The sequence below is a fragment of the Melopsittacus undulatus genome, chromosome 5 (assembly GCF_012275295.1).
Source record: "Melopsittacus undulatus isolate bMelUnd1 chromosome 5, bMelUnd1.mat.Z, whole genome shotgun sequence".
Lineage (NCBI taxonomy): Eukaryota > Metazoa > Chordata > Aves > Psittaciformes > Psittaculidae > Melopsittacus > Melopsittacus undulatus.
In genome coordinates, this window is record NC_047531.1 from 11,190,875 (window position 1) to 11,335,053 (window position 144,179).

Below are 144,179 nucleotides of genomic sequence, written 5' to 3' on the forward strand. Positions count from 1 at the left end.
GTTTTGATCTCTGAAATTAGGGTAATGATAACTATTCATCAGGAAAGTTGTGATGATTAATATTTTGCTGAAGCATTTTTAAATCGCTGGATGGAACATGATATCTAAGTATGCAGTATTATCACTGTGGTAACTGGGTAATTTATTTACTCTCAGGGGATGCTACGGTTATAGTTTAGATACCACTTTATGTCTTAAGTTTACAGTGTTTTTTCTTGATTTTCTTGCTCTACAAACTTACATATCTCCCTCAATGCAGAATTTTGAAGGGAAGCCATTCAGCTGTTATCAGAATATTTAAAAAAAACTATTTCTTTCAGCTGTTAGAGAAATTGAGCAGGAGTATTTGGCACTTGGCTTCTAGCATGCATGTGCTGTAATACCCACCATGAACTGCTGCTTTGTTAAAAATAGTTTAAGATCCAAATTCAGTTATCTATTTCATAAAGGAGAAGTATATTCTCCTTACCAAAGGGGATGGAAAATATAACACACACATACATACATTTGGATAACTAAAAATACATAGGCACCTGCTATGGGAATATATTAAAAACTTAAGGGTAACAGTGAAATAATAAGGTGTGAGTAAGACATGTTAAATCTTTATAAAGTGGATTCCAAACTACAGCTGTTGTGAGAGCCAGCAGTCCTAAATCTTGATCCTTTGGCTGCTTTGCTCCAGCCCATCCACAAGATGTTCTTAGGATTTTCTTCAGAGGGTGAGCATCTCTCAGTTTATGAATGCCTTGGAACTATACTATATTTGCTCCAACATTCCAGAAGTGGAAAGGAAGCATGGTTAGAGCAGGGCTGTGTTATGGCATTCTTAAATGATGTCTTTGCAGGCACCAACAGCTTTGCCCACCACACTACAGTTCTGAGTGTCTTCCAGGTTGTATCCAGGACCAATCATTCCCCCACAGCCTTAGCCTTGTGAAGCTCCAAGAGGAGTGTGTAATTGCTTTGGCACTCATACAGTTGTCTGTAGAATAGCTTAGCTGCACCAGAAAGTCTGGTTTCCACAAACTTGTCTAGAACTGAGGATAATATTGTCTGTGCTTCCAGTCCTAAAACATCTGTATGTCACTGACACAGGTGACCACTGGTTTTCCTCAGTTAAATCAGTAAGATTATAATGGTTTATGCAGCTGGAACCTAAGCAAATGAGTTGAAAAATATTCTTCAACCCTGTTGCTGACCTTACAAATTCAATTTATTTTTAGCAATCAAAGACATCTAGTCTAACTTTTGTCAACACAAAATCAGTGTGAGTATAGTTCATAATGTTTCTGTTAAAATGTTACTGGAGAGAAATCCAGTGTGTTTACTGCCCAAGTATTGCTGAATGTGACTGCTGCAAACCAGACAAGATTTACATACTGGCAGGTGAAATCTGGGCTGCAAATTCTAACACTGAATTTGGCCAGGAGTCTAATTCCCAGTTGCATAGACAAGGATAAATGTGCTTCTGTAACTTGCTGGTTTTAAGGGCTGGATATTTTCAAATAAGGGTGCTTTTACCATGGGAAAGAAAAAAAAAGAAGAATGAATTCTTGGCTTGTGATCACAAGTTGATGCCACATCACAAGTTATAATAACCTAAGTTTGCTCACTAGCATGGTCTTTTGTTCATACATCCTACATTTACTCTATTGCTTTGGAAAGGCCTTAGCAGAGGAAGGTCAATCTCCGCAGTCAGACTGAGTACTGACACTTGATGCATGTGGCTTTTCAGTGTCTAGATCTTGACAGATCATCTCAGTCTCCTGGTCCATAGAGATAAAAAAGAGACAGGTCTGGCTTTTATGTCCTCTCATAAGAAGTGGGAAAGAACCAGCTGGCACATGTTTAAGAATATACAGACAGTCTTGTCTTTTTTTTTCCGTTGATGTTTTCCTAAAGCATCTGTTAGTATAAAGTTCCAAATATCAAATACTTCTTTAGTTATTTTCCAGTAATGTTAAGTAGCTATGCTACATAGGACTTCTGTGATTGCTTGGAATTAAGCTTGTGCAAAGCAACATTTGCAGGCTTTACCAGACTTTGGGTTGATTATATTTGCAAATATTATTGCATTATATTGTAGCCATATCTGATAATGGTTTATAAAAATACTGAGTTGTTTTGTACCTGCAGCAAAAATACTTCATATAAAAAGAAAATGCTTCTTGGAACAAAGACATAGTGCATACCATAGTGAACTGGCCTTGGCATTCTCCTAGATTTTGGCAAATTATAAACCTCTGAAAATTCAGACTAAATTAGAACCTTCCACGATTTACAAGCTAGATCCTCTATAGGTTTTCTCTAAACTGAATTTGCTTTATTCCCTTGCAGCTTCCGTGCTGATCAGATTGCATATACGACTTCTTCTGGCACTTGGTTTATTATAGTGCAAAATAATAACTTGGAAAATCTTTTTTTTTTTTTTTTTTGGAAAAAAGACCAAAGCTCTGTTAGGAGCTGAAATGGGAATAATGGGAATGCCTCTAAGGAGTTCTCTCCTCTCTAGTCCTGTTCGCTACTCCACTTGGCTGTGCAAACCCCAGGCAGGCTGGTGTGTGGTGACACCATTCGGGTCTGTTTGCAGCAAGCAGTGGTTGGCTCGGTATTTATCCAATAAACTGAATTCAATCAAGTTAAATGGTTATAGCCTCCATCACTTGCATTCAACTTTGCTTCACAGTGCTAAGAGGCTTCAAGCTGTCTTTGAATTTGACTCAGGAGAACAGGGAAAAAAGGAAGAAAATGGGATCACAATAAAGCATATTTCACTAATTAAACGCTTAGTCACAGTTAAAAAAGCAAAATACTTGTAATGAATGCTTTTGTACATTTATCTTAACATATTTTAACACTAGTAGATGTTAATTAAAACTAGCTCTAGTATACTTGGTGGTTATAAACTAAAAAATGAGGTTGTATAATTTGTATTAATTAATCTTTCCTACAGCACTGCAAGTAATTTGGTCTTACATTTGTCTGACATTTATTGTCAATCAAAATGACACCAAACAGCTCTTTTTCAATAAGAGATATACTTCAATAATCAACTTTTAGCAGCTTTGGAAACATGTCTTAAGGAAGTGTAAAGATGTTCTGGCATTTCTTCAGGGTACTTTATTTCTTCTTGACAGGGTTTTATTTTACAGAAGTGTAAAAGAAGTGTCAGGTTATTGTGTATGTAATCATGGCTAATTTTTAACTTCAAAAACTCCTCTGTGATCTTAAAAGCGTTTCATTTGTTCATAGGCACAGGTTTGTACAAGCCCTGTGCAACATCTGTGTGCTAACGAATAGCTGCAGTGGTAGCTCTCCCACCCAAATGTTTCATTACTTTGTAAAGTGGCTCAAGTTCTTATACGACTTTGATATGTATGAGCACCACCATCACACCCATTCACAGTTTGAACCTGGCACTGCAAGGTGCTGGGCTTTCATGGCCTGAATCCCACTGAGATTGCTGGGTTTCGAGGTGAGCAGCCTCTCAGAAGAAGCGGACAGCGCTTTGTTGAATTGGGAATATCTGGCAACTCATAAGTCTGCAGCAAATCTCTCCTATGCTTTGGTGTGCTAGGAATTTTGAGTCACAGTGCTCAAATACTTAGCTGACACTTCAATGATATTAGAGATCAATCGAATAGAAAAACATAAGTGTGTGGGCCCTTGTTCCCAAACACACATTCTCCATTATCCCAACGTTTTTTCATTAAAAAGACTCTGTAACTGAGAACATCATGCACATCTTCACAGCCGAAACATATTGCAATGTTTATGTATTTTCATGTGTACCAAGCAATTTACATTTCATCCAACACAGATACCCAATTAAGACTAAAATAAATCACATTCAACAGTGATCTTTTTAACTTTTTAGACAGTTTAATGGCATTTGAGGAAGTCATAGATCTATTGCAAAGTAGTTTAAAATTTGTTAAAATGTATTGTTTTTTAAAATATATTAAAATACCAGTTTTTAGAAATAGGTATATATTTATGGTCCTTCAAAAATATCTTGAAGTAATAAACCTTTTCCTCCATATTTAATATTTTAGTCAGAAGAATATCTTTAAATACTTCTTGATGTGTTATTTTAGGAACTATGTACAGTATGCAATTCTTAAAAAAATAAAATATATTAAAAATTAAAATATATTAAAAAATTAAATATAATTCTAATAACTGATTTAATATCTTTGTAAGAGTCTGAAACACTTCTATTTTTTAAGATTTATAGTAGACAAAGAATAGAATTAAATTTTAAACAATGATCAAAATTTCCTGCTTTGGTGAAACTACACCTGCTTTTGTTAACTGGTAAATTTGATACTATTTGTGTTCATGCAAAAATACATTATTAACTCTGAATAACACATGAGTGCTTTTAATATTCTTTCACACTTCATCAGTCCTGTGGCCCCTGGTGTTAGCTGCAGAGCTGCTGCTGATGCCACCAGGAGCAGCATTGGCCCCATCAAGTTCCTACTTGTGCTGCTGGATCTGTCCCACCACTGAAAGTCCAGAGCAAGGGTGAGGCTTACAGTAACACCTATTTATAGCTGCTGCTTGCTCTGGGAAGCACAATCAGAGAGTGAAACAGGATATGTCTGTCCAGTTAAGTGAACAGGAACCCTTAGAGGAGACTAACAGTGAGCACTGCCTGGGCTGTTGAGAGAGAAATACAGTGCCTAAGTCTCTAGCAGGCCACCCAAAATGAGGCAGGGGCTCCTTGCAGTCTTCTCCCACTGCTCTCTCATAGGAGCCACCTGCAGCTTCACATTTCATCAGGTTTGCTTTTGGATTGTTTAATGTACAGCAGTTTTTACTAGAGAAGTTTGATTTCTGACATTCATTGTTCATCTCTGCTTATTAAAGTGCTTTTTGGCATATCCTAACAGAAGCAGACTTGACCTGTAGGTCAGATTTTGATACAGCCAAGCCACTCTCAAAGTTATAGCAATCAAGATAATCTCCCTCCCTGCACTAAAAAATGCTAGATAAAAGTAGATATTAATAAAGCAGCTGTTTAATGTCAACATTTGGAAATAATAAGCTGTTTCCTCCGCATTTTTATTATATACAGTGTAGCTTTCTTTAGCGATTGAAAGTCTACAGTTATAAACAACCTTGCATTGATGTAGGAAAAGTTATTTATTCACACTATGCAAATATCATCTCATCAATATTTCTGCTGTAAGATGATAGAAGACTCTGTTGTCATTGCTGTATGAGTCCTGCAGAGTTCCTGAGGAAAACATAAGGCATGCTCTTTAATTGTGCTGTGAGTCATGACTGTATACACCACCTAAATCAAGCTCGATTAAATATCATATGCCCTTCTGGCTGGATCCCAAAGCTGTTGCTCACTGTCACTGCTTTTAGTTGGCCCTACAGCTTAGTGTCTGCAGTGGTAAGAGGAGTGTGCCATACTGCATTTGTTCTGACTCCTGCTCTCCTTAGTGATTCCAGCCTGGAGGTCCCCCAGCCTAAGTGTTTGCCCCTTCCATTTCTGGGCTTATATGAGAGGAGAACAGAGAGTCCTTGGGTTTGGCATGGCTTGGCATCAGCTGCTCCCAGAACAAACAGTTGCGTGTCACTCCTCTGTCTTGGTATCTAAGGAGAGAGCTGTCAAAATGCCAGCAGGATTTTTTCAGGGCAAAAAAACCTCTGAGTATGTTCTTAGATGAGTTCTCATAGCTGGTTCCCTTTGCACAAAGGATTTCACCATGAGAAGCTTACCTTTCTGCATATTTGCCAGCAGCAAATCAAGTAAGTTCCAAATAAGAAGAAAGTCCATGAATCAGTTTCCAGTACCTGAAAATCTGGAAAGAAATTATTTGTTTCATTGAGCCTTCCCTGCTTTCTAATAAGGGTGACAGAAGTATCCTGTGGTCCTGCCTGGCCTCCTGCCCTCTTGTCTCTGACATGGATGGCCAGTGGTTCTGTGCCTGCTCTTCACCTCCTCCCTGGTGTCAATACACTCACCAGGATTCTGGCAGGTCACTGGGCTAACCGCTGTGAGAAGGTGATCTTCACTCTAATCCCCTACCAGGCTATATTCTTGGCAAGAATCCATGTTGGATCCACGACATTTGGTCTACTTTTACTTTAAAATCTCTTGTAAAAGGACACCATTTTCTAATTTTCTAACTTTAGGACAGTTTCATTTGAGTTTGAAGCTGTCTGCTGCTACCTCCATCTTTATGACTTATACAGCAAGTATAAGTATATCCACTTCTATGGCAAGTGTAAAAACTGAGATGCAGAGTACTTAACATGATAATGCTACCTAGAAGACACTCTAAGTTTAAAAAGAAATCTAATGTAATTACATTTTTTTCATATGTTTTGCATTTTATTTTATATTTTGATGTATTACACAAATCTGACACAAAAATGGATATGCTGTTTGTGGTGAATATAACTTGTAAGTGTATAGCCAGAACCATTTTCATAAACTGGAAGATTTTATAACAGAAGATGGAAAACTAGAGGGAATAAGTTAAGCAAAGTTGAAACAACAAGCTCCATAATATTATACTGATAGGACCATCTTCTATATGTGTGATGAACAGTTCTTATTGTGGATTACTAAACCATGAGAGGTCTTCTTAATATATTCACATTTAGTATGTCAAGCAGGGAATGTATCTGTTGCCTTAAGGCTTTTTCCTGTGGTTATAGAGATTGAGTTCTAGCTATTTTATCATTTATTTGAAGGAATGACCCAAGTAAGCCAGTATTTGTCTAACAGTCAGTCACAGCCAGTCTTTCCTGCTAATAGTTTTAATCTCTAAGACATTGTAGTAAAGTTACAGATATCTATACACAGATATTCTATTTAAGTGTCTCTCTGGAAGGTTTTACAAGTCTGCCCATAAATGAGAATAAAGAGATATCAGACAAAGCTGGCTGAGTTCACTAGGCACATACAGTACAATTCACACAAATGTCTGGTCCTGGGTGTTCTCTAAATGCGGAACAAGATAATTATTTTCCCAACAGGAGTAAGATACAGTAATAATAGTAGCATTATGCAAGCAACATGGTTTAATTTCTAGTCCCAGATAGATAATGTGCTTGCCATATTTCTGAGTGAGTCTTTTACTATGCCTGAAGTGTTATATAATGCATTACTGAGTGCAGACAAGAGCATATTGTTAGGGTATTCACTAACGCAAGCTATGTGTGTCCAAGTAGACTGCTAAAATCCGTAGGAATAGCTTCCATCTATTAGCAAAAATTATCTTTCAGCAACTAGGGAACATAATTCTCCCTAGCATGTTTCTGAGATAACTGAAAGCAAAATGTTGCAAAATCAGAAAGGCTGTGTCTAATGGCCACATTTATGAGTTAAAATCCCATCTAATACTAAGCACAGTGTATACAGCCTTGACTCAGTGATAAGAACAATGTGTATATGGACATTTGTTAAAAAACAAAGGGTACGTTTAGCAGCAAGATCCTTTAGAAATGGAAGTTCAAAGGAGCTTCATTATTGAAAACAAAGTTGGTTTTTTGTTCGTTTGTTTGGGTGTTTTAAAAAATGCATTACACATAAGGAACTCTTACAGCTTTATCATTTACTGCATTTTGTAAATCTGTTTCTCTGTGGGAATATGTACTGAATATATCTCAGCAAATGAGCTGCTAGAAAGGAGAAAAAGTCATAAACCCTATAAATGAAAATATTGTTCAGAAATGGAGAAGAGCAGAGCACATGGCATTACTTCATCAAAGAAATATGATTGCATACTTTAAAGTAACATTTTCTTACTGCAATGCATGGAGAGCAACACGTGTAGGAAGAGCGTAACCAGCATGGTCATCCGTGACCATGTGAGAGCAGAGAAATCCGCAGACACAGATGGCACACACAGATCCACCAAGTCTGATGAGAGAATGATTAGAGGGTAATGGATGTTTGACAGTATCTTTACACTCATTTTAAAGACAGATTATAGAGTGAGTATTAAAAAACAATCCTAAGGAAAGTAAGCAAACAACACTGATGTGTATAGTGACATAATATTCTGAATTAAGATGGGCCCTTACTTATTTTTGAGTCACCATAACTAGTTAAATTATTTGTGAAATGACTCACTAAAATGCATGTTAAGGAGGAATTGTGGTTTTCTGTATTTAATGTTAATCTTTCTGATGAGACTGATTATTTTTTTATGAAAAGCCTGACTGATGCCACCACCTGCTAACTCGGGATCATTGTATCAGATTATTTCCTACTACCACCTGCTCTAGGGAATAGAGCTGGAATTCAACTGATGTTTTCACATACTGGTGACAAGCTTGTAACCATTTCTGTAACCTGTATTTTAATCTAGGGGTTTCCTTGGGAATATTCTGCTAATTTTAGCCAGCTCAAAGTGCTGCAATTATGAATTAAAGAATTCAAAAACTGATGATTCAGGATTTAAGAATGATGCTTTCCTTACTCGTAATTTAGTTTGGTTCCCTACCAAATCCAAATACTAAATTTCCTCCAGATTTTTATTTTTTTATACTCTATTTGCACTTGTTTTATATAGGGTTAACTGTCAAGAAGATGCCACGCCATGAAGGATGGCATAATATAGTAATAATAAAATCTCATTATGAATAAATTAGGATGTAGACTGTTTCTTCTGGAAACATAAACAGGCAGGCATTCAGAAATCACTGTAACTACTATTTCTGCCTGAACAGTTTCACAGAAAAGCAAACATCACAGAGCCACGTGTAATTTGTCCCTGTGAGCACTGATTTAATGTGGACAGTCTTAAAGAATGGCTAGTTTCCAGGTAACTCGCTATATACAATTCTCTGTAGTTCCATGCTTTGTAGCAGCAGTTTTCAGGAGGAAGTCTACATTTTCCCATAAGAAGACCACATGCTATAGAAGTCCCTCTCAGGCCTCTAGGTAATTCTGTGATTAAGAAGCAGTCTTATAATTTTAGTAAGTATTGAATAAAAGTGCTCATTATTGTTTGAAATGTAATGAAAAAAAGCTTATCATTATGCATGTGTGGGAGACTAATGTTAAAATTACAGTGGAACTAGGGGTTTCTTGTTCTTTGGTAAGAAATGCATTGAGTACAGAAGCTTTATATTTATCTGGTTTTAGAAATGAAAATGTTTAGAAGAGGGAATGAAAGCACACATACCCTCTAAATACTGGGTTTAGCCAAATGCCTCCCTTGCTGGAAGTGGTTTTGTAAGTCTTACATGAAGTGTAATAGTGGCATCTCAGGAAAATATTGTAAGCTTTTACCAAATCTGCTTCTGAAGTGTTGATGGAAATATCCTTGTACTTCTATATGAAACTCCCAGAACTGACAAATTTAGTACACTTGGTGACCTGTCCATTCAGCAGTCTTCTCTTCAAGTGTATTCAGGATCATAAATATTCAAGGCTCATATTTTGGGACCTGCATGGTACTACATAAAGTTGTTACCTTTTTGTTCAGTCCTTAACCAATTTCTCATTTTAGTTCCTGTGTTCAGACCAAACCTAAGTTTTTTCTCCCCCAAATTTCTTGACCATTGAATGTAAAAGAGAGAACTGGGAAAGCTTCCACCTTCAAGCTATTTCTTTCAAACTGCCAAAAATAAAACGTATGAAATTACTTCAGTGATAAGGAAAGAAATTCTGACCAGTAAGCCCAATTTAGAGACCTCAACAAGAACGATGTAGGATCTTGTGGCTTATTTTCTGCTGCCGCCTTACTGAGATGAAACCATGCAACAGAAAGCTGATCTAACTGCTATACTGTAACAGATTTTCCACCAGAGATATGGAAAGTATGTAATATACAATGGAACACAATCAAGAAAGCATCCCCAGCTTACTCTACTGAACAGTTCATGGAAATAGAAGATTAAATCTTTGGAAGAAATAGGATTAAACATGGGGTTTTCCCCCAGATGAGTTTGGTAACTGGTGGCTGGGATAAAACAACTCTCCTCCTTCACTAGTTTTGCAAATCTAAAACTAAGTTCAGCCCAAATAAACCATTAAATTTGGATTTATTTATAAAAATAACAATTTATCTGTATTCCCTGAAGATGTAATCAATTAGTCCAGTTAGGGCATCACTGCTTTCTGCAAGGTCACCATTTACAATCTGGCTATCAGGAGATAATCTTTCAGATTTAGGAAGGATGGACATACAACATCTCAAGACCTTACAGAATAACAGATTCCAAACCAGATTGAAAATACAACTGAAATGGGTTTTCCACTCATAACTTTGAACGTTGACCTTATTTGTACCTGGTGCAATAAACACAGCTCCTTACATACACCTTTTGCTTTGCCATGGAAGCCCTCATCTCTCCTTTGTCTTGGTGATCAGTTTGGTATTTTTCTGGTGAACCTCCCAGCTGGGAAAAGCAATGTATGAAGGAAGATTAAAAAAACTGTGTATTTGGGAAAAAAAACCCCAGAATTAAGGTGGTAGCTTCTGGCATGTGAATTCAGTCATTATCAGCTGGCAGAGAGCTGGCAACTCTTTCCCTAGAAGTTTTCTTGCAAGACATGAGGCATACACTCTCTCCAGGAATAGGCTGTTAATGCTATACACAATTTCACTCTCCTTTTGCCTTCAGCAATTGCATAGTCAGAGTTAGGAATTCTAATATATGAATGGTGTTCTAATAAGGAATGAGATTATCTTGTGCAGTGAGAAACTATAAAGATCCATGAATGTGTGATGTTCCCACGTTTGTGTAATATGACTATAATGTGAGAACAGTGAAAATAGTGCAAAACCAGCTCACATTTCCCCTGAAACTCTACACTGTGATATGAGGATGCCCCATGACGCCCTGAGTTGTGCTCTAAGTCATCTTTTTTATCATGCTATAGAGCCACACTTAGCACAGTGATTGAAGTTCAGATGCTTCTGTATCCTTGCAGTCTTTGTGCAGCTCACGTGTATAGACATAAATTTCAATACAAATTTCTGGTTTTGAGGAGTTTAGTTCCTGCTAGAGCAAGCATTCCTAAATGGCACAGGGTACCGCAAGCACAGATTTGACTTATCACAATTAGGAACAATTCACTTGCCGTTAACAATTTGATGCTCACATTTATGACTTTGATTTTTGTCTTGGAATGCTAAATTTATATTCTCTTGTGGGCTAATTTTAGGGAACTACCCGAGTGGGACTCTAGAAAAGGCTGGTAGCTAGGAGAGTGCTATGTGAGCCAAATTATCCCTGGCATAACTGACAGGGTTGATACGAGAGATGAATTGGGCCCTATGTCTCTTTACTGTAGGGAATACTTTCTCTTGAGCCAAAGTAACAGCTGCAGTGTACTTGTGACTTAGAAAAAAAAAGCTTGCTTTTCTGGCAGGGTGCACATGCCTTTGTCTACACAGTACAGTAATTCTTATTTTTCTGAATGATTTGTATGGGTTCACTTGTACATCTCAGGTCAGAGTGCTTTTTCCTTATGCTCTCTAAGAGTATGTGGGGACCTACGCTTGCCTTCCCTTGAAGGCTGAAATTCGCCTGGCTGATACAACAGATGCCCAAAGATGGGCTTATGGAGCCCAAAGACAGGGTGAAGTTCAGAGCAGGATTCCTGTCCCAGAGTTAGTAGAAAGCACAGAGCATTCTGCCAGCTTCTGTTCTAGGACACTGAGCCCTGTTATGTATGTCCATGGTGCTTGCACAATGCTGGGTGTAATACCTTGTAGCTGGCACATGCCCCCCTCACTTTTCTTCCCAAGGGATTTTTAATGATATTAAAGTGCCTGTCTTCTCTTATAACACATAGAAATCATTATAATCAACCCTAAGCTTCTTAAATTAGTAGCTATGACTGCCTGACATATATTTACTTGTTTGCAAGTAATACTTTTTTGCCCGTAAGTTAGTTTTTATAGACAATACTGCAAAATTATTCATATCCCAGGACAATTAGATACCACAACACTAAGATAATGCACGATCTCAATAAGAACTAAAGGAAGCAAGTTCCAATTATGTGGCATGGTATGCAGTGCCTTCCAGCCTCTATGTAAGCCTGCATTTCATCAGATAAACTTGGCACGTGACCTCATGTTAAATAATATAAAAGTAATGAACTTCCAGTTACCTTTGATTAATGAAGAGTAAATGCTCAGACATTAAGCCTAGAATAAGCCAGCATTGTCCAAAAACTATTACAGTGTGAATACAAACAGTAGCATAAATGTATGCATACTGTAGGAAAAAAAAGCAAAAACAAACAGCACTTGTCTTTTTTCAGAAGAGCTTTTGAATCAGCCTAAGAATTTAAAAGATTATTGCATCAAACTGTTGAATCAGTTTATTATAGGATTCAAAACACCTACAGATTTCTACTGCTTTCTATACAATTTCATTGATTTCACTCCCTTTAATTTCTATGGGTGTGTGGGTTGACCTACAGGATCCCTGTGAATTGCTCCTCTGTGCCCTGGTCCCCTCAGCATCCACACACTGCACACACTGATGAGCTGCTGGGCTCCCCCTGGAGTGATCAGACTGGTTGAAGGGACAGTCCACTCCAGCTCCACTCAGTGGGGCTGGATAGGACCATGCCAGGTTTAAATTCCTGGCCCACCTGAGAGCATCTCCCGCAGCATCCCAGCTGTCCTCACACCTTCACCTTTATACACTACTCCAATGCCTATAGACCTTCACATCCAGCTGTCAACACTAGAGAAGACTTTGGAACTGCGCTGTGTGCAGTTTCTTTTTATTTCATACTTGACCAATGATAATTTTATTTTAAATGCCTTTTATTTGCATCCTATGATCGTTCAGCTTCTATTTTACTCATGTCAGCGACAATACACTTATAATTCAGTGTAATATACATGCTGTCCTTGTATACTGTGGGGGTTTCATGGGTAGATCTCCTCCCCAGTAGCTCCTGGAGCTGCAGCTGGGCTGCTGGGTGCACAGGCATCTGGGAGGGGAACAGAGGACCAGGAAGGATGGTGCTGGGTAAGGTGAAGGAGGAGAGAGCTAGGTGGGAGGATGGGGCAAAGAGCATTGATTCTGTGTCGGCTTTAACTTATTTGGACTATGCCCGGAGTCCTTGCTGAAAGGCAGTCTCTGTGATAGCGTTTTGATGGATGATGCTGCTGACCCCAAGTTTCATGAGAAAAGCAAAGCTGCCTGCAGTGGCAGTGGCTGGGCAGGCAGGGACAGCCCAGCTGCCACTGCACAGGGAGTACTGATTCACCCGCATGCAGCGGTCCAGCCAGCCATCTCCCTCCAACAGCCCAGTTTCAGCAGCTGACTGCAGCTGGAATTGTGCAAGAGGCATGGCAGGGCACAGATGGGAAGGGCCATGGGATAGGCTCTGAGACAGGCCCATTGCAAGGCTCAATGTCTGGGCAAGGCCAGCCTGCTCCACACAACAGCAGAATTGATCAGTGGGGACCCGAGCTGCTCTTGATCTCGTGCCAGGGATCAGGTGGCTCCATGGTGTGTGTATATATGGTATAAATATAACCTCTGGGACTTCTCAGGGTAAGCATCAGACAAGGTGATGAATAAGTGGCTGCGAACCAGGCAGATTTGTGAGGTGGGTTGTGTCTTGGCAAGAACAGTAAATAAAGAGCCTGAAGGTTTGATTGAAATTGTATTCCACAAGACAGTAAAAAGGTAAGATAAAATAAAAGGCAGTAAAATATATACTTCCTATAGTCTTCTTTTCCCAAAAAAAATTGTTAATATCCTAGTTTTTATAACAATTTCACTTAAATGTTGCCTTTGCCTTTTCTGAGCAACTGACTCTTATACTGTTATTGTTTCCAACTTCGTGATTTTCAGTCAAAACCACTTCATAAAAGACCACTTAAAAAAAAATGGAGGCAAAACCAAGTTAAAGGATTTAATAGCTAATCTGTGGTAGGTCATACTGAACCTGAGGAAGAAATTCATTAACTACTCAATGTGCATTTTTACACACCCTACTCTTTTATCTGGTAAGCCCTATCTACTGCAGCATGTTAAGTGTACAATGCAAATATTTGAATAATCATGACATAATTGCAATTCCGTTTGTCCATGCAATCCTAGTGAAACCCCGAGGAAAGCTTCAGTGAGCACTGGTTTCAGGGAGCACAGAATACCCTTGTATTTCATTCACTTGCAAAGTAATTGGCACAACATTCTTCATTCCAAACATATCCGCTGAAAGAGATAAGTGAAAAGAATAAACAGTGTAAATAGATGGATTTACTTCACTAATGTGGGAGGCATTTTGAAGGCAAACTGTTCAATAGCAAGCTTTAATGTCAATGCAGATTTAATGAAGTCAGAATGCATTACATCACTGAGGACTGCATTTGCAGATGTAAACCAGCACAGTTCCCCTGCCTTAGCTGGCGCTTTAACATTCTACAACTTCTAGCCTTGAAAAATCTTATCAAATATTCCCAGTTGGTTTTCCTTTCTTTCTCTTCTGTTTCTTCTGATTTTGCCCACTCTCTGTTCTTTCAGTAGGTCTAGTTATTTTCTTCTTCCTCATCACCTCGATCTCTTTAACTTTCTCCAGGAACCTTTTTTTCTTTGTTTCATAGAGTCATAGAATAATTTGGGCTGGAAGAAACCTAGGCCAACCTCCTGCTCAAAGACAGTTCAGGTTGTTCAGGGCTTTCTTGTCCAGTTGGGTTTTGAGTATCTACAAGGATGGAGATGGCACAGTCTCTCTGTGACCCTGTTCCAGTGCTAAGCCCCTCATTAGAAATTTTATTTTTAGCATTTCATTATGTATTTTTGCAGTTCTGCTCTTTTAAACAGCTTCCATAACTCTCCAGCTTAGTTTCAATCTTGTGCCCAGCTCCACCCTTCTACCCCCTAAAGTTGTAGCAAACATACCGCTTCCATCCTTTCTGAATTTTGTGCTGTACTTACATTTCTTCATAACAGAAATACACCCCTTCCTTTGATATACAGGGTTATATTTACTCCTCACAAGATTCAAACTGATGCCATATGGGCAGAGGTCAGGTTGAATGACCGTAGGTTATTGCCCAAAGCCATTCAGGTAATGTGAACACTACTACAACTGCCTAAACCCCCTTGTTATTCTCCTTTGCTCCTGCACAGCTAACCCCTTTTGCATTTGAAAATCAGACTTGTCCCTAATGCCTGTAGAGCTTCAGTGGTTTCTGAAGCATAGTGGCTGCTAAGTATGAAAAGGTGTTTGATTTGAATGCCTGACATTGCTTGAATGATGAGCTTCACATTTGTATGAATGTGATGAAACTTTGAAAAAAACAATTGAAGACATTGTCTCAGTTGGCACTGGATTTTGAGCAGTAGCCCCATGACACTGCCAAGAACAACACTGGCAATCTGCATAAACGTTGTCAATTTTAGATTGCTCTAAACAGGTAATATTTAGACCGTCAGTGTTTATTACAGAAGAGCTGGTGTTCCATTCTAATGGAGAATACAGGGAAAGTTAAGCCCATTAAAATCTGATTTAAGAAAAGTAATCTTATTGTTTTGAAAATATTCAAATTTTGAAGTAAATGTTGCCTTTTCTAAAATATTGGAAATACATACAGAAATGTATACACAAATTGTTAAAAAGTTGAGTTATCTGCTGCTACTTGCTTTGAAATGGGCTACCATGAAGCTTTGTGCTTGAAGTGAGAACACTGAACTCTGACTTTCCTGATGCTTAATGCTTCTGCTGACTTATTTGAAAAAGAATTTTGCAAATCATAAGTGAAACATCACATCTTAATCAGTTGGTATTTGCTTATGCTTAATGAACTAGTGCCCATTTACATAATCACTGACAAGCTGTTTCAGTTGACTAAGGAAAGAGGTAGCTTGCTGCACTCTGATTACAGTTTCAACAAGTGAGATTCGAAAAGGGGCTAATTCTCATTTGCTGGAGAAATCTCAGGCATGTGCAACAATTGCTCCTTTAATGTCTTCCCATTATTTATGCATTTTACTACAGTCAGTAAAATAAAAGCATTCATCATTAAACTTTGTTCTACCACTATGTGAGTATCCCGTGGGCTACTTTTCTGCAACTGGGATACCGACATCTTGGGATACTGTATCTTCATGCTTCTGTGATGGTGAGGATAAAGCTCTCCCCACCCACCTTCTGTCTTTCTCACCACACAATGCTGAGAACTGGGGTTTTGTTTACATGTCATGGTCAGTATTCTCCAGTGTAGGCAGTTTAAAAGAAATAGTTTGGAATTCCTGCTTCTTGTTGGATTACTTTGATATTCATGGTATTTGGAAACATAGGCTTTTCGTTTGTTCTCACTTTGCAGAAGCCTTCAGATCTCAAATATTTGTTTCATGTCATGTAACAGTGCTTATCTATGACCCACATAGAGAAAACAGTTTAATATGCATCTGAGAGCTGCCATCTTCAAAGTATTCGAGAAGACAACTCGGTATTCCCTAGAAGACTTAATAGTCTCAAGATTATGATGCATACCACTAGACTTTGGAACAATCCAGACATCTCTTCGACAATCCTGAACACTGACAGAGAATATCGGACTTTGATCTAGCAGTGAAAGTTCTTCCAGAACTAGTCACCTTCATTCAAAGCCTGATCAGCTCATTCCCTCATTTCAGGAGAAGAAAACATGTTTTCTCCCACTCATTTCTGTCTCATGAGATTCCTAAAATAACAGGTAAGTCAGTGATGAAACAGCCTTAAGACAAAGGCACTTGAAGCTCAGTGGCCATCCTTGGGGTCATTTTGCCTTTGACAGAGTGGCCACTAACTCCTCTAGTACTGCAACAAGAGCACAGGAAGTGGAGGGATGAGCTCACATCCACTTGTGCACTCTGCTCCCTCCAGCCATGCAGTAAAGAGGTTATCACTTCTTAAGTTCACAGAACCATAGAATGGTTTGGGTTGGAAGGGACCCTAAAGCTCATTTAGTTCCAAGCCCCTTGTCATGGTACAGGGACACCTTCCACTAGACCAGGCTGCTCAAAGCCCTCTCCAACCTGGCCTTGATCACTTAAAACATCTTAAGGTCCCTTCCAACCCAAACCATCCTATGATTCTGTGGTGATTCAGTGTAGGTTTATTTAAGCTATAAGAATTAGATTTGAGGACCAAACAACTGAAAATTACATTTCATTACAACAAGTTCCAAGACTCCTTACTTTTCCTAAGAAGCAATCACTGTACTTGTTCAGCACCTGTCAGAGCACAGCTTCCTAAAAACCTGTGTTAGGTAAGGCTGATAATCTACAGGCTTTATGTAAGGGATGCAGGGCTCCCCAAGTGCTGGTACAAGCAGTTCTATGGAGACTTTGCCCGGACAGAACAACCCAGCGGGGGACCCCGTGCTCAAACAAAACAAGTCCAGCCTGTCGACCCCATGGTGTCAGACCCGGCCTCGAGATCTCCTTCCTGCGAAGCTGTGTGTGGAAGCGCCTTCACCCTGGAGCCGCCCTGCAGGGGACAGTGACCGGCGGGTGCCTGTGGGCGAGGGGACACCCCCGGACCTCGCAGCTCTGCCTCTGTGCTCCTCAGGCATTGCCAGGCCTCTCCAAAGTCCATTTGTTCTCTTAAATGACACCTCCCTCGAGCTCTACCGCCGGACAAGGGGGTGACAACCGGCACGATGAGGCGCCAGATCCCTCCAGCCTCCTCCTGCCGGCTCCGCCGCTGCTGTGGGCCCTGCCCGGGCGGACGGGGAGAGGCGGTGCACGGGGGCTGCCCTCCGCCATTGGCCAGGTCCTGCCCCGGGGTGGGCCGGGCCGGGCGCCGGGGCCCGCTCTGAAGTGTTGGTGCGGGGATGGTTCCCTCCTGAGGGCAGTTGGGCACCTTCTCACCTCCCGCCCGCGGCGGGGCAGGGGCAAGGGAGGCGGAGGGAGGAGCGGGAAGGGCCGCCCACCTCGGCGGCGAAGAGCGAGCTGGGGGCGCGGGGCTGGGAGCTGGGGGAGAGAGGGACGGCTTCCCGTGTGAGGGGAGCGCGGAGGCAGCGGGACAGTGAGGAGGGGAGCATGGAGGAGCAGCGCGATGCGGAGCCTGCCCCGGCGGCCGGCGGCTGCTGAGGCAGCGGCCCGGGGGCGCTGCGGGCACGCCCGGCGCGGAGCGAGCCATGCGTGTGGCGAGGTGGCTGGCGGGTCTGGTGTGCCTCCTCTCCCCGCTCGTCGCCGAGGCGCGGGGAGCCCGCTTCCACCCGGGACAAGGTAAACAAGCGGCAACAAAGGCGGCGGCTGCCCCGGGGGTCTTGGCCCTGCGGCAGGCGCTGTGCCCTGTGGGGCAGCCCCCGCCGGCGGGCAGGAGGGAGCGTTTCCTCGCGGGGCGGCCGATGGGGGTGGCAGGGCCGGGGGGGCTGAAGGGAGATGTCACTGGGTGTGCTGGAGGCAGCCCTCACTGCCCCCTCCTGTCACTGCACCCCTGGCTAGTGCAGCGCCGGGAGCCCTGCGGAGGTTCCCAGCGTGCTGATGCACAAGGCTGAGTCTCTTGCTCTCTGTTGCAGAGACCTTAATGAAGCAGCTCTCCTCCTATGAAATCATCACACCTGTCCGAGTGAATGAGTTTGGAGAAGTCTTCCCTCACACGCATCACTTCAGCAGGAGAAAAAGGAGCTTGGAGGCACCACTGGAGCCCGTTGCTTTCCGAACTCATTACCAGCTCAGTGCATACGGGCAGGTCTTCCAGCTCAACCTGAGTGCTGATGCAGGCTTTGTTGCTGCTCAGTACACTGTGGTGCACGTAGGGGCCCCGCAGAAGCAGTCCTCCCCTGATTTGCGCCACTGTTTCTACCGTGGGCATGTCAATGCACAGGAGTCGCACATGGCTGTCTTCAGCATCTGTGGTGGCTTGGTAAGCATGTTGGTTACTGCCTCGTGTCTCCATTCATATTCTCCTCCCTGAAAGAAATGTAGTGGGATGCCTTTGCCACAGAGCTGAGCTGGAAATTCTCGGGCATCACTCCAAGTAGTTGGTCATAAAATATCTTGGCATCAGCAGTTTGCTGTCATGATGATACTTTTTGGTGGGATATACAAATGCTGCTTTCAAAGGATCTATTGCTGGCCTGTAATAGAATTGGTTGATGTAACTCCTGACACCAAGAGCATTAGAGCAGAGGAAAAGAACATGCTTCAGAAACACAGTAAGCTATTGTTTAGACAAAATGATGCCGTTAGTCAGCATCAGTTATGTGTTTGTGGCTTTATAGATACCCTGTGGTTATGACTGAGGAATAATGGGGCTTGAGATGGTGAGAGAAGAGCTAGTGTTGATATTTTTCTTCCTCTGCTTTCAGCAGTGCTGTAGAGGTGTGTTGTGCAGTATTGGGTATCAGTGTGTAGTGGTGCTCTCTAATCACGTTTCTGTTAAAAGTGGATGGGAAACTTCCTGCCAACTTAAGTGGGAGTGTATCTATAAAATGCTTCTGAAGAACTGAATTTAGCAAACAAATCAAAACTGCATCAATATACATTCTTTACTTATCCCTTGACAGCATTCTTATGTAGCATTCTTCCTAAGTTATAATGGAGAAATAGTAGCACACAACTGTTAGTAGCACAGAACAGTTGTACTATGTTGCTAAATCTTTTAGTTTTGTGTGTAGGGCCAAGAAGATTAATATCTACTGCTTTACCACAGCACTGTTGAATGCTGAGAATGAGCATGTGTGACATGCATACTGTAAAAATATGGTGGTATAAATATTACTGTGAATTTGCATTTGGTTTTTTCCAAGTTTCTTGCAGTCGCACAGGAAAGTAAAGGTGTAAGATGTTATTTTTGGGAAGTGGAAAGAATGCAACTTTGCATTCTAGTCTTTCTAGTGGCATAGAAAAAATAGAAATAGAATAGAAAATAGAATGAAGTTGGCTGGATGTGTGCAGGAGGGTGTAATGTGTATTAAAAGAAAGTGATGCACATGGTAGAAAAGAGTATCAGAAATAATTGGTACTTGTGAGAGACACTACTGTTGTCTCGTGCTTATTCTTGGGTATTTGGGTATATGCCACCCTGTATTTGGGCTGAGGTGTGTATGCTTGGGCTAGTTCTTGGAAATTATTGGAGGAGCAAGCATTGGAAAGCATTAATTCTGTGTTCATCACAGTTTTGTGTAGGCACCTTGCTGAACAAACAGAGCTGTCATTTGGGTCTTGTCTGCGTTATCCAAAACTTAATTCAAACCTATACCGAACATCCCGATATGTTGCACTCACAGAGGGAGTAGGAAAGAGGAGGAATCACAAATATGTGGTGGTTGGGTGATTGTTTTGGTTTTTTTCTAGTAGAAGCTCATATACCATGGCATGCTGTCAATGTCTTGTGCTGAAGAGTCTGAGAACTGCTAAATCACAGGTAGTTGAGACAACTTTTAAGTGCAGTAGGTACACGTTTTTTTTTCAGAGAAATTATTTTCAGCAAATGTGCAGAGGCAGAATTAAAACAGGCAACAAAAGTTACGAAAAGAGAAGATCTTAAAACTTCTCACGTTTATTCTGTAAAGAGCATTGATCTCTGCAAGCAATCACTTTTCATTACTTGAACCATATATGCTCAAACTCTTCAGCACAAAACCCCCTTCTTCTTTATAACAGTTGGAATGTCTCACTTCTCTTGTGTCTCTCTCTCCTGTGCTGGTACATTGCAGTCCACATCATGTATATGTCCATTTGGAAATCGCTGAGTGCCTTCAAATTGACCTTTTGCCTCCTCTAGATAAGCCTTGAGGACTTTCACTGCCACTTCCAGCTGGACTTGATGTCCTTGGTCATTGCATGGCTGACAGAGCGCATAGTCTGAGCCACCAACCAAAACCTTGCTGTCCCAGTGCGCTCAGGACCTTCCCTGCTCTTTTGACTTTCTGCCCAGGCAGACGCAGCCTTGTGGAGGGCATGTAGCATACCCAGTGCTGTGGCTGCTTTCCCCTCATTAATGAGGATTTGGAAGAGGGATTATCAATGAGGTTTTTGGAAAAGGAAGCAGAGCCCTGCATGGGTACTGGTGAATTTTTTTTTGTGGGACATGCCTATGGTTCCCCAGGGAGGGACTGTGGGGTATGATGTGGCAGTCATAGCCAGGTGGTTGCCTGTGTCTGCACAGAGTATCCTCCAGCCTGGCTCAGAGCCTTCAGCATAATTTCATCCTATGGATTCAACGTAAATGCTATACTCCTCATGTGACTGTCAGGGAGACAGCATTTTTTTTAGTTGAGGGAAGAATGGATGTGAAAGGAAGGAAATGGAGGACTAGTGGGATTTTCCTGAGAGATCTTGTCCTCCCTGAATGCATTCCCCTCTTCACGTGGGACTACCCTCAAAACTTGGAAAAAGATACTTTTTCTCAAGGCTTTAAGGATGCTGTAGTTTTGTGCATACAACAAATATATCTGCAAAAGTAAACTATTTTACTGAATTATTTACTGAAATTATTTAAACTGTTTTACTGAACAGCACCATGAATGCATACAAAGAATTAAGTGTGACTATTGCTGAGGTAGGGTACTATTTACTGTGAGACAGCAGAAACCATACTAGTGACTTGGTAGCCCTTTATTTATTTATTTGTTTATTTTTTTTAAGTAAAATCTCTTCTCTTTGTAGGATCCATTTTCCTCAGTACTGGACTTGAGCTTGACATACAGAAATTAAAATATAAGAGATTGCTTTTGACTATTATGTATAATTTTACCTTCCAGCTTTGCATATATAGAGCAGTTGCGATGGACCAATGCTGTAAAAGCTAGGGAGTTAAAGAAAGGACTTGAACTTAGATAAAAAGGTACAGGGAGTTTGACAGTGGAATTTAAAAAGTTACTTCAAAGATGTGCCTGGGTGATCTGAAGTTAAGCCAGGTACTTGTGTTCATTTCATCCTGTAGGCATCTATCCCCAGGCTCTGCACAACCTTCCTTTAAAGCCTACTTCCCAAGTTCCTTCTTTTGCGTTCTCAAGTTGAGTGTGTTCTCCCCCTCAAGCTCTGCTTTCCCTTTTTGCTCTCAGTTAAGCCTTTTTCTGTGTGCCAACAGCATGTATAACCCAGAGTACCCACAAAGCATTGCTTAATGGCTCCTGACACCCTGTATGCAGTTTTGTTGTGTTACATTTCAGAGCATGCCCTAGGTTCAGGGGTGCAAATGGCAAAGGGAGGTTAGAAGGTCAGCAGGGAGTCTGTAGTAATTGCAAGGAGGGAGTGTGTAATTAGGGAAGTTTGGGGTGCTGTCAAAGACAGAAGGTCATTTGGTGTGATGGCCTGGGTGCCTAGTTGAGCATCTGATCACATAGAAGCATCTTTAGAGTAACTTTTGAAAATTCATACTTTTATTTCACTTTTTATTTTCCTAAGTTCTGTTTTTTTTTCACTGTTACTGCATTAGTCAATTGTAGCTTCTTACAAACATGGGAAATGAAATCTGCTGAAGATGTCCTTAGGTGCATGTAAACTAAAGAGACCTCTCAAATATTATCCAGTCAGCAAAATTAAAGAGGTAAAAACTAAATTAAAAAATCATTTAACTTTTGAGAACATATGGCTTACAAATTAATTGACAAATACAAGCAAATACCAGTGAATAAAGTATCTTGAAGTAGGGAGCTATCACCATTTATAACTAGAATGAGCTTTTAGTTCTTACCAGGCCCCTGCCTGAAGAAAGAACCTTTATTTAAATTAATTTATGGGGTTTTTTTTTTTAGTCCTGTGTGAACGCTATAAAAACAATTTATTTAGCCCTTTTAGAAGCCTGATATTCTTTCTTGGAGGTCAGGAATGTGACTGATGCTGAGGATAGTTAAAGTCAGTTTTTGTGAGCTGGGAGACAGCCTAACTGCCAAAGATGTTCTATGTGACTCTACTGTGAGAGAGGGGAAGCTAAGAAAAGAGGAAATGCACATCTTTTGGGTGCACAGTCTTTGGTGTATAGAGAAATTTCACATGTTCACTGACTGGCAAAAGTTAGGAGTGGGAAGATACACAAATCTCTTCTTGCATGGTTTTGATAGCTATCAGCTTTCTGAAGTCCAGGAGGGCAAAACTGCTTTGTTCTCAGGTAGCTTCTGGAGCGTAACAAGGTCTCCGTGACAAATTCCTTCCTTGAGAGCTCAAGAAAACCCATTGGTAACGCTCCTTTACTGCACTTCAAGCTTACTTTTGTCAGGAGAATGGGAGAAATATGAACCTGGCTGTGGATCTTCAGAATTTCCTCAGTACAAGAAGCTGTGTTTATTTTCTAATTAATATGGGTCAGTGGATCACCTTTGTGAGAGATTTTGAAAACAATTCTGCCTGCTACTATGTGTGAGTGCAGTGGTTCCTTTTAAGGAAAAGTAAGTAGTCCTAGTATTTTAATGAAATGTAGTTTTTAATTGTTTGGTTAAAGTAGCCCCAAACAACTTGCTAGAAGCTGGTGCTAGCATAGTGAACGTCTGGCTCCTTGTGGAGATCTAGTACAGGTAAAGACTCCAGATATTTACTGCTCGGTTCTGTGCTGCTTGGCACTAATCACGTCAATGAACTCTTTAGAAAACCGCTGTAGTTTAAAGTTTTAACACTTGTAACTGGAGGATATACTTACTTTGACATAATGCTTTAACTCATGAGTTGTCATTTCAAGTAAGTTACCTTCTAAATCTGAAAGGCTAATTACTTTTCAGTGTTTGTGTTACATTTGTAAACTTTTGAATAGCCATAGGTCACACATGGTTTTATACATTTTAATCTTAATCCAGAGTCCATCATAAGCTAGGAAAAGATCATTTTAAAATGTCAACTGTCTTGTTTGGGCAAAGTAAGTTCTATTGCTGCTGACTGGCTGATGTGATGACTTCCACTTAATAGTTCTGGTTTCATTTTTTATATAGGTGAGACTCCAGCCCTGAATCTCTGCAATAGAACAGTCAAAAAATTCAGTGTAATGGTTTCTTTTTTTTTACTTTGCAATGAAAAGATAAAATGTTTTTTCTTTTTTGCTGTTGTTTTTGCAGCTTAACAGAACAAAAAAGGATCAGGAAGTAGGCTGAACTCTACCTTCTCTGCATGAAAAAGGTCTAGATAAAGATACTTGTGCTTGATTCTTTTTCCTTTATTTTTTTTCTGCTTTCTTTCCTGTTTTTTTTTTTTCTCGTGACTTAACATCATTTACAATTTTTATCCCATTTACTTTGGGTTGTTTTGCTATTGGCTTTTTCGTAACATGTATTCGCACAGGCAGGACCAATTTTTAAATATTTTCACTTCTTTAACACTTGATCTAGCATTTTCTCAGTAAGAGGTATTTGAAGTCTTCCCAGCCTAGCTCTGCTGGTCCCAGAATGAATGTCACATATCTTTAATATTGCTAACTGGCCTCACTTTACCTTTGTTTTCTCACATAGAGGCACTAGATGTCTTTTTCATATACATCTGAGAGTAGATCATAACACTTGAATTTATTGGGAGATGACCCTGTATCTTTGAGTCAGTTTCTACGTGTCTTGGTAAAATCAGTGTTCATCATGCTATTTGTTATAAAACAGTAAAACAGCTTAGGCCCCCTCTGCAGCTGTTACAAAAAAACCTGAAACATCCACAGTACATTTTCCCCAAGCTATTTACACCACAGTTTTTCCGGAAAGTATTTCCATAGAGGCTGTGCTTTTACACATGGACCAGCACAGATCAAGAAATACAGATGGTAACTGCAAATTGATAAAATACATGGGGTTGTGAATTGTGCAGCCGAAGCGTCTGTCACAGAAAATGTCTGTGAGAAGCATTAGGATCTGCCTATGTGTCTGACTTTTGACTGGTAATTCTGTGTGAATTGTTTGTTAAGCAGACTAGGACATGCTTATGTCACCTTTTATGTGAAGGGTGTTTAGTTGTCACTGGGCTGGGTTTTGCACACATCCCGTGTCTGGTGGCTGCCTTCCTTGGCAGATGATGGAGTACCTTCTGTTTACCACATAAATTTATCTGGTAAAATTTTGATGGCCTGTTTGTAACTGCTGCCTTTATAGAGCCACATTCAGTTTCTGCCATTTTGGCTTTGTGACACAGGTGAATTTACTGGAAAGCTGTGGGCAGCCACAGGAAGTTGGATCTGGATTTACTTATATATATATATATATATATATATATATGTATATATAAGCATTAAACTTACAGAAGGGACATGAACAGGAGTGATAGGAGCCCTTTGCTGTCAGTAGATGAGCTAAATTACTGAAGTTGTGTGCAAAATAGTGTGTTTGGTTTTGTTTTTTTTTTGGTCTTAATGCTTCTAGCCCCAGGTAGTAGTCAACAGTTAGCCATCGTGGATCTTGGGGAAACTTTGTACTCTTGGGGAATAAATAGGCTTCCCACATAAGATAATGTGTCAGCGATAATCTTGGTTGTCATTCCATTTCAGACATACACTCATGTAGAAAATAGGTTATGGTAGCAAAGTTAGACACTGAGAACAGTTCATACCTTCTGGGTATACGCATACTGACAAAAGTGCTCAAGGTACCTTACTGTGTGGTTGACTAAACCAGGTGAAAATCTCACCACAGTTTGCATATACTTAAGTGATAACTGCCTGATGGCACATGTGAGGTTAAAAGGACTTTATGAAGCTATTCATCTTCCAGTGAAAGAGAAAGGCGGTTCTGCATGTACTTAAAAACATCAAAGCTAGGAAGTTCTCTTTAAAGAGAGATAGATAAGTTGCAAATGTAAATTTGCTTGACATTTACTGAGGCAGACAAGATTATATGATGGCGTTTCCTCTAGGATTAAGCGTATGGATCCCCTAGGTCTGTGTTCTGTGAGAATAGTTTGCTCGATGATGTTAAAAAATGCCCAAACCTAAAAGCCAGAAATCAAAGCCCCCCTAACCAAACAGAAAGCTCCTTTATCATAGAATCAACTAGGTTGGAAAAGACCTTTAAGATCATCAACTCCAACCATTACCCTGGGACTGCCAAAACCATCACTAAACCATGTCACTGAGGGCCTCATCTACACGTTTTTTGAACACTTCTGCCACTTCCCTGGGCAGCCTGTTCCAATACCTGATCACCCTCTCTGTGAAGAAGTTTTTCCTAATATCTAATCTAAAGCTCCCCTGGTGCAGTTTAAGGCTGTTACCTCTTGTCCTGTCACTTGTTATTTGGGGGAAGAGACCAACCCCCACTTCACTACAACCTCCTTTCAGGTAGTTGTAGAGAGCGATAAGGTCACCCCTGAGCTGTCCCTTCAGACTAAACAGCCCAAGGTCCCTCAACCAGTCCTCATAAGACTTACTCTCCAGACACTATACCAGCTTTGTTGCCCTTCTCTAGAGCCTGCTGTAGCACCTCAATGTGTTTCCTGTAGTGAGGGGCCCAGAACGGAACATAGGATTCAAGGTGCAGCCTCAGCAGTCCAAGTACAGGAAGGATGATCACTGCCCTCACCCTGCTGGCCACACTGTTTCTCATACAGGCCAGGATGCTGCTGACCTTCTTGGCTGCCTGGGCACAAGCTGGTTCATGTTCAGTTGCTGTCAATCAGCACTCCCAGGTCTTTTACCACTAAGCAGCTTTCCAGCCACTCTTCCCCAAATCTGTAGTGTTACATGGGATTATGTGGCTCACATGCAGGACGCAGCACTTTGCCCTGTTGAACCTCATACCATTGGCCACAGCCCATTGATCTAGCCTGTCCAGATCCCTCTGCAGAGCCTTCCTGTCCTTCAGCAGATCAACAGTCGCAGCCAATTTAGTGTCATCTGCAAATTCACTGAGGGTGCACTCAATCCCCTCATCCAGATCATCAGTGAGGGTAGTAAACAACACTGGCCCTCGTGCTCAGCCTTGAGAGACACCACTAGTGACTGGTCACTGACTATGTGTCATGCCATTTGCCACCACTATGTATACCACCATTTATCTATATATGCATTTTGTTAACCAGTTTCAGCAGGCATTGCAGAATAGCTGTCTTTTACATAATGAAATCTCCATGTATATATCTATGAAGAAAGCTGTTATGCATAATTTTGAATTGACTTGTCTAGTTCATTCATTGTGAATTGTATATAAAGGTAAAAATAATTAAATTGCCTATCTCTCTCCCTTCCACTCCTGTGACTCTTGGTAATTGCCATGAACTCCTTCCAGCTGTCTTTGCGATTGTTACTGCAACATTCTCCCAAATACTCTGCTATGTAGCCGGTCTGTTGTTACATCTGTATTTAGAAACTCCAGGAATACCGCTTTTGCTAGGTTTCAGTCTTTCTTGCCTAGAATAGCATTACAAAGTGATGTTCAGAATGCCTAATGCCAGGTTTTACACTTCCTGCAAGAATATTCTTTCCCCTATGTATTATGCAAAAGGAAAATATGGAAATATGTTTGTTTGGGTTTGTGTATGTGTGTGTCTGTTCCTGAATGAAAGTAACTTGGCAGTAAGGATGCTGGATCCACTGCTACAGTTATCAGTATGTATCGGATCGGATGTGAGCCAAGGGTAAAATTGCTTTAGGAGTTTATGTGGGATTTACATTCCAGTCTGGAATTCTGTAATTTTACTTAACCAGTGATTAGGTGCTTTTCCAGACTGGGACATTTCTGAGCATAAGTGGATTCCTCATCAGGTCTGGTCAAGGTGTGATTATGTGTGCTAAAGGTGTGATTACAGTCTGCTCATGAAATCTTAACATGACTGAATTTGCAAGGAGAGGTATTTAGATCATAGTTATACTTAAAATGAAAGTGTTTCCCCCCCCCCCCCCCCGTAATAGCTGTTTAGCATTTTATTCCGTTTCTTGAAGAACTTAAAATTTATTGCTTTCAGTCACTTCTGCAGAGGTGTTCCACCAGGAAATACTTACTCATTGCTAGATATTTCTTCCCTGCTGCTTAGCTAGTATATTTGTTATTTTATTACTATTTTCCTATTTCTATTATATTAGTTTTAGTTTTAATTAATACATTAGCTCACAACCACTGCCTGTTGTTTCTAACTGAGTTATCCTCTATCAGAAATACATATTCTGAAATATATATGATACGATATTTCAGAAATATATATATCTGGAATATATATTCCAGATGTTGGCAGTGTACCATGATCAGATAACCTTTAATACTTTTTTCTTCAGTAACTATGCTATGCTTCTTAAGGCTTTCACTAGAAAACATTGCAACAGTGGAGCAGGAAGAAAAAGGGGAAGGCTTCACATGATTCTGAAGAGGTTTGAACTGACACAATGGGGAGGGAGGAGAGGGAAAAAGGGAATATTATAAAAGGAAGGGATTTAGTGATTTACTTTGACCATGAAAGTATTCTTTCTGTAAACTACTTGCAGGTTTTTGAGTTTGAGTTAAGAAGCCATACCATAAGGGCATGAAAAATACTTGAGCACAGGAGTGGAGCTTACCTGGGAAGAGTCTTCCAGTTGAGTTGTGTTTTCCAGAACTTTCAGTTGTTCTTTAGCATTTTTCTGAAACCTTTCCAATTTTGCTGTTGGACATGTTAAGATTAATTCCATGTTTCTGAAGCTTCCTATATATCCCTTATTTTTTCCATGTGTTCTATGAAGTTGCCATTATGCACAAAGATATAATTTGTATGTGGGTATGCTACATACTTTAGCCATAACTTCTGCAATATTTATTTCTACTACTCTTGGAACAGAGCAAATGCATTGATTAAGACTATTCAGTTTTAAGCCACTTTAAAGGACTAAGGCATGCCATATATAGTGAGTAGCTGTGTTGATCCATTGAACCTTGATTTAATATAAAGTGTCTAACTTATCCAGAGTATTTTAAATCCAAGAAATAAATAATCTTTCTCATGTGGGATTTCTCATAAATTTCCTCAAATCTAGGCATATGCAGAGTCCTGAGTAGCACTCCCTCTTTGGACCACTTATTTATGATGTGTAAGAGACTGTTTTCAATTTTGTACTCCACTTCTACTGAAGAGATCTTTTAAATGTACTTTTACCTCTTTATCTGAGAACAGAAATAGAATGCTTCAGGCAGATTTCTTGTTGTATGATTTGAGAGGCATCTGTAGATGATAAGTTAATCCAGTTTATTTCTGATTTCATTTCCTGCAAATGCTCAGGCTCCTGTTTCAACAACCTGCCTCTGTACATCTAAGTGACTTTGCTTTATTTGGTTTTACCAAAAGTATTTTTAATTTGGATCTCACAGCCCTTTTCCTTGTGCACTTAGCTCACAGTAATAGCTCCACTTGCATTAGCAGAATTTGTGGCCAGATTAAGTATTACTTATTAATGTATGAATTATAAAACAGTATAGCTGGTGACTGAATTTTTGAAGACCTATGTGTTAGGAAAATGAAAAGGTAACAATCATTTGTAACTGATCAAAAGCCATCTTTAGTCTTCATAGATAACTTAAGGGATTTGAACTGGTGGTTTCAATCTCAATATCTGCTTGGGTTTGAAATAATAAATATCATATACCTTTTCAAGATGGAACACTTTGCATTGCTTTGGTTACAGAGAGTAACCAAGTGAGAGGAACCCTGGCTCCATTGTCCTAATATAATTACCCAAGTATTTGAGAAGGTGGAATCTTCGGTCTTAAAGACACTATTGTTCCTTCTTGTATTAATCTTCTGATTTAAAGCAAAAAGCTAGGGATAATTCTGAGGCCATAAAACATAATATAGTATTCCTCCCTTCTAGCTGTCTGCCTTAACTTTTTGGGCTATAAGTTTATGGTGTGTTTTGGTTTTTTTTTGTATTTTCTTGGTTATAACAAAGGAGATTTTTTTGGTTTTGTTCTCTTCCTAGATGACTTTGGTGTTTGTCTTTTTAAGCAGAGGGTTTTGGATTTCAGTTAAGAACAGTTCTGATTTAGTTCTGATACTTAGACTATAGAATAATGAAAGTTGAGCTGCAGATGTTTACAGGCATTTTATACTGTGTATTCATTGCTAGGCTCAGCTTGATGCATAGGCTTTGTAGCACTATTCTGAGTTGCTTGATGGATTGGTTGTCCAGTAAGCTCTTGATGATACAAAGTTGTTTTTTTTTTTTCCAGGAAAAATGGTTCTGTGTGCCAAGTGACCCTTACTATTTCAGTTGAAAAATATATTTCTTTGATAGGAGGCATAGTTAACTGTACAGAGGAGCTGGTATGCAGTGTACATGATTTCAATTGCTAGTGCTTAGAGAAGTGTGGGATTGCACATCTACAGAAGAGGCAATGCAGAAATACTTCTTTTGGAGTATCAGCAATCTGAGATTGACTTAGATCGATGCCTTATGATGATTCTTCCTAATCCACTGGGTAGGATAATGTGTGTATAAATATGTTTTTAATTTCTAGATAGGTTTTTTTTCCTCTGGTAATGCTTGGTTGACTACATATGGGATAAGGAGTGTGAGTGGAATTTTCAATGATCAGACTCACTCAAAACCATAGGTCTTAATGATGGTTTGGGGTTGGGTTTTTCTTGACTGTGAAATGGTAGAAAAATAGTCTTGTTCTTGCAATTCATCTTTTCTAGTGGAAGTCTGATACTGTGGAAGGTGTGTTTAGTTTAAAATTGAGCACAAACTGCATATTATATTGTGCTATTATTCTCATAATTGGTATGTTTGTTGTAGCTGAAACTGTTTCTTTGTAAAATTTGAAAGCTTTCTTAATTCGAAAGCCATTGAAGAGACACATACAGCATATCTGCTTTAGGTATTGGAAAGAGCAGGAGGGAAGTAAAATATATGTTGGAATAAAACTATGGCAATAGAGTTTTTGCTTAAATCTAAAGGATTATGTTTTAAATGTCTCTTACATAATAGTAGGGTTTATGGTATATCAAAAGACTTAATTAGTGTGTTAGTGTTCACAAATGGTATGGGGTCAAATATATCATGTGTTGTAATTGGGAATTTAATCATTTATATAATAAACATCAACATGAATATGAATCTTAGCATCAGTTCTTGCTTCTTGGACCCTGAATGACAGGCTCTTTTTCTCTGTCCCTGTCAGTTTGCCCAGAAGGTTGCACCTACTTAGGGCTAACTGACAGGTTGTGACATATCTCTTCCTGAGGCCCTTTCCAGGGAGGCACATAGTGTTCTCAGTAAGCTCAATCTGCCGTCCTCTACAAATCACATGCCCTGGGAACACTGGATGTGAGAAGGTTGAACTGAACATATAAAAGATCTAGCAGTAAGACCACTTACAAAGAATTTCAATGGAACTGGTGGGGGGAAAGTATTTCTCTGAGTTGGATGTGAGCAATCTTGAAAGGAAAAATACTGCTTAGCAGGGTCTTTTTTCATTCTGCAACAAAGCTGATGCGGAGGATCCAGCCACAGTGAGTTTACAGTAAATTTGGATTATATGGATGCTATGTATCAGGCAAGATTACAGGTAATCTGTCGTATGCCTGAAGCCTAACAGACTTTTAAACACAGGAAATTTATAACTTTTTAGAAGGATCCCAAATTCAAGAGGATAATATAATTCCAGTACAGTATCCCGGACACTAAGGTAGTGCGCAGCAGATTTTAAAAGACTATTTGTAGGTTGCGTGGGAAAAAAAACATTCTCACTTCTCATCTATCTTGCTCTGGCACTTTCTTTATAACCCTGACTTTCAAGGTTGTAATGAACACTTTATCTATTAAACTAGATTATGTAGATTATCACTGTTCTCTTATTGGTCAACATGCCACTCTGATATGGTAAACCAGCTAACAGGATGCAGTGCACCTGCTCACTCTTAAGTGCTTAATTGCCTGACGTTTGGAAGTTGCCAAAAAGTCAGAAAAATAATTTGATGAAGTTCTTACATGTTTTTTTTTCTCCTCCTACGGTCCTGAAATAAGGTTCTTAATCCATAGAAAACTGTGAATTTGGTTAGAAATACAGTAAGAAATAAGAAATTCAGTTTTATGATTTCATAATTAAAATTATGAAATTGGATTGTGGGTTAGAGGGGTGGGGGAAACGATCTTAATTTTTGTTCTTTTTTGTTGTGTATCTGCCAGTGCTCTTGTTAGTAACCAGCTTCCTTTGGTTCCCATTACGTAGCTAGCTACACATGTGTGTCTGCTGTAGGGGCTGGGGCTGAAATAGGGGAAAAAAGTGCTTTAATGAAACCGTCAACTTTGAATTCCTGGAACTTGTTTTGAAGCCTTTAAGAAAGAATATTGGGTTAACACTGTTTCTAATCTATGGTCAGAATGCAATACAAGTTATGTAAAGGGATAGAAGGTGACAAACCAGTCTAGGATTTGCACAGCACTCACATCTTTAATTTCTTGATGGCCTGTGCTTGCTTTTGCACATTTCCTAGCTGTTCCTGCTTGCTTGTACCTAGATTCTCTAAGTTTGTGATCCCTTTTGTTTTAGTAACTGCATAGTGGTTACCTGTGATACACTGTTAATACACAGAGTAGTCTGTTAGGAGTTACTCCCGTGAGACAAGTCTCTGAAAGTAAATTTCTCCTTGCCTCACCTTCAAGCTTCCATCTCCCCATTGTACTGAAGCTTCCTCTGTTTCAAGTGCAAATTTATGTAATTATTTCAATGAAAATGATGTTTATATCAATATTTTTAGTGGAAAATAAATCAATTACTTCTCTTTCAGATGGGCACCTTTAAGACACATGATGGTGAATATTTTTTAGAACCTCTGATGAAAGCAGATGGAGGTGAACATGAAGATGAGCATAACAAACCACATCTTATATACAGGCATGAAGAGCTTAAATATCAGAAATCTCATAAACCTTGTGAAGTTTCAGGTATGGTCATACTTTAGATTTTAATGTGACCTTTTTCAACTGTCAGGTGTTTACAAAATTTAAGGAGTTAATTTTTGTAAAAAATACTCATCTCCAGATTGTTCCATTAGAAGCTACACGGAGGCTTGGCAGTCATTTCTTCTTTTCTTATTTGTTTTGCTAGTGGCTAATCCAAATGTAGGACAAAAAGTGCATGTTTAAAAAAACAAATAAGAATCATATTGCAAGAACTTCTCTATGGGTTTACTTTACACCTACATCCCATACATAAACTTTTAGGGAGTAAATCTGCAGAAGTTGTTGTCACTTATATTCATGAAAGTTAATGAACTTAGTGCAAGTCTAATGGATAATACAGGACATCTGTCTTCCTTATTAGTGGGAGTACTTAATGTTACCTATTAATGTAGATTTTTGTCCTTATGAGTGTTTTAATAACTTATATTGCACATTCATAATTAGTTTTACTTAAAATAAAGTGGAGTAATTTGCAATGCACTTGTCACATACTATTAGGATATATAACAAGTGTATGATTGTACTTTCATAGATTCGCAGAATATAGGTTAATCATTAAGCAGAGTAACTTAAAGAGTGAGAATGTATGCACTGAAAGGGAATAGAAAGACAAAAAAGCTTTGTTAATATCATGAAGCAGTAAGTAGAAAGCACCGTGCTTTGAACTAACATGGGTTTTAGTTTTTTAACAGAAAATGTACAGTAGTTGTTTTTCACAGTTCTGCATGCATCTTTATAGTTGGAGGACAGTGTGATGTGAGAAAGGCGTCTGCAGTTACCATCAAAGTACAGTAACTAGACAAAATGGGATTAGAAAAGATTTATTTCAAATTGTAGGTATCCATAGAGTCATTCTAAACACTGAGATACCATCTGCTTTGGGATATAACGATGTAGAAGCCTTTGAAGATCCTGTCTGAGCAATGCACTTCTTAACCTTTACCATTGTATTAGTGCTATTTAAAAGTGTTTTTCATTATGTTGGAATCAAAATTTTTTAAAGCCTAGTGATAGAAATGCTTTTTTTTATTTGATAGAAGCATACAGGCTTTGTTTTTTTTGTTTCAAAGAAAACACAACTGGGTGGAGATTCACAGTAGGAGAAAGCAGCTTATATTTGGTTGTTCTTGGCATTTAGAAACATCACGTCTAATTAAAATTCTACACCTTTTGTGAGATTGAAATCTGTGTTTATGCGTTTTGAATGTACTCTCACTTCTGGAATGTTTAAGCAAGGCTGAGGGCATTAGTATGGCTAGCTGAAGAAAAGGAAAATAATAAAATTTCAACTTTATTTTCTTAAAGAATATCTGTCCAGATGTTTGAAAATATAAATTGCAAAACTAATGGGGTGGCTTGGGTGGCTGGTGGTTTTGAATTCTGGAAAATTCATAGGATTCTTAAAGCATATTTTATACTCAGAAGCAGTATGTTCAGGATTCTACTTTTCCATAGATACTGAGGCCAGAAAGCAATAGTTATGATCCTCTTGCATTCAAAAGATTGTAGTGAAAGGTATTTAGCTCAATTTTAGGAAGGTGGTGCTATCAATTGATTATCATTTCAGAACAAGAAGTTAGTGTTTTGAAAATCAAGAAAGTGCTGTTATTCCTGATTCTTTTTTTAATGGTGAATAATATGTACTGAACCAAAGTAGAGGTCTTTCAGTTTGTTGTGTTGCTTGTTGTTTTGGTTTTCTTTTTCCTATGTGTGTATGAAAATTCTATTGATGTGAGCAACCTAGTGAGAAAAAAGCTCCAAATAGTAAGAATATGGTTGTTTTTCCTCTTTTGCATTTATTGGAGCAACTACAAAAGATTGTAAGGCACAGATTACTGTCATTTTTGAGTGAGTGAAGTTGCAGAAATGTTAATGGAGAAAAACCTTGTGTTGTTATATTTTTGACCTTCTGGAGAAGAGATTTGTCTCCTTTAATGCTAGTCTTGCCTAGTTATTCATATCCTCCCTTCAAGGAGTGAGAAACAGAATGTGTCTAGCAATACTTGTGATTATGAGAATTTCTCCATTTAAGTAAACCTTGACAGAGGCTATGTAGAGGCGAGCATTCAGTACATCTCTTTAGTTTGACATTGGACCATGATAGTTACTTTTTACATTGTCAAACTAATTTTTTCCTCACTTTGTGCTAGTTTCTTCTAAAGTAACTTGCTGATGAAAAATTAATTGGAAACGCTGGTACAAGCGTTACTCACATTAGGATAGGACATCTGCTTCATTTTCCCTATCCATAATCCTCTCTCTTTAATACAGAGAAGGTCATCTAAATTTGCCATAAGAAATTTTTCATAAATATGACAGCTATTACTCATCCACTTGTTGGTTTCTTTAATTAACAAAATTAACTTTACTTGTTCTGGTATTGAATTTATCTTGGCTAGTCCAGAAATTCAGGTTGTCTATAAATTCCCATTTTAAATACAGATGTGTTTCTCATTTTGCCAGTACTCTGAAATCTCTGATATCTTTTGTGACCTGATAAAGTTAATGTGTTTATGAGATTGCTTCAGCCAGTTCTCTTCAGTGAGTTGCAACACATCTAATATGCTTAGAATTTTTAAAAGAATTAGGAGACAGATATCCTTTGGCAGCCACTTTTAAAAGGAAACCTCCAGAAAGACAGTGGAGGTTTGTTCTGAGGGGACTGAGGTGTCTAGTTAGGTACTTAAGTTCTGGAGAATAGTGAGAATTTAGATATGCTTCTCTGTTAATGTGGGCTATTGCTAAGATGACGCCCTGTTCAATGCATAGGGTTTGTGTGGCAAGCATCAGAAGCCTTTGATGGCTGGACTGTACAGCATAATTGGAAGTATTATAGTACTTAGTTTGGAGGCATCTGAGGGGGTTCTTTATTGCTTTTAGAACCTGATCCTACGTAATGAATATTAACAAAGCTGTCAAGGAAGTCACTATAGGCTTTTGATGCATATTACCTTATGAAGTAAACTCCAGATTTATATGAATAGGGGCTTGAATTCAGTTCTCAAGCCTAGTGTTTGTGATGGTTTGTTTTCGTTGGTTCTGTTGGTGTCAAAGGTTTGTCTGTAAAAGTATGTGCTTTGTTTAATTAACTTGCTTCCTTCATTGCACACTGAACAGCCTACCTGTTTGGATTATATTATATAATACTGCTATTTCTTAACCAATTTTTAACAAGAATCCATATATGATAGTGCTATGTGCACAAGATGTCTAATGTGGTGTTTCTATCACAGCCTTCCATGTTACATTTTTTTTCATAAATTCTTGCACTGGTTCTCTTGGAAATAAGATCCTAAATAGCAGTTTATATTGTCTATTTTGAGCAGCCTTTGCCCATTTCTCTTTAAATTTAGAAACTGCATTCAACAATAAATCTTTTCTTACTTTACAGAAAAAGAATTGAAGAGCAGCACTTTACTACATCCAGCCTTCAGCAGTTTAAATGAAGAGAGCAAAGTTTTACAGAAGTCTCTCAGTTTAGAGTACGCTTTAAATAACCTATCTATAGAGGATGGTAGCAATCCACATTCCAGGAAAAAACGTTTTCTTTCCTATCCAAGATATGTAGAAGTGATGGTTACAGCTGACACCAAAATGGTTCATCACCATGGACAGAATTTACAGCACTACGTACTAACATTGATGTCAATAGTAAGTAGACTTAAGCTCATAAGTATTATCGTTTTCAGTTATTTCTCTTTTGTTGTTTTCTCTTCCGCAACCTCCTTGTCTTGTGGTTTGGCTCAAATCTGTATTAGAAGAAAGAGATCCCATAAAAGATAGGAAAAAAAAAAAGTAGGGCCCAAATTTCAAATTAGGGGTCTTTCAAATTTAATGCAGTAAGTAAGTGTAGGTGAAATGGTGTGACCTATTTCCTGAGTCGTTGTGGCATTAGAAGAATTCTTATGCTTCAGTGAGTTAAATGTATGAATATATTGCAATAGGCAGAAGTTAAAAGGCATTGTGAACAAATGCTTGTTTCTAATAATCATAGCTTTTCAAGTAACTTCAAATTAGTATGGGTCAGCCTTTGAGTTGGTGTCTTTTAGTTGAGCTCTTTCTGTGGTGAATTCCTTCTTGAACTGAAGGGCATTTCTTGTATTGATTCAGGATCTAGTAAAATAAGCTCTGTAAAATCAAAGGGTTATTGTGATGTCTGTTGAACCATTTTTTTTTAGGAAAAGGCCTGCTAAAATAGGCTGCATAATAATTATTGCTAGATTTCTGTCCTACCTATTCAAGAAGCCTAATATTTATGAAACTGCATCTAACATTGGGCAAATTAAAACACCTACATATAGGTATCTATAGAGTTCTGGTTTAAATAAGAGAGCTAGTTACTTAACCAGTTACAGACATCTACTTTAGGATGAACAGAATAGCTCTCTAGTTTCCACTGGGATCAGTTAATTTGCTTTACATAAGTGTCTATGGCCATTTAAGGTGCCATAGAATATTTGACTTGGCCTCAGCTGCTGTGTCACAAAGGTGTGCAAGTCTCGTGTGTATCGTGTCATATCTGTCAGTTCTGTATAGATAACCTATAGCATCTGACATGACGCTAGACAACATGTAGTTAGACAACTGAACTGAGTTCTGCTCACCAGTCTAGATCTCCAGCTAATGACAGTATAGGTGCTGTCACCTATTACACAGATGTAGGCACCTGAATTTGGAAGATGTAATTTTCTTTAATTGCTTTATAAGAAAAATAATTAAATTTGAAGGGAGATTAGCATACTTTAAGTCTTCTGATTTATTTTTTTTTTTTTACTGGTAGCGGTGTGAAGATCTGAAAGTTCATGTATTACAGAAAAAAATCTGTGTTGAAAGGTGGATTTTTCTTTAACTTAAAGTACAGACTCAATTTGGAATTATTCTAGAAACAGCTGATGCCAAAGATGACATTTTTCATAAAGTTACTTTTATAATCCAGAGCTGTACCAAGAACCAAATGTAATGGTTAAATTATCATTTGAAAATGGAAGTTGGTTTTGACAAAACTTTACAATAAGATAGAAGGGAACGTTTATTGTGTAATTTTCATGAGGCACTGTTGTGATTATAGCTGATGTTATTCCTGACATTCTCAAGAACAAACATTGGTCCTGCATCTACAGATGTTGTATATTCAACCGCTATTCCTTACAGGGCAATGTTTCTTCTCTCTTTTTACTTACATAATTGGACTTCTACTAGATTAATAGGGTATGCATTGTATAATTGCTGCTGAAGAGAGTCTATGTATGAACTGTGTTTAAGATATAGCATTTAAAATACATGTGTGAACAAAAGAATACCAACTCTTTGCTAAAAAGCTGTGACTTCATTCTTCTGCTTACTTATCTATGCTGTGAAATAGGGCTTAGTGCAATTATTGCTGGCTCTGAGGTATTGGCATGAAATAAGATGCTACATCTATAATGTGAATGTAGTATCTTTGAATACCACAGAAAATAGTATGGTGTAGCTGGCATCTTCTGGCAGCTCTTATTCCACATGTACATCTGCTACTTCTGAAGGTAATCTTGAAACAAAAGTTTAGACATTAGTTCTAGAAACATTTCATTATTATAAATGAAGGTTTTTAATATAAAATCAGATCATAATTCTGAAAGATTTTCTTCACAGTTCCCACCCCTGAATATGTATCCCTGCTCATATCACTTCTTGAAGTTGTAAAGGGACCTTTGGAAGTCACCTTGTCCAACTCTCTACTCACCTATGTATTGCTTTGTGAAATCAAATAATGCATATGAAGATACAGTCTTCAGTCTCTTCTTTACTTGTCTTTCTCCTTTCCTTTAATAGGTTTGGGTTTTGGTTTGCTTGTTGTTTGTTGGGTTTTTTTTCAGTAAGCTATTAATAATATGAAGAGTAGGAAAACAGTCTTTGCTATGTGATCTGTATTAGAAGTCATGAATATGCAGGTGGGTCATTTCTTGACCCACAGCCTGTTAGTGTTTGAAACAGAACCATTATTAGTCTTATTTGATTACCATCAAGGGAAGAAGTGCAACTTAAAATTTATCCTTTCTGTCAGTGTACAAATAACTTTGATTATTAAATTTAACTGGTACTTGTGTCTGGTCAAGCAGCCATTAACATCCTGTTAACCCCCATAACATCCTGTTAGGGGGTATTGTGTCAGATTGCTGGCTTTTTAAATGAATCAAGCATTATACTCTACTTTTATAAGCATTCTGAAACTTTTAAGGATATTCAATTTTGGCTTTGATTTTAAAGAAACCTAAAAAGTTTTAGCATGTAAATCCCATTAAAATTTAATGAAACTTAGACATCCAGCTCCCAGAAGAACCTTTGAAATCCTGGGCCATTTTTCTTTCTTCTTTTTTAATTCCTTCTTCTATATTGGCATCCCCAGAGCAAGCAAAGTAAGTTTGCTGCTATAGGATATTGTTTTATGAGTGGAAAATAAGAAATTAAATATACTGCTAAATATTTTTAGGGTTTTAAGTGTCTTGTCACTTATCCAATTCAACCTGAAAAGGCTTAACTCTCAGCGTGTAAGTAATCCCACTGAACTGGAATGTATTTTCTCGTTTCTTCAAAATCGCATAAACCTTGGCAAGTTGAGTATTCACAGTATTCACACACTGTCTTGGAAATACTTACTAGTTCTGATGGAAATGTGTATTTAAGAGAACAAAGAATACCTTTGTCATAGGACTTTATCAAAACTTTTCTATTGAAATACAATAGAGTTGCATTATTAAATGTGAAATGATAAGGTATAATAAAGAAAGCTGTGATTGCTTAACCTACAGTGTTCTTTCTTGTTCCTCCAAGCACTGCATCAGCAGAACAGGCAGTAAGTACCCCCTTAGATTTAGTAGCTGGAGGACTCTCTTTTAGGCACATTATGTTCTAACAGTTCAGTCACTAACACAAAGGCTTGATCTTAACAACTGAAATAATTCATTAAGACACTGGAATTTACTGTAAAAGCACCAAAACCTCATCAAGTCTGGTTCCGTGAGACATTTTAAGCTACTGTCCTCATTTTCTGAACCAGGTACTTGATTATTGACATCTTTTCAAGAAATGTGCTGCTTATACAGTTAGCTTGCTGGTAAAAAAGCTTCTTGGTCTGCTGTGAGTCTGCTTGCAGCAAGAAAATGTAATCTTGCCTTTCTGAAAAGAAAACTTGACATGCAAAACCACCTGTGGTAGGGCTGTGCTGGCCAGCTCAGATCGGGAACTTGGCTGACTGCCTAGTCATGTGAGTGCTAGAGTTGGAGCACGGGAGGGGGCAGCCATGCATTCAAGGAGAGGATTGAGGCAGCATCAAGTTAGATCATTTAACTTGCAGTGAGACTGGAATCAGAAAATGGCATTATATAGTGCCATTTATAACATGGTATTAAAAGCTGGTATTTTCAATTTTCAACAAGGCAGGGTCCTAACTTGTACTGCGCATTATGTTGTTTATTAGCCACTTTTCTGAATAAGACGTTTTGCCACAACTTGCAGTCCCTTTTTAATGGACAGTTACAACAGGGATATCACGAGAAACTGAACTTTGTTGTGACCAAGTTGCTTCTACTCACCTGGCAGCTACAGCTGTGGTGATGACAAGGTCTGACTTAATCTTTGAGAATTCCATGGAAATGAAAGCTGGGATCCTTCCAGTGAAGGGTACCCAGCTTGATTAATCTTATTTTCTTCTTTTGTTGCTGGGCAGTCTGAACTGTTCTGTGATATGGATTCTGGGTTTAGGGGTCTGAAAAATATCTTGAAACTAATTTCCTTTTGTTTTAGCTGTTACCTCCTACTTTTCTGAAGACTGGATTTAGATCATTGTAAAGCAAGTAGATCTGGAAATTGTAAAGAAATGGTGTATTCTATCAAATTCCTATCTCATTTCATCATTCTTTTCTTTTTTTCACTGCTTCCAATAAGAGGGCATTGAAAGAGGTCTCTGTAGAATGCAGGAGCAGGGAGTACTTACACCTTTTTTCTTCCACTAAAGTTAAATTCATATTCCAGATCTTTTATCATTCCTTGCATTGGTCTGTCATTTGAGGTCTCAGTTGATGATTTTTAGCCTGTACAGTTCCCGAGGTAAAACTTCAAGTTTGGTTTGTGGCTTTCAACTCCAGAATATTTCTCTGCACACATGTGTTCAGCTAACATGCAGAATACACCTTCTTTCACTAGTAAGGTGTGATTTAACCCCAGCCTAACCTAAGCACCAACCTAAGCACCACTCTGCTGCTTCCTTGCTTCTGCTCAGCAAGATGGGGGAGAGAACTGGAAAAGTGAGAACATTCATTCACTGGGATAAAGACAGTTTAACAGGTAAATCAGAAGGTGCTCGCACAAGCAAAGCAAGATCAGGAATTCACTTACTGCTTCACATGGTCAGGCAGGTGTTCAGCCATCTCAAGGAGAGCAGGGCTTCATCACATGTAACATTTACTTGGGAAGACAAACGCTGTCACTACGAACATCTCCTCCTTCTTCCTTCTTCCCTCAGCTTTATATGCTGAGCATGATGCCATATGGGATTAAATGTCCCCTGGGTCAGTTGGAATCAGCTGTCCTGGCTGTTATCCCTCCCAGCTCCTTGTGTACCCCAAGTGTCCTTGCTGGTAAGGTGGGATGGGGAGCAAAAAAGGCCTTGTCTCTGTGTAAGCTCTACTTAGCAATCATCCCAGTATTATCTGCAATGTTTTCAGCACAAATCCATAGCATAGCCGTATACTAGCTACTATGAATAAAATTATGCCAGCCAAAACCATTACATAAGGGTATCTCATTATAAGCACAGCCTCTTGATTTCTGATCTTTAGAAAGCAGTGGTGATAACTAAACCTTTGGAGATGATGACAAGTTCCCATGAGACAAGGGATCCATACTTGGACTCAAATGTGGGGTTAATAGGAGGAGTAGTGTTACTTGTATGTTTAGCACAAGCTTACCTATGAGAACAATACATTCGAGAATTGTTGACTGTTTATCAGTCAAAATGAGTGTTTGTGATGCTTCGTGGGGAGGATGAAGATCCAGAAATACCCTTTCTAGGTTTATCAAAGTGGACCTGAAGCTATAAGAACACATTATGAGCTCAGTAGTTTGTGGTAGTTTAAAAGTGGTTTCAATAATAGCAAAATGGCAGTTTATTCCATTCAAATTCAGGTAACACTTTTTGTCTAAATAGTGCTTGAGCATTTACAGGCACCTTTTCTTAGGTAAAGGTGTTTGAATGTGTCTATGACTAATTGAACTCTTCATTTGAGAGATGCTCTTTATTTCTACCTGAGAATAATTGGACAATTGCTGGTCAATAACCAAGAATGGAGACCATATAGAGGAAAGCAGACAATAACTGTGCTGCTCTGAAATGTGCTCTCCACATGGATTCTGAAACTGCATCTCCTTCCCTGTCCTTATCAAATCCTCTATTTCCTGCTTGTGTATCAATAAAAGAATGAAGGACAATGCTGCACATTATGTTCTTTCCATTTTAGAGAATAGGAGGGTTTGCTTTGGGAGCCAGTACTCTGTCAGTTCCAGCTTCTAACAGAATTACTTGGTCTCAGGTACATAGGTTTCATACACAGCAAGGCTGTTATTTCATAAGAAGTTTGAGCCACTTCAAGTGTAGGCTGCTTTCGAAAGAAGTCAGTTCTTATGCACCTTTCCCTCTGTCAGCACCTGTGTCAGAGGAGCTGACGGCAGGAATGAGATCATGTTGAGCATTATAACATGATACGAAAAAAAGAAGAAAGAATTTATTTTCAGCTGGATCAGTTCTTGATTTTCTTACTTGTGTAGCCTTGCCACTTTGGCACAAGCCAGAAGGGAGGAAAGCCGGTACTTCCATGTTTGGTGGCAACTCCTGTGTAGATAGGTCTGCTTTAAGCAAAATTGTAGAAGGCATATGGATGGGATGTCTAAAGTTATTGAGAATGAATAAACTTTTTACTGCTTTTAAGAAGAATAACATTGAAAAAGGTTTACTTTAGTGTATAGAATTGAATCATGACCTTTACTATCTGGCTGAAAAATTATGTAAAAAAATGCCTGTTGGGTATGTAAATACAAATTTTATAAATGAGGAAAGGATCATTTGTGTGTGTTGTGTATATTTTCAATATAGGTTTGCAACTCAGTCCAGTTTCCATTAAAAGCAAGGGAAAAACATACTGGTTCAAAGCTGCTTTCTAAAATCCTTGAATATTTTATGTAGTGATTCTACAAATCGTTTGCATAGGTCTAAGTTGGTTTATGACAGCCACAGTAACATTACTTTTGTTCTTTGATATTTTATCAATGAACTACAGGTTTTACTGTGTACTAGACATGGTGTTGAAATGTTTTGGAATGAACATAATTTATAGCCATGTGAATATTAAAAATGGGACAGCTACTTTGGGTTTGTCATCATATGCTTGGGTGGAAAGGTACAGATGGATGCGTGAGGCATCTGTTGTGTAGCAACTTGTTTTTCTTTGATAACCTGTTTGCATGACAGAAAGATATATGGTTTACCAGATGAGTTTAATATTCTAATCTGACTTTTTTCTCTTTAGGTTGCAGCAATCTATAAAGATGCAAGTATTGGAAATCTTATAAATATAGTTATTGTAAAATTAATTGTAATTCACAATGAACAGGTAGGAAAAATAAATAAAAGATTATTTTGAATAGAAAAAAAACAAAACATATGAATTTGCATTGTAATTCCAAAGTTTGAAACTTTTCAATTTTAAATACAAAATATTTTCTTTAACTATAAATGTTTTTGGTTTTTGTTTTTTTTTGTTTGTTTTTTTATCTTAAATAGACAATAAATGTCAAATGTGAACTAAGGGCAGAGACTTTATGAATGCATGTATTTCCCTATGTCTCTACTAGCACCTCCTGTTGACTGAATGAACATAAATTAGATACCATATGAAAGCTGATGTCATAAATTGTGGTTATACACATGGAAACATAACAAGGAAATGATAGCTTTTATAAAGGGTTTTGATAGAGGGTTTTCAGCCCTAACAAATAATATTTTAAGATTGTAAGAAGTGTTCACTTTTCAAATACATATTTTTAAATTTATTTATCATAAATACCACTGTTGGTTTTTCTCGTTTTTTAATTTTTTTAGTATTTAACACGTGGTAGATGCTCATAAACATTGATTAAAATAGTGAATTCTCATGACCTATTACTCGTAGCTAAGTTAAGATCTGATCCTACAAATCTGTGTGAGTGAACTCTTGCATTGAGTCCTTTCAACTTCCTTTCCATGCGCAGTTACTGTTTTGGAGATTAGGGACACAAATTATAAAGTAATAAGTGCAAATGCATTAATATTATTTAATTTTATTTTTTTGCCATCTCTTTTTAGGAAGGACCAGCTATCACTTTTAATGCAGCTACCACTCTTCATAATTTTTGCTTATGGCAGCAAGCACAAAACACTTTGGATGATGCTCACCCTTCTCATCATGACACTGCTGTTCTTATCACTAGGTACAATATCTAGTTCTGGTGTTCATTCACTGGAATCTATTCTCTCTTTTGCTTTATCCTTCCCATACCACCCTATTGTTCAAGCTGGACAAAGTCCAGCACTTCAAACTGTTTGATATTTGTCCTGAATTTTACATTGTTATTTTGGCAGATCATTCACTACATAAGGTCATTTCAAGTATACTGCAATCTGCACATGTTTCAGCAGCATTTCATGCTTGATCTGCCTTCTGCATTTTAGAGAAATAACACAGTATTTGGATTTTACTATTTGCAAGCTAAATAGAAATCAATACAGTGAGCTTAATCTGGTGAATTTAAATTACTTTCAAAAGAACACAAATTGTTTAAATGGACTGTAAGAGAGATTTACTATTGCTGTAAGGTATATAGCAGCAGTGAAGTACTTTAAAAATGTTCTTTTATTTGCTATGACAGTTTAAGTATTTTTCTTTTTCTTTAAGGGAGGATATCTGCAGAGCAAGAGAGAAGTGTGATACTCTTGGTGAGTTGTTCTTTTTTAATCGGTATGATTTTATAACAGAAAATATATGAGAATTTCACTGTAGGGAGAAAAATCAATTAGGAATAAATCAGAAAATAGATGCAAAATTTAAGTGACACAGACAAAAAAAAAATGACTTCCCAATGCTCTTCTGCCCTGGCACATACTTTGGTGCCAGGTGTTTTGTTTTGTGTAAATTTGCTGCATAGTTGATGTGTGACTTTCAACTTGGGTACCATACATAAGGTCATTTCTAAGTGAAAATTCATTCTGTTAAGCTTTTATATAAGGATGCAATTTTGCAGGTTTGGCAGAGCTAGGTACGATGTGTGACCCACTGCGCAGCTGTTCCATCAGCGAAGAAAATGGATTGAGTGCTGCTTTTACTATAGCACATGAACTTGGACATGTGTAAGTACCTGTTTTCCAGTAAGTAGTTTAATTTTATTCCCTTTTGAATATGACCAATTTCTAGTGATGAGCTCTATGTTTTTAAGAGGGTGCAGTCTGGTAAGTCCTTTTAGAAGAGTTGCTATTTTTGCCTCTTGAAGTGAGCCAACTCTCCCCCACCTAGCTTTAGAGAAATAGTGGATTTTATAACCTGGTTCATATCTTGAATTATGGGAAGTACCGGCCAGCTGTCTTCTCTCCTTTTGTCATATAAACCGAGACAGATATACTAGCTAAGCAACATAATCCCGCTAACACCAGCTGCATTCTAGCCCTTCCAGGACTTTACCATTAAGAAAAAATAATTGTTAATACAATACAGAAATATTTTTCCTTGTGGTCGATCCTTTCAGAATACAAGTAAGGGAACACAAAGAGAAATACTTTACACAGAAAAATAAGAGGAGATGACAGCATTTTATTTTACGAAACATACCTCATCAGTGATGGCAGAAGGGTGCTATATTCTAGCTCAATGAGGCATGGCACTGTAGGTAATGATGATGTTACAGAGCTCAGCAGCTAGCTGATTTTCATGTACCTGAAATTCTTTTAGATACTTTCCATTTGTCATAGTACTTAAACTGAGATATGCAACTAACACATTTTCTTATTTTATAAATATGATTTTGATGTGCTCTGTACTTTGCTTTTGTTACTGAATAGAAAGAGTTCTGATGTGAGTATTGGGCTGGTATGTTATGGACAGCCTAGTGATGGCCTGTATAATCAGTTGAGGAGACAGGTTGTTCATTCAAAGCAGCATACTCTGGGAGCACTGGAATTTTTCTTGTGAGCTAAAGTAATATGTAATTGTAAAATTCTATTGTGACTGGAATTAGGAGCATTTTGGATAAGGAGAGAATATTGTAAGGCATTTTGAAGATGCCTGTTGCCATGGTGTCAGATAATCATACATAGTACTGTTAAATTTTAAGGCATTCTCAAACTCAAACCTCAAGCATTTGCTGCTACAACAAAGAGAGTTTTAATTAATTATTGCTGCATTTGGGTTTTTGTCTGGTTTGATTTTTAGATTTAATGTGCCTCATGATGACAGTTTTAAGTGTAAAGAAGCTGGGATTAAACATCAATACCATGTGATGGCTCCAACTTTAAATTATCATACAAGTCCATGGACCTGGTCAAAATGCAGTCAGAAATACATCACTGAATTTCTTGAGTAAGTATCAGTATAATGCTATGGGTTTGGGTTTGTTTTATTTTTGTTGTCTATTTGTTTTGTCTTCCAGTTCCATGTATTACTGAGGAGTATTTTAAAGTTATTGTTTAAATACTGGTTCTGTGCTGTTCTTAGGCTTTATCATTGACTTGTAGGGCCTCAGTTTTCCAGGAAAATACATGTATTTAACACTTTGGATGATTTGTGACTTTGTTGAAGTGGTACTCAACATGTAAAGCTACAAAGATTTTTTTTTATCTAGTGATGTTAATTATTAAAAATATCTTTTTAATATGATTTTAGTAAGTCAGAATAGGCACAGTTTATTTTTTGGATTTTTTCTTTTTTTTAAATAAGTGCTAGGTAAAATGTAGGCAGTACCATCTCTTTTTTTTTCATGTAAGAATGTGAAAATGAGAAATGACAGCCAGCAGGCAAAAAACCTGAAGCTTTGTTTGGTGCATTTAATGCAGAATCCAATAAAGGAGAATCAGGTGACCTAGTATATTTCATAAATTTTAATTAAAGTAATTATATAAGCAGGTAGCAATGCAAACTCATAACTTCAATGAGATATGCATGTGTGTTGATTGAGTAGGTTCCCAATGAATTAAGATCACCTTATTCACATTTTATTCCTATTCTTACAACAGTACTGGTTACGGTGAATGCCTCCTAGATAAACCTAGTGGAAGAATATACGATCTTTCCTCTCAGCTGCCTGGGTCAGTGTATGATGTCAACAAGCAGTGTGAACTCATGTTTGGTCTTGGGTCACAAGTGTGCCCGTATCTGGTGAGTGAACAACACATCGTGTTAATCTAAAAAATTACTGAATGGTGAGTTTAGAAATGAAATCTCATTCTTCATGGTTTTGGAAGAATTTTCTACTGAAGTATGTCAAGGTTCAGGAGCTATTTTAGTGAAGGGTGGAGAGTGCAGTGGAGAGCATCACAGCTCCATATGCTAGAAATATAGAGAATTAAAAAGTAGGATGCATTAATTTTGATTTGCACACCTGTGAATGTGATTATAATGCCTTTAATGGATCTAAAACTGCATAAATTAAGGCTTCCTGCAACTACTGAAGGGCAGTGATTTCAATGTTTCTACAGATGTTTTCAAATTATAGCTATATCTGCTTCATCTAGTGCTTTTTAAAAAAATATAACTTGAAAGTTAATATATTAATTCAGATATTTGTTCTAAATATTTGGTCGAAAGCGTAGATTCCTTCTACTTTGTTGAAAAGTCAAAAATATTTCCATGCCTGTTAGAGTGTACATTTTGTGTATTGAACAAAAAATTTATTTAAAGTTTTATTTATGTTTTATTTAAATTGGGATCTGGAAAAGAAAATGTGAGTAGATGAATACTGAAAATTAAGTTGTATTTTGAAAACCTAATGTGGCCACTACAATATGAATTAAACACAAATATAACATTAGGGCTTCATTCATTACTGTCAAGATGTCATGTAGAGTTAGATTTTGGACCAAGTTTCCAATACCTTTACTAGTATTGCATGGCTTGTTAGAGCTATTTAAAGGAGGGAATTCAAGATCAGATTCAGATTGAATGAAATTTTTGTGAGGTAAAACATTTAGGAGGCATCTGCCCTCACGGGAATGTTACAGAAAAGTAAAGGGAGATTGAAAGACTGGAAGAAGGTGTAACTGAAGACTGCTTTGTAAATTTTTGTAACCCATAAGTGTCTTGGGTTTGAAAAGAAGGCTTTCTTAATTTTCTGGTCACTGTATTTTTAAGAGGAATTCCAGTTAGGGTTTTTTCCTAAGTATTGCATAGTATGAACTGTAACCTCTTGCATAGTTTTATGTTGAATTTTCTACTGGATTAGAAAATGATGTTATCTATTACTTCTAATGGGATCAGTTTCAAATTTTCCACATTCCTACTTGGCCTTAAGCAAAATCCATTTTATTTTGGTGGGGTTTTATTTATGAAAAACTGTACTACTAATTGCAAACACAAAGTCTACATAGTATAAGAAAACAATAAAAATATTCAATTAATGTCTAAAAAGATATTCCGGATACAAAAAGGGTAATCTTGTTTTCTTTTTAGAAACAGTGCAAACGCTTATGGTGCACAAGCACAGAAGGTGTTCACAAGGGTTGTCGTACTCAACACATGCCTTTGGCTGATGGAACTGTTTGTGGTGTGGGAATGGTAAGCCTTGATTTGCTTCTTGATGCTTGCATATGGTAAAATTGTTGATGTAGATAAGAAAGATCAGTGCTCACTGTGTGCCAGTACTGCATCTGTAGTGTACTGATTGTGTGAACAGTATCTACCTGACTTTACCTGCAGTTTCTTACGGTCCTGTAATGTGATATAAGTGACACAGGTTGTCTGTTCAGAATAATAATAAAAGTTTACAGATGCCACGTTGGTTAAGAATAGGTGGAAGACCTCAGGGGAAAGTTGCCAACTTCTGATTGAAAAGTTCAGATCACTCATAACAAGTTGTGTTTTTTACTTACCAGTTGTGGTCCACAGTTGAATTTCCTGGAAACAAGAAATCCCAAAAGTGTTTCCCCCAGTTTGTCATGTTGATACTGTTTCACTGAACCAGAATAAATTAAGTATGAGAACTTAGATACAACTTAGATACAGGAGTACACTTTTCTGGAAAGAGGGAGTTTTGGGATTAGAATCTTGGTTTCAGTAGATGTTTGTGCATTGTACCTGTTTCAGACAAAATATGAAAGCATGTATCAGTGCCTCTTCACCTATTTCAGTAAGAGCTGTAACCACACATAACTTGCATTCATATACTGTCTTGACTATTACAACATAATTCAGGGTACTTGGATCTGTTCAGTGCTAAAAAACTCTTTTCTAATGCTTAGGACTGCCTGGCTTTATGAGGTATGGACTGAATGCTTTTTCACATTTGCTCATTGGTTTATTTGGCAAAGACTGGGTGATGAGGGTGCAGCTCACTGCTTCCTTATCTGACAGGTTCTTTTTGAATGCAGATCTTGTTCTATATCCTTAAATGATACAGCTTTTCTTGGACTGTCCATAGGGTCATTAATATCTAATTAGTAGATATAGTCAAGACACTTAGAGAACATTAATAGAAATAGAAGTAGTGGTGGAGGCTACTTGAAGCCAGAGATAGTGAAGATTTGAGGGTTATTGTTTTGGATTTGTATGTAGTTTGGGATATGAACAGAAGCTAGGTGCTCAAGTTCTTCGCTGATCTAGTTTTGGCTTTTCCATGTCTCACTTCACCAAAAGCAAACAGAAGTATTTTCTTACCTGTCAGGGGATTATGAGAATAAATACTTCAGAGTTTGTTTTTTTTTTACATACTCAGATATGACAGCAATTATCTTAAGCATTTTTATTTTTATTCTTTTTATTATGCTGAGCTGTTTTTAATAGCAGTGTATTTTGGCAGTGTCACAGCCTGTGGAAGCAATGTTCACTCCTTTTGAGAGTTTTATAGGTTCAAGGATGATTAAAAAAATATCTAGTCTAATTTCTATGTATAAAAAGCTGCTACATTTCACTCAGTCATTACTACATTTCCCCCAATAACTTTTAATCTCCACAGATTTTTTTCTTTTATTTAATAAGACAGTAGAAGTGAGAAATTCAAAAATACTGTCTTAATGGATTACAATTTAGTGGGTAAACTCTCTCAAACGTTTTCTTTCTCTCAGGCAAGATTAGGAAAAGTTATTTGAAGGTTTCAGTGGAAGATTTGTTTGATTAATCCTGTGCATGCAGCTGGTGTTTTAATGTTTAACCCATTTTTCAGTCAGTCACTGATCAGAAAGGAAGTTTGTCTTTATATAAACTTCATGTGTAATCTTTGGTTCGGTTGACTCTAATTTGCCAACATCAGAGGACTTCTTTTATATAAGAATACAAAAACCTATTTTATGCAATTACTGCAGTGAGACCAGTTTTCTCTGGGAAGGGAAGAGCTAATTACAGTCATTACCTCTGAAAGATGTAAGAAAGAACAGCAATTAATCTGACAAATTGTCATCTGTTCTTGTCTACGAGACGGCTCCTTTCAAGCTCAGTCAGCAAGTTTCTGTTGATGTTAGTGGGAATGAGACATGGAGACTAGTAATTGTAATTAATATTTACCAGCAAGCTAAGTAAATTTGTATTTGGCATTTGCAGCAGTTTTGCTGTGATGTACACAGAAAAGATCCATTTAATGCATTTGTAATTTTAGTATCAACTTTTTAAGTTTAGATTTGACATGTGAATTTATTTTCACTGTAATCTTCAGTTGTTCTTCAGGTTGTGTCTAATTAGTGGATCTTGCTCTATGGACTGCTCTAATAGGCCTTGTATATTTCCTTCCCTAAAAATACAAGAAGATGAAATCTAATAATAATAGATAATAATAATATCAATGCATATATTTTGAAATAGAATTGTATATTGTATATGTTATGGTGCCTGTAATGCTCAGTGACTTCTTTATGTATATAATCTTAGCACTAGGTAGGGGTAGCATTTTCTTAAAATGTTAAAAGGAAAATGCAGCCTAACATTTTGTTGTCTTATAGACAATAAAGAAAATACTTTCTTGGGAATTCAAACATTTCACTTTTACTTCAATTTGCTGTCTAATCAAATTTCTTTGAGCTGATCAAATTGTACTTTCTTCGTCCTGGAGCTAAGTGAATTCACTGAAGTGAATTCCATTTGCTTGCTTGGCTTCTGCTGAAGAACCTGAAAATTTCTCTTCATCTCCTCTTTTTACGAATTCTGAATGCTTAGGACTGACAGTAGCCCATAAGGAGCAGTTCTGCTGCTTCTGAGAACAGTTTGTCACTCCATTTATATTCGCTTTGTGTCCCATTGCTTCAGGTGGTTTTTTGTTTGCCTGTTTGGTTTCACAAATATCTGTAGGAAGTCTAAGTGCCTGCCAGCTCTTCTAACACCATGCAGACCTTCCCTGAAGCAGAGGATGCAGCTTTTGAATTCTTTGGCCTAATTGGTACTTCACGGACAAAATGAATATATCTACATGTATCTAGGCATGTTATATGTAAACATTTACTGGTTTTGCAGTGGTGAATTTCTACACAGCATAGAGCTACATTAGTCATTGCTTGGAAGTGTTTCTGATATTCTTTGTGAAAGATATTATTAAATACATAGGTTTGCATTCCTGAATTGTCTTCCTAAATACAAGTATATGACATAATTACAATATACGTTTTTATTAAAATGTTATTTTTATTTTTTTATGAGGAGCAATGGTGTGAAAATAGTAAATTATTAGTGCTTTTTTTGTGCCTTATCTCTGTAATCAAAGCTGCCATGGGAGTATATTCAGAATCAAGAACTGTATGATTAGTCAAAAGTAGCTTGCTCATTGGGTGCCACAATGAATTTTGTATATGTGGTTGCAATTTTGGTTGTGATGGTATACACTATATATACAAATTTAAAACACAATAAAACATGGGAATAACAGTATTTATATGCTGTGTTGAGGACCAAGATACCAGAGGAGGCCCCTATGTATTACAAGATGTATGAGAGAATTATTTTCCATTAGGACAGCAGCTGGACTGCTTTAATTAACCTGGCTTCCTGGTCTTAACTACTGTAATTCAAGTTACCATCACATTCCAGGTAGGAGTTAATTTAATGGATGTTTAGGAAATGTGAACAACTGGAAGCGGATCTTCACTTCCTCTTAGATTTTCCTGTTGCATCCTAGTCAGAAATTTCTTTGCACTTGGAAATTTCTGTGGACCAGCAGGCTCTTGGTATCATCTGCTTGGATTATGCTTTCAGTGATTCTTCTTTTACTACCTCTTTTTTTTTTTATTTTGGGGGAAACTATTCTATTCAAGGGTTTCTGTAGTGAGGAATTTACTTGCACTTATACGCTGGGATAGTATGACAGATTTCTCCTTACCTTGAGCATAGGAATCTTAGGAAGTTTTGGTGGTGGCTTTTTCCTTTCTTTTTGAAATTCCAAAATAGTGAGTTTGGAGAGTGATTCAGGTTTTGGCATGTTGGCATCTCTGTTTAGATTTTACCTAAACATATCCCCACCTCCCACTTTCCTCCCCCCAAAAACCCAAACAAAATAAACAGGAACAAAATACTATTAGTAGGTAGAATTAAAAGGAGTAGTAAGTTAGTGGTATTATGGAAAAAAAGATCTACACTATTATGTGTAAGCAAATTGGTTACAAGCCAACTGATAGACAAACTCTCCTTACACATATCCATCTTCAGCTTACACCTGGCTCAGAATCATGGCTTCTGTAAAATGAAGTAATGCAGTTTTTAGCATTGTAGTTTATGTGATATTCCAGTAATGGTTAACTCATCTGTTGCAGTTGGTGATGCACAACTGAGCCAAACAAACCCAAAACCTCCAAAGAAGAATAGTTGGTGAAGACATCTATCTTCTAGGAGTGGCATTCTTGGAACAAGTCTTTTTTTGTCAATTAAAATAACAATGAAAATACCCGATAAAATGTCTTTTTTTAAATAATTATTTTTGATACACTTAAAAGAATTGCACTGGGATCCTGCCTGGATTCCTGAGCACTACACAAATAGGCTCATATTCAGTTAATTCCTTGGACATTGGAAAGAACAGGTAGGAAGTACCTATGTGATTCTGACCCAAACCTTTCCATGACCTGGAACTGTTCTTCACAGTGTCATTTTCCTACTTAAACACTGGACATACAAATGGCAGAAAAAGCTGCTTAACAGCAAGAAGAAATCCACATGATACAAATAAGTCTGATTGGAAAGCATGTGCCTTTGGGAGAAATGTTTGTTACTTCTATTCACTGTATAGATATCGTGTATATTGAGCTGCTGTATCTAAAAATATCTAGAATAGCTACTGAGTGAATTAAGATTTCATCCTAATCCCTTTATAATCACATAAAGAGAGGGATACAGGGACAATTGAGAATGAGGATATAGACCAATAAAAAATTGCTTTGATCAGTAAAAGTACCAGTCTGATTATAAAGTAAATGCTGTTCCTCTGTTGGTAGGTTATTACCCATGTATTGATTTCTTTTAAAATCAGTGCATTGCTTATAAATGAACTACATGAAGGTAGTTAATCTAAAAACATAGTTAATTATATGTATATATATGTAAAGCAAGTATGAAAAATTTGGATGGATTTTAGCAGAGTTGGATGATAGGGGGCTATGCTCACCGTCTGGGAAGCAGCAGCGGATCTTTTCAACTGCAAAAGCAGAGTAGAGTATATTTAAGGGCTCAAACCAAGAATTTTGCTATAAACAAGGTTTTTTTTGTGAAATACTTTCCTGATGAGATGTGATTTCAGAAAGATTTAAGGGTTTTTTTGTGGGAATATTTCAAGGGAGAAATAAAATGTATAGATTTTTTTTTTCACAAAAAAATTAAAACGTTAAAAAGTTTACTACAGTATTGTGGGTTTTGTAGGTAATATCTGAGTACTAACTGTAGACTTGTCTGAGAATCTGTGCTACAGCACCTGAGCTACCATAGTTGCAACTTAGACATTTCTGTAAGCTGCATTTCTTATGTCTTGTATAGTCATTTTACTAGCCAGTCTATTTTTGCTGTTATACGCTCAATGCCCCACTTCTTGTTTAGGTTCTTCGAGCAATGTGCTTTCTTGACTATGTGTATTAAATGAAAAAGGTGGAGAGCGTAGGTCAAATATGCAGCTAAATGTTTCCTTACATCCACTTGCAGCAGACAAGGCAAACTGAGGTCTGTAGCAGTACATTCATTCAAGTGAATGAATGGCAACATCAACAGGCATAAATATAGCCAGAAAAAACAGCTTTGAGATTTATGACTTTGGCATTCATCTGAGTGGGTGTTATCATCTTTACTCGCTACTCATATGGTTATGTGCTGAATCTGTGTAACTTCAGATTGATGCTTCTTTCCCAGCTCTACATGAGTGGAATCTACTTTGAGACAGTTCATGCTCAGACCTCAGCTACAGGCCAGATGCTTTATAATGAACTGATCTTGTGCTGCAGCATTGTGTTTAGTTTTCACCTGTTTTGTGGGACCAGCTATGCTCATTTTCCTTTCCCATGTTCAATCCACGTGTTCAATCCACTACAGCTTTCTCTTCCTGTGCTGTTTGCTGGCTCATAATCATTCTCAGAGCCCTGTCAGGATGTCAGGGGTGAAGAAATTGTATTTTGTAGGGCAAAAAGAAATCAGAACAATAGAATAGGATATTTGGAAGGGAAAATGCAGACCATTGTGTCCAATTCTGCAATGCTTTGTCATTTTCACTTTCTCCTCATGCTTGTCTTTAGGGCTCAATCATCTTTCCTTTTAGAAGCATCAGCAGCTACCAGTAGCACCCGTGGAAATGTGCTGATGTCTGGAAAGAGATTAATAGTTTTTCTAAGCCACCTTTCCAGCAATGCTACATGGGGCTCCCATTCATGAAATTGTGTTCTCATACACTGAGCATCAGTGTTGCAGTCTTTGCCCCATCTTCAAAAGACATGTATCTCTGGGAATAGTCTGGAAAATACAGACAGTAAGAGTGAACTTGGAGTCCTTTTCCCTCACATCCATCTATCATTCTCCTTGATTCATAGAACTGTAGAATCATAGCCTGGCAATTAACACATTAATAATTTCTTTCAAAATTACTTTTTTTCTGGGAATTTAGCAAGTTTAATTACCTATAAGGTAAGTTGGAAATACTTGAAATGAGTTTATCACATTATAGTTCAATCCATAGGTAAGAGTCAAACTGCTTATTATAAGCAGGTGACTCATCAGTATAAATCTAGGTACCTGTAGATTCATTGATCCCAAATTTGAATCATTAACCCTCCTTCTCATCTCTGAAGATATAATAATTACATGTGGATTTGGGTCAGAAGTTTTGCGGTTTTGATAGAAAACCAACTGTTGACCGTTGACTAGAACAGAGTTGCCACTTGCTGCAATCGTTATATTTGGATTTACAAGTAAGACCTGTTTTGCATAATGCATACATTATATATGCTATAACAAATGTAGGAAAAATTTGTTAGGAATAATATTTAATTTTATAAAAGTTCTGTAAATCAGAGTATTCTCAGTGAAGCAATGATTCAAGCAAGCATAGAGGAACATCTGGAATACGTCTGGTGCTGGAGTTTTCTACTGTGACTTCATCATGTTGCTTCTGTAGGAATGCAGCAGAATAATAGCTGAGACAAGTTTGTTTAATAAGCTATAAAATCCCAGATGTGAACATGTGCTTTGCATTTTTATGGATCAAAATAATGCTGTTGTGGGTATAAAATTTCATTTTACAACTCTGTCTTTTCCTGAAATCTCCCTTCAAGTTACTGTAAATGTTTTTGTGGATGGAAGAAGAACCTAAACACTAGGTCACTGTCCCATATTTGGATGCGGTATTTATTTTGTGAAGGGGAACTTAGACTCTTTAGCCTACAGTAATAAAAAAATACTTCCCAAGATAATAATCACAGCTCTTGGAAGGGCACATCCTTAATGTTTCTTCATACTTATGGCTGCACTATGTAAAAGTCTGTGTCTTATTGCTAGGTACTAGATGGTAGGTAATAGAACGCTTGGGTACAAAGGTACTCTAAAGGCATCTTGAAGAAAGTAATAAATACTAACAGTAAGCACGGCCGTGAGAAATCATATGCAGATATGCAGTGAAATAATGGTGTCTCTGTTGTTAAGTTAAAGCATTAGTCTTAGAATCAAGTGATGATCTGGCCAATTTGCTGGATCCTTTAAATAGTGTATGACAGGATGATCTAGCTTTCACTCGGTGTTTACTTTGAGCTTGAAAATCACCTTGAGTGGTCATATTCTTAGAGGAAGACATTCAAGGCTTAAAAGGTATGGCCCATGTGTGAAAGTCGGTGTGATGAAGAATTATTCATGCAGTCAATTTTATCACCAAGTTGGATTAGGAACTCAGGCAGAACTCAGAAAAGAAAATCTGATTCTGTGACAAAGTCTTATTTTGACAGCAAAATGATTGTTAACACATGAGTTTAAGTATCAATATAATAAAAGCATATGCAAATTAGTAAAGTGTTGCATCTAGGAATTATTTTCTGTAGTGATAAAAATCACTGAACAACATTTGAGTTTCGTGCCATTCAGGTATATTCAGAAAGACCGTGTTTTCAGCAAAATCTATCTTAATCCATAGTTCTTACAATAAATTTATAACATTATAATAACTATTGAGAAAGTCCATGTAACATTTAAATTAGTTTTAAAAAAGGGTGGAATCTTTGAGTTATTTTTTTTCTGTGTGTCAGAGCTTCTTAAATAGATTTATGTGCCAGAGACTTTAGTTACCAAAATCCTTCTAGACTTTAAGCTAATTCAAAGCTGTTTTGTGTCACAGAGGCAAAGCCTAAGCTTCAGAAATAACAAGCAGTTGAATTGAAGTAATCTCTTCTGATGATTCTAGTGAGTGATCCATCTATGTACTGCCGGGAAAGATGGAATAACCACTCCCTGTCAATACAATTAGGAGAATCTGTCCTGACAACAAACCTAATGATCAGTCTAATCTGGAGTCTGCAAACAGTCATCTAAAATAAAGAATTCTCTCTATTGTGTATGAGCACTGACCCCACATAGTCAATTCTGCCCAGTGTCTTGTCTCCAGATGTGGGCAGTCTTTGATGCTTCGGAAGGTATGTGGAGTGAAGGACAAAGTTGAGGACACATTATCCACACAGAATTCAGCAGGAGATACAGTGCTGACATTTTAGTATCTTGTAAATATCCTGGTTTAGTATGTAAACTATTCCGCTATGCTGTGATCAAATATACCACTTGGGATTTTCTAAAGCATACAAGCGAATTAGAATTCCAGATGCCATAAGTCATCAATAGGATTAGTGGTGGTAATTCCTGCAGGTTCTTTGGAAAAAGTCACACATGCACCAATCATAAGATTCTCATTTAGACTTTTTAGTCACGTACTTTTTTGAGTAATCACTAAAGTGGATAAATATTTGCAGAGTCGGGGACTTTGATAGCAAGTACTGAGAAGCAAGGGACTGATCACTTGATTCGTCTGGGAACAAATAAAAACCTAATTACACTTTCAATAAATAATAACAGTTTACAGATATGGGGTGGTGAAGAACAGATGTGACCACAACAGAACAGTATTACGATGTTTGTTGTCTAAATAGTATACATCCCAGCAGATGAAATAAAATTCCACCTTTAGGTGAATTTTTAGGTAGTTTTTCATCAGGACTAAAATCTGAAGTAACAGAATAGACATTGCAGTTTAGTATCTTGCTCTAAGAATTACAAAACCATCAGGAATTCAAGGATTTAGAGATTCTTATATAGGCATTTGAATAAAGTGACAAGCCCTAAAATATATTCAGCACCCAGTAGCTTTCATAAAGAGCAAAGAACTCTAGACAGCATTCTGGAAAATGTGATTACTGGTTAAGGTGTCTTAAAGGAATTTGCAGATGTCCAAACCGAGATTAAGAGCAGTAAGCTCTTAAATTTTATTCTTTCTGTGTCTAAAATATACAGTAACCTTTTGCTTGATTCACAAATTGTATTCTCTTTGTCAACTGTGCAGCACTGCCGCCATGGAATTTGTGTGAGCAAAGAAATGGAGATGCGTCCTGTAGATGGAGAGTGGGGACCATGGGGACCTTATAGCTCATGTTCAAGAACTTGTGGAGGTGGAATCAAGAGCAGCATCAGACTGTGTAATAGGCCAGAGTATGTTTTTTTTCTTGTTATACATTACTGCATAATGAAGATATTCCAACCTAATGGATTGGTTCAAAACAAACTGAAGGTATTGTGGGTTGTGCAAATTAGGTCAAAGCACCAATAAAAGATGCTTGTTTCAGCCATGTTTGAAGAGAGAGATAAGTCAACAGACTCTAATATACAGAGAACTTTTAGATTACTCTTGTCTCTCAGCTATATCATTCATATTTATAGGTACTTCTACAGTGTTACCGTGTCAGGGTCTTTTTTTCTAGCCTTACTCTATATGCGGAGAGTTTCTTTAAACATTGAGATGCTTTCATTGGAGTTAAAGCTTCAAGAAGAAATAGATACATTGTTTAGTAAATTTTTTAGTGAAACACTTGATTTGCTTTGATTTAAGGATTTTTCACCTTTATAATGAGAAGCTTCCATTGACTGAATAATTCAGTGTGGGTTTCATTCTTTGTAATAAAAGTCAATGAGAACTTCTCCAGAAAAAGCACCATAGCTACAGCCTGGGTAGTTTCAGGGGTTATCTAGGAAGTTATGTCATCTTGGTATTATCAGTGGGGTAAATAAACCTCACTTAAACTACCCCAGGTTATTTTATTTTCTCTGATGAATAAGAGGTGCTAGGCTAGATTCCCATTAGATATGCCTCTGTCAGTCTGTAGCAACTGATAGTATCAATATGCCTTTTGTTTGGTTGGTTTTTGTTTGTTTTTTTTTTCCTCCCCAGGAACCTAAGTAATACTGAATTAATGTGTAGCAGGATTTATAAGAGTTAGGAAATGGGTTTTAGACATTACAGTATATAGGAAGCTGTTTTCCACAATTTTCCTGTTTTAGCTCTTTTGATCCTCAAACTGAAACTGATACTAGGACTACAGAAAAGAGTGTGTCAGCTCCTAACTCTCTTCTTTCTCTGTCACTCTGTGAAATAATATTTTCATATTACTGAAGGAGGTGCTGCTTCTGTAGAAATAGGGCTGTACTCTCACCTAAACTGATAAAAGTGTTAATAATGCTTTTTTTTCCCAGACAAAATAATTATGACTGTAGGAGAAATACAAATGTAATAGACATTAATAAACATCTTATTTACCACCTACCTCAGCAGTAGTATTTTGCATGGACTTTTTATTTCCTTCTCTTGGGTATAAATGTACACACAGGGCAATAGAAGATGAGAGTGTCTGTGGGCAAAGTCAGTAACAGATGGCAGAATGCTGTGTGAGATTTTCCCCTTCAGATCAGTGGCTCAAGCTGCTTTCCATGGAAAGCTGCAGTTTTAGAAACTGAATGTGTTTTACATTTACCTATTTTTGTTAGACCAAGAAGTGGAGGAAAGTACTGTGTTGGCCGCAGGATGAAGTTTCGATCGTGTAATACTGATTCATGTCCAAAAGGCAAAAAAGACTTCCGGGAGCAACAGTGCTCTGAATTTGATGGCAAACACTTTAATATCAACGGTCTTACATCTGCTGTTCGCTGGCTTCCAAAGTACAGTGGTAGTAAGTGATTGTAAATTTTTTCAATAAATGAAATATAAATGTTACTTTAATTAAAATTTTTAAATAGACAAGAAACCTGTTGGATTTTCTTTCCAGTTTCTATGAAAGATCGCTGTAAACTTTTTTGCCGAGTTTCTGGAACAACTTCCTACTATCAGCTGAAGGACAGAGTTGCTGATGGTACTCCCTGTGGAGCAGAAACCAATGACCTTTGTGTTCAAGGCTTATGCAGGGTATTTAAATCTAAACTTACTAATTTTTAAAATCAATTTTAGCAGATGGTAAATTAGATATTAAATATTCATCCAAATAACCATTACTGAAAACATGTAAAGCAAGATGTTTTGAATTTACTTAGGCTGATTTTAATCCCTACCAAATTAAAGATCTGGAAATGGAGACAATTAAGTGAAGAACAAACAGTTGAGTCTGAAAATCCACAGTCTTTCCTCATTAAGCCTCATATGTGAGAAGAGTTAATATTGTGCAAGTGAGCAAAGAGAAATTGATCTAATATTGGCTTAAAGGAAGGAAAGAAACATGCTGCATGTTTGTTGCCATCATATTTCTGCCATCAAAGAAAAAAGTATAAAATCCAAGGGCAGATACATTATGTATTTATTATTTCATTACAAAGTCAGAAGGAACTGACCCTTGAAAGGGATCCTTTAAGCATTCTTTGCTTAACAGCAGTTATGGAAGTGCCATATGATTTTCCTGGGAGAAGCAAGGTGCTGTGTTATAGCAACTCAAGACTTTTGTCAAGCTGAGGTTTTGCGGGTTGCAGTTAAACTGAGTAAATTTATGATGAGTTGAAAATGTAGCTTTCTTATAGCATTGAAGCAAGAGGAAAGAGGAGATAACAGAGAATTTTCAGTTTATCGTAAGTTTTAAAAAAGGGTCATTTAAGTAAAGATACATAAACAAAAATGGTACTTGTGCTAGTTTAACCAGTATAGTCTCAGTTTATTCCTTTGCTTCTGTTGCAGTAATGACAGACTTTGAAAGAAATGATGACATGTGCACATATATACTGCTTTTGGGATTCCAAGACTTTTTAATCTAAATTTAACTTAAAGTGTATACACTATGTTGGTTTTTCTTAAATACCAAATCTTTACATACTGTTACGTATTCTTTTACAGTTCTTGACATACTAAGTGTATTTGGACTTTGACAACGTTCTTAGTACAACAGCACTATTGTGTTTCGCCCTTACATCACAGCACCCAAAATAATAGAAGGCTTTTCATGAATTACCAAAGGAAGACCAGATATATAGAGTGAATAAGAATGTTTTTGGGGAGTGGGAAGCTTATGTTGTTTGTTTTCATTGTATTATTGAGCTGAGTGGCACAGGGCTATTGTAATTTTTCATTTATTCATTTATTTCGTAGCAAGCAGGCTGTGATCACGTTTTGAATTCCAAGGCAAGGAGAGACAAATGTGGAATCTGTGGTGGTGATAATTCTTCATGTAAGACTCTTGCAGGTACTTTCAACAGTGCTCGTTATGGTATGTTTGTTTGTTTTGTTTTGTTTTAATCTTAATGAACATTTCAGTATGGCACAGAAATGTATGTTTTACATTTGAGGAAGTATGCTCTTTAGGGCTGCTGTCAACAAAAATTTCTCCGATTTTCAGTCACATACCCTCTCAAGGGCGCAGAGGCAAACACTGTGGCATACTAACCTATTAAAGGTGAAAAAGCCGTACTGCTTTAAGGTCAAAATGAAAGACATGAATGAAATATACCATGAGCGTAAAAGTATTTTAAAAGGAGGAATGCTTCCTACTTCACATTCTCTCATCTGAAACGATGCAGCTGAAGGAGTTATTCCAATGTCTCCTTTTGGTTGTGTAAAGACATGGCAAGAAGGCTGTGCTGTGAGCAGCTGATGAGGTTCCTTTTTTCCTGCAGTGAAAAAGATAGCCTGTGAAATGTGAGCTTTCTCTTTCCAGAGAATATGGGCAGCAATGTTTATGTTCTTTCCTCTTCATTGGCATGCAGCGAATGAGAAACTTCTGAGTAATCCTGGTGATTCCTAGCTCTTTGATTTAGTTTCTTTAATAGAGCTACTGGTAGTTCTTCTATCTGTAGTCCTTTCTGAGAGGTATGGAGAGACTATTGCATGTGATTAGCAGTGCAGTTAAGTACTTAGAGTATAAAACATAAGGACAGAAGTCTCCAGGTTAATAACAGATTCCTAAATGCTCCTTCATGCCACTTCACTGGTTGAAAGAGACCTCAGGCCAAGTGAAAATGATAGCTGGGGAGTTGCCAAGTAGGATCTTTACAGAACAAAGGAATTGTTGGTCAAACAAATTTGTTTTTGTTATTTTCTTTTGCTGGCAGAGGGCTTGAGCCAAGCAAAAGTACCAAAACTGGTAAAGGTTAGATATAGCTACCCTTCCCATAGAAATGTACATCACTTCTGTCCCAAGAAGCTGGAAGAACACACTATTAGCTATTAGAGGCTGGATTTCTGAACATGCGGTCAAAACACTAAGGGAAAAGAATGTATGATTTTAATAATTCTGAGTAAAGGGCTGTCAGTGGTTTTGTTTCCCACCACTATGAAAGACCTTTATGCTTACAGGTAGCACATGAATTTTGTCACAAATACATTTGATGATGGTGGCTGTTACATAAAACTTCCATTTATACAAAAATGGTTGAGAATGTCACTCTCTGCATTGTCACAGACTTACTTCTTTTTACTGAAGATGGAGGGGAAAAAAACTGACACGTTTTGGGATGAGGAAAACCTAGCTTTATTATTTTGGTTTTAAGCATAGTTAAATGTTTTGAATTAAGTTCAATTGAAATTATAGCATATGAAAAATGACAGTAAATTTATACTGCTGGACAGTATGTGTAACCTTTGGGCTTATCACATGGATGTGCAGCAATGCAAACAAGAGGCTGCAGTCAGCTGATCACTAAAACTTCAGTGTCCATGGGAGTTCTGTGATATCCCTAGCCTAATGACTGAAAATATTGTCTGAGGGAATGTTGTTTTCCAAAAGAGTTCTGAGTTAGGATCACAAAATAAGTATGCCAAAATCCATGCTCTTAATCTTATTCTTTTAACTTCATCTAGTCCCTTTCTATACTGACATGAATCATTTTACTGAGGCAAAATTTGGAATTAGACAATAGCAGCCTGTGGTACATGCTTGTAGTCATAAAGTTATAATGTTGTAATTCAGTGTTTAAACATTAGTTAAACAATTATTAAAAATCCATTGCAGTGAAATACTACCTTACTTAGCTCCCAGATTAGGAAATGGTAACCTAATTATATATGCATAATTATTATTAGGCTATTATTATTGCATAAAATTAGAATATCTAAGATTTTTCTGGAAGTGATAATTTGCAGTGCCTTTACTATCCTCCTGTCTGTCACTGACAATGTGTTATGCAGTTTTGTGTATAGCTTCCTCCCATATTTTGTCTTCTGTCAATCTGTTACTGCAAGGTCTTCAGTGTACAAGATGAGGGGCTTTTTTGAGTGTCTTTTGGTTTTCTTTGCAATAAATCAGAAGATTGACCACTGCATTTATCTGGAGCATGCGTGTGTCAATTTGCAATTGCAGTGCTGCCCCCAACTGGTAAATGCGATGGACCTGTGATTAGGTTAAATGTTCATTTAAATACATGGCATTGGTTTTATAGATTAAAAGTCACTGGGAAGTTAATGAATTGTGAAATTTGGCATAATTTAACCCCAGATGGCAACTAAGCACCACACAGCTGCTCACTTACACCCACCATCAGTACGACTGAGGAGGGAATTGAAAGAGTAGAAGTGAAAAAACTCATGCGTTCAGATAAAGACAGTTCAATAGATAAGGCAAAAGCCCCACATGCAAGCAAACCAAACCAAACCAAACCAAGGAATTCATTCACCACTTCCCATGGTGTTCAACCATCTCCAGGACAGCAAGGTTCTATCATGTGTAGTGGTTACGTGGAAAGACAAATACCATCACTACAAATATCCCTTCCTTCCATCCTCTCCCAGCTTTATGTGCTGAGCATGATACTATATGTTATGGAACATCCCTTTGGTAAGTTGGGGTCAGCTGCCCCGGCTGTTTCCCTTCCCAACTCCTTGGGTACCCCCAGCCTGCTCACTGGTGGGGTGGGATGAGGAGCAGAAAAGGTCTTGAGGATGTGTAAGCACTGCTAAGCAGTAGTTGAAACATCCCTGTGTTATCAACACTGTTTCCAGCACAAATACAAAATGTAGCCCTATACTAGCTACTATGAAGAAAATTAACTCTATCCCAGCCAAACCCAGCACAATTTGAAAAGGATATTGCCACTTAAAACTTTACTTGTAGAGGTTTGCCAAATAACTGAAGTTAAATCATGGCAAGACTGTTAAATCCAGAAAAATAGGTGGAAAATTTAGCTAAGTTTATATTAACACATTAGATTGCACGGTTTTTTCTTCATTTTGCCACACTCAGTTTTTTCTTAGACATAAGAATCCATTTGAATTTGTGAGTAGCATCTGTGAGAAACAGCTTTTTTTTTATTTTTTTTTTCTTAAACCTGTGCTTATGTGTAGAGCAACGGTTTTAAAAAGTAGATTTTGCCGATCCTTATTTTGTTACATTATGACAAGGCTACGATTAGTCAGAGGTAATGATGATGTGTTTGTGAATCATTTGTATTTTGAAGGGAGAGCACTAGGGTAACATTTTAAGTACCAGAATATAGATCAAGAATGGCTAGTTTATCTGATACATCTCCCTATGTGTATGGTCTGCAATACTGCAGTATTTGAGTGTTTAGGACTCCTTCTTCTGAGTGCTGTGAGAAAAGCTAACCGAACTGTATCATCAGGGAGTAGGCATATGTCATATTAAGCAATTTATTCATTTTAGTGTAGAAAAGTTCTGTGGCTAAATGGTGAGGAGGTTTCTTGAGTTCCACTTGTTATACTTGACTGCTTTCTGGAGTAGTGCTGCTCTCTAGAGATTTTTCTGAGTAGGTTGGACTCGTGTTATTGGTGAAGAATTGAACTCACATTCCTGAGCACAGGAATGAATTTTGAAGAGTTATGAAAGTCAAAGATCAGTTAACTGATTAAAAAAAACAAAACAAAAACCACCAACAAAGAAATTTCGCATTAATAATGATACTCACATTTCCTTTCCTAAAAGATGGGGCATTCAGCAGCAGTTGTCACTGATTTACTGCAGGGCTTTGTGAGTAAAACTAGTTATAAGTTCATATTTACTAGTATTTGACTGTTTTCATATAGAATTAATTTGTGAATAATTATATTGCAGGTTACAATGTTGTAGTAAATATTCCCAAAGGAGCAACAAACATTGATATTCAGCAGCACAGCTACTCAGGGAAACCAGAAGATGACAACTACCTAGGTAAAAGCCTCCTGTGGTATAACATTGATGAATAGATTTTATGCTCTTGCCAGAGCTCATCTCTAGGCATGTATTATGAGAAGTCTGATAAAAGTCTTTAGAGCAAATATCTGATTACATTGTATCATCATTTGCATGAGTCTCTCTGTAGATACTAGTTTTCACAAAAATGAGTGAGATGTTGTTAGATTTCTAAGTCTTGAATGCGTGTGTTCATTTGTCAGAGAACAGGAATTATATAGCACATGGCATGACTGTCATTTTTTTTTACTTTGTTGTGTCAATATTAATTAAAACTCTACAAGTGAAATCAGGAGTAATGCAGGAATTTATGGTTTTAAACCTTGGAAGCACACACTATAAATGAAGCAGTCTGACCTTCAGCAAACTTACTAGTTTGTCTCCCATTTCTCTTTTTCTATCATGTCTGAGTATAAAGATCACGTTTGCAGGTTTGCAACTATGCGAGAGGAATAAAGAATTCATAAGCTCTTTGTACCAAGAATCTTGGTCGTTCCCTTTCATAGTACTTACATTATATCTATAAAAGAATATGAGTGCATTTTTTCTTCTGTCTCTTGTTTCATTACTATCCTATTCAACAAACCTCAGAGTTTTCCAAATGTTTTCCTTGCCCATTTGCCCTGTTGTTGCATATGCATCTTGCAGGACACAGAAACAACCCTCACTCCCTGATACTAGCTACCATTTAAAAATGTAGTAAAGCCTGATAGCATTCCTTTACTAAAAATTTTACTTAATTTTTAAATTTCATCTTTAACTTGTTATTCATCTTTAGCAATGTAAATTGGTAATTAAATTATTATTCTAAATTAATAATTTGTTTTTACTTTAAAATTTACTTTAAAAAGCCACTACACTAAAAGTAGATCTAGCAAATACAAGAACTTGGGCTATAGAATAGGCCAGAAGTACGGATAATGATTGTTTCCTGCTACAGTAGGAGAACCTAACCAAATTTAAAAGTTGACTGCTTGTGCAGTCAGCAGAACAAATATTGTTGAAGTTGTGTTGTTATTACAGAGAAATCCATGACAACTGCTCAGGTGAAAGTTAACGATGGTTAGGATTGAATTCATGCATTAGAAACTGTTTGATGTAACTTTAAAGTATTGCACATGGACTAAAATAAAGCTAAGTGTTGATGAGAAGATTATAGTATTAAGAGTTTTCATTGTTAGAACCTTTGAATTAAATGGATGCTTTATTTCCAATATTTTGTTTCACTTTTAGCTTTATCTGATATTCATGGAAATTTTCTCTTGAATGGAAATTTTGTTGTGAGCATGTCAAAAAGAGAAATCAATATACAAGGAGCCATTTTTGAGTACAGTGGTTCAAACCATACAATAGAACGAATTAACAGCACTGACAGAGTTGAAGAAGAGCTAACCTTACAGGTGTGCATTTGCTTTTTTTCATGTTTAAAACTTTGCTACATGAACATTCTCTTCATAATTTTATGTTCAAATTCACTGAAAAACAGCTATCATTTTATCTCAATTAAGGTTTTGTGTGTAGGGAATTTATACAACCCTGATGTGCGTTATTCCTTCAATATCCCAATAGAAGACAGAAGCGATCTGTATACGTGGGATCCTTACGGACCCTGGCAAGACTGCAGCAGGATGTGCCAAGGTACTCTGAATTATTTTGTCGCCAGAACCAAAGACCTTGGCATTTACGAAAGGACTAGTCTTAAGTACTTGGATTTTTCGTCTGTACTTGTAAGGAAGGAAGTTGGCGCTGCCAGTAATCTTTAGGTGTGCAGAGCCTTTAAGGGCAGGAGTGGCTTCTGCTTTTGTTTTACTATTTTCAGCATTTATGCAATGGAATTCCGTATTGAAAACTGCATTAGTCTTCCTTTCTTTTGCCTATTAAGGAGTGGTTTATAAAAAACCACCAATGAAATCAGGTCTAATGCATCATTAGAAAATGGTATTGTATTCCTACTAATATGTATTAGACTTGTGTTATCCTATTTCCAGATGGCCACTGATTTGTCTAGTATCTTTCATATGTATTTATTTTTCTTCTTCGGTTCTGTTGCATAGGGTAAAGCTATTTAAAGATACATTTTAAAATATATCTGTTATTCTACAGGCCATTCCAGTGTCAAAATAAAACCACAATATGTATGAAATATATATATGAAGTGTATTTACACAAATTTTTGATAGATACTCCTATTAACCTGTAGATTTGTGATGTTTCTTCTGGTTTTGAGTCAGGCTGTAGACATACTTATGTGCTCGAGAAGCTCAGCATGTGTCAGCTGTGGTACTTCTCCCAGCACTCTAGATCTTTTAGGTACACTGTGTTCCAGTTTTCTGATTCCTTAAAGAAAAGGATCATAACCTCTAATTTAACATGGTGGTTTGCAAATTTGACAATTAGAAAAGGACAGATGTGACGCAGTTTGGAATAGCCTGTTGAGTAAACGGCCTGTTGCTCATTGCAGTTTTCTGGAAGTTGATATCCTTGTAAAACCATTGTAGTACACCTGGGAAATGGCAGGGGTGACCAGGACAAGGTTGTTCCCACCTGGAATGTAGTCAGCAGCATGTTTGTGCAGAATCTCCTCTATACAATTATTAGGTTGTATAAAGAGGTAGTTTTTAAAGGATGAATGGAATCTACTAGTGTAAAAAGGTGCTCTTATGTTAGCCCATTATTTGCTTTCTTTGATTCCTTTTCAAGGTATTCGAAGAAGAAGAATGACATGCATACGTAAAAGTGATCATGTAGTAGTGTCTGATCAAAGATGTGAACTTACACCCACTGTACCAGGTGTTTTTGAGGAGTGCAATACAGAGTGTGAATTAAGGTAAAAAGAGGTTCCTAACTGATGGAGTTGTTGTGGTCTTAACATGTTTTTGTTACGAGACTGAAACAAACTAATACAGACTGCTTTATGCCCTGGCCCTCCTCTCTACCTCATTCATCTCTCTTGTCTCTTTCCTTTTCTCAAATCTGTTCACATGATGGGTTTATGGATTATGATTCCACTTCTGAATCTATGTAGAATTAGTGTGCTTTTCTAGTTTTTGTTGGTAAAGTAAGAAGCCTTTTGTTAGGATTATGAATCTCTCATATATCCTGACTCAAAAACATGTATTTCTGGGGCAGTATACATTTTTCACCAGAACTGTAGCCACAACTGGATCTAATTTGAAACAGGTTTGTGTTTTTGCACCCCAAGAAAGTCCACACTGAAGTGTTCAAAGAATGGACAGTTAGAATTATAGCTAATGTTTTTCAAAGTCACCTAGGAGATTAAGACAAAAGCTCTTTCGAATTTAAAAAGGTGTTTTTTAAATCTATGAGTCAAATTATTTTATATTGATTTGAACATTCCAGTCATGAGATAGATTTTTAGAGTTTTGTCTGTTCCCTAAAATGCAAATCTGTATTGACATGACAATTCCTGGTATATGCCCCAAATGCTTTATTCACTGTGGTCTTATTTTTTAAAACACAGTTAGCTTTCTATAACAGTTTGTTCTTATAGGTGGCACAGTGTTGGCAAAAGTGACTGCACGTCAAAGTGTGGCCCAGGGTATCGGTCTATAGAGATCCACTGCATGAAGTACTCTATTTCAAAAGGACTCAGTGCTCCAGTTGATGAAAAGTACTGCGCTGATCAGCAGAAACCACCAGCTAGAGAGCCCTGCCACGGTGACTGCATGTTAACAAGTTGGCACTACACAGAATGGTCAGAGGTACAAATTCAGAACCTTATAATTGTACCATTATAGTTCTGGTTAGTTCAAATAAAATTTTTATTTCTATAACATTTTAATTTAAGTAACTAAAATAGTTTTTGACAAGTGCAGCATTGTAGGAGTTGCTAAGCTAATACCAATCTTCGTATTTAAGCACCTTCATCATGTTTTTGTAAGAAACTAGCTAAATTGTTTGCAGCTTGGTTTTGGAAGTCAACAGAGAAGATCTGGTGGTTAAAGGTGTTATATTTTATTTACGATCTTAATAATTAAGTTCTGAGGGTATTTTAGAGAAAAGGAGTAAGTACTTTAAGCTTCACTAAAGAGTTTTATCTTGGAACTACTAAACAGAGTGCCAAATTTCTGATGTGGATGAGCAGTCTGTGGATTAAATGTAAGACACAATTGTCAAACATAATCAATAATGTCTTCACCTTTAAGACTGGTTATGTATTGTGACCTGGTTTTATTGTGTTGTGTTTCCTGTTTCATAATATTATCTATACATCACAGTGTTCTAGGAGCTGTGAGAGAGGTGTCAGAACCAGAGAAGCTTTTTGTATGAACAATTTGGGTCGTCATCTTCCTGACAGAGAATGCCAGGGACTTTCAAGACTTGTAACACAGAGCTGCAATGAATTCTTATGTCCAGGCTGGTCTGTTAGTGGGTGGAGTGAGGTAATAAAGTAAAACTGAAGACATTTTTCATCCTTCTTGTCAATATTAAAAGAATCCGCTTTAATTGTTGGGGTTTTTTGTTTTGGCTATTTTGGGGGACATGATAATAAAAATTCTGAAGTCCTGGGATTTGGCTGACATACCTCCCAGATGTACAAATGAATGAGAACTTCTGAAAACCCCTCAGAGTTTATTTTACTCTGAAATTTTGTTACATTAAGATCACAAAGTGAAGCTACTTAGAGTAAATATCTCTACAGTAATATGCCTACCTTCATTTTTTATAAAGCAATGAGAACCATCCAACCAACTGGAGAACAGAATTCTGTATAATTATAGATTATATGGGTACAAAAAAATTTAAAGTTTTAAATTTAAAAAGTTTAAAATTTTTTCCCTATGAAAACTGTAATGTGTGCACTTATATTTTTAAACTTTAGAAACTTAATAGTTATTCCTTTGTATTAGTATTTGGGTTGATGTTTACATGAAATTGAGAGTTCATAAAATAGCTAGTTTTGTTTGACTACTTACATGCATGGAACATTTTTGTTATTTATGTGATGTTTAAGATCCAACAGATTACTAAAAGAAAGTGAAGCCAATGCTGATGCATGTCTTTACAAACTGATAGGTGTAATAATTTTACAGTGTCCTGTGACATGTGGCAAAGGAATGAAGCGTCGTCAAGTATGGTGCCAACTTAACGATGAACAACTGAGAGATGATTTCTGTAATCCAAATGATAGACCAGAATCAATAACACCATGTGAACTTCATGAATGTGCATCTTGGCAAGTAGGGCCTTGGGGATCAGTGAGTACAGAAGGATTCATGGTGTCTTGTTTTCTAGTTCAGGCTGACTGATCACAAAACAATATCTTTTAAGTACTTTAATTGTATCTTAAGCCATTACTTCAGTTGTATTCATGTATTTCTTTGCTCGTATTGGCTGTCTAAGCCATAATTTAGGAATACCCATGTAAGTTAAATGCCTAAGTCATTGACACTGAGCCTTAACATCAGAGATACTTTTACACGTGAATATATTGCATCTCTAGAATAATGAAAATGTAGATAGCAAACCGCTCAGATTTTCTCATATGTCATTTTGTCACATTAGAGATAATCACTCTAATGCCTAATATAATGTCCCATTGCTTTTAAGTAATCTTTTGATTCAGCAATAGCCAAAATATTGTTGTGTTATGGACATGGTTTAAGCAACGTATAGTCTATAATGAAGAAACTTAACACCATCCCAGTAGTCATCCCTGTTCATTCTAGAAAGAGTTTTAAAATAAAAAAAATTAATTAAAACTATTTTTTATTATAAATACTTCATATATTTCAAGTGTGTGAAATTACTGACTTCAACAGTGTGCCGTGACATGTGGCCGTGGATACCAGATGCGTGCAGTCAAATGTGTTACTGGGACTTATGGAGTTATTTTGGATGATGACAGGGAATGTAATGCTGCTACTCGTCCTAGAGATAACCAAGTAAGTTGAAAAATGCTTTTCTGTTAACTGTACTTTTTGGTTACAATCATCTAAATAAAAGTATTGTCTAGTGACTGAGGGAACTTGTAGGAAATGAGTTCTAAAATGAGGACAAAAATACTGAAGCTGTCTGTTATTTTGTCCTGAATTTCAAATTTGGCCTAGTAAATTAAGGAAAAGAGTAATTTGGAGATTGGAGATTTGAAAATTTGGTATATAATTGAAAGGGTCCAAAAGCTTTTGCTTATTTGGTAGGGGACAAGCTCCAACATGTAGAATATTATAAGGAGTCTACCTGCCACGGTGCTTAATAAGAGCACCTGACTGGCTTGGTATTCTCTAAAATTCTGCTTGTATGTAGTTTTCAGAAGAATGACATTGTTACTTGAAAAGAGCTTCAGATGTTGGAATACTAATTCCAAAATGTGTAGTCATGAATTATGATTCAGTATGGTGTTAACATGGTCCTCATTCATATCCGGCTAAGCTGGTAACCATGTACCTCCCTGAGGGCATACTCTTCCTCATGTCTCAAGCGGAAGTGGTAAAAAAAAAAGATTTTAAAATATAAAAGCCAAGTAATTGCTATAAATTTATTTTCACTTGCATGCGAAAACACTGGGTTTGAGTATGCTTTGTATTTTGAATTGCAGTACCTGTCTGGTTGTTAACTGAAACTGGGCAATTTTGTGTTCTCAGTAGCTGTAGGTATAAAGAATGGGACAGAACAGCCACTGTCTTCAGTCAGCTCTGTACAGCATATGGCTGTGAAACAGGAGACAGTAATGTCTATTCCTATTGTCTTCAGCAAGCTGCCCAACACAGTTCTTTCTCAAAGTGAAAATATTATTAGTTATTAATAATATGGTTTTAATATCAAATACATTTTCTTTGCATCTTGATTTGAAACAAAACAATTCAATAAAAAGCCTTTGAATAACACCAGGGATAAATTAGAAGATGGTATTTACTTGTTAATTAATGCTGGCTCATTGTAATGGTAGGATCTCTCTCTATGGAAGCCATTTGCTTTGCATTTGGGTCTTCCAAAATGTTTACCTTAAAAGGTTTTTTTTTCTCACCCTCACAGGAGTGTGAATTGCCCTCTTGCCCAGAAAATACAGAATTATGGACTACATCATCTCCTCTAGTTCATGTGGGGAAGGCGACCCAATGGAGATACGGATCGTGGACCCCAGTATGTAATGTAGTAGCATTGACATCTTACAGAGTGGTCCTCCTTTCATTTTTCCATTTTTCATAAAGTTCTCATTCATGTATTTTTCAGACTGAAATCTGTTAGTGATAAATTTTAAAGGAATTCTGATATTCTTTGAAGAACCTGTTTTTTAAGGAGGAGCAAGATTCTCCCAGCAAATTCTGTATGTTTCAAACGTAGCCAGGAAAAATAAGGAGGGTTAAAAAACAGGGTTCTAGGTTTTGAGCAAAATAGCTTTCATATGATTGAGAGTATGCAAGGAAGTGTTTTTTTAAATAATTGATCAGTATCTGAGTATTCTAAAATAAGATCTACATCTTTTCTGTGAATAGCAATATTAAACACTTTGGGTCTTTATAGGTCTAGTTTTGCATAATTTTTAAAATAAAGATTAAGAAAAATGGTTTCTACACAAACCATTTAATAGAAGAGTTTTTGATTTTGATAGTGATGAAAGCTAGTTTTACTTGACAAAGATGTAAAAGCTTAAACCATCCACCAATATTTGAATGCATGGCTTTATCAGTGTGAGATGGAAATCTGGTTCTCGGTGTTTAGTTCTAAAGTTAAGCTGATGCTAAGTTATGTTAGTATTTTATATGCTTGCGTGATCTTGTTTTGGTCTCCTAAAGTGCTATGAGCTTGAGTTATTCTCTTAACAGTGCTCTGCATCGTGTGGGACGGGAAATCGTGCTCGCTATGTGAGTTGTAGAGATGCTCATGGAGGAATAGCAGATGAATCTCTCTGTGCTCATTTACCACGACCAGCTGAAATTTCAAGCTGCTTTAGCCCATGTGGAGAGTGGCAAGTTGGAAATTGGTCCCCTGTAAGTATTAATAGTAATTATTTTTTTTAATATGTCTGTTTAGGTTGTTGACCAAAGGTTCTGGTTAGAACCTGGGACATCATATTCTGTGCAGGTGTGACTGAAACTGCATCCCTTGAAAAAAACAAAATACATGTTTCTTATTGTCAGAAGTAAATATAAATGTCTTTGGTTATTAGTTATCCATGTTCTGTCATAAACTTTGAGTTTATTTTTGGGCAGTGCACAGTTACGTGTGATAGTGGGACAGTAACAAGACAAGTTATCTGTGTCAACTATCATCAACAAATCGACGAGAATTACTGCGATCCTGAAAGCCGACCTTCCAAAGAACAAGAATGTAATATGCCATCATGTCCACCAGTTTACCATCATATTCCAAAAGCACATGACCATCCAAGCCGTTTTCCAGAAATAGGTTACCTACCGGTGCACCACCCACAAGGTGACATAAACCAGTGGAACCGTCCCTCAATGGGAGGATATCAATGGAGAACTGGACCCTGGGGAGCAGTAAGAATTTATTTTTAATATATTTATTTTTCTCTCACCTATGTGTTAACACTTCTAGAAGTGCTATTATAGTACAGATTTGGTCAAAAGAGAAGCATGTGTATTTAAAAAAATATATTTTTATTATTATGAAAATAAAAGTGTGATCTTTCTGTGATTTCAAAGTAATACTTCTATATAGTAGAAATTTTTATTTGCAGATTTCAGTTTTACTAGTTAACATTAAAAATAATAATTTAAAATTGTTGTAATCAACGTATTTGATATTTTTCTGATTAAGCAATGGTGATACATATGTTTGCATGTTTTGGTAGTGCTCTAGTACTTGTGCAGGTGGGTTTCACCGTCGAGTGGTGGTATGTCAAGATGAGGAAGGAAGAAGTGCTAGTTATTGCGATGAGGCAACAAAACCTCCAGAGTCAAGACACTGTGATTCTGGACCCTGCCCACGATGGAACTATGGGAACTGGGGAGAAGTAAGATCATTTTACTTTCAAAGGGAAATATTATTTACTACATAAACTTAGAAATAGTAACATAATTATTTGATTGTAAATGGAACTGAACTGCATTTTGTTACTCATTTCAAAAGAATTATTTTCAACCTCGTTATGTGAACTTTGTTCTTTGATCAAATTCAGCTGTAGTGTAAATACACATACAAAAGTTGTAAGTATTATGTGAGGCTCAGGATGAACAACGTATGATTGAGTGTTGTAGTAGTGTCTTGAATTTTTAGAGATAGAATTATTTTGTGTTACAAATAGATGAATTGTATGCAGAAAACCTGCAGTGAAATTACTGGTCATGTTAAAAAAGAGTGAAAGATGCTATAAAAAAATGCTATTACATCAAATTTTATGGATACTGCCTAGAGTAACTGCAAATACTAGTTTTATATACAAATACAAATATTAATTTTATATACAAAACCAAATCAGAAGCATGGAGATATGATCATGCATCTAAAAGATGACTGAAATACAGTGAAAAGCTGTAACTATTAGAACATGCTCACTTTTGATCAAATTGCTTTTAATACCTCATTAGAAATTAGAATTTAAGTATTACATACTTAGTCTGTAGAAGTTAGACTATGAGAAGGTGTGCCCAGTGTCTGAGTTTTCTGTTTTCTGTCAAGAAAAATCTGGTTTAGGACCAATTTCCATCTTTTCATCCTACCAAAGACAAATAGTATATATGCACATTTATTCTCACAAATGGGTACTTCCCGTTGAGATAAGAGGTTGTAACTGAAGCATTTTGTAGAAAGTCACTTGATAAACTATTAAAATGTAGTTTGGTAAACATTTTGGTGAGGTTTTTTTTTTTCATTGTATGAGATAAGACTGTAAGTCTTTATTCTTGAATTGAAGGTCCAGGGAATGTGAAATAGACTTAGTAAATACTGACATGTACTTATATTGCTATATCTTTTGGGTTTAATAGTATGTGATGACTCTTAACAAAGGCCTTGCATGTAAAATTCTCTATTTCAGTGTACTCAAACTTGTGGAGATGGAATAAAGACAAGACTGGTGATTTGTCAGCTTCCTACTGGCCAAATGTTGGGTGATCAAAACTGTGAAATTCTAGACAAGCCACCTAATATGGCACAGTGTAATGTGCATTCTTGCCCTGGTGATGTTTCATGGCATCGGGGACCATGGAAATCGGTACGATAGCATTCGCTAATATTTTTTGCTTTCTTGTTCTTTCTGTCACTCTATTTCCCCAGGCCTTTAAAAACTTATTATTTTATTTGGTAACAGTGAAATAATAATGCATGTGGAATATAGTCTCTGTAGTTTTATTGTTCCTGCAGTCATTGAATTAAATGGGAAACAGCCATTTACTTCAGTGGGAACAGTTTCATGCTCTGTAAAACATCATAGGGAATATTTTGAAAATTACCAGAAATCATCATAGTCAAAAGCAATACCTAATAGTTTGTTCTATTTTGAAGGGTTATGATTTGATCTATGTTTAAATTTTAAAGTATATGCTGTTATTTATAATGTAGTATTATCTACATATTTATATTTGTAAAAAAAAATCTTTTTGTGTATAACTTTTTCTAATAGTATATTTAAGTATAAAATAACTCTCACATGTATATCCCACTCTGTCATCAAGCATCTTGCTCCGTGTTACTTGTACATTTGTGTATAAAAGTTTATATTTGTGATTTTAAAACAGTGACTAAAGCTGTCTGTGTATAATTATGTAACTATAATATGTTATTGTCTACATGTCACTGTCTATTAATGTGCAAAAATGCCTGCAGTAATCACTATTAATCATTCAAATTGCCACTAGCAGATTATTAACATATTAAGCAATCATAGCAAGCTCTACAGTATAGAGTACATTATATTTCCCCAAGCTCTGAATTTGACAATATTTATTATTGTGCTTAATTCTAAGGAGAATAATGGCAATCAAAGGAGGTTGGATCCAGTCCTGATTCCATCAAAATCAGTTAAAAGCCTGTCATTAACAGCTCTGGGAGATGGGCTGTGGCAACAGTTCTATTTGATTTTTATTTTTTTTTTATTAATGGTAAAATTACATATTTTGGTTCTTTGAATTAACATAGAAGCATTTTTTAAAATATTGTCCAATTTCAACTTAGAATACTTCTTTGTGCTTTTAAAAATAATATAAAATTTGTTGCAAATAGTCTAAAATGAAAGTTTAAATTAATTTTTTACCACAGTTATCTATTACTTCCACTGTGCAAAACAGAGTTTTGTGTTTGTGTTTAATAGACACCAGAGAATCTTATTTAGCTATTAGGCAAATAATTAGTAGTGACTTGCTAATCTTAATGGATGTACTTCAGGTACTAAGATAAGTAGGGCATTCAGCACACAGTTGCCTTTGAACTCAAAGTTTTCCTTTTAGATTGAAAATTCTTCACAGCCTGTTCATCCCCATAGTTTGTCCTGCATTAATAGTTACCTGTAAGCTATTGTAATGTGTTGTAAACCTGACTTAATTTTGCAAAGATTTTCATGTTGGTTTGTATCTCAGTTGACACAAAAAGCCATTTTAATCCTTCAAAGCTTAAGTTTAGAATGGAAGCTCATAATCAGAGCTTGGGGCCTCTCTGTTATTTCTTATTGCAAGCTCTGGTTTTCCAGTAATAGTTTTACTTTCATCACACTGTCACATGGTGTGCAGAAACAAATGTAGCAGATTCAGGAATAAAAGCAGGCTCGCATACTAAATATGCTATCACTTTTTTGTAATTTAGCTGGTTTGAACACTGTCATCACACAAACTTCAGTTAATTTTTGTTGCTGTTTGAGCAATGCAAAATTTCTTCATCGATGACAACTAGTATGAAAGAGTAGTAGAAGCTTTAGTCACAGAAACTGTTGTAACCTAGCACGGACAGCTTTGTTTAGCCTTCATCTGTGGCGTGTTCACTAGTGATGTGATAGTTCATCAATAGATCATGGCTTTGTGTATCTTATGCCTTTCTAACATATAATAGGTTCCAGTATAGGGAACTGTCTGGAGGCTGGAGACATCAATCATGTCCTGTCTGCACTGACTTCCTTCTCTCTAAAGACGTCAAGAACCAGAAAAAAACACTATTTTTATTTTTGATAAATATTGAGTAATATTTATATGTCTGGACAGCAGTGCATTATGCTTTTATACCTACTCGTGTGATTCCACTGTGTAAGTAGAAACTGAAATGGGCAGCTTCCAATACGGTGTGTAATTTGCCATAATAGATTCTGCCACCTTTTACTTCTGTCATGTGTGGTACAAATGTAATAGATGGAGAGGGAGAATAGAAGGAAGGGAATTTCTGAGCAATCACTTTACCTAGAACAACTCCTTGGCTTCCTAAATACTGGCCTTGCCTGGCCCATTCAGTTCAGAAATGGCTATCGAAATTGCTTATAAAAAGGTCTTCCTTATTCTTACGTAGCTTTGTATAAACCATGTCTGAACTAAAAGATTCACTCACGGACTGTTCTGGCTTTTGCGTAGCCAGAGAGTTTCCTCTTGGATTTTAGATTCCAGTGGAAATAGATTCGGGGAAAAGTCAATTTAGCTAAGACTTATTCAGAATCCTGAGTCAAGGAGATGATGAACTATAGAGAAGGACCTAGTTTATCAGTTGTTAGTGTCTTTTATGCTCTCTTCTGTATTGGGGCATTCTAATTTCTTCTGCTAGCTATCACTATGTATTTGAGGACAGAAGACTTCTAGCAATATGCCTTGTAACTACATTTCTTTCAGGTTTTGATTAATTTTACAGAACATAATTAAAATAAAACATATCTTGTAAATGCATGATAGGGCAGTTGCAAGAAAGGCTCTGTTTATGATTTGAAACCAGAAGTCTGGTTGATGCTTTCTGCAGTTTAGCAGTTCTGGGCTGTTACACATTATAGTGTCTGATTTCAAGATTTCATTGCCTTATGTATCTAAGTACACTATCTCTTCTTTAATATATCAAAACTACAATACGGACATATATATTTTTATATATACATCCTAATGATATATTTCTAAGTTAAATAATAGTTGAGGTAAATATAGCTGCTTACTTTAATGGAATTGCACCACCAGTAAATTTGGCCCATATATCTTGGATATTTTTCTTTTAGACTGCTCTAGTTTCATTAGTGAAGGGATTGAGGCAATGGTCCAAAACTTCATGAAAGAATGAATAAATTACAAGCTAAGAAAGTATGGAAACCATATGCCACATTGTATAATGTCAAGAAAAATTCCATAGCTTTTTGACAGCTGGCTAAGAATATTCTGTTCTAGTATAGACTTTTACTGTATCTCTTATTTCAACAGTGCATTATTACTGGGGGTTTGTGTTTAGTCCATGCAATAAGACCTCTGGTTTATTGTATTGGTTTTCATCAGAGAGGTTCTGGTTTTCTGACCCTAATGGTAAGAAGTTGTTTTTTTACTTAAAGCATTAAAAGAGAGAGTATTGCAGATTCACAAAGATACCATAAGGTTTTAAAACTGAACTGTAATGACTAGGTACAACAATTTTGTGCTAGAAGGGTTGTAGAATAATCTATCTAAATTGAGTTCAAGAATGCTGCTTTGTTACTTTCCATATCAGTCTTTTTTTTTTTACTTTGAGCAGTATTTTCTATATTCATGTGCTTTAATATTCTTAGCCAAACAATCATCCGTTACTTGACAATAAGTATGTGGGAATGTAATCAAATCAGCTGTTAGTTGGATCAGTGGTTGTGTTTAGATACAACAAATCTTCAGATGCAGGGTGTAGATACAATGTGAAAGACACATATAATCTTGCAAAGTTTTCCTGTGTAGCACCAATGTGAAGTAGCTTTTCTAGTATACTATTCTAGAGAACAAAATACTGCTTTTAGCAGTATTTGGCTTGGAAATAATTAGACACACAGTAGCAAGTCAGAAAATATCCAGTGCCAAAGCTGTGGCCTAGTAACTGGGCAAAACTTTTAATGTGAACATACATTTTTTTACTCTTCTTTCTGCTGGTCAGCGGGAGGTAGCTCTTCTACTCATCTTGTATGCTTTTCTTAATGGAGGCTTTCTGTGAGGCCTTTGCTTCAAGGATTGTATTTGACTACTAACTAAAACATCCCTTTTTAGCTCAGTTTCTTCTAAGAATTTTGTATTTATCTCTTTGTTAAATGGTCCTTTCTACTCTCTTTTTCTATGCCTCCTAGGTTGTTGCTGCGCAATAGAAAAGAAGTGTAAGTTTCTCAAAATTCCTGATACATATATGCTTTTATTACCTTTCAGTTTATATATTTTCTTAAAGTTTTTATAGAGTGTGAGGAGGAATTACACTGGAGAAATAAAATAGGCTATTCATATATGGCATGACAATACCTTCCAGCTTCACATAGTGAGGAAAGTTTCTTTGCATTTTTGGATTACAAGAATTTTGATAGGAGTTTGATTTTATTTTTGCCCCCTCCTAATTTTTTCGGTGCTTACCAAAACACTTGGAAAGGCAGGGAGTCAAACAGCAGGTTTCCTGCTTCAGCAGTTAGTGGGATCTGTTGATGTTACCTTGGAAGCTTTGTGTTTCATTAGGACTTTAATTCTTGTATGAGTGTGGACAGCAACCCAAATTTTATCAGAAACATTTTAACCAGGTATGTCATAACTTAGAATACACGTTTGCTTCTTATCCTTTCTCACTCCTTTAGGAAGAATTCATACCTGGATTACTGAATCCAGGTTGTAAATGGGTGTTACATAAAGCTTGTTGCAGGAGTCTATTATCTTCACATTGGAAACCAGTTAGGTTACTATGTGCATATCTTATCTGAGAAGCTGCAGCACAATAAGTTCCTGTAACTTGAACGTAACAAGTATTGCCACAAAAGTGAGCAGATATGCCTTTGCTCTGTAGCACACTCAGCTTCACCTCAGTCTTTTTGAGGTATTGTACTTTCCTCCTCTGAACAGTTTCACATATGGTCATTGTACAGCTTTGTTGATAAGCAGTACCAGATACGGTTCAGAGTGTAGTTAAGTTATGGTCCATCTTGAGGTTTTTATTTTCTGTTAGATTTTCTTGAAAACATCTACATTTGGAATTTTATTTGAATAGTAATGGCAGAAGATTTATACTTTCCAATGTAATTTAATTGTAGCACAGTCATTAGTGCTTTGTTTTCTTAGCATGTTGGGCTTTATGCTCTTTTACTTCACATCTCTATTGTGAGTTGAGCTGTGATACATCCAGTTCTTTTTAAAGTTAGGACTTACGAAGTTTGTCCTAGAATTTTACCATATACCAGTTGTGAAGTCAGATAATAACTGTGAATTCTTAATTAAAGGCTTTTAAAGATACTTTCTGTAATTAAAGGGATCTTGGATTAAAAGTGGACAGACACAACTTTCCCAAGAATAGTGCTTGTGCAGAGTACTTTTGCATTGTTCAAACACTATTAAAAGAACAAAATACTGACAACAAGTTAGTTGTCTCAGTGGTAATTTCTTGTTAGTCAAAAAATTAAGTATCACAGACAAGTGTTTCACCAGATGTTCAAATAATATTAAGAAAGAAGTCCCACAAAACTAGAGGTTAAGAATGGTTCGCTTTTCTGAGCTCTATAGAAACAGAATTGTGCAGATTGTGCTGAGGTGTATTAATGGATAGTGACAGAGGCAAGACTTGACCCTTATAGAGGAGAATTATATTTTGATTGTCTGAAATGTTAGTAAAATTGATTTTTTTTTTTAAATTTCACTCTTAGGGTTTTTATGTAATTTCAGAAGTATTACTTGTGATTCCAGAGAAAATAGACATAGAAAGAGTGGATCTGCTCATCTTCTAATTTACCTTCAAGTGTCAGAAATATCTTACTGCTGTTACATATTACCCTGCAGGCACATAATGTAATGTTCATTTAAAGTGGCTGTTTTTCTATTTCTTCAGTTTCCGCTATAGTTGCTCCAGTATAATTTCAATGTAATTCTGTCTTTGCACTAGTGGAAGAAATCTACTACTACTTTTGATAAATAGAAACTTACTTTTTAAGAACTGACCTCCCAGTCCCCTTCCAGTGTTGTTACTGCCAGGCATGCCATTGACTACTGCAGGAGCAGAAGCAGCCCAAAGTTGCCTAAGTAAAATATTTACTTGGTTTCATTTTAATGCAAAAAAAACTTGCTATGTATGATAAGTGCCTTCATTCAGTTTTTCTATGTGTAAAAAGTATTTATATCTTTAAAGATAATCTTTTATATTAAAAGGGAATTCAGAATCAGTGAACTTGGTTTTCAAAACCAGCTTCAGTCTTTTACCTCTTCTTCTGCTGCTGGCTAATGTTGAACTTCAGAATACCTCATTACCAATACAACACATTCATTTAACATCCCACTGGCTGAAATCTTCGTGTTAGCATATGCTATTCATTTTAAAAAACTTTGGAAATGGGAGGGACCTTTTCAGAGAGAACTGATAACATATGTCACTACCCAAATAATGTCATAAACCAGACTTGGGATAGTGGATTTCATTTGGGGCAATTCTGGTAAAAATGAAAGAAGCTACTTGTTTCCGAAATTTCAAAAAACAAATATTTGTGTACTGTTCATCAAACTTAGAGGAAATTTATCCTTATTGGTGCTATGTTGCCTGTATAGCTTGAAATAATAAATAAGTTCTAATGTATGTGTGATAATTTAATTTAATGACTGTGCCTTGTGTCTGTGAAATACAGTTGCATTTTAACCCTTCTTTTTTATGCATGTTGTGTGGCTTTGTCTTTATATTTAATGTGTCCTTTATTACAGAATGCTAATGTTTTAAGTCCTTAAAGAATAAAAAGAAAAAGGGGGTGGGGAGAAGGGGTGGAAACTAAACGCTTCTGCTGAAAGTGAGAGGGTTTTACCACTGAGTAATTTTCATGTTGCAGTGAACTTGGTGATATTTTAGTGACATTGTTTTCATGGGGGAGCCCTTACACTTGAACAGGGAAAAAATATATAAATATTGTTAACAATAAAAGCAGCATCTGATGTCAGTGGACTGGAACAGGTACTTGGCACATAATCTTTGATGATAAACCTTAAAGGTACTGGCTGTTGAACATTTTGCTGAAGCTATAAATTTATGGCTCAATCTTGCTCCAACTGGCAAAGGATACAGAAAATTGAGTATCATAACATAATTCTCAGCTCTTAATCTTTAAAGACAACATGTTTTTTTACATTCCTGAAACACTTTTACGTGACGAGGTTTGAAGAGGTTTGAAGAACTTTCAGATGCTCCATTTAAAAAGAGGACAAGTAAAAGTAAGTCAAAGTAAAAACCAAACCAACCAAACAAAATCGCCACAAACAAACAAAAACCTCCCAGAATATCGGAAGGTGAAAAAGACAGGTGGTCCTAACCACCATTCCTAAATACATGGAGCCATTTAATGAAAGTGAAAGGAATGTGAACCTACTGATGTATTTATTTCTTTTTCTGCACTTAGAACCTTCAGAAAAGCTGAAGGGTTCTGCATGGTCAGATCCATGTGAAAATCATTCTGAGCTGCCTTAATATATGTGGCAGTTTTGAAAACTCCAGTCACAACTCATAAATACTGGTTCAAAGTGGTTTTGAGACCCATATTTAAAAGTTGTTAAACATATCTCAGAGTACTGGCATTTCCTAACATTTGTGAATACACCAATATTTTGGTTACCTGGTATAGGTTAGGAAATGAACAAAATGTTCTGTAGTTCTCCATTATGGGCCTCATAGACCTTTCTTTGAAAGAAAGTAAATGGCAAATATGCAGGAGAATGTCTTAGGTTGAAAACAAATTGGAATTCAACATGTGAAGGTAGGTAAAATGTTGTATTCTTGATCTAAAATCTACTCACGTTTTTGCCGTCAATCCCTATTTAAAATAATTTGTGTTATTTTTATTATTTAGTTGCTATTTTGTTAGTGCCATAAAGTTATGTTTTTGCATGATTCTATGTTTTGAAAAATCTCTGACAATACCATATCATTACAGTATATATTGTTTTAATTTCCAGTTTTCTTAAAAGTTCAAATACAAGACCTTAGTTTTTAATCAAATTAAGTAAGTGATACTTCGCTTTAGTTCAGAGACACTGACAGAGCTCATCTATTAGTTATTCATTCCTTTAATTTCCAAGCTACTGTTTCGCTGCTGCTAGCATGATTAAAAATGATAAATCAGAGATTGCAGTTGCTGGAATCCAGTGTTTCTTCTTCTTATGTTTAAGTTTTTGCAAATTTGGCTAAAACTAGTTGGTCTGTCGTTGTAAGATGGCACTCTCTCTAGTTACTTTTGTGATTGGTTAACTGAAAGACTATCTCTTCGGATAAAAAAGAAGAATCCATATATTTAAATTATGGAAAGAAAATATACAAGTGCTTTATTTTTCTGTGCAATGCCTTTGGTTATGCAGATGTAGCTTCCATACCAGCGATCCTTTATCATGTTAAAAATATGGTCCAACTTTTATTGTTAAGATCTGTGAATAAAATGTCACTCTCAAAGGGCGAACATTACTTTTAGTGAAAATGCAGATTAAGTCATTCCCATGCATTTGTTCAGTTTTCCAAAACTTCAAAAGAGGCAGGAGGCTATCCTCCCTCTGATGCACTCTCTTAAACTGTGTCCGGTTGTTTGAAGCAACAATGGATTCACTTTAGGTTGCGGTTTGGTTTTCTTGGAGATTCGTGAACGTAACTGCTGGATGGACACAGATGCATGTGTTTTTCTCCACCTGGGAAATGAGTTCAGAAATCTATCCATTTATTAGAAACAGAGGGTGAAAAAACCCTGCCTTTCATTTGCTTATACTGGATTTCCCTGAGGTCTCCTATCTTCATTTCTACCTCCCTTCTTTCTTGATGCTTGCACTTTGTTCAGTTTGTCTTCAGTGTTCCTGCCTTCATGTAATTGCTGGAAGGTGTTACTAGTGTTACATAACTGTAGAATAAAGAACGATGAGACTTGTTGAAGCCTGGCCAAGCCAACAGTTGTCATCTGCAGTGTTGTAATGGTTAAAGTGCCTGTACCAAACACTTTCTAGGATGTATCAAAGGCAAAGATTACTATTCCGTTTGTAAATTAGACACAAATTTATAGTTGTAGATTAAGATTTTCAGAAAGACCTAGTGAGGGTCTACCTCTGTTCCTGTTTGCCACTGATTTCAGAAGGAAAGGTAAGGCAGAATTGTCTGGTGTGCTGTTTTAGGGGTCTTGTTTGTTGTGGGGTTTGTTGTTGTTGTTTATTTGTTTTTAATTTACCACTGTTCTGTATTTCTAATCATGGTTTGCCTCAGCTGTCTGTTGTATATATATCATTCAGCTGAAATGTGATAAAAGTTAGGTACATGTACCAGGTACGTTGTAGCAGGAATGCTGGCTGAGTAATGTAGTTTATCCGTTCCCTCCCTCCCAGCAATTAATAAGCTATTCATACTTCACAGTGCTTATATGCATATATATATATGTGTGTATATATATATATAAATATATATATATATACTGTTGTTAACTACAGTGATACAGTTGCTTGAATGAGGGCTGATGCTGAAGTTCTTAGCAGAGGTACATGCAAACCTTTTAGTGACACTTGACGCCTGTACCTGAGGTAGCAGAGTGTCCTGGGTTCAGCAGTAGCAGTCATTTTTCTCCTCCTTAGTAGCTGGTGCAGTGCTGTGGTTTTGACTTTCAGCCTGGGAACAGAGCTGATAACACCAATGTTTTTAGTTGCTGCTCAGTAATGTTTACTCTGACCAAGGACTTTCTGAGCCTCATGCTCTGCCAGGGAGGAGGAGAAGCCGGGAGGAAGCAGAGACAGGACACCTGACCCAAACTAGCCGAAGAGGTATTCCATACCACAGCACGTCATGCCCAGGATGTAGAACTGGAGGCAGTTACCCAGACGGGTTAGATCACTGCCAGGGTTGCTCTGAGTATTATTCAGTGGGTGGTGAGCAGTTGTATTCTCTTCCCGTATTATTTCCCTTATCATTATTATTATTGGTGGTAGCAGCAGTGATTTGTGTTATGCCTTAGTTACTGGACTGCTCTTTATCTCAGCCTGTGGGAGTTACATTCTTTCCATTCTCCTCCCCATCCCTCTGGGAGCGGGGGGAGGAAGATGGACGAGTGAGCAAGCAGCTGCGTGGTTCTGGGTTGCCGGCTGGGCTTAAACCACAACACAGAGCCTACCAAATGGCTGCTGAAAGGAGGCAGAAATACCTGTTATTTTTCTGATTATCAGGTGGTTACCAGATGCAATGGATTCAAATCAAGAGCACATAAGGCAGGAAGAATAACTATACAATTTTTGCTGTAATTGAGAGATGAAATAGAACCCATAAAAGAAAGTGTTAAATGAGATGCCAAGTGTGATATGTCATTATTGTTGAAGGAGAACACACTAATCATCAACTCTTGAAATTGTGATTATTGTTTGATAAAGTAGCAAGTAGACATTAACAGAAACACAGAATATCTTTCATTTACACAAGGCGTTTTCGTGTCACTGATGCTGTTATGTAGCAGAGTTAGCATGCTTGCCACCAGTAGATGGTTCTGTGTTAGGTTATTGATGTGTCTGACCATGAGCTCTTCTTCCAGGAAAGCTGAAACCCCAAAGAAAATAATTTCTGGGGACAACTCATCAGGACAACTGAGTCTGATTTTGGGCTTTGACTCAACTATTCATGTTTGAGCCCAATAAAGTATGATACTAATTTTCTGTGATGAATTTCCCTCTCTTTCTAGCCTTTCATGTATTTTTGCCACTGTTTAGTTCATCTTATTTTCCTCCTCTTCCCCTGGGCCACACAGCCTTTCATCAGCACTCACACCAATATGTCAATGATCCATGAGAAATGGCTTTGGCACAACATGGAATACAACATAATTGTTTTCTAATGCCTTGGATTAAACTCTTACAGAAAATGGGAAGATGGTAGTCTTCTCCCTGTATGCCATATTGACTATACTCTTGTCCAGGATTTGAGTCAGATTTGTTTCCTTGTTATGAAACATAGGCTTGAATATTGCTGAGGCCCAGATTTTGCTTTCTGAATTATATGATTAGTATTTTTCAGGCTTTACAGTGAACTTTTATGAAAGGCTTTAGTTTTATTTATCAGTTCTCAGTCCCCCTAAAGCTTGAAGCTTTTATCTGGCATCAGGAGTTTTCATTCTTTGTGGCAGGATATAACTGAATATCCACCAGAATCTAAAGATACAGGTAGTGTAGAAGCCAAATCCTACAATTGCTGACATAATGTTGTGGTTGTTTTGGCTGCTGCATTTTTCTTATGTTACTGTAATAGCTAAAAGCTTGTTTGAATGTCAAATCGTGCTAAGTGTGTTATGTAGGTAAGACAAAGAGAAGGTTGCTGACTGGAAAAGCTTACAGGCTCATTATGAGATGCATACGGACTGGTTGGCAATACACAGCAAAGTAAAGCCTGGCTGAGTATCATGGTAGGTGGGGAGCTGAGCATGTTTTTCAGATGCTCTGTAATTGGCATCAAAAAGGATGCCAGGCTTAAGGCAGCAATGGGCTGAAGATGCTACAGAGGAATTTAGCTGATATTTAAAGTTGCCACCACATGGTCTGAATTTTTTTGCCCTGTGCAGCTGGCAGTAACCTTAATGAGGGAGGCTGCTCAGCAAAACAGCAATGTGCCTGGATAGCAGATGAACAGCAATACTCTTTGCAGCTGTTGGAAAAATCGAAACCAGAACCCTTCAAATTCCACTTAGTGATCATCCACAGAATTTCATTTATGCATTCTACTTAGATTTGCAAATAAGTCTTTTAATGTGGCCTCTCTGACACTGCAAAGCACTATCCATTACCTCAAGCTTAGCACAAATGAAACAGATGACCAGGTCCTTCCTTGAAAGCCCTGTCATGGCTTTCCCCTTCACCATTTACGTTTTGATGCACAAGAGGTCAAACAGATTCAACAGGTGCTTTTATTTCTTCATGCAAAGGCAACAGAGAGAGGAATCTGCAGTAACTGGAGGCTATTTAGGAGCTTTCTGCAAGCGGGCATCAGTCAGCAAGTCATTCATCTGCTTGAGAGAAAGGGACCTATTGGAACTCACTGGGCTCAGCTGGCAGTGCATTTGATCATTAGAATACAGTCTTGCTTGATTTAAATAATTGAACCCTCACTGAGCTTAGAGATCCAGTCAAATTGTGTGGTCGGAATGTCATCTAGGTGATGTTTGGATCAGGGGGTAGTATCGCAGCCCGAGCGGAAATGCAGTTCACTCTTGTAGGAGGAAATTGCATTGATTATTAGTTTACCTCAAAGATCCCATGACGTTTGGGGTATGATTGCAAATATCACTGCAGAAAGTAGTTTTTAATTCTAGAGCTTATCTTACAAATGTTGTTTAGAACTCTGCAAACCAGGAAGGCCACAAAGAACTTGAACAAAGAAGAGTAATACTGGGTATATGCTGCTGGGTATATGCTTTTATGGCATCTTGTGTCTATTGCGTCAGCTGATACACAGCATACAGTCTTGGTTGGATGCATCCACGTAAAAAAGCCATGCAGACAGTTGGAGGGTTCAGAGGACAGCAGCATGTATGGTAAGATACTTGGAGGAAAGGTTGGGATAGCTGTGTTTTTCAAGAGCAAGTCTATAGAAGAATGGACTGAATGAGATACTCTTTCCAAACGTAATCGGTGGTTATATCGGGTGAGTGTTTCTGAGTCTGCTAAGGGTAGAATGGGAAGTAATCATCTTATTTAACAGCATGAGATATTGTCATTAAATCCTAAGATACTTTTTCTAAGTATAAGGGTGGTTTTGCAGTAGAGAAACTCATGCAACAGAGGCTGTAGCATCCCTGTCATCGAAGACAAACTGCTATCAGGAATGGTTGAGGTATAGCCCATCCAGACTCTGAGCACTGTGATGGATTGGATGAAGTCTCTTGAGTCTTCCTTAGCCTGGCCTTCCTCGCTTCCATTGCTGTAGCTGCAAAAACACAGTTAGAAAAGTGTCAAAATGGACTTACAGACTGCAGCTGCAAGGACTCAATCAAACCAAGACGTTTTCTGAACACTAGAAGAATGTGATATAACACTGAACTTTTGAAATTAAGCTCAATGAAGTGACTTAAAAATATCTTTACTGTAACTTCTGTAGCTAACATAGGTGACACTTAGATGTAACAGTAAATTACATACCTCTTGGAGCTCAATCCACTCTTTCTCAAGAGTGATAGACTATTTGGTAATTCTGAATGCTTGAGCTAATTGCACAAGTGTTTGTACTTGTTTTAGTGAAGAATTACTGACTGAATCGAAGAGTTCAGTAGGACCTTCATTATAAAGTCTGTGTTGCTTCTTGATAGTCTGCATACTTTCCTTTAGGAAAGAATAGTTTTTCGAATACTTTTAGCTGAAAAATGCCTATTTGATGCTCAAGCACTGCAAGGGCCCCTGGGGAGATGTAGCTAACAGGGAGAGGGCAGGCCCATTAAGAGCTAGTTCTAATATGACAAATTGAAATTTGAAGTAACTCTCATCTAACCAATGCTCAAAGTAATGTTTTATTAGTGTCTTGTGCAGTAGCAGGTCCTAGTCTACTTCTAGCATGGTTTTAAAAGAGCTTACGCAAGCAAAGCAAGACAAGGAATTAATTTGCTACTTCCCATGGGCAGGCAGGTGTTCAGCCATCTCCAGGAGAGCAGGGCTCCATCATCTGTAATGGTTACTTGAGAAGACAAATACCATCACTCTAAACCTTCCCTTCTTTCTTTTTCCCCACAGATTTTATTGCTGAACATAGCATATGGTCTGGGATATCCCTTTGGTTAGCTGTCCCAGCCATGTCCCATCCAAACTTTTTGTGCACCCCCAACCTGTTCACTATACAAGCTACCATGAAGAAAATTAACTCTGTCCAAACCAAAACCAGCAGTTACCATATTGCTTTTGGTCAAAGTCATTTGTATTTTAAGTCTCTGTATATCTAATATGAATGCAGGAGAAACTATTATATGTTTTCCATTTACCAGTCTTTTGAGTATCCAGAAGTCCACTGAGATAGCAGCAAACCTATACAAGACACCCCCTTGAAAGAAAAGAAATTTGGGGGAAAATCCACCAAATAATCCAAGACCTTCAGCTTTTCAATGAGTTAAAATGAGTTAAAAAGCTTTGAATGGAACTCTGCATATCAGCTGCAGAGAGAGGCTTAATTTGGCAGGAACTGATGATAGGCATGCCTGTCTGAGAGTCCGTCTGTACCACAGAAAACACCAGGAGTTCTGTCACGCTGATCCTCACAGGATTTATTACTATGAAAGAAACCCAAACAGATGAATCCTAGTTACCAGCATTATGGAATGACTTTGAACAATAATAATCAAATCCAGCTTTTTACTGTAGATTTATGTTTTTAAAAGAATCTGACATATGGGAAATATTACTTTAGCCAATGTTGAGACAAGTGCTAGATTTTCTGTGTAAAACAGTTACAGGATGGTTTTTTCAACTTGCATTGTTTTAATGAAATGGTCATATTTCTTTTAAGATTTAAAGTTTTTATGGATTTTTTTCCTACACATGCAGTCTCCAGAAACTATATGGAAAACATGCATTTCATAAGGCTCCAACTGTGTGGGATGTCATACAAGTGAAGCCAAGCTGTAGATGCATTGAGTCACAGTGACTACATTGTTCTTGACCATGTGCAAGTTTGAATGGAAGGAGGTGAAGCAGCCAGAGAGTTAAGTGCAGTTGTACTTTCCCTAGTCAGGAGAGTTAAGTCTTGGGAAGATTACTACCAGAGCATCTCACAGAACAGGGAGAGCACCGAGCAATGAGAGGACCATATTCCACAGATAGTGTGCAATAAGGCATTAGAAGCTACAAGAAGAAGCATGGGCTTGTGAAGGACATAATTCAGTCTTATAACAAATGCACAGCCAGCTAGATGCACTAAAAGGACACAAAGTACACAGAGTACAGAATGAGGCCTCGCTTCTGTACAAGTGAGGCTTTGACTCACTTGTGCACACATCACTTTGATGATCCAAAGCTGAAAGGAAGTTAGGCAGGTGTCTTAGGTCAGTGTGTGCAAAATGCAGATCTCTATGGAAAACACTGATGACAGGGATAGAGGTCAGTGCAAGATACATCCTTGCAATCTGTGCTTAGATGCCTTTAGCCACTTGGGAGTATCAGTCCAGGATCTTCTAAGGGACTTACATTGCTCATTCAAATAACTGAGCAGGAGCTGTCCTCTGCCCTTATAGAAAAGTTGAGAGGCATCCCTCACTTTATATTGATTAAAGTTTTTAATTCAGCATTTGAGAGACTTCGTTTCCTTTCTTTGGTGTTTGTTCTTTGTGCTGGAGGAGAGGCAATGCTTATCTACCTGCCAGGAGCCTCCAATGAGAAGCTCTTGGACAGAAGCAGTCTTCATTTCTCTGGCTGAAGGTGGGTCACTACCCAGTAAAGAACACAGCTACCTGCCTGCATCTGATGCCAAGGCATTCTGGAAAGAAATGGTCCCTTGAAGAACTATTTTTATGTAATATTATAGACTCATAGGAGTGACAGTTTGGAAAGAGCCTCAAGGATCATCTGGTCCAACCTCTCTAAGCAAACATGACCTAGACTAGATGTTCCAGCATGCTGTGCTAAGGGCTGAAGCCAGAATCTGACCAATTGCAGGAGAATACTGTACCTGCAGTACTCTCCTGAGCATATACTCTCTTGAATTGCCCACTGATGATCCTGGGTTGTCTGCATCCAGAGTGAATGCATTAGCTTTTTCATGTGTTAAAGAAATATCTTCTTAATTTGGTGGTTTGAAGTTTGGGTAAATCATATTTAAGCAGAGGTTTATGGCTGTTTAATGTCTAGGGGGTTTTGGCTTTTAAAAGTATCAGGATCTTTCAGTCCCAATACTTTGAAACAATGAACACACTTTACCTAACAAAGTAAACTTCAGTGTAGTTTCATGACTTACAAAGAACAAGCCTCAATACAACAACAAAACCCAGCAACTTTGAAAGCTCATAAATTGAAACCCATGGTATTAGGTTACTAGTGAATTACCTCTTTCACAGTGAAGTTTCTTTTTTCAGAGTAAGATCTACTCAGCAGGGGTCTGGATACATGGAAACACAAGATCAGATTTGTAACTTGATGACTATGTGAAAGAGTAAGATAGCAAATTTATATACAGAAATGCTCAACACGCAGTGTTGAACATAATGAGTAGAGATATTATTGGAACATTTTTAGAAGACTGAGATGCAGGATAAGAGATTTTGGTGCATATTCTATTGCTATTAGTAGCCATTAGCCCTGTATAATAATCTCATTTTTGTGGAATAAAAGGTAACTTTATAAACAAATATGTATTCACTGAAAAGTGCTATCTTAATGTTGAGGGCAATGAGCAATGAAAGAGTGAGATCATTCTGTGCTGTGATACAATTCTGTGGCATGGTAGCCTCATTTTCTGAAGTGGAGACTTCCTAGGACACCACATTAGGTTGCAGTTCTTAGCCTGGAATGCTGTCCCCAGGAAGACTAGAAGGCTTCTCTCTGCCTGATAGCCCTCTGGAGCCTAGGTGGTACTTCCACCACAGAGGAAAGCCATTGAGGAAGGAGGGGTACACTGTGCTTTCCATCACCTCATAGGGGGATGTTAAGTAACTCTGTGTTGCACTTCATTTACATACAATTGAAGAATAAAAAGGAAGACTCTCCAGAATTTACAGATCTTTTATGTTTACATTTTAAGATTGAAATTCCTCAGGAAAAATGTCCCAAAAATATAAGGGAGAATAGAATCAATTATCAAGATAGTATCAGCATTTTAATTTTCATGCATACGTGTTGTCTTTCCTGCTTTGATAATAAAACCCTTTGAATTCAGAGCTGAGTTTTATGAAAGGCTTTTATAATTAGAGGGGTAGCAGAATTTTAAGTTTTCTGACCTGTGTTATTCATACATAAAAGTTTTGGGTAATTTTTGTTATCTTCCTATCTTACAGTGGGTTCTAGATTAATGAAACAAACTGTAAAACTGCATGAATCATATTTTTAAATGATAAATTGAAAGGTTTTGCTGATAACAAAAAGATTTAATTTAGAAGCAAGCATTCTATTTACTGGAATTGTAGTGCAGATGTGTAAAAGGCAAGTTGTGGCCAAATATGTACTCTTACTTTTTTCTAATATAATTATAGTTTATACTATCTTATATAGTATATTATTTATAAGAGAAGCATGCTATCCATTGTATTGTGTGATAAATTTATTGCTTTTTTCTACAAAGATGTGTTTTTAAACACATTGGTAGTTTCAATGAATCCTTTAAAATTACACATATAAGTTGGGGCTGTTCAGCCTGGAGAAGAGAAGGCTGCCTGGAGACCTCATAGCAGCCTTCCAGTATCTGAAGGGGGCCTACAGGGATACTGGTGAGGGACTATTCATTAGGGACTGTAGGGATAGGACAAGGGGTAACGGGTTGGAATTTAAACAGCAGAGGTTTAGGTTGGACATAAGGAAGAAATTCTTTACTGTGAGGGTGGTGAGGCACTGGAATGGGTTGCCCAGGGAGGTCGTGAATGCTCCATCCCTGGCAGTGTTCAAGGCCAGGCTGGATGAAGCCTTGGGTGACATGGTTTAGTCTGAGGTGTCCCTGCCCATGGCAGGGGGGTCGGAACTAGATGATCTTAAGGTCCTTTCCAACCATAACTATTCTGTGATTCTTTAATGTTCAAGAACACGTAAGAATCCCTGTGGGTACTGAGGACAAGTGAGTCAGCTGAGATTCTCTTTAGCAAAGTGTAGTGAAAAATTTCACAACCTCACAGGTTAATTTATTGTAGCTGCTTGTTCTATATTGCTGTTTTCACAGACAAATATTTACCAGGTTTTGTTCTGAAAGCTGTATGCACTGAGCTTCATTTTATGAAAATGGAAGATATGTGTGTTTAAAAGTGTTTGGTTAAGTTAGTGTCTATTGCTAGAGACCAAGATGAAAATGTTACATTAAAAGGAAGAGAACTCTCTTCATTGTTTTTGAAGAAAGTCTATGTTTATATCCCTTTATACATCCACTTAGAAATTATGTTTTTATTTTAATATTCATTCTCTCCCTGATTGTGTAGGAATAAAGTGTAAAATAAAGTACAGAGGAAACCTAGAGCAAATGAGGCATATTTTCTTTCCAGACAGAAAAGGAATTGTGTCTATTGATCAAAGCTGTTTGACAGGACGATGTTCCTTGGTTGACTGAACTTTCCCTAGAACCTGCAGCTCTGCTCGGCAGGTGAATAAGAGAGCCCTGATTTGAAGAATTGAAATCAATCCTCACAGAAGCCTCGCAGCAGTCCAGCAATTTAGCAGAGGAATGGCCCTTTCACCAGAAGAGACTGATCTGTCAGACATGCTCTCATCATGGCTAGCATGTACTCATGGGGTACAATTTGCAGCCCACTGCTTTTAGGATGAAGGGAAGGAAATCCTAGAGCCTTTATGTATGCGTCCTGTTTCTGGAGGAAACAGGATGCTGGAGTGGCAGGGCAAGACCATGCCCCAGTATCTATTTTATGCAAGACCAAGGCCTGCATCTGAACCTGCAGTGTCTATACCTCTTCTCTTGCTTCTTTATGTTATATAAGATACCCAAATCTCACAGAAGGGAGGTGCCAGCTAGAAACACGCACACCCGTGATTAGGTATTTTCCTTTATTTAATGCTTATGGTAAATGTCATGTTTACATGAAAATAGTGATGGGTGTACTGGAAAGGCTACTAGAGCATGTTCTTGTTAGATCTTCATATCAGTCTGTCTTATGCATGAATATGGACAGCTGAGCTCAGGTATTTGTCAATAATAACATCAAAGAATTAAAAAGACACAAGAGATCTTTTGCATCTGATCAGTAACACTCCGTAAACAAGAGCTAACATGAATTTCAGATACCTACTGTAGCTATTGTGTCATAATACAGTCATAATACAGAAAGATATTCCTATATAGTCCATTTTGTGCAAGGCTGGAGCTGCTCCTGCTTTTCTCATTAGAGATGTTTCATGAAGTACTGAAATGCACTTCTCGTTTCAGTGTTCTGTTTCCTGTGGAAAAGGTTTGAAGTTTCGTGATGTGCATTGTTTTAATAGCTTCCAAGCTAAAATAGAAGAAGGAAACTGCAGGCATCTGAAAAAACCACGGACATACAAAATATGTAGAGCTGGAAGATGTCCTGCTTGGAAGGCCAGCAGATGGAAAGAGGTATGTAAACTCTGCTGTAATTATATTCTCTATGAAAGAACAAGATGAGCATATTCTGGAGTTCTGGTGTCCTCAGCATAAAAAGAACATGGAACTGTTGGAGCAAGTCCAGAGGAGGGCTACGAGGATGATCAGGGGACTGGAGCACCTCCCATAGAGAAGGCTGCGTGGAGATCTCATAGCAGCCTTCCAGTATCTGAAGGAGGCCTATAGGGGTGCTGGACTGGGACTCTTCACTAGGGACTGTAGTAGTAGGACAAGGGGTAATGGGTTAAAACTTAAACAGGGGAAGTTTAGGGAAGTGTAGATTGGATATAAGGAGGAAGTTCTTTACTGTTAGGGTGGTGAGGCACTGGAATGGGTTGCCCAGCAAAGTTATGAATGTTTCATCCCTGGCAGTGTTCAAGGCCAGGTTGGACAGAGCCTTGGATGATATTGTTCAGTGTGAGGTGTCCCTGCTCATGGCAGGGGGATTGGGACTAGATGATCTTAAGGTCTTTTCCATCCCTAACTATTCTATGATTCTGATTCACACCACAGTGCATCAATGGAAATAATTGTTAGGATGGGTTAGTGGTTTTATGCACATCACAGTTAAATATACAGATTAGCAAATGGTCCATTATATTTTCTTTTTCTTCCTTTTAAAAGTAACTGAAATTAAATATATATGAAAACTGAAAGTATTTGGTTATCTGAACCTTGGATTGTACAGGTACTTGAGACTTTCCTCAATTTACCTTGTAAATTCAAACTAACTGATTTTTTAAATTACGTCTAGGTAGCTCACGTGTGTTTATTTTCCGTATTTCTTACAAATTTTTATTTTTATTATAATTTTATAATTTCAACACAATTTTTTTTCACGAGTGTGGTAGAGACTGGGAGGTATAGTTTAAATAATTACCTAAGAACTTGTAATACTGGCAGCCATACTGTCTACTGGGCACTGTCTTGTTTCACTCTGGATAACTGATTTTGATCAATTTTAGTGCTCAGTATCCTGTGGAGTAGGGATTCAGCAAAGGGACATCTACTGTCTGCTGAAGGACCTGGGTCAAGTGAATGAAGCAATGTGTAATCATGACACCCGGCCTGCTAGCAGGAGGCACTGCTGGCTGCCTGCATGTGTGCAATACCAGTGGCTGGCAGATGAATGGCAAGAGGTAAGTAAGGCTTTCAGCTTGTGTGAAGTTACTGAGTGATGTGTTTTCTTTCTTCTTCCCCCTCCCTATTTGGATCCATATTGAAGAGCTGCTTTGTTGCAGAATAACAAGTGTCAAAGGCTTTGTTTACTCTCTTATACAGGATTTGCTTGTCTTTACTTGTACACAAAAGCTCTGCAGAGCTCTGAGCAAGTCAGTATTGATAAAACCACCTATTTTGAATACAGATTTCTTTACATAGTGCATAAAATGTTTAATAGAACCTAATTATGAAATGGTATTAAAAAAACAAACACTTTTTAAGAACAGAAATACAAATGAAATGTCAGCTGGAAGTAAAAACCTGGGAGGTAGAACCTTTGGTCAGCTGTGTTTTCTTGAAGGTTAATATAGGAGATTACCAGAAAATATAAGAAGCAAAATAAAACTCAGCATTCTCCTACCAAGAATGTCATAAGATGTGATGACTATTTTCTACATGCTAAAAGTTTAGTGACTTCTGTACCCATGTATCCAAACACACACACATGCACATGATTTTTGGTCTTTGTATAATATGTGAAAGGATGAACAGAAGAGCCTGACTCTTACTGTAACATGGGACAAAACCCAGCTTGTACGTTTGTGGCATCCTAATAATCTGCACTGTTAAATTGCTCAGGGAAACCCCCCTGAAACTTTGACTATGAAGACTCAAAAGTCTGAGGGCCGTAACGCTGTAGAAGTGACCACTGATAACACACAGATAATTTGTTGGTGCTCTGCAAAATCTGGATTGTATTCATGGAGTTTAGATTTACATGTTCCTTTGTTAAGCTATAATGAAGGGAAGTTAACAATATATATTTCTTCCAAGTGTTCTTATATGAAGCTATTAAAATCAGGAATTAGTGGAAGTGGATCTGAATATCCTTTTAACACAAATGTACCCTTGCATGGAATGAGAGTGAATTTTCCTTTCCTGTACAACATTTGAATATTCCAAGTGGGTATTTGGAGTTTTCCACTCCAAATACATTGCGTTTCACTACATCTTCATAACTTCTTCTACATGGATATTGCTGTTGGCTTGGAATTCCTGCATTCAGTTCCCTTCTCTCACTAGATTCATATGTAGATCTTTAAGTCTAGCATTAATAGTAGTTCAAGTGTTTACCCATCTGTACTGCTCTCCTGGTGCAGTGCTTTCCCCATCAGACGTGTGATACTCTGCCCAGCTGTCTCAGCTCTGGGTGCTCGTGTGTCATTTCCATGCCTCACCAGTCACAGAATAGCAGAAAACATTCCAGATCTGGCATTTCTCCAGCTTGCAGCTGGGAGACTGGCTGGTAACGGCAGACAGCATTCTCCTACCAAATAAAGACTAATGTATAAAACATAGTGGGACTTGATGATCCTTATGGATCCCTTCCAACCTGACATATTTGCTGATCCTATGATGAAGAGGATTCTTCTGCCTGTCCTCATTACTTTATTACTGGGTTATTCCTTATGTGCCTAATATTCTGAGCTTCATGCCATTAAAAGATATGGGGTTTCTGTAGGTTACACCAGCCAACTGTATCCACACTCAACCTCCTGGTTCAAATCCACACATTTTCATTCTCTGAGTGAATAGGTTTCTTAAAGGCTTAATGTACATATGGCTTCCCTCACTGGGCCACAGTCTCTTGTGGATCCACTGAATGGGTAGGTAAGACTCCCACTAATTTGCTTTCACTGCTCTCTGATTTCCTGCCATTCTCTTTGTCACCTCAGTTTTTCAAGAAAGAAGGCAATCATTCAGCAAGACTTGGGGATTATAGGCACTTAATATCATGAGCCTTATATTTCTCCTTGAGGTCTTAGGACCTTACTTCTACCTTTGGTTCCCCCATGCAATCTTTACATTGACAAACTAGAGCATGTTCAGTGAAGGGTCTCCAAATGGTTGGAGGTTGAAGCACTTGCCCTACCAGGAGAGACTGAAGGAAATGGGTTTGTGCAGCCTAGAGAAGAGATAGCTTTGGGCAGATCTAGCAGCAGCCTTCCATTATCAACAAGGAAGTTACCAAGAAGATGGAGCCAGGCTCTCCACAGTGTATGGTGGGAAGGCAAGAGGCAGCAGGAGTAAGATGAAGCCAAAGAGGTTCAAATAGAATATTCTGAAAAACATTTTCTTTATGAGCACAATTCAGGCAGTAAAACAGGCTGAGAAACAGGGAATTTCAGTCTCCATCCTCTGAGGTTTCAAGACCCAACCCAATAGAGATTTCATCTGGCAGAGCTGTTTTACTGTACAACACCTGGATTTTGTGCTTCAAGTTGCTTATTTGAGTCAATAATGCAATTTGAGCAATAGATTTGATCTCTGCGTCAGACCTTGATGAGTCTTCTAATTGTTTGTTATTGGGTTCAAATTACTATTAAGTTAGGTTCAGGTCTGACTATATAGTAGGTGTTATTATTGATTATTGCCTCTGCCAAGACTGGAGTTTGAGTATTTGAGCCTTCCTTTTTTATCACAGCAGGTTCAAACAGGTTAGTTGAGACACCTGTAGCAGGGGACATGCTGTTGACATGTATCACTTAGTCTGTACCTCCCATTTTCTGGCAGCAAAGTTCTCATCTTGTCCTAGCAGAACTGTGATGACTCCATCCCACCAGCTTGCCATGGGGAGAGGTCTGAGGACACTCAGGACAAAGGCATAGGCTCAACAGGTAGTGCTGCCCAAAGCTGGCATTGTTTCATTAATAGGCAGTTTTCTCTTATCAGTGTAATATTCCCTTTTCATGCCGAGGAGCTTTTACACTCAACCTGTAATCTTGGCCTAACATTTTCATATTCTCCTCTGTCTCATCCAGCAGTTACAGTGTCATGTTATTATACACTATTGTTTTTTCAGATCATAAGAGGTACCTGAACTTTGAAAACAAAGTAAAGGATTTTGATACAGTGAATAATTCAGATAGCAGATGTCGTGAAAGGTTCTGCTGTCTGGGTTTTACAGGTGTGTGGCAATGAGCAAATAACTTTGTTCTGGAAATGGCCAGTTTAAGTACAAAAACTGTGACTGTTTTTTCTCACTCTCAGTGCTTGGCATCATATAGAAGAAAGGAAATATACCGCAAGGTGAAGTGTGTGGATGAAAAACAGCTCCAAGTAGATGAAAGCTTCTGTGATCCTGCCACAAAGCCTCCATCAACCAAAAACTGCCAGATAGCTCCCTCTAAATACGTTGTGTTTACAGGAGAACTGTCCCAGGTAAAGTAATTATACTGCTTGCACATCTTTTATGTAACTTTCGAAGTAAGAGTGTTATATTGATAATAGGTAGCAATATTGCTATATTGCTAATACAATATTGTTAGTATTGTATTGTGTATATTCTGTGTGCAGAGCTAAACCAAAGAAGTGTATTTTCATCTGAACACGGGTGTGTGAACATTTTCCATCCCCTTACCTGCATAACTGTTGTGGACCTTCACTTCTGCACACTGATGTACCAGCTCTGAGGTGGCAGCCATCGATTAGATGAGATGTTTTTGCCAAAGCAAGGATCAGAGCTGACTTATCTGTAATTGCAATGCTGCAGAAAGGTTCAGTATCCATAGAAATAATACCTGTGCATTTATTTTAGTGCTCAGCCAGCTGTGGATTTGGCTATCAGCAGAGGATCACATACTGTGTTGGAATCCATTCTGTTCAAAATCAGCACGTCCATGGCCTGCAAACTGTAATGTACCGAGAATGCCCAGTAGAACCATCCCCATACATTTATAAATGTAACATCAAAGGATGTTCACAAGCAGCTACCTGGAGAGTGGGGAAGTGGACCAAAGTGAGTATAGATATGCAAGCTCATTTTTGATAGTTCCCTTAAACAGGAATGAATGCCAAAACTCATTTGCTGACATATTTATGTTAATTATTTACTACCTTCTAAACTAACTGTTCATGTCTATCTCTGTCTAGTGCTCAGTGTCTTGTGGACTGGGGGTAAAGGAGAGAACTGTAGAATGTATGACTGAAAATGGCTTATCCAGTGACTTGTGCCTGCCAAATTTAAAACCAGATGCCAGAAAGTTCTGCCATGAAGAAGAATGTAAGTGACAGCTGTTTTCAGCTGATGTTGTTTTTCCAGGTTACTTCTATAAAAGCTATAAATAAGCTTGGAGCACAGTTATGCAAAATGAAGTCCTAAACCTAAGTTCTATTCATGAAATAGTAATATAATTTAATCATTCATTTTGAAGGTGAAATTCATACCACCTGCAAAGATATCCAGATTAAAAAAGGGATTAGAAAGGATGGTGAATACCTACTTAACATTAAGGGAAGGATGATAAAGGTAATCTTAATATTAATGATTTTTTATGAGCACATGTTTTTATGAAACAATACTGTTCTAATAAAGATCTTGCTGAAGGGTTGTATTTCCTCTTCCAGATTTATTGCTCAGGCATGCACTTAGAGAATCCCAAAGAATATTTGACATTGGTAAAAGGTGAAGCAGAAAACTTTTCTGAAGTTTATGGACTCAGGTAAAAAAGGGGTTACATAACTTTATGAAGTACATTTATGCCTCCCAAAGAGAATAAAATAATACTTTTCTTTGAGAATAGATGAGTAGAACTTTTTTCCTTGGTTTTCTGTTTTGAATATTCAGGCTATAAACACACATGCAGAAATGTGGATACTTGAAAGCTGAAATTGTGTTAATTGCACTACATGATTATTCTGTCTTGACCAGAGTAGAAATGGCTTCAATCCATAGTAGTGTTTCAGTTGAGCCAAGATTAATAGCTGAGCTTCTTGTTCAGTAGCTGGTTAGTATATTTATGTGGCATAGTGCAATGCAATTATTTTCCACTATAAAGTTATGTTATGGAAAAATGGCAAAATGAAAATGATCTTTTCTATTCTTTAGGCTGCAAAATCCATATGAATGTCCTTTCAATGGAAGCAGAAGGCAGGACTGTGCCTGTCGAAACGATTACCTTGCAGCTGGCTTCACAATTTTTAGCAAAATAAGATTCGATGTAGCTTCCATGCAAATAAAAAGTAAGCATTTTGCCATTCTATTGAGACTGCATGGTCATGAATACCAAGTTACCACTTTGACCCACTTATAGATCCAGTTGTGCAGTTTGGGCCAAACTTAATTCTAATTTCCTTTAGGAAGTAAATGGAAATCAAAGAAAAACTGCTGCCTCTTCCCTTGTCAATTTGTCCCAAGTGGGCAAGTGTCACAGATCTTACAAATTCATATTTTATATGCAAACTAGCCTTAGTTTCTAAGGTTTTGTTACCACTATTCTATTTTCTTTTAGTCCCTGGAATATATTTCTTGGGAAAGTCTTCCTATGCTATAGTTAGTCCCTTCTCAGTCATTGGCAGACAGACTAAATAGACAGGGGATCTTGCAGCACTTTTAAGCCCCTGCCACCCCTGAAGGTGGCAAGGTGTCCCACAACCAGCTCACTTGGAGCTGTGTCCATATGCACAACTGTCCTTCTCTTAACCCCACTCCTATCTCAGAAAGTAAACTGGGCTTGTTGGACTGATGTTGCATTAACAAAATGGACTATTTAAAGTGTAGTTTCTGTAGAAACTAAGAAAAAGCCCCCCCCCAAAACAAACAAAACCCCCACCAAATGCAAACCAAACCAATGCCCCTTCCCCACATTAATGCCTTTTCACACTGTTTTCACCCAAACTTCTAAAGCAGCAGGTTCAGCATTGAGTAATTTTCTGTCTTCTAGCCACAGATTTTCTTTTTGCTCAGACTATACTTGGGAGAGCAGTTCCTTTTGCGACAGCTGGAGACTGCTACAGTGCTGCCAGATGTCCACAGGTATATAGGATTTCTTATCTCCTTGAAATGAGCGTGTAAAAGTGTGGGTGGGGAAATAATCTAAGTGGCTGGTTTAGAACTATAAGGCTCTAACCAATATGCTATTCTGTCTAATCTATGTACTATAGTAACGTAATTTTTTCCTTACTCTCTCCTGTTGCACCATCTCTCCGCCCTTTAGTGGGTATACCCAGGTGTGCAATGATAAGCATAGTACATGCATTAAATAGATTTCCTAGCATTAATGTAATGGAGTATATAATGTACAATTATACATAATAATAATAATAATAATTTACAATCCTACAGTATGGTAATGGGGAGAGGGAGGTGGTTTAGTCCACTCTTTCCCTCTAGGCTTCATCTATGTGTATATCCAGCTTTCAATGTATTTCCTGTATTGCTCTCCTTCCCTCTGGACTTGATGGATTCTTTGTTTCCTCTAACCTCTTCTCAATGTTTGTTGTTCACTAGTGAGGAAGGAAGAGGAGGAAAGTTCCTTTTCTGTAATCCTGCAGAATTTTTCTTGTCTTTTCTCTGTTTCTCTCCCGATGCTTCCTATCTTTGAAGGCTACCTATTGATCAGTATAATCCTGTTGGGCCACATATTTAACATGTATACACCTATCAGTGTCTCTACATTAGTGTTTTAGTTTGGATTGGATGGTGCTTTTTAAATTAATCTTTGTATTGTCCCATTTTACTGTTTGTGGGTTCACATCATGGAGCAATCTTGAAAAACATGAATAGTGTCTTTTGGATAAAATGAAATCAAATAATGAGCTCCAGAAGAAGGATCTTAAGGCACTCTAACTGCTAATGCGGACTCAATCTATGGGTCTAGATGAGAGTTAATCCAAAGTGAAACCCCCCTGTGTACAGACATTGGGCTCTCTAACTCAATATTTTCACTCTATAGATATATCCATACTACAGTGTCCTTGCTAATGCAGCCATAGCCCTAGTCTGAACAAATCAACCTAGGCATCTTTCGGAGTCCATTGGCAGAAATGGGAATCCTAGAGAACAGTTTGGCTAGTTTTACCCTATTAGACACCTTAGGATGAGGTCGGCTGTCCTCTGGAAGTGCATATTTCTTTTTCTGCAGCTCCCTTTAAAAAGGGGAGAAGATCAACTAGCTTAGACTTGCATAGAAGTGAATCTGTGTTGTCCATCTATCCTAGGTGCTTAAACTTTAGGCAGGCTATAGGGGTGGATGTATTCAAGGGCAGCTAGAGATGATTTATGTACAATTTAGTTACAAAAGAAGTGCCTAAATTAGGCAGACCCCTGGCAAAAAACAGTTACAGGATTGCATACCTTCAACTTGCAGATTCTTCAGGCTTAGTACAGTACAAATCTACTTGCAATCTGTTTCCTCTGTTGGGAAGTCATCCTGCTTACACAGCTTTGCACTTACGCACTCCCATCTGTAAGATCTGCACTGAAACTAACACTTTTAATGCAGTAAAAAGGCCTCCATTCCTGCACTAGCAGACTTTGAAATCTGTTCCTGGCCTTGAGTATGCTGCATGACACATCGGAGAGCTGTTAAGCTGTCATTATAATTGTACATAGCACTTCTCATTTATTTTTGCCAAATGATATCACTGTGAGTGGAGTTACTTTGATCCTATTAATTGTGGAAAGCTTTCCACATCATTTATCTGAATCTCCTCCAGATGCTTTATTCATTAAATGAAAATCTTCCCCTTTTTTGGCACCTGAAGAACAACCTACCCTATCCATATATTAGCTCATCCTGTGTGTATGAGTGCTATAAACACAGCAATTTTACACAGAAGTGCTCTCTAAACAAATCTGCCATATCAAACACTACAATATTGATTTCTTTTAATGAAGGATTTCCAGTGAATCACAAGAATAAAAGCTGAATGCTGTATTTTTATACACGCACACATAAACATACCCACATACACATTCATATATATATATGAATATAGCTGACGATGACAATATTAAACAATGGAATACTGAAGCCACCATATGTAGTAGAAACCTTATCTTTGCTAAAGCTTTGGTCTCAGGATTTAGCAATTTTAACTAGGTTGGAATACAGAAATTCAGGCCTTCAGTGAATTGTATGGAAGTGTGCAGGAGTTTTCTGACTGTAGTGCTGCCTCAGATGACCATTTGGCTCTTTGTGGAGACAATACTTCTTTCCAATGCATTGCACTGGTGTGAATGCAGTTTCATGATTTCATAATTTTCTGTACCCCAGTAGATTTACCAAGGCATTACAGCTTGTTGCTTTTAATATATTTCTTATTCTCATATGAACTGATTCTGTTTTAACGCTAATATTCAAAGAGAGTGGTTTTGCATATGCAATACTTTAGAATCAATAAATTGTTATGAGTGATTTGTATTGCAAAATATTTCATTTAGCAATGAATTTATTTGTTTTAACCTCCATGTATGTTCCTGCTCAATCATGTTATTTGTTATACTCAAAAAGAAATAGATGATGATGATGCTTGGCCAGAGTACTTGCAAAAATTAAAGAAGTGGATGGCTAAGAAATGATTGTCTGTAACTTCCAGATAGCAATAGGTCCTGACCACCTTATGTCCAAAAATTTCAGGCACTTATATAAAAGTATTTAGTTCTTGCATGTTGCAAGTTTGTACATTTTGTAAACTAAAATTTAATATGTAGAAATCAGGCTAAAAGAATTGTCTGATGTTACTTCTGTATTCAGGCTGCAGACAGATGCTACAGATCAGCTGATGCATAAGTAGCACTTATTGCAGAATGGCTTGTTTGTGAGTCTGTCTTGCAGATATGTCCTGAGTATAATGCAGTTTAACTAACTCAGATTAAGTACACACCTGTGAGTACTTGATGTCTGTCTAGATATACCCTAAGTGATATGTGCAGATATGCCAATGTGAAGTGTTTTAATGTTTTGAGCTCTGCTTATCAGTTCTGTATTTTACCTTCTTCCTTTTTTTTTTTGTTTTATTAGGGACAGTTCAGCATTAACTTGGCTGGTACGGGTCTGAGATTATCCAGTACAGTTAGGTGGATTGCTCAGGGCAACTATGCAACTGCTGACATACATAAATCCCATGTAAGTCAATGTTGTTTTCCTTTACCTGTTCTTACGACCTGAATATCATGCCTCCAGAGGTGCAAGTGATGAGTCTCTAGTGAAAGCTAGTTGTGAATCAAAAGTAGTGCCCAAGGTTTCTGGCCCATCAAAGTCTTCTTCCAGATATAATGCAAAAACTATGTTTATTACACTGCCCAGAATCTAGTCCAGATCAACACTGCCTGCCTGCCCTTCTTTTACTGATTTTAAGAGCCTATTGTTACATTAATCAGGTTCATTAAAAGTTTTGAAGATATCTAATAATACATAAAAAATCCCAAACCAACAAAAAAACCCAAACAAACCCACACACCTCCAGAAAGCATTTTATTAAAGATACACTGTTACAGAGTATCCTTATAGATTGCTTACCTCCAACTTGATTTGTGTGGGAAACTGAATTGTTCAAGAATGGTAAGTATGCACAGTTTAAGACAACACTGGATGGTAAGCTGGGAAGGAAGGTGTATGGCAGTGCTGTTAAAGGGTCTTTGTATCAGTTTGGCTAATATGATGCAGTGTTTTGGTTTAGTATTCGTAGGTACAATTTGTCAAAGGGCCTACTGTGTGCAAACCTCAAGGAGCTTTTTGCACAACTGTGACTTCAATTGCTTGTTGGTTGACTGTTCTCTCTGTTTCCCAGGATGGAACTAAAATATATGGAAGATGTGGAGGATTTTGTGGAAAATGTATTCCTAACACAATTACTGGTCTCCAACTTCAAATACAGTGAGAACTCGGATGTGGTAAGAGCATCAAAGGCGGGACATCTGCCATTAATGCCAATTGTAGGTGCTGTGTATATGTATATATTGTAATTCTTTTATCTCTGTAATGCTCATTGCTGTAATGCTCACTACTAAGGAGCCCTGTTTTCTTCAGTATTTATTCAGGGATGTATTACCTGTTTGTGGGCTAGCAAGAGCATAAATCACAATCACAAACCTTCAGGTTTTAATAGAGAGGCATTCATTCAATGTGCAGCATATATTAGCAAGTAAATTGCACTGAGGTTACTACCATGAGAAACACTCTAAATTGTACCAAAATCTTAATATTTCACCTGCAACTAATCAGTGCAATTCTTTTTACAGTATTCAGTAAAATTGATCCTCTACTGGTTTTCTTGATCAACTGTACTAAAATACAGAAAGGGAAGTTATTGCTATGTAGAGAAGGCAGGTAATAGTTTCAAATACTTCTAATTTTGTGAAACCTTTTAGGAATTATCTGTCAACAACTTACAGCAGGAAAGTATATAGCCAACATACTTGAGACAGTTTCTATAGATCTGTGTGTTCCTCTGTCAGTAAAAGCATATTTTTCCCCTATCCCTTTCATTATATTCTTTGTGGTGCTCAAATACTAGCAGTAATTCCAAGAAGTGTGGTTTAACCTCTGTAGTCTCTATAGCATGTTAAACATCTAGGCTTAGTTTTGTTGTGGTTACAGGAAAAGAAAATAAGGAAACAATTTGCTTGGAAATCTGATTTCTCAATCCTCATCTCATTGAAGTATACTGTAAAAGCAGTGTATTCTGTTTACTGTAGCATTTTGTATGTGGTTCTATGAATATCTATTTACTTAAACACTTTCCATCTCCACCATACTCCTTTATACTGACCAATGGTATATTAGCAAAGGCTGCAGTGTGTGCCCCTCATATTCCAATTCAACATGGTTCTCAACAACCCTATAGTGAAAACCCTGGGCAGAGGCAGCATCAAACCCCGCAGTATTTTTGGTGTCCATCTTTGGTTCAGTTTGACTTTTCAGTGTTTGTAAATGCAGCTCTAACATCTGCTAGTTAAAATTATTTCTTCCAGAAAGGTAAGCAGATGGAAAGTGTCAAGGTTTAAAAAACAGTCTAGCTCTTTAATTTGTTGTTTTGTATTCCTGTACAGTTCAGAACGGTGGAAATGCATGCCTATAAAGATGATACATTTCAGGGTCAACTCTCAGGTATCCAGAATCAAATTTTCTACATTGCATAATAACATACATTATGTACCAGAGAACTGTACATGCTTTTTCTGACAATATGCATTCTGTAAACCAAATACTTGTTTTGAATGCCAATACAATCGGTAGGTCAAATGGCAGCTATATCATACTTTTACCCACAAAGAGTTAGCAGGAATTAGCAATATGTATTAATTACAAACAATACTGTACCACAGAAGTGTAAGCAGTTACTTTTTAGATAACACATATAGGTAATTATTTTGTGATCTCTGCATCAGAAACGTATTTTTGCACTATGTGCCTTATATTAGTTGTAAACATTAATAAGAATATAAAAATGTTATTTTCCTAGAAATGTTTACATTTATAATTAAAATCTTGTAATTTATAAAATATTTATATAATAAATGTGCTTGTGTGAATGGTACCAGTGCACTTTTGCCTTTTTTTGGTTTCTCTGGTTTTGGTATCAAATGCTTAGTACAGAATGTGACAAGTATATTTCAACTTGTTTATGCACAGAATAAGTACATTCTTAATACCTCTTTATAGTAATATGCATGGATTTATGCTGGAAGAACTGCCACACAAGCAGGTTATAGTCACAGCAGTATTTTCCATGGTAACAAATCCTACTTCAGAGGTATAAACTCCATGTCTATGTGCTCTTTCTAGTCGACCCCCCGTATTCACTTATACCTTTCCTGGGAGCTTGCCCTGTACATTGTTCACTGAAATAATGTAGAAATCTGGAATAATCTTCCTTGTGCTAAACTGATATGAATTCCTTTATAGTATGGTCCCTCGACACCTACTTTGGCAGAAGGGAAGCTGCAGTCCCCATCCCCAGGAGGACCATTTTCTCTTCAGACCCGAACTCCAGCTAAGGGCTAGGAAATCTTTAACTCTGCTCCCACAAATCAGTCTGAAAACCTACTGAAAGGATACTCCAAAAAGCAACTTTTAACCCAATATTCAACACATCATGTTTTCACTGGGAAATGGTAGTGCTTTTTGAGTAAAGATCTATTTTCTGTAACTGTAACAAACTCTGTGGCCCAACATTTAACTTCTGCATAGAACAGCCCTGTGTTGTATTGCAGCTTTTTCAATCTTTTCTTTCTCTTGCTGTTGCTTTGCAGTTTCAGTCCTAATGTAGGGAGAAAGTACTTGTGTGTTCTGGCATTTTGTGAATTCCTTGTGGGAGGATTTTGATTTTGTTAGGAAAAAGGGCATAGTCAGTCACCCCATTTCAACTTACTTTCATCACAAGGGCAATTTAAGAAAAACATAAGCCTGATGATCAGTTCTGAAGAATCTGATGATATTTTAATGATGACTTGATGAAGACTTAATGATGCTGACATGGCTCAAGGTCCATGCATTAAAATGAGTATCATGGGTTCTACAATGCAGGATGATGTTTCCATCTCTAACTGACATTGCTGCGGATTTCCATCCCACTGAGCAGGTGAGATGCTGCCAGAGTACTAGGGTGCTCCATGAGAGTGCTGCGAGCTCCACCTCGTGGATCTGAGTGTGCAGAGCTGCCCGTGGCTGGTAGCACTCACCTTCTCCAGCTTTGGCAGATGCAGAAGAAATCATAGAATCATAGAATAGTTAGGGTTGGAAAGGACCTCAAGATCATCCAGTTCCAACCCCCCTGCCATGGGCACGGACACCTCACACTAAACCATGACACCCAAGGCTCTGTCCAACCTGGCCTGAAATGCTGAACTGTTCTGTCATTATTCCATACAGAGAAAATGTTAGGGAATGGTAATAGTTAAAGATGATTGTAACAATGCATTGTTAGATGTCTTCTAGGATATTTTCAATCCCATTAATGACAGCATCAAATATTAGGTGACACACCTGCACTCACTTACTTGTGTGCATGCACACACACACATTTAGGGTTTATCTGAATATTGAATGCTTAAGATGGACTAGATGCATAAAACCTTGTTGCTCACATTTACATAACAAAATGTCACTTGATGTGCTATGAAATGGTGTACTGCCATGCAGCAGTACTTGTGACATCTCTTGATGAGGACATCATCTTGATGTCTTCTACCTGTATTTCCCCAAAGCTTATATGTTGGAGGTAGCAGAGGAGCTGGAAACCCAGAAACCCTGGCTCTGGATCCACTAACAGGTCTCCATCCTAGCTGAATTCATCCTGGCACGGTCTGTAGTGCCACTCTTCCTGTAGAGAAAAGCAGAATATGTCCAGGTGCTTGAGCCAGGACATGTGTGTGTTGTACAGTCAGGTGATCCCCCTATGCTCATGGGAAGAGATATGACTGTGTTATTTCAGTATGTGTACAGGTTTAAAGAGGTTTCTGATGGATGGTCATGAATATTTCTTATCTAACTGAAAGATTATAATACCCAAAACATACTCAAAAAATAAAGGAAAGTTTTGGGGTTTTTTGCTTTACCCCTTTAAACTGGAATATATTTAGCACAACTTATCGGTTTTGTTGGTATTTGAAATAAAAGTCACAAGTGTCAAGGAGGGGGTTTTGTCTTTGCAATTTCTTACAATTACACTGAGATCTCTGAGAAATTCAGAATCTAAGACAAATATTGCTATCCTGCAAGTGTTGCAGGGCTTTAAATGAGTTTAGTGAGGAGAGTTTCCATAAAGAATAGATCTGCGAAAGCCGATGTTCTGTGGTTATCAAAGCTGAACTTGAATTAGAACTAGAACAGAAATATGCTGTAATATTTAAACCTTAACTCTAAAAATAGAGAACAAGAATGCTACGTGCAAAGATACCTTTGAAGCAAGATAATTGAATATTTGAATAGGGAATGAACATTAAAATGAGTAACATGTATAAAGATCTTTGTTGATATTTCATAGTATTCCATGTTGGTAGTTAATCCATATTAGCCTTATTTATAAATTGAAACAATACCCAATTGCACTCCAAAGAAGCCCATCAGGACCTTTTCCAAAAATTAACTTCATGATACAACAGATTTCCATATTTCTACTTTTGCAGAAATTGAACCATGAAATACCAAAGGCTTACTAGTGTTTTAAACAGTTACGTGGTATCTTAATGCAGTTAAAAGTATGACTGGAGAACAGTGTGGCAGAATCCATACAAGTTAATGCCCTCCAGGCTACAGATTGGCAACCCTAGGGAAGCATTTGTAACCTGCGGACAGCTCATGGTCTCTCTTGGCCTGCTTTGCTCTGCTGTAGTGCTTGGTCACCTTTTCCTGGACATTTGTGTTCTTCAGGATGGTCTCATTGAATCTGAGCATTAAAGAAACTTTGAGGGGGCCCCATCAGCCTCCCTTTTTCTCTCTGATGTGCCTTAGAAATAGGCTGACTAGATCATAGAAAAAATAAAGTATTACTTTTGAAGCGCATTCCTGCTTCACAATACTGGCTTTCCTTCAGACAGAGAAGGAACTGTGATGACAGCAGGGGAAAATCACCCGTGTTTTATTCAAACAGAGGAGCAAACTACCTGACTTACAGCTGAATCTGACATTTAATCTTCTCATTCACAGAGGGTGGTTTGCTTTTGCACAATGGAGTTTATTTTGCAATACCATAGCTTGAGAGGCTTCTCTGGGCTGTGTTTATCCTGGCTTTAGAGAAGCAATCTGTGCTCTGTTTCTGATATATTTCTCCTTGTGTTCAGTTATGACAGATATTCCTTTGAATTGATGGTATAAAAATACTGTAGCAGAGCAGAGCAAAGATCTAACTGTATTTATGTCTATATTCTGCCTTTAAACATCAACAGCTGTGCATGCATTCATTTGTCTCATGTCTGACTCTGTGCTGCCATCCAGAACCTTTTCTTTTTTAATAAACGTTTCCTTCTTTAATCTGTGTGTTTTATCTCTGTTCCTGCAATAAAATATTCTTGTCCACATATGTTTTTCAAATCTTATTTGTATAATTAAGCAAAGCATGCAACAAGGAGAGCCCGCGCTGTAAATGGTAGAGAACTATCCACTCTCTCCGAGTAGCTGAAATAAAACAAGATATTTCTGTCTTGCACATCATTACTATTTCGTTTTGGAAAGCAAAGCCCCACATTTATGAATACTGAAAGGCTCTTTTTGAAATCACTGTATGGTCTTATTTTACAGTCTTGATTTACAGAAGCAATAAACATTCAAGGAGAGCTCATGAATTTTCTATATGCAAAAGGCTAGAATGATTCATAGCACCAGCATATATTTATGCCTGGTAGCATGAAATCCTTTTTTGCACTTCAGTTGTCTCTGATCATTGATTGTGGTAATGACATTCATGGTCAGTTCATCATTCTCTGGGAGTTTTTTGATGTTCTTCTGGAAGCTGGAGCAATTAGAAGTGTGGTTGCACAGAATGGAAGTTGAAATTTGGTTTGTAAAACCAAGGGGCAGAAAGTTCCTTTTTAGTGTGTTGTATTTAAAATGTCTTGCAAAAAAAAACCCCAAGGTTTGTTGTAGGAACATTTATTTAACACCTCAGTAAAGAAAGCAGCAGCCCTGCTAGTATGTGTGCTCCTGGAAGGTCTGCAGCTCAGGGCTAAACAAGCTGCCACCAGTAGCCCCTTTCATCAGGGTTTACAAGGTATTTAACTAAGATTTCTTTTGCCCTTCAATTATTGTTTTCTGTCTCAAGTTTATTACTGCTTTTGCTAGAAAACTAATTGTTCCCAGTTTGTTAACTAAATTCCTGCTTGCAGCTTCTGGGAGAGAAGGGAAAAAGAAAAGTAAATTCATAGTTGCTGCCTCAAAGGGAAAACACACAATGTGTGTGTTAACATTAAAGCTGTACTAGGAAGTGCCCAGGAAAAAAGGACATTATTTTGCTTCTAACATCCCCTCTCCCATGACAGGATTAGAGATTCATTGCTGCTCTTTCTTATGCGGCTGGGTATATTTTTGGTATTAAACTGTCAAATATTTACTCAGAGGGATTATTTTGAGATAGATCTATGGAGAATGCAGATAGATAGGCATGAAAAAGGGAGGTTTTCTTTGGATTGGAAGCACACCCTCCTGCAATGTGTTTGCCCGGCCAGCTGTCGACAGCATTGCTTCATATGAAATTCAACGTTCAGAATATGCTCAGAGCAGTGAAGGAAGCAAACTCTGGAATGCTCTTCCCAGCAGTAACTTACACCTCTGGTTAAGCAGAGGGACAGGGAGGAAAAACTCTAAAACGGAAACAAACATCCGGGTACATGAAAATCTTGGTACAACCAAAATCCCCACCATTGTTATGAGTGTTGTTGTGTTGTTACAGCCAGAATAAATTATATAGAAGCTGTAGGAATGATAGAATTTCAATCAAAAATATATCTAAAATCATTTCTGTGCTGTGCAGGGTCTTCTCTCTGTGTTTTGTTCTGTGTACCCCAAACACTGTTTAGTATCCTTTGGGTGAGCCTGATGATTCTAACCAAAACAACCATCTTCTGGAGAGCTTTGTTCTTCAAAATCTTTTCTTTCTGCTTTACTTGGTGAGCAAAGTGAGGTATCATATTTGTAAGTTACTGCCGTTGAAACACACATTCAACCAACCACGTATTTAAATACTTCTACCCATTCCCCCCATACACACTCCAGCAGCATTTTCCATGTCAGAAGGCAGAAGCTGGCACAAGCACGAGATGCAGCATCACAAAGCTTTGGGTTTTTTTGTAATGTAGTACATTACATTACATTACATTACCAAAAAAACCCTCTGTGAACTGGTGTGGCCACTGTTCAGTGCAATAAAAGACTTCTGGCTCTGATCCCACAAGTCACCATAGCAGGGTGTATTTCTAGCCCTTCACTGAATCCCAGTAATATGTGTGTAATTCTACACTGGTGCGTGGATCTAGGGTGGGGATACAGTTCCACATGCTTGAGACCTCAGGGGTTTTTTGGGTGTTTGTTCCTGTCCATGTGTTTTCTTCTAATATTTTGTCCAGGACAAAACATGTGGTTATTTTGCAAAATATACTGTTACTAATAGGAATATGGAAGAAATATTGTAACACAGAAACTTTTATGGTATTTTTTTGATCAGGAGTTGCTATTCAGAATTTCTGTTGTATTAGAAATATTGCCGGTTGAATTCCACATAGCTACACTAGAATCACTTACTCTGAAAAGAGAATTTGCATGCAAATCTGAGGACATATTTTGCTTTAAAGGTCTACCTAGTTGTATATTGTGCTGCTAATTCACACTGCCTTTACCGTATGTGCCAAAGCTAAAAGATGTGATCAGTGCCATGCTAAGTTTGGGCTAAAAATATCAGAATATTAGATATGAGGATGTTAATATGATCTCTTGGCATTCAGGAGACAGACTGCCCTACCTACATAGCTGCAACTAGTACATGATGGTCTCAAACCTAGATCTTCTGCCGAAGACAAGCATGCTCCTAATTGCGGAATTAAAGAACGTGTCAATGAATCTCCCTTGCATATATAAATCCCTTGTGTTGTGGTTTAAACGCAGCCACACAATATCTCTCTCACCTCCCCCTCTTTCTTTCCTTCCCTCCCCTCCCCCCCCAAGGGATGGGGAGGAGAATCAAAAGAATATAACTCTCATGGATTGAGATAAGAGCAGTCCAGTAACTAAGGTATAACACAAACCACTGCTGCTATCACCAGTAATAATAATGATAAGGGAAATAACAAGTGAAGAGAATACGATACCACCTGCCGAAACAAGCCCAACCCAGAAGAGAGCGTGCCCTTCCAGGTAACTCCCAGTTACATTCTGGGCATGATGTGCTGTGGTATGGAATACCTCTTTGGCTAGTTTGGGTCAGGTGTCCTGTCTCTGCTTCCTCCCGGCTTCCCCTCCTCCCTGGCAGAGCATGAGGCTCAGAAAATCCTTGATCAGACCAAACATTTGAGCAGTAACTAAAACCATCGGTGTTATCAGCGTTGTTCCCAGGCCGAAAGTCAAAAACACAGCACTGCACCAGCTACTAAGAAGGAGAAAAAAATGACTGCTACTGCTGAACCCAGGACACCCTGCTTGTTCAGCTGGTAAGAGATTTTGTTTTCTTCACTCACCTCATAGACCCAGTCCTTGTCCCAGTGATAGCATGCTGATCCTCTGTCCATGAGCAGTGAAGGAGGGAGCTGCTTCCCTCCTGTGTGGATTTCAGTGGTCAGTGTGGAGCTCATGTCTTAGCATCACCTAGAGGCAATGTGGTAGCTGGTTCCCCAGAAGCCCTGACCTATCAGTCTCATAACCAAGCCCTATCTCTTTCTGCAGGAGCCTGGACGTCCTTTGGTGCAGCTGTGGCTCACACAACATGGTAGGGCACCTCCAAAGCTTGGCATTGGGATGTCTGCTGTGTCCTACACAGGATAGATCTCCTTCTGTTTTGCTGAAGTTCAGAAGCCACCTGCCTTTCGGCCTATTGGGAATAGTAAGGCAAATCAAATGAGAGAGATGTTTCTTCAGATCTCAAAATGTCTGGTTTAGGGTTTTGACTGTTCTTAGCATTTGTTAACTGTAACAAATTTCACAAGTTCATCACTGTAATAACAAGAAGCTTCAGCTGACATCAGTGATCTATTTTATAATGTCCTATACAAACAGAGGCCTCAGGGCAGGACAACTGCTAACACACTGAACAATGAAAGGCATAAGGTAACATATGCCATTAAAAAGTGGGAAATCACTTTGATAGAAGTTTGATGAAATTATCAAATTACCAGTTTGATGATTTCCCATCCAGTTTCCTACATACCTGCATTACAGTCAAAGGTACTTCTTAACAAGGAAATACGGCTATCCAGACAAGGCATATTAAACAAGTATTGCCAGGCATCAAATAAAACCTTGCCTTCATGGCTACATCTACCCTACTAAGTAGTGGCACAGCATAGTCCACCTCTGTATGTCTATAGGTATAAATCCCTGCTACAAGGCAGGGATTCCTGCTTCCTGCAGGGAGACTCTGGCATGTGCTCCCAAATGGGCCTGCATACTGTCTGTACAGGCCAAAACAGCACCAAGAAACATGGGAGGCAGGGGAGGATGAAACACTAATATGTTCCTATGCATGGGGCTGCTGTGCTGGGGCACCATCACCCTTCCTCTTCTCATTAGCGGCAACGCTAAACTGGATCACTGATTTTCCCTGGGTGCATTTTGAAGGAAGGGGATGCTCACTTGAGGAAAGCATCTTGAATTTTCAAGAGGTTGCAAAAGAGTCTGTAATTCTGGCAGGTTGTGAGGGAGAGGAAGTTTGTGGTTTTGAATAATACAAAGTGGCGCCAGCTCCTCGATTTTTGTTCCAGGGGAAATTTTATTAACAGCTGGGAAATAGGACCTGACTTCAGATTCCTCTATCACAGACCTCTCAGATACAATGTCCTTGGTTAACAAGGCAGCAGCAGGAGGGCTGGCTCTGAGGTGTCCATGGGCAGAGCTGGCACAGAGGGATTGCCATGATGAGCCTTGTGCAGGCTCAGCACATCTCTTGGAAACCCAGAGCGTGGCGTGTTTGTTCAGTATAGATCTGCTTTGTGTGCTGGAAAGAGCATGCTCTGTGTTTTGGTGGAGGTGGAGGGAGGGAGGAGCTCTGCAACAGCTCTTCAGATGGGTGTCTGGGACTGCGTTTACCGAGAGAACCCTTTGCTATGGTGCAGCTCTCTGACCAACTCGTACTAACTCAGGTTAGAAATCAGGGACAGAAGTTCACAAGTGAGGACTGGGGAACATCTGGTTCACATTTATCCAGAAAAGTTTGCATCAGACACCAACTGCTTGGACCAATGGAGAGAGGGAGTGTGTTTCCCAATCATCTTCAGACTGGGCACAGTTTCTGAACTTGAAGTAATAAATTAGGGCTTAAGGAAACCATTTGAAATCAGATGGCTGAAACAGAGACATTCTCAGAGAAGACATAACTGTTTATGTCAGCAATCTGATTTCTCTTCCCCCTTTATTGTGCCAACTTTCATGAGAATCTGCATACAGCAGCTTTGGGAGAAATATTTGGCCTGCAAATGGGAAGGTTTGCTCAGCAGCACAGTGAAACTGCAGGGGTTTTTAAATGCCCATTTTACAGTATTGTGTGCATTGACACCAGTGTAATATTCAGAGCAATCACTTCCTTGCCTTTTCCTTCAGCACATATTGGACCCACAAGCTGAAATCAGGAGCACACCAGATGTTACCCTAATGTCCCACAAGATGGTGACAAAATAATTCTAATTACACAGCACTTTGATTTGTAGTACATGCAGACTTAGCGACTCCATATATTTTCTTACCATGCAATTGTATTAAACTCTGCTTATATAACATACTTTGGCCATATTTTAATAGCTTAACCATTTGGCAGAGTTTCATTCTTTCACGTACTTCGTTGATTGCATTTTAAATTAACTTCAGGACTACATAGCAAGTTTCAGTCCTCCCACATTAAGCGTCACAAGTTCCCTAGGATTTTGGAGAAGGAAAAGCATTTTTATTCCTTCTGATCCCTCCCTTTGCCAGAATGCTTCTTCTCCCTCCATCGATGATTTTTTTGTGTGTGAGGTCTTATAGGCCATAATTTTTTTCCTTTCTGAAATAAGCATGAAAAAAATGGCTTGGAAACTTAGGCATAAGAAAGGTGGCCACTGTAGAGCAGGTGCGTGTTCTCCAGAGGCAAGGCCAGGAGCAAATATGGTAGGGAAGAATTGAAGCTTGAGAGGCACAGGAGGGCTGGGAATCATCTCCCCTACCCTCAGTTGCATAACAGTTTATTAGACTTTCTTTCTTTTTCTTTTTCTTTTTCTTTTTCTTTTTCTTTTTCTTTTTTTTTTCTTAACTATTATCAGTTTGGGTTGGTTGCTTCTTTGGGGAATCAAGTTGAGAAACCTGAAAGTGGCCTGCACTGAAGAGTTGTGCCCTCAAACTGGGCACTGGAGATGGAGCAGACATCCCACATTGTAAACTGCTTGTCTTTGAAGAGTAAATGTACTGTTCAATATTAGAAACAGTTGCTCCTATTGTTGTAGAAACAATAAAGGAGACAAAGCTCTCTTTCTAGCCTGCCAAGGGACAATAGGAATGCCTTGTAAATACCAGCTCTTCATATTGGTGAAAGCAAGAGCTGATTTTCCTAGACTGAATGGCTCCGGCCTTTCAGGTGCTTGAAAAAGATAGTAAAGAAAATACATTCCCAGCTGTAGCTGTGGGTTTCTATCAACAGATGGCAAGATCAGACTAGTCCTTTGGCTAAGAGTTACACATGTCTTTCGGTGACTTGAAAGCCATAGGACCAGATTTTCAAAGGTGTTTAGACATCTAATTCCCAGTGATTTAAATCTTAATTTGGTGTCTAAATATGTTCCATTTCTGGCCAGAAGTACCACTTAAAAATTACTTACACATTCAGGAGCCAGTGTTAGATGCAAAGCCTATGTGATAAAGCAGGGCTGTGCAGGGACGCCCAGCTTGTTCTGAACAAGCCTGTTTGGCTATCAGATGTGATGCACCCACATGAACACAGCAGCCCGCCCAGGAAAATCAGCCCTGCTGAAGCATGTACTTAGATTGATCTGTCTTCAAAACCTCTGGACCTCAGGACTGCAAAGATATTTGCCGTGAAATTCTTTCCTATGGGTTTTGGCCACAGCTGACACAGGCTGATTGGGATGCACTTATGATTTGTGATACCACGTATGAGATTCAGTTGGATTTCTTATAGCAGGGTTTAGCTCCTCCCCTGGGAGATGGGATGTAGCCGCTTGGAACAGTACACTTTGATGGCAGCAGGTGAGATTCTTTGAACGCAGAGACAGCCCTACCCTTAGCAGCAGTAGTTTAGTAGGACTTGGCAGGACTTACCCCTTGAATTCTGATTTTAAGGGTTATTCTCCCTGTCGCCATCTCTCCCTCTCCCTCCCTCTCTGTCTCTTTCTTCAAATGCCATCCCAGACCTGCTCTGTGGCAAATTCCCATGCAGGTGTATCTTCATGTTGCACATTGTTCCACACCTCTGCTCTTGTCTGATGCTGCCTTTGACACTTGGCAGTGGAGGAAGCCCTGCCCTTCCCTGCCGGCACGGCCACACTGAACGAGTTCCTGCTGCCTACACCCACTTCTGGCAGGTTTTTACATATAAGCAAAGCAGATGATCACAAGCAGAACCATGTTTGTCTGGAAGTGGGCTTTTCACACTTACATAATCTTCGTATAAGAAGCTAGATGCCTAAACCCATGTTCAACACATAAATAAACATGACCTAATTTTAAGCATCTGCCATTCCCATGGCCTTTGCAGACATTATTCAAATGTGCAGTCTTTGGCATTCAACTGGGAAGGTTTTGGCTTACGTTGTCTGCGAGAAAGCTCATTTGTGTGCCATTATTTTAAAGGCATAAATACAGTGATCTGAAAACAGGCTTCTGGGCTTAGTGTCAACCCTTGGCAAAACATCAGAGTTACTGATAAAGAGTTCTCTTTGCAGCAGAATGGTATCAGCCATGCTAGTTGATAGGGTTTTATGGAAAACGGCTTGTCAGACTCACCTAGTATCATTTTTCAAGCTATTTTAACATGGGTGTTTAGACAAAATTAGGTTGGTTGATAAATGTTTGAAGACTGATAAAATTTATTTAGGCTTCTGCAGAGCATTTAACACAATCATCGTGGGGTTTTTCTTCATTAACAGAAGCAATAAAATGTTACTTTAGAAGAAAAAGCATCCTCAGATGACTGAGTCAGGCCCCACAGGGACTGGGTTTTTTGGCCCTATACAGCAATGAGGGGGGGAAATCGTTCATCTATGAATGAAAAATTGCAGAGAAAATGCAGAACCCCATCCCTTCAATCTTAGCTGTCTTTCTAAATAGAAGGCCAACTAGATCATGTTGCTCAGGATCCCATCCCATAGTTAAGTTTTGAACAAAGAATCATAGAATGGTTAGGGTTGGAAAGAACCTTAAGATCATGGAGATTCTACAGTCTCTGGGCACCCTTTTTCAGAGTTTAACTACCCTTATAGTGGGGAAACTGCATATCTTACTATCTGGTTGGAATGTTCTGTATTGCAATCTGTGTCTGCTGCCTTACTTATTTCCAAAAAGAGTATGGTTTCTTTTTCTTTATGCTCCCATTAAGCTTTTGTAGACATTAAAGTCCCCATAAAGCTGTCTCTTCTCTGGAATGAACAAGCCCTAGCTCCCCTCGTGTCTCCTTATATCCCTCATGCTGAGCAGCTTAGTGACTCTCTACTCCACCTGCTTAACTTTGACAATGTCTTTCTTGTACTGAAGAGGACCAAAACTGGACAAAGTACATCAAACCTGGTTTCACAAGTACTGAATATACAGGAAATTGATATCTGCAGACCTACCAAGAGCGCATCTCATTCAGTTATCCAGATTTATAATAAAAATGCTGAAGGGCATTGGTTTTGGTGTTGATCCCTGAGGATGCCACTATTTACTAGACACTGGATGGATCTTGCCCTGCTGCTCACAATCCTTACATGGTGTGGTCACCATCCACATTCCTCCACACTGGAAACAACTCCTAATATTCCTGTTCAGCCTTTTCAAGATAATCTGGATAATGGGAATGAAAGCACTTGATAAATGCTCTCTTAAGAAGACACAGCTCAGGGTGAGTGAATACCTCATCACAATGTTCCAATACTTAAACAGCAGCTGCAAAGAGAATGGAGGCTGGAGGCTTTGTCCTTGAGGAGCCACATGGTACAACAGGGCCAAGGGACAACAGGTACAACTTGTACCAGGAGAGTTTTTATCTTGATGGAAGATGCTTTTTACAGTGAGAAAAATCATTCACTGGAAGAACCTCTCCAGGACATGGTAGAGTCCCCATCACTGGAGGTTTTTAAGATGCAATTGGATAGGATGCTAGATAATCTCATCTAGTCAGCCTTTGCAATAGAAGGCTGGACCAGATGACCCTTTGAGATCCCTTCCAATCAGGGCTATGCTAAGATTGATTCTATGATTCTAATTTACAGGCACTAAGAAGGTGTGATTTGTAATTACTCAGTTTATGAGATTTTAAGACAACTATAGAGTAAAATTGGACTAGAATCAGGAAAAGGCATGAATGTCCTGAGTTCTGTGTCACTACTTTATCAAAAAATGTGGCCAAAAATGCTTTGACCATTATTCTTTCCTTCTTTAAGACAGCATGATACATAGTCTGTTCACTTCCAGTAGATGGTATTCCTGATATCGGTCTCTATCAGCACAGGTCTGCTTGAGCTCCAAATTGCTAACTAGAACAGGAGGACAGACATCTACAGTCTGGGGGATACATGTTATGAGCTGCTTTTGCAAGCCAACAGACAACTGCAGCCCCCAAGCTTCAGGGAACGATGATGAGGAGAGCAGGAATGGGATGAGGAATGGCACACCTCTCCAAACACCGTGGCCTTTGGGGCAGACACAGCAGAGGGGAACCAGCTCACATCCTTCCACTGCACTTTGCAGCGTGGAGAATAAAACAGCCTCCCCCATACCATCTCGCATGCTGGCTGTGAAAGCAGCCTGATCCGTTCCCAGCATCCTGTGGACTGGGATGGGGGCTTCTGGAAGGAAAAGGGAATTAGAGGAGCCAAGAGGGGTGAGCTGTGACCTCTCAACTGCCTCAGCAGGACCTGGCAAAGCTCTGCTGCCAGAGCCCTTCAGTGTGGCAGAGGCACAGCTTGGTGTGGCGGTGCTGTTCCCTCCGTGCCTCCAGAGCTGAGCTCTGTCATCACTTCTGCTGCCTCCCTCGCCTCTCTTGTAATGGAAAAAGGCTGCCTTCTGAAATTTCCCGAGCAAGATGTTCTCTGAAGCTGCCTTTTGCTGATCCCACCCCGCAAATAAGGAATGTTGCTGCATTTGGGAGCATGAGTGAAGAAGAAAAGCTCAGTGCTGGATTAAAGCCACTTCTGGCAAAAGATAAAAGGCAGTCTCCCTCTCTCATTCTCGCACACACGCACACAGACAAACAGGAAGAAAAGCTCTCAGGGGCACAATCAATTACAGTTCCTATCTCTTCTGGTCTGTCAGAGATAGTCACTGGCACAGGCCCTGCTGGAGTATAAACCCAAAAGGGATTTACTAAAACAAATCCTCAGCTGGTGTAGAGCTTGTATACCAGTATAGCCCTCAGCAATTGGTAGAACAGGAGGAAGAAGACTAATATATGATGATGATACGCAAACACAAGGAATATTTTTCTCCTAATTGAATTTCCTCTGGCCTTCTGTAGTGAACTGACTGAAACAAAGGCTCTGTTGTTTCATGCTGCTTGTGAAAGGTTTGAGATTTTTGGAAATTTGGCTCAGTCCCAACCAGGCCAGACATAATCTTTACAAATAGCCGTGTGGATAAACCCAGATGCACACAGGGAATTCTACAGATCTTCAACCTGGAAAACTGAACATCCAATATGAAATGCAAGCCCACTGATGGTGTATAGTCTTGTCCACTTTGCTGCTGCTAGAAGTAGCTGTCAAACTAGCCAGAGTATGGATAGCAAACACAGGGAGAAATCCCACTGGATGATAACCTGAAAATGTCACCAGACCTTCCTTGTCAGAAAGGACAACATGCAATTTATCAACTATAACTGGGAAGAACAGCTCAACTGCAAATTTGCAACCAGCCCAGACTTAAATATTTGCTTTGCTATCAGGTGATCAGTGCTAGGTACTTGTGACAGCAGTGTAAATCCAGACTAACACGACTAATATGAATGATGGCAAGCTGCGCTGTGGTCGTGTAGGAAAATGTCATGTTGGCTTGATAACACTGTGACAAGCAGTGGGATTTTTTCTTCAGGAATGCTTGTGTTTCATGATGGAGGAAGATTGGAAACAAGCTGGGCTGAAAAGCAGTGACTTGAGAGCTGTCCTTGCTCAGCACATGACTTGGGTCTGTTGGAGCTGAGCCATGACTGTAAAAGCCCTATCCCTCAGCACCCCTCCAAGCTCCAAAGCTTCCTCTGGGAACCACAGATCAAAAGGACTACAAATACTTTATAGATTCCCCTGGTCTACAGGGGTTGGCTGAGAACTGTCATAGGCCATCATTAGGGGGACACAGGTCTCCAGGTCCCCCGTGTGCTGCCCACCTGGGAGGCAGCAGTGTGGGCTCCCAGCTGGTGCTACCTTGTGGTGGTGCTAGTGTGGATTGGCAGCGGGCCCTGGATCAGGGATGTGACCTGGACATCGAGTTGCTAGGACCAGACCTGCCACTGACAGGGGCATCCAAACAGCCTCAGACATAAATGAACCTCAGAAAAAGGTGTATGGCAGATGTGTCCTCAGCCCATGGTCTTGAAATTGTGTTCTCCTGCATTATGGCTTATTCATTCTGTGAGGTGCCTGCAAGAGGTCTGAGTTAGCAGAAATCACAGTCTGCTCACAAATGTGTCAGAAAAGGGAGACTAGGAGTAACCAGTGATTTAGCTGGTTACTTCTAGTTAATAACGTGAGAAACAGCCCAGGGTTTGTAAGGTGAAGAGGAACTCCCATGTCAAAGCAGCATAAAAAAAAATAGTTTAAATTCTCTGGATAAGTGTTACCAACAATTACCTCAGCCTTTGGGCCAAAGTTTGAGGGCAGGCACAGTATTTCAGCCTCTTCTCTGAATGTTTGCACCAGAGAAATCACAAAGCATGTGCGAGTTACACAAACTGGTCAGATCAATATACAATAGCCCCCAGACTGCTTTGCAATGACTTGTGGAGGTGCTTGTAAAGGATGCATTTTGGGTGTCTTAGGCTGCAGGACTGATGCAGTCGGCTGATGCTAAATTCAGCTGGGGCTGTATGTGCCTGAGGAGATCTGGTTCTGTTTGCCCACCATGCCTAAACCTCTGAGGCCTTCCCAGTGCTTTGGGCTGTAACCAGCAGATAGTGTAGGTCTGTTTGCTATTGCTCTCTGTCACCAGCCAGTTCCCTCCCTTTCCCTTCCCCTTCCCATCACCAGCCAGTTCCCGAGTTCCCTTCCCCTTCCCACTCATTCTCAAGCTTGATGCAAATGCATTGCTTATTTATTTTGATGTTACATTCAGTTTATCTCACACTTCAATTTCTGGTCTCATTGCAGATTACTGCAATCCAAGTACAGAGGGGCTGTGCATGGGTGCAGGGAGGAAGTGGCTTGTGGGCCATCAGAGACCCATCTCACCCAGGGAGTCCCGGAGAGCTACTTTGGGCTTTAGGAGCCTAGGAGACTCTGACCCAGGTGGTAGAATCACAGTAATAAATAAAAAATTCAATTTAAAGCTGCAATGAAGACAAGTTACAATTGTAAATTAGAAGCCTAAATCCTACTCGACAGCTCTTAAGATCTGGGGCGATGATTTGAGCCACATGTCTGATTGTAGTAATGACATTTTTTAATGTTGCTTGTAACTCAGCTTAATCTTCACTGTACTCAGTACCTCAGTGTCTACAAAGGGCAATCTCTGCATTACAAGCCTGGCCAGCTGGTGTGGGCAGAGGAGCCTGAGGGCGGCACTGGTCCAGAGAGTGGGGGCAGGATCATACCTCCGGCTTCTGAGCAGGGGTTGGAGTTTATGGAGATTACAGGGGAAAAGAGAGCCACTAGAGCAATTAACAGCCTGCTTCCTGGTGAGCAGACCCTCTGAGGGTTTGGGGAGACATGCCTGAGCAGTCATTTGGAAAGCAGCCCACTTTATCTGATGCTTGGTGGGTGCCATTGCCCATGTTGTCCATGCTTTGCAGTGCAGGACTGATTTGCCCAGCCCAAACTGGGATGCCTGGGCTCTGTCAGTGGTTTCAGACAACATCCATACCAAAGAAGAGCTTGCAAAATTTCATTCATTCAAATTTTCACTACTTGTAAATGATGGACAATGTACACGTGCTTCAGGCTCTGCTGGGCATGGCACCTTTGTGCGCCACCTTCCATGTGATAGCCACAAAGTGCTGGAGGAGTTGGTGAATTCAAAGAGATTAGTGGAAAACAATCAGCTAAGGGATGCAGAGAAGAAGAATTCAGGAGGGGAGAGCTCAGATTTGCTTTTGTTTTTTCATTTTTATTGTTTTTCTAAATATTGTGGGGCATGTTGCGGAAAAAAATTAGCCGCCTGTCTAACGGATATTAGTAAAGTGGAGACTGTGTTAAAAATAAAGAGCCAGGTTGTCCTCTGCAGAAAGTTAATAAAAAGAAGGAAGTGAAAGACTGCTCATTATTTTTAATGACCTTGCTTTCCAGCAGAGTGCCTGTATCTCCCTGCCTTTTACATTCTGCCTTACTTCAGTTCATTATGGCACATTCAACTGCTCTGGAGAATGATGGCTTTGTTCTGAAGCACTGAATTTATCAAGAGGCCGCTGGCCCAGGCTGGCCAGGCTGTTAATCACAGCCCCGCTGCCAAGAGGAGGATGTCAAGAAGACCCTGATGCACGGTGGGTCCAGCCCAGATAGCTGAGAGTTCTTTGATGGGGAGAGGCACACTGGGCACTAGCGCTGCTGAATGCCATGCGTGAAGCCATCACTGGAGCTGATGAAGCTTGGCAACTGCCTGAATGTTTTCTGTGTGTACATCTCTACATTTATCTCTCTTACTGGCTCCACCTGACATAAACCTCTCATTCCCTGTCAACGGATATTTGCTTTATTAACTTTAAAAGATAGGAAACATGTTGCAGTTCAGAAGATGAAGATTCATGAGTGTGCAATTCAGAGCACGGTACCAAGCAAAGCACCCAGAGCATTCAGCTACATCTGCAGGCTCCTTGCAGGCAGCACACAGCAGGTCGAAAAGCTAAAAGCAGAAACAGCAAATTTCTCAACAGCTTTGCTTGCAAAAATCCATGCTGTGATTCTCTTAATCTAACTCTTCTGCTATGCTCTTTGCATAAATCGAGGCCTATGTTACAGACAGGTATTTATAGCACTACAGTTACACTGATTTTGTTAGGGACAAAAAGCGCCTTTTTTAGGGCTCAAAGGAATCACCTAAAAGGGGTCCACAGACAGGCCCCAGGGTCATTCCAGGTTATGTTTTTCTTACAGCTCCTCACAAACTCATTTGCCAGCAAACATTGTCATCTTCTTCCTCCTCTTCTTGCCCACTGATGGCTGTGGCCCTGCAGCAAAACTGGCACCCTGCATCTCATATTTAACATGAGTGCAGAAGTCCAAAACACCATGGGGAAGCCACTGCCTGACTTAGGGTAGCAGAATCTGATGCAGAGAGACCTGCACAGCTGTGCTCACAGCTGGACTACCCGCTGGTTCTTTCCATGCCTTTCCTGTAGCTGCAGCTCCCACTCTCAGGGAGTATGGAGGCTTGTGAAAAATTGCTGTCAGTCAATTCATAACCCCAAGGGCCTTCCAGCACAAATGTTGGGACAAATGCCTTCAAGAGCAGCCTGGCAAACAGAGGGGGATCAGGTTGGATCGGGGGGGATGGCAAGGAGTCAATGATGATTCTTTAAAGTATAGGCACAGCAAGCTGGCTGATATTTTGAATTTGCTTACCTTCTAACAGGAAAAAGCCAAAGCTCATTTGTATTGGTTAATCACAGTTTTTGCTGTCCTAATCCAGGAAATGAAAACCATGACCAGAAGTGGAGTCCCCTTTTCTGAAAGCTGGAGTGCTGGTGTTTAGGAAAAAGGACTCCACCATGATGCTTCCCAACTGCCTGAAGAGTGAAATGAGAGCTTTAGCCAGGGAGGAAAATGAGCTTGTTCCTGCTGGAGCACTCAGCACGGAGCCAGGCACAGGGTTCTTCTTTTTTTTGGGGGGGTTGGGTTGTTTATTTGTTTTCCAGCTCTATCAGACACCAAACTTGGCTGTATCCTGACAAGATGTTACAAAGCACTCTTCTGGCAGCAAGTTAATGAGAGAAGCGTTTGATAGATGCCTACTGGCAAGCTAATTAGAAGAGAAGAGATTCACTGGATTGCAGGAAAAACAAAAGGAAGGAAATAAAAATGTTCATGCAGATCATTTAAGGTCCTTACCCTGGGAGAGAGGGAGGAACTGGTTTCATTTCCCAGAGGCTAATCCTGCTCTAATTGACTTATTATTGGAGTCCAAAGGAAAACAATCCCTGTGGCCATGACAGCACAGCCGGGGAAGGCGTGATTGAGACTGCTGTGGGAGACATGGGGAGACAATAGTTGGCAGTGTGTGAAGTGATACAGGATACCATTGGTCACGTGTGGCTCTCAATGGTGTAAGAACCATAACTGGGCACATTGGTTAGTATTACACTATGGATGGGGAGTACTGAGAGCAGGTTATTATGTGTTTTGACTCAGTGGTTTCAAACACCTTGGTCTTCCATGAGAAAAAGCTCAACCTCTTCTTAAACACAGAGCAGACAACCAAGGATCACATGTTTAAAAACAAAGAGAACATGTAAGCTATAGCTTATGCATGAACTACAAACAACAAACTACATATTTACAAACCAAACTCAGGACAGCAAGATCCTGGTATTGTGAGAGGTGATGCTATAAATATATCAGAGCTTTAAGTACAAAGAAGCATCTAAATACAGTGATTTGTGGGAGCTGAGAAAAGGCTGAGGAAATTTGCATTTTCCAGGATTGGGAAAATCTGTTGTGCTTTCTATTAACACAGGAAAATTGTTTTGAGTCCCTAGTTTGCATAATTAAAATACATAGCTAGAAAGGAATTCAAATTTGGGCTAAATTGCACCGAGGAAACTACACTCAGTTTTGATCATTTTGCTTGACAAGGACTTTTTGGTCTTAGAAATGCACTGAAGATATAGTATTACTAAAATAAGAACTATTATGGAATGCCTAAGGGATACAATTCATTATCCAGATAAACTTTCAAATAAGCAGACATAAATGCATGCTAAATTACAATAAAATTCCTGTGGAATTACATATTTCTTCCATAACAGACCAGATGATCTCATCTTATGAATGCTATTACTGTGACTACCGTGGCTCTTGAGGGAAGTTCTGAAGAGACAGTGAGCTTCAGGTATGGTTAGATAGTATGAGTGTATGGTAAATTAAAGAAGTCAAACACAGAAGAGGAAAATCTAGCAAACAGTACAACTGTGTAGAAAAATACCTTCAGCCTCTTCAGATAAACTTCAATCTAAGATGCATTTTCCTGCCTAAAACTGGTGGAAATGCCTGTTCTCCAGGAGGACTTGAAGGGAATGAGCAAGCATTGAAACAGGTGACTACGTGAAGATCCCATCAGATAACATCAGGGTGGCGAGGCACTGGAATGCTCCATCCCTGGTGGTGTTCAAGACCAGGTTGGACAGAGCCTTGGGTGACATGGTTTAGTGTGAGGTGTCCCTGCCTATGACAGGAGGGATGAAACTAGATTATCTTAAGGTCCTTTCCAACCCTGACTATTCTATGATTCTATGATTCTATACATGATTAATAGCTATGGTTTGGCAAGGAAGGCATGAAAATCTGGTATCTTCTGCTGGACCAGGTTGTCTGAGATTTTGGACCAGGTTTTTCAAGTAGGGTTTTTGTCTGAATGTTTCCAAAGGGAAAACAGGTAAATGAAGAATAACCTAGAATTACCAGGTCAGAAGTATTTTACACTGTTGGAATACGTGTATGTGCAGGTGATGGGCATTGCTAAGCAATGGAAAGCAAGGAGCCAAAGCACATCACTCAGGTTTGCAGATTCACCTGGGATAAAGCTATGCAAAGGCAAAAAATTAGCAATGCTCCTTTCTGAATAGAGCACATTGCAAATGGAAAGTGATGTGTCACCAGCTGAGTGCAGGGACTCATTGCACTCCACCCGTTCAAGGTGAGAACGCTTCTGCCAACATTTGGGGCTCTGCTGGGCTATCGGGTCAAGTGTTCTACCTGTAGTTTGTCAGGCAGGGCCTACAGTTCTAACAGTTGCTCCAGAAACACCTTTTCTTGTCATCCAGACAAAGAAACACATCTGTGCATTTTAACAAATACTCTGAAGTTAGACAATTTCAGAAATCCTAAAAATCCTTTAAAACTCTGGCCTTACTGAAGAATCTTCATGTGGAAGAACCAGCTGTTGTACCACATACTACAGTAAAAGCCAAAAATCAACACAGGTGGTAAAGGCAGGGAAAAATGTTCCCAGAGAAATTGGTGCATTTCTCACTTATTAGGACATTTCCTTGATTTTAAGCATAATTTATTCTGTTTCAGCCGCGTGGTTTCTGCACATTTCCTTTGAAACATCTGTAATTCTCTCTGGCAGAGATCCAAGGCAATGCAGTTTAGTCTCATCTGGGAATGGTATCCAAGGAAAGCGAAAATATCCTGAAGCTGTAAAGAAAATAAAAATAGGTTAGCATTGAAAAGCTTGAATGAAAAACTAAGTAAATCAGAGATAAGTGAATCTCCTCACCCAGTGACTTGGGCAGCAAAGATGAGGAGGTGGCTGGCGTCAACCACCCCGGCAGGCCTGGGAGAGACATCCCTTCTCAAGCCTCTGGGACTCACCAAAGCCCATTTCTGGTGGACTCGTGTTTTGTGGATGACTGACTTTTTAACTCAATTATAGTAAGAACGAGGCATGAACTTCCTCCTCTGCGGAATCCACCCAGGAGACAGAAACTGTGACAGAGGAGTCTGTTATTTGGAGACTAATAAGGCAAAGCCCTGAAACGTGCTTTCCACAGAGCAGGGCCCAACAACTGCTGCAGGATCATTTGTTTCCCCAGGAGAGGACTCCAGCACCAGCAAAGCGCACGAGTTCCTCAGTCATTGACCAGCTCTGGGGGTTCAGCAAGGGCTTGACTTTGAACAAACACTACAAGAACACCTCCTGTTTCCTGCACAGCATGGGCTGGGATCTCAACCCCCTGCAAGCTGGCAGGTCCATGTGGAACAGTGTGTGCCCTGCAGAGACACTCACCGAAGTCCCAAAGCAGCATGGCCATATCAGCCATGCATCCTGCCTGGCCTAATTAAAGAAATTGAGCTAATTAGGCCAGGCACAGTGCCATATTGATTAGATGGTAGAGACTTAGCCCTGACATCTAGATGTGCTAGCAGGATAATATAGCACTTGGCTTGCACGTTACCCAGATAAATCAGAGCCTTTACTCTCTGTAACTGGCAGCGTGGCATTGCTCACAAGCGTTGCCTCTGCATGGACTTTCATGCTGCATTGTGTTTTGTTTTTCTTTCATTTTACCCAGAACTCAACAGTCATCTCCCTGTTTTGCAGGCACAGTTCCTGAAATAAGATTAACTTTGTCTCCCGGGGTCACTTTCCAGCCAGCAAACCAAAAGCTGTGCAGGAGAACAAAAACAAGGCAAGGAGAGAGAGAGGGGAAAAAAATATATCAGGCTGTTTTGCAGACCTTCAATTTAAGATATGAAAAAACTTTGAGGACTTTTTATGAGGAAATGCTTAAATGCACAAAATAGGGGTTTTATGCTCCAGCCTGCCATGTTGTCAAACTGCGATGATCAGGGTTGGGTCTGTCCCTAAACGTACAAATCATTACATGAATTCCCTTCCCAGTAGATCTTAACCCATAGACCCACCCAGCAGTGCAGCACCCTGACAGAAGCCCTGTTAGCTCTGCAGACATCTTGAAGCTGACAGCACAGCTACAGAAACCGCAGATGGATCCATCCTCCTGGTAGTTCTTTTGTGCTGCCTCTTCCATTTGCCACTTCCATTCTCATCACCCAGGACATTTCAAAAGGAGAGACGTATTTTCTTATCCTAAATTATTCCAGAGGGGCCATGAGAATGTTAATATTTATGGGTCTGACTAGCTGGGAAATCAGACTTCATCTCATGGTGTAACCATTTTGAAGATCCCGTTTCAAGGAAAAGTGAATCCCAAGGTTCAAGCAGGGCTGAGAAAAAAGGGAATATTTTATTATCTATGATCTCTGTGATCAAAGCAATACCAAAAGCATTTCTCTGTCTGCAGAGAAAACAATGAAGAATGTGGAGTAGGCAGAAAACCTAATGCTCATTCAATAATATGTACTTCTGAACAGGCTCCCCACCAAAAAAAACAGAACCGCAGAGCCTTTCAGACTGCAAGCATGTGCACACATCTACATCTATCAGGCTGTGGATGTCTCTGGTTTATTCAATTTCAGTCTGTAAAGAAATGCAAATGGACTAATTAAGCAAAATTACTTTATTCTATTCTCCCTCCATGGAAAAGGTGTTGGAGCTGTTTTACTTGAGAGCAGACAAGAGGGGGCACTCATGCATTTCCTACTTGAGGGCTTGTGACTTACACTGTTATTTGGTAGGAAATGTATCTGAGAGAGTCCTTGTTGAAAAAGGCTGCAGGAAAAATACCAAATTAACATAATACCATAAAGAAGCAGAAAATCTGTCAGAAAGGGAAAGGAGAAAAATGGAGGTGCGTGGGTAATGCTAGAAGACATTCTGGTGCCCTGCACTGGGAGGCCTGACTCTGCAAATCTGCTTAGGTGGGAGCATGAAGTGTCACAAAAGCAGAGGTGGAAGAGGAGCTCCTGTGGGAGTGAAAGAAAGGCTGTCTCTGAAGCATAGTCCACAGCAGTCAGCTACAGTGGCCTCAGGCCCCTTGCAAGCTTTTAAGTTTTCGGGGTAATGAAAAAGGGCAGGATAGGGGCTGAGAATAGCCATAACAGATACAGCTTGAAGAGCAGTCCTCATTTTGCTAATGAAACAGTTTGGGCTGCCTACACAGGGTCACTCAGGAAAGTTAAATAAGTCAATCAGCTAAGGTGTGAAGTCAATTTATGTAAGTTACAGCATACTAAAGCTCCATGTGAATAGTTTCATTCAGGGTAAATAGCCTTAGATTACTACAGTTTAATTTTCTAGATTAGCAGAAACAAAATATGTTTTGATAGCAAAGTAAAACAAGATGGAAGGAGAATAAACATCCAGTTAGTATATTAGTCCTGCATCTATGGTCTGTCTTTGTTTTTAGCAACAGAAAATAAAAAGCTACTTAGATAGAAAAATTAAGGTTACCATGCCTTATAAATACCATCCAACAGTCTCAGCTGCAAAAGGCTGTAAGGAGCAGAAAGTGTGTTACAGCAACAAAGTACAGACCTCAGTGTTTACGGTGCCACTGCAAGTCCCTTTTGCTGCCCACATTTCTCTGTGGGCACTCTGACTGGAACTGAACCATATTCATGCTGAAAACGGCAGAGTCAATTAACTATGAATTGACTATTAAGTAACACAATCTACCTAGATTACTGGATAGTGATATTATCAGAAACATAATGAATTCTTTTATTAAAAACTACCTTCATTTGCTCAGTTAAGTGAAACATCAGTCAATCAAAACTTCTGCCTTGCTCAGTAAGCTTCTCCTCCCTTCCCTTAGCTCATCATCAGGCTCAGCTTGACTTTTCCATTTGTACCAATAAAATGAATCCTACTTGTGTCTTTTTTATCTTTTGTAAGCTTCCCCTATTGGTCTCATCATCATCTCTTCAACAGCCTGCTTTTCAAGACTCTTCTTTGTGAACGAAGAAATTCTGATGCTACATCTAAGTAAGTGGAACAAAAATAAGGTAATTAACTGAAGTCGGTATGTGCTTGTGGACACTTGCTTGTGAGGTGTACTTTCTTCACAAGGAAACCTGAACTGTAACTGACTTCAGAAAACCATCAGCTCCTCACTACAGCTTTGCAGACTGCTTATTAGAACCAAGACTGGGAGTTTCTAAGCAAGTGAGTTTCACTAGTCACTTCAGACATGCTGCACCAAACCACTACCTGGGGATGAGATGAGATTAGACAAAGAAATATTGTACAGCACAGATATGATAGCATTATAGGTCTGATCTTTATAAATTAATGACCACATGCAAATGGATTTTTCCTTTAACTACTTTGTTGTTGAAAATATAGTCCTACTGTAGATTATTCCCTAGAACATCCTAACCGCAAATGCGTTAACGTCCTCAAGGGTCACATTATCCCTTTGGAAAGGGGAAAATATCAGGCTTGCTTTAGCAAATTTCTGACCTATATACCAAGATGGGTTTGGAAATGTAACACTAAATTGAGCATTAATCAGTTTCCACAACTCTTAGAAGAAACTCATCAGGACTGTGAAAGCAGGAGGAGCAATCCAAAGGGAAAATGGAAGTGAATGGAAGCAGTAACACTGAGATGTTTAGAGCATTCATTTTTTAAGAAGAGGTAAACTTGTGTTTGGGGAGAAAAGGCAGGCTGAAATTAGATTCCTGAAAGTTACAAACTGCAAATGTGCTCTGAAAGGTTATAGAACCTCAAGTTCCATGATCCTATCCCCTAGTTTAGAGATCACTTAAGAAAACCATAAACAGTAGGTTACACAGATCACTTAAGAAAACCATAAACAGTATCTAAAACAAGAATCTTGCAATGGTTCTGTGTAGTCTTTTCAGCAATTAAAGAAGAAAACTGTTCTTGTCCTCATTCACCGTTTTTGTCCAATAAGCTAGTTGAAGTGTAATGCAATATACAGCAATTATACAGTGGAAGACAACTGGTTTGAGGCCTATAGGCTCCATCACACCACATAATAAATAATTAGGCATTTCTCCTTCCTATTCATTATTGTAAACTCCCATTGCCCTAAATGCAGAATAAACAGTAACAGAAGTATTATTTACTTTATTACAAGGGAACAACTTTTGAAATGTATTGGTGGATGAATTCTTCAGACATGAAATTGCTCCTGGATTCAGAGAAAATTCACCCAATCCAGAAACCTAGCTTTCTAGCCATCTTAAGGTCTGAGCTGAATGCTTCAAAAGGCTTTATAGGATTGTTAATTCTGAGGTGTTTGTCTCATCTGTAAAAGATGCCACAAAGAAGGCCACACCATACTAAGCAATTAGGAGGCCCTTTCTGAAACATGTCTAAGGGATGAGATTAAGAGATCAAAACAGGACCAAACCAGGAGGTTTGCAGAACATCATGAACATGCCCAGGCTCAAGCTCTGGGAAGTGTTAGCCCTGTTACTGAAAGTCCTCAGACTTGGTTTCAACTGAAGCAACAAGTAGAACCACAGCAACTTCCAAGACGAGGGAGGTCAAAATAGTTCAGCAGGGAAGTAAACAAAAACCAAGGTGTCTGAAAACCCTTACAGGATAGCTAAATGACTATTTGGGAAAGGAGGAACCCTTTCCACTAAGAACTGTTTCATGCTAAATCCCTGAAAACTCACAATCAATTGGGGGAACACCATGGAATGTCCTGGAAGGTTCTGTGAGTGACCTGCTTTCAGGCAGAGCTTAGCATTACTCAACCCCCTCCAGCATCAGGCTAGTCTCCTCAGAGCTTAAATTTACTCCCATGCATTTTTGTACTATCCTACAAATTAGACATATTTTAAGAAACTAAATGATGAGGAGGAAGAAAGAAACAATTAAGCCTCTGAGAATAAGACAAATGCCTCCAATAGAAAGAAATTTATGCACATATTTGCCCATAAACAACAGAAGGAAATTCATCATAGTGCACATAATGTTTTAAAAGCTATCAGGAAAGCAGACGGGGAAGGGTGAGGGCAAAATGTTCAATCTCCTTAAGCAGCAGCTGAAACAGGCTCTAAATTAATCAGGATTCTTAGAAACTCTAATAAGAAGGGGCTGATGAAAAGCAGCTGCACCCAATCCCTATAAAAACCTTCAAAAAGAAGGGAATTAAGTGATAATGCTGGTGGAAAGGCATATCATCACAGGATGGTCTCCTGCTGCTACAAAATGCTGGGGCAAAACCTCATACTTTTCCAAGGGGAGATAATTATGATGAGTTTCAGTCCTGTTTTCAGTTCCTCAAGTTGATTTCCATTCTATGGTGGAGAAATGCATGTCTTATTTGGGCATATTTTAAATTGTCCTGAGCATTCAGTTCTAATGTTTATCAAAGTCAGTGTTCAAAACATTTCCTATGCCCCCATCATAGAGATTTGTGTGAGAAGAAGGATGTGTTTCCAAAGTACGGCTTTGTAAAGGTTGGGAATAGAAGGGGAAAATGAAATATATGTTCACCAGTAACTATTGAAGGTTTTTGGTACCTTAGACTAAATAAAGTTAACTACAGCCCAGTGCTGGTGTAGGAGTAAGTATCCCACAGAGAGGCAGGATATGTGCTGATGTCTCCAGGAAACCAATTGTCTGCACAAAGAATCGTTTGTGGAACAGTGAGAGATGATGCTAACAGGTTTTAGGAGTATTTCAGCAGAAAAATAATGTAATCATTTGGTGAGAGTAATGGCACAATGAGGTGATGTTGTACAAAGCCACCAGTTTATGGGAAGATGGGAAAATGACTTTTTGCATTGTTCTCCCAAAAATGTACACTGACTTGTTTTGACAGAAAAGCAGTCAGGACTCAGTAACTCCCCTTACTCTGTGTGATGCTGCTTCTGAGTGTCACCCAGGACAGGCAGATATACAGCACACAGTGGAGCTGCAGTCTCCAAATACAGGGTTTCTGACCCCCAAAGGTTTACAGCAGCTTTTCCCCAGCACTCTATAGGATATGAGCAATGCCATCAGCCTGCAACTGCAAAATCTCCCTTACGGAAAAGACACAACATCAACTCTACAGATTTAAGCAATTGGATACTGAGATATGTGTTTTGCCTCCAAAAGGACTTTTGGTGACTGTATGAAAACATGTGCGGGAATTTTCACCTCATTTTTTGCCCTGGAACAAATTGCTTAATTTTTTGTTGTCTTCAGTTTCTGTGGTTTTGATTGTCTTCATGTTCATAGTTACGCTGGAGACTCTGTGAATGAAGATTTCAAGAATCCCAGGTGGAAACGCACTATTGCATCAGAGTTGCTGTTTCTCCTCTAACCTAAGTCATCACAATTGGAAGTGATTCCTGGATAGGAGACATTGCATATAAACTGTAGGCATTCATCTAACATTCCTACAGAAGCTCAGTTATTTCTCTCTAAGCTAATTATATGACAAAGTGAACTTTGTCATATGATTTGTATGACAATATGCATTATATGACAAAACTGATCTTGCCATCAGTTATCTACACAACAAAAGCAGGTGAAAGCAGCAAGATTTTTGCCTGCATTGACAAATGGAGAGGCAAACAGAGGTACAAGCACTATAGAGGGGCCATCCAGCAGGTACTCACCCCACATGGGCAGGCTACCATAACTGCCTCAGTGTAAGGTCTTGGCTTCCTCCGCTCCCTGCCTTGTGCAATTCACAAGCCTTTCATTTCCCAGCATAGCTAAATGTTGAACCCTGAAAAAAATGTTTGATAATGCAAATGTATCTAGGAATGACAAGCCATTCTGAGGACCCTGCAAGAGTTGTAAACATGTTTGTTTTAATTGAGGTAGGGCAGGGTTTGTGGTGCGATAAAACGATGAAAACAGACCCTATAAACAACTCCTCTCATCTCCTGCTCTGACAGCCCCTTTCTCAAAGCACCAATATTACCCACTTAGAAAGTGGATTTATGCCAACATTTAAAGTACTTCTTCTTCTTTCAGCACACCAGATGGTACTAAAAATTCAAAATATTTCCTACAACAGCTGTATCTTTGACAACAAAATTAATACAGGCCGAAATACCACTGTTGAGTGTAGACCATAATGACCAGACTCCTTGGTTTTATGTCTAATGTAGCAAAGCATTTTATAGTTAAGAAATAGATCTGATCAACTCAGTATTGCATCAATCTTGTGACTCTGTCTGGGTTTTTAAAACCAGATGCAAAACTTAGTGCCTTTATAGTTTAACAGCTGGTCTGATAAGAATGTAAAATACACCTTTCCCTAGAGCTATAATAAATGTGTTAACACTTTCTTACAACCAAGCCTTTCCTACAACTCATCATTTTCTTGCCACAAGATCCGTCTTTATGTATTTGATGACATAAATCTTTTAAGCAGGTTTTGACCAGAAGCTAACTTCCCTTACTCTCTGATATGTGGACAATAAGATGTGGTTTTCCTTTGGTGTTTAAAGAGAAGGAGGGAGGAGGTGAAATACTTTAAATTCAGACAAAACAAAAAATGCAAATGATTGTGCTTGCATTTTTCATCTCCTTAACACAAATGTGTACAGTAGGGGTTTTTAATAATCTATTTCTTAGATCATTAGCTAGATCATTAGTTAGAAGCATGCAGCTCTAGTTTTAGTATTTTAAACAGTGTGGTAGCTTTGGCATGCCCTGAGCAGTGAGCTATAAGGGCAGGAAACATGAAAACAAAACTCAAGCCAAATAATTTGCCCATCAAAATGGTGTAATGAACACAATTCTGCTATCTGTATATGTTTCTATACATACATGAGCATTCTTGATGCTAACATGTGTGTGAACGTCTGCTAAAAAATTCAATTAAATAACAGTGCTATGAAGCAAGAAATGATTGTTAGCCCTTGTTGTAGAGAAGGAGGATGATATGGTGGTTGTTGACACTGGACTCCACTTATGGATGGCCAATTTCATCTCCCTTCCCTGTCACAGACTTGTGAGACACTAAGCCACCTTTACAGTGAGATATACATCCCAAAGGTACCTCAGGCCTGAGTACATTGTGGATCTGTTAAAACCCCAGCACCTCAGTTCTGGCCATCCTTTTGCCAGTCTGACATTGCCTGTGGCAGATGAACATCACCCTCCCCACCTCTGTCTTTGCTTTCTGCTAGGCTCTGATCTCTGCTTTCCCACTGGCACCTTCCCCGCACAAATCACACCTCTCACCTTCTTGCAGTGCAATTCCTACCCTCATCTGTGGGATTCTCTTTCCTCCAGGACTCTATTCCCCATTCAGCACAAGTGTGTGCTCACACAATGCATTTGGCATTGAAATGATGCACTGGCCTGGTGCTGTCATACTGGATGTGGAGGTGATGAGCGAATGGTTGTTATTTGCAGATACAGCGTTAGAGCTATTTTTAACCATCTTCCTTTTGCACAGCTGCAATGCTGTCATATTAGTTCAGCATACCTGAAAATTAACATTCAAGAAGCAAGGAATGAAAGGGTCTGTATTTTTAAAATATCAATAGAGTTTGTCAGTATTTTAAAAATGAGACAAAAATAATTCTGGAATGCAATCCATTTAAAAATGTGCAGCCCCTGCTTTCAGCTTCATTAAAGACACAACACAGGTCTGGAAGTGGAATGAAGGACTATAAATTAGATGGTGGTGGAGAAACAAGACAGCTCACATCACTCAGGGCTCCCTGCAGCTACCTCCCAAAGTCTACATATTGCACTGTGGCCTTGCAGGCGCAAGACCACAATAGGAAGGTGGCCAATAGCTATGCTCAAAGACTTATGAAGGCATGTAGAGGTAGAATTGATGCTAGTTTTGAATTTTGTTTTATTAAATACAACTGCTCCCATTTAGAATTTTTAAGTAATTGATTAATTCTTACATTAAGTGTGGCTAGTTCTACATGAAATTGTTACTGTTACCCTTCAAAACAATTACACTGTTTAAACTGATGATCAGTTTGCAAATGTGTGTGACCTTACCATGTATAAACAGGTGATTTTGCTCCAAATAAAGGTCATTTTATCTAGAAATCTATATTATATTCTGAGTACCACAAGGGTGATGGCTGTCTGGTTCTCCTCACATACAGTGCATCCCCACAGCCAGCTCAATTTAAGATTAAAAATATGGGTGATAACTATGCCCTGATGGTCACCTGAGGAGGATCAGGAGAACAGGCTCTACTGTTTTATATGAAGACAGAACTGATCTTGGAAGCTTACAGTTGTCCTTGTTTTCTTTCTCTTTGTCATCACTGCAGAGCCACACAGCCCACTGACTGGCAGCCTGGCAAAGAGCTGACTCACTGTGAAGGCAGGGACACCTTTTAATTCAGGTAAAGTTATTTTAAAGCTAAATGTGGGAAAAAAATCTCACATCTACCCATTGCATCTCCTTTAACTTTTGAGGGAAGGCTTTCTAGTGTTATTTTGCATTTGGCCAAGATTTACTTACAGTTATTTATTTCCATTTCCATTTGCAGAAGTCAGCTCACTCTCTCACAGAAATTCCCATTAATGACACATGTCCGTAGCTTATTGGAAGCTAAAGGGATGGTCACACTCTTGGTTAAACCCCAGCTTAGCTGCTGATTTGGAGCCAAATAAACTCCTCAGCCTCTGAACTCGGACTCAGCCACCCACTTTTATGGTGCCTGCTAAGCAATGAGCAAAGGGGCAGCCTGTTTAGGAGAGCTTCCCATGTGTGGGAAACAAGCCATGCTAAACTTCAGCCAATAATAGCCATGGGGCAGAAATTTCCTCTGAAACTAGTTTTCAGTTGTGTGTATTTCATTCCACGGCAAAGCCAAAGACGTTAAAACAGAAAATGCCAGCCAGCTAATCCCTTTGTTTTTGCACAAGAATGAAGCTGAAAGAGGTTAAAATAAACATTTTAAACTTGGGGTTTTTTTTGCCATCCTTCTTGGTAAGACTCCATTGCCAGCTGTGTACTCACTTAGATGAAACCAGAGTAAATGAGGTGGTGTATTGGGCCAATGCTCTGAACTCTCCATTTGATCACATTCTCAGAAGCCAAAGCCTTCCTTAAAATTACTTCCTGCTTCAGCACTAGCTTTGCTAGCTAAAATCAAATGCTGTGCATTTGAATGATTCCTAGAAGACCATCTGCACTTCACAAAGTCTGTCCCTGTAAGTCCCTTTCCCAGCCACAGCACATACATAATCACCATGGCTAACTGATTATTCTGGGAGCGTGTGTGATTCCCAACCTGTCAGATTTTTGTGGTTTGAGATGTTGACATACAGCTCCAAGCTGAACACTTTCAGCTGCAGGATAAAGCACATAAAGGAAAACAGGGTGAGTTTAGTACACCTGTTCTCCATCCATCCACCAAGAACACAATCTTTAAAGACTTCAGACAAATTCATCATAGACTCCCAGAGGTAAAAGGCAATGAATGAAGTCACTCTCCAGCATTTTATTTGCTGCTAAGATACTTCATCGTTGATGGAAAGCTGACACCAGGAAAGGTTACACAGGCATCCCAAGAAAGAGATCAGGAAGCAGCGGACACCATCCATACACTTTTAGTGCATTACTGGCTAAGCTCCACACATTTAATAGTTTGCCCTTCATCAAAAAGATTTATGATGCTTGATAACGGAATGGTACTGCAAAACGACTGCGTTGCAGGAACACTATCCTTGTGGTGGCATGCAGTGACATCGCTGAAATAAATGATCTTGCTCCCTTACTGCAGTAGGCAGTCGCAATCTTTCTGAGCAATCTGTTTACTGGAAGAGAACTGGCTGCAGATGAGTGCATACCACGTCTGATGAGCACACACTGTGTCTGATGAGCACTACAGAAACTCCAAACCCTGTCTCCTTCTTCTGAGAGGTGATGGAGGCCCCAGCTTCACTCAGTTATTTGCTTTCCTGATTTGTCCTGATTTCTCCGTCATTCAGCTGCTCTTGGTCTCTTAAGGGCCAGCCTTAACCTGGGACTTTTTACAGTCCAGAAGTGCTTTTTAATTCCTCTAAGTTTAAAATGCATTTTCTCAAAACCAGAGATCAACTTTGCTTACTTTAGGTGTCTTCACACAACCTTAGGAACCACAGAGATGTAAACTGCAGACAGCACTGTGTCCATCCATATCTTTACAGCTTGCTGCTAGCTGGTTTTTGCTAGGTTTTGTCTTAGTCCTGAATGTATTCTTGCTTTTACTGTTCACTCTGTCACGCTTTGTACCAATTATCTGGCACTCACTGTTTCCAAAGCCAGGATTCATTCTCAGCAGTGGCAGAACACAAAATTTATTTCTTTGTGTAACCAGCACTATGTCAAAAAAGCTCTGTTTGCAGAGAACAGCATGAGATGGATGTGAGGTATGCACATGGCCAGTTAAGAGCTACTCAGGGGTGAAATGTCTTCAAAAGCACTGAAGTGAGGCAGTTGTAAAGCTGTGGTCATTTGTACAGGGTGAAAGACAAGAATATTTTCCTGGCAGCTGGCTGAAAAAACAACAGCACCACTGGCCACGTACCAGTGTGCTCTTCAGATAGGGAATCTGCCTGGGAAAGGTGCTTTTGAGACACAGCACATCTTAGTCAGAGCAGCAGTATGCCTTGGATGACACCTCGCTTTCCTCTGTATCAGGTGAAGTCATTGTGACAGATACATACTCTCCAGTGCATTTGTTCCTCACTACAGTCCACCTTTGGTTTAATCACAAGATTATTATTATCTTGTTTATCCTGGGATCTCCTTCTTCATGACAATCCCTGAAAAAAACCCCTAAGTCTTGTACTTCAGTAGTCACAGTACTATGTTTCAGGTCACCTTTAGTTTTCTGAAGTGACATTGAGGTGTCCTTAGCCTTGCTAAGGTGACTGCACAAGTGATAGATATTTGCAGGTCAGTCTTTGTGAGGATTTGGGAGACAGTGTCTATTCTTATCTCTGTCACTTTGCTTAGTGGGTCACCTTGGAGGACTCTGTTCCCTGTTCTTTCCATTAGTCTTCTTATTTGTAGGAAGAGATATTTGCTATTTCTTGATGAAAAGTAATTAGCTAAGCCATAACACAATTTCCCTTCCTAGTTATCTGTCAGACTGCTGTCTGCTGAGAGAACACTTGATCTATGTGCTCTAATGCTTGCAGATAAACTGAGCACTATTTATTTTCTTTTTCTTTTTTTTCAGCATCTCTCTTGGGCACAACCTTTGTGTCTCTTACTCCTCATAAAAATGAGCTGTAATACTCCGTCCATTCTAAGTCTCATCATGGAACCATGGAATGGTTTTGGTTGGAAAGGACCTAGTCATCTAGTCCAAGCCCCTTGTAATAAACAGGGACATCTTCAACTAGATCAAGTTAATCAGAACCACATCCAGCCTGGCCTTGAATGTCTCCAGGGATGGTGCATCCACCACCTCTCTGGGCAACCTGCCAGTATTTTATCACCCCCATTGTAAAAAACTTCTTCCTCACATCCAGCCTGAATTGCCCTCTTTTGGTTTAATCATATCACCCTCTGTAGACAAACACCCTTTTAGTTAAAGGAGTTTAGAGTTTTGATTTATAGATTGGCTTCTAATAGATAATTGATATTTGAAACAATTTGAAGTAAATGATGGCACCCAGGCTCTGGGAAGGATGCTGACATAATTCTACTTGACTGTAGATGCACAGCAACACCTGGGATTAGCAAATTTCTGTAGCATCCTTTGGAAGAGCCTCTGAACATCTGCCAGGACAACACACACGACAATTCCACACTCTGGAGCATAAGTTGTGCTGGCAGTGAGTACACGCTCAGCCTAACCATACAGAGCCTATTTAAGAAACCCAGTGTGTCTGGGATACCCCAGCCTCATGTTTTATGTGCTGCAAAGTCATTCTGCCATGTGTGATGACCATGTGTCAGGGACTTCTGACAAACTGACAACTCCATTAGCATTATTTCTCTTCTCCTCCTCCTTGCACGGCCAGACACCTTTAACAGGCCAAAAAAACTCTTTCGTTTTCCTGACAGAGTTTGTGGGTAGAGAAGAAAAGTGGGCATGTCTGGGAAAATCCAGAGATGTTTTGGTTGCAAACCAGCAGTAGGCCCAGTAACCCTCATCCCCTTTAAGTTACCCCTTCTCCCCAACCTTCACATGAATTCTTTCCTAAAGCACACAGACACTCCTCCTGCCCTCTCCCTGCAATGTCCTCCCCTCCAACTACTCTTCTGTTTCCTCGGCTGATGGTGCAGAGGACAAAAACCCTGTCAATGAAGGCATCAGCTTTTGTTCCTCCTTTTTGCCCAAAGCCACCTTGTTCTTCAAACCGCTGCTCTATCACCTCTGCCCCTTTGTTCTTCTGCTTAGGGATTTTCCACTCCTCACCTTCCTGCTGATAAAGTTAATCAAACTAATTTTCCCATTCAGTCACCTCCCTTATCACAGTCACTGTTTGGCCAGAGCCCAGTGGGTATGGTTTATGAGCTCTGGTGTTTGTTCTGCAGCTTTTTCTGGCCAGGGTGAGTGGTATGTCTTAGGGTCCGTGTCAGCCCCTAGATGATTCACAATACCTTGAGACAAATAACAAATAAATTTTGAACCATTTTGTGAGATAACTGGAATTCATAAATTCAAATAATCTCATCATGAGGAAAGATCCAGGAACTTTTTTATTGCTTTGAAACTATCTTTAGTGCTCAGCTGCCCACACCCATTTGGTAACCACAACTTGGTTTAGGATCTATGTCAATGATCATAAAAGGAAGAAAATGGAATTTGTTCAGCCTTATCTTTGCTTGGGTTGAAGATGCAGAATGGGAACACGTGTGAGAATCCGCTGGAAATTATCTGTGGCATCTCTGGCATATATCTATTCTGATCTGCTCCCCAAGGCTCCCTTGGCACTGCAGCACCCAGCGGCTGGGGAATCCAAGGCAATTCATGCAGACCAGGTGCTCAGCCACAGACAGGTTTGCATCAGAGATAGCAAGTCCTACCAATGGGGTGAGAAAGATTTGAGGTCACTTTTCATATCACTGTTACTGCTCCAGCATCCTTGTCACATTTTGAGCAATTTGTCAGCTAATCACAGGGTGCCAAAAGTGGGTAGGTGCACTCTGATTCTCAGGGTACTACACATCCCTGGCATCTGATTTCATGCCACTGAGCCTGTCCAAGCCCTCTTAGGGACCCCCTGCTCCCCATTAGCTTGCCTATCAGTGTTAGAGACCTCTGAGGCTGTCCTCACAGCTTGGTGGCAAGAAAATCCCTAAGTATCCAAGGCTTGCATGGGGTACAAAGTACTCCCAAAGGGATTCATTCCTCTTTCCACATGTCCCCTGATGCATGGTAACATCCAAGCATTTCACATGTTATCCTGCTGAGGCACAAAAAATAAAGCAAATTTTATTCTGCTACACTATAAACAACTTTTTAAAGCCTGGTAGAGATGGAAAATAGGTACAAAGAATCAAAGCACAGATCCTGCTCTGACCTCACATACCCCCCTCCCCATGCCCACCCCTAGCCACCCATCTGTGCATCCCTTGCACTAGCTCTGGACCTTGATAAAGCCTTCTGTGAGATGATTTAACTCACTGAAACCACAGAACACTAATCCCAGCAGGAGGAAAGGGAGGTAAACAGTGGTCTGAAGATTCAGTGACGTCATTTGTCTTGGCAGGATGGCAGGTGGGTACCATGGCTGGGGAAGGGAGTGAGGTGGTGGGCACGGGAGAGGGTAGAAAAGCCTGTCTTCCCCTATACAGCAAGCTGTGTGCCAGCCCTGAAGTACATCTCCCAACCAGACTAATCTCTCTAATGTTAAGTTCCTCCTGTATTCTGGGTAAAGCCCTGTGAACCCATCTTCTCCCTGGGAATCTGAGTGTAAATGCCACACTGGGATTTCCCGCAGCCCAAAGACTTGATAATTAGTTTAATTAGGCTATCAATTTATGATCTTCTTGCTAGTGAAAAGCTGCTTGATACAATGTTAGCTTTTGATATGCAAAAATGCTTTTGAAACTCTACCTCACCCTGGGTGGCCCAGAAAGTGTTATCATTTCACTGTCAATAGATAATTCATTCATAATACACACACGTATCCCTGCTTGACAAATGCTGATAGAGAATGTTGAATAATCTCTGAGGCTATGGGTCCATGTGAAGTTTCTTTGGCGGCAGTGCAGGGCTGATATGTTTTTCAGACTCTCCCAAACCCCAGAATCATCAGATCACTTCACTGACCTTCTTGTGGGCCCACAAACATCTCATTCAGCCTGGTGAGGCTGCGTGAAGACAGGGACAGGGGCAGTGACAGGTACAAAGAGGGAATACTCTCCTTACATTAACATTAGCATTGGGAGAAACATAACGTGAAACTGGAGCTTGAGTATAGATACAAAAATCTGAATGACTATGACATTTAACCACAGAAGTAGATGATCTTAAGGGCCTTTCCAACCCTAACTGTTCTATGATTCTAAACAGGCATATATTTCCATAACTAGATTTTTACTAGTATGATAACGAGTATTTCAGAGGTATTTCCACTAATCTCATATCATTTCAAATAATACTCAAACTGTCTCTTCACCATTTGTTTCAGTATTTTCAGCTATTCTGATTTAATTTAACCTGATTTTCCAGAAAGCCAAAAAATTTTCCACTCTCATGTCTTTTGGACTGATTTGCTCATGGGGCACATTTGTTTCACTTATGATCCTGTTAAAATATTTTATAGGGTTTAAAAATCTGCTTTGAACAGCACAATGTTCTTAAATTACTATTATCCAGCTATGCACTTTTTGTATTTTACCAGCAACCTAAACTGCTGAGTTTGATTTCAACTCTCCTAAATTACTTGGGAAAAGTGTTATTAGCGATTCCCCAAATCAATAGTTTTGTCAGGAGGTCAGTTCACCTCCTTGTTCAAAGTGCAGATATACTCTCATCTTTAACAGATTCACTTCTATTTCAGACTGGTTTGCTGGGCACCTTGCAAAGCACCTGATGTCAACAGTGTTGGGTCCCTTCCAGGGTTAACCTTGCCCTTTTGGACTGGCACCTGTCACTCACAACAGTGCATGGCTGTGGACAGAGGGCCCATATCACTGTTAGATCACAGAATCATAGAATCTGAACAAATCCAGTTGTTTCAGCTTTCCCAGTTATTTGATCATCTCTGTGGCCATTCTCTGCTCACTCTCCAGCCTGGACACATCTCTTCTGTATAGTGGAGAAAGGTGTATAGATGGTCAGTACCACACACTGATGCCCACATTAAGAGGAGGGAGGCATGGCTCAAGAGTACTGCTATACCAAGCTGGGGTAAG

General features: G+C 38.7%; 1 protein-coding gene across 1 annotated transcript; it reads left to right on the plus strand.

The window, feature by feature from the left end:
* The first annotated feature begins 18,040 nt into the window (after positions 1–18,040).
* On the plus strand, positions 18,041–106,767 carry ADAMTS20 (ADAM metallopeptidase with thrombospondin type 1 motif 20). The gene is made up of 39 exons (XM_005148092.3): positions 18,041–18,183; positions 18,477–18,823; positions 32,557–32,713; positions 36,123–36,382; positions 43,291–43,374; positions 44,106–44,230; positions 44,695–44,735; positions 45,041–45,146; positions 46,222–46,368; positions 47,022–47,163; positions 48,454–48,558; positions 57,980–58,125; positions 59,455–59,636; positions 59,733–59,869; positions 61,034–61,151; positions 64,947–65,042; positions 66,297–66,463; positions 66,572–66,701; positions 67,764–67,890; positions 68,575–68,785; positions 69,302–69,466; positions 70,118–70,282; positions 70,847–70,969; positions 72,060–72,167; positions 72,851–73,015; positions 73,238–73,528; positions 73,843–74,004; positions 75,028–75,204; positions 94,161–94,328; positions 95,321–95,494; positions 98,568–98,738; positions 99,115–99,315; positions 99,450–99,579; positions 99,731–99,825; positions 99,924–100,018; positions 100,405–100,538; positions 101,240–101,331; positions 104,321–104,425; positions 105,090–106,767. Exons 1-39 carry the CDS (start codon positions 18,093–18,095, stop codon positions 105,177–105,179), a joined length of 5,730 nt encoding a protein of 1,909 aa, XP_005148149.2. The 5' UTR covers positions 18,041–18,092; the 3' UTR covers positions 105,180–106,767.
* The last annotated feature ends 37,412 nt before the right edge of the window (positions 106,768–144,179 follow it).

Bases quoted from the DNA above. Each gene is read 5' to 3' on its own strand.
- ADAMTS20 (XM_005148092.3), top strand. From the start codon at position 18,093: ATGCGTGTGGCGAGGTGGCTGGCGGGTCTGGTGTGCCTCCTCTCCCCG. The intron at 70,970-72,059 runs GTAAGTTGAAAA...TCACCCTCACAG, and splicing joins CTCGTCCTAGAGATAACCAA to GAGTGTGAATTGCCCTCTTG. The intron at 99,826-99,923 runs GTAATCTTAATA...TTCCTCTTCCAG, and splicing joins TTAAGGGAAGGATGATAAAG to ATTTATTGCTCAGGCATGCA.